Genomic DNA, 144,179 nt, shown 5'->3' with positions numbered 1-144,179 from the left:
GTGGGGCATTGCTGGGGTATATATGTGAGAGTGAGGTGACTGGGACGTTGCTGGGGTATATATGGGAGAGTGAGGTGGCTGGGGCGTTGCTAGGGTATATATGTGAGAGTGAGGTGGGTGGGGCATTGCTGAGGTATATATGTGAGAGTGAGGTGGGTTGGGCATTGCTGGGGTATATATGTGAGAGTGAGGTGGCTGGGGCAGGAGCATATATGTGTGAGAGGAAGGTGAATGGGGAAAGGCTGGGGTATATATTTGAGAATGAGGTGGGTGAAGCAGGAGCATCATGTGTGAGAGGTAGGTGGCTGGGGCAGGGCTGGGGTATATATATGAGTGGGAGGTGGGACACAGACTTTGATCCAGGCCAAGCAGGTGGAACAGCATGTCAGGCAGCAGCTGTCCGGACTGGTGGAGCTGCTGGCTCAGTGCGGAGACGACGGGCTGCCGAGGCCCTGCACATTGAACTGGACCAGCTAGCAAGCAGCTCCACGGGCAGGCTTTGACTCAGATGTTACAGAGAACAGCTCTGGTATGGAGAGTGACAGCGAAGAGGCAGCTTGGAGCTGTGAGAAGGAGTGCCCGGTGTCAGGGTGAATGTATGTGGTTCTACCTACTGGAGCTCTATAGGCTGGCACTGCCTCTTGTGTGTATAGGCTTTAATTGTCTTCTGTGTGCATAGGCTGGCACTGCCCTCTGTGTGCCCAAACACTCAATCAAAATGAGTCCTCAGACATAATATTTTTAAAACATTGAGTCAATCAGTGTCACATACTGGGGATGATTCTGACTCGTACACAATGTCAATAATTGTATAAATTAGCGATTTTTTGTGGCTAAACATGCCATCCATACACAAATGCTGCACTTAGAACTTTTCACCTTCCGCTGCAGACCACACCCCTGAGTGTCAATAGATACACCCATAGGTGGGTCTAGATATGCCCTTTGGGTGGAGCATGACACACCTCCTCAACGGCTCGCCTTGCGGCGCTATGTACTCCTGGTTGTAGTCTCCCTGAAACTAGTTTTGGTACACATGCAGGGATGTATAGTTGCACTGCTGCTTACAGGAAATACTGGAGATTTAGTACCCAGGCAGAGATGTTGGTCGCACTGCTGCTCACAGGAAGATACTGGAGATTAAAACGTGAGAACAAGACTCTGCTAGCACATAGGAGAGACAATTGCTGATCAGGCAACTTCCTGGAGTTCTGGGGGCGGATTTATACCCAGGTGAAGCAGATAATTGGAGCACAGCGTCAGCTGACTGAGATCATGCTACCATTGGTTAGGACGACTGTCACATGAGTGGAACTGTAATGGCGCGCCCACGATGGGAGCTCCGATCCCCAAAACACACAGCCGACTGTGGAAGTCCGCAAAAGCACCTAAGGCAGAATACTCAGCATCTCACCCCTCAATGCACCAGACGTCTGACCACAAGGAAGTCAGGGGAAGCCGGCACGGAGGTGAGAGATAGCCGATCCTAGGCTGAACCCTGACAGTAGGATAGGATGGGGTTGGTCCCATCAGTGTTGTGGGCTGGTAGCTGGGTGGCGAGTTTGATTGTGATGTGGAGGGCACAATATTCAGAACTGACTGCACAGTTGGCTGGGGCAGAGGTTCGTCAGTAAACCTTGTGGTGCTGGCCATTTTTTTGTTTTTCCCCTTATGACAGTGTCATATATGATCCGCTCAGCGTGTATCTGTTGATCCGGATCCATAGCCCGGAAACTACCGGCAATATGTGTGCCCAGATTATCAAACGTCCTGGTTTTTTTGGAGGGCCTGCTCGACTTACAATAGTCTCGATGGCTGTGACTGGGTCTTGCGTCGATAACATCTTTGGGAAGGAGGCTGACTACATTTTGCCTCGCTTTCACTTCTGGCAGACATTTGGGGGCTATCGCTCAGGTGCTGGTTAAGTGTTACAGACTGTTGGAAGAGAGAATAAAAAAGCATAAATATCATGTTTTAATATATATTTTTTCTTTTTTTTTACTCTAGTTCCCGTCAACAGTGGAGGAGTGGCAAACCATTGGTGAGGAATTTGATCGGAGGTGGAATTTCCCACACTGCCGTGGAGCAATCGATGGGAAGCATATCGCATAACCCCACCTGCCATAAGCGGATCCTTTTATTACAACTAGAAGGGTTTTTTTTTAGTGTTGTACTCATGGCAGTGGTGAATGCCAACTTCATCTTTGTAGATATTGGGAAAATAGCCGTACTTCGGATGGTGAGTCCTTTAAAAATACCTGCTTCTATCGAACCATGGCCTTAACTTTTTGTTCGTGGCTGACGAGGCATTTGCACTACACAAACACTTGCTGAAGCCGCACGCGCAAAGGAGCCTGACCAAGGAAAAGCGGATATACAATTACCGGCTATCCAGGGCACGGCGGATTGTGAAGAACGCCTTTGGCATCCTGAGTAACCGATTCCACATATTCCATACCGCCATTAATCTTCATGTGGAAAATATTAATTTGGTTGTCTTGGCATGCTGTGTCCTGCACAACTTTCTAAGGCGTAAAACAGCCATCCAACAAAGGACATCAGGTACAGCAATGCCAGACAACCCAGACCAGCCAGAGGAGACAGTCCAAATGCCCTCTGTGGCAACACCAGTAAATCTGGAGTCAACGGGCACTGCGCGACCTAAAGAGGTCAGGGAGCAATATCTGGCCTATTTTAATGGAGTCGGGGCAGTGCCTGTCTCTAGTGAACAAATTTGGACAATTTTGAACTGTCGGGCTTGTTGCAAACATTTGGCATGGTGTGTATGCACTGTGTCTGTACTTACCAAATCCACAGAGGACAGTTGATCTGCTTCATGTGTGTTCTCTCCCTGCTCTCCAGGCACATTCTCCACCATTAGAGTTTGTGAAGCTCTCTGTGGTTCCTGTTCGTGAATAAATCGGAGCAGATCAAAGTAATCATTTACTTGTGTACACGTCTTCTGCCCCTGATCCTGATGCTGGCAAGTCCATTTGTTTTTTGTGCTCTTTTACTCCTCAGGTTTTGTATTCGGGCCTTTACCCATTTGGGACACGCCTCATCGTGATAGAGCAAGCTGAACGTCACTAGGTCGTCTATGGCTGCAGCTTTTTTCTGTTTGTTGCAGTAATCTTTTGTTTTTATTTTCCAAAGACATTCGTGGCTTCTGTACAGCTCCAGAAAACCAGTAATGAATTTCCTCTCTCTCACACTAGACATCTCTGTAGGAAAATAGATAAACTGTTTTAATACATAAATTATTTAAATGTATTTTTCATACTGTTTTTCCTGTTTGAATGTTTTACCAGTTTGAATTTTATCAAATTTAATTTTTAATTACAATAAAATTTATATTTAGTGTTTGAAATTTGTCATTGTTCTTTCATAGCAAAGTTATGATTACCATTGAGTGGTCTTTTTAATTAAATATTTTTGGGAAAAACTAGCTTGGTGGTACACGGGTTAATAAACATTGGTGGGGCAGTGGGTACATTAGCGGAGCACGGGTAATAAACATTGATGGGGCAGTGGGTACATTTGTGGTGCAGGGGTTAGTACACAATGGTGGGACAGTGGGTACATTGGCGGAGCAGGGGTTAATACACATTGGTGGGGCAGTGTGTACATTGGCGAAGCAGGGGTTAATATACATTGGTGGTGCAGTGGGTAGATTGGTGGAGCAGGGGTTAATAAACATTGGTGGGAGCAGTGGGTACATTGGCAGAGCAAGGGTAATAAACATTGGTGGGGCAGTGGGTACATTAAAGGAGCACGGGTAATAAACATTGATGGGGCAGTGGGTACATTTGTGGTGCAGGGGTTAGTACACAATGGTGGGACAGTGGGTACATTGGCAGAGCAGGGGTTAATGCACATTGGTGGGGCAGGGTGTACATTGGCGAAGCAGGGGTTAATATACATTGGTGGTGCAGTGGGTACATTGGCAGAGCAGGGGTTAATAAACATTAGTGGGGCAGTGGGTACATTGGCAGAGCAAGGGTAATAAACATTAGTGGGGCAGTGGGTACTTTGGCAGAGCAAGGGTAATAAACATTGGTGGGGCAGTGGGTACATTTGCGGAGCAAGGTTAATAAACATTGGTGGGGCAGTGGGTACATTAGCAGAGCACGGGTAATAAACATTGATGGGGCAGTGGGTACATTTGTGGTGCAGGGGTTAATACACAATGGTGGGACAGTGGGTACATTGGCAGAGCAGGGGTTAATACACATTGGTGGGGCAGTGGGTACACTGGCGAAGCAGGGGTTAATACACATTGGTGGTGCAGTGGGTAGATTGGTGGAGCAGGGGTTAATAAACATTGGTGGGAGCAGTGGGTACATTGGCAGACCAAGGGTAATAAACATTGGTGGGGCAGTGGGTACATTGGTGGTGCAGGGGTTAATACACATTGGTGGGACAGTGGGTACATTTGCGGAGCAAGGGTAATAAAAATTGGTGGGGCAGTGGGTACATTGGTGATGCAGGGGTTAATACACATTGGTGGGGCAGTGGGTACATTTACAGAGCAAGGGTAATAAACATTGGTGGGGCAGTGGGTACATTGGTGTTGCAGGGGTTAATAAACTTTGGTGGGCCAGTTGGTACATTCGTGGTGCAAGGGTTTTTAAACTTTGGTGGGCCAGTTGGTACATTGGTGGTGCAGTGGAATACATGGAATACAGGCGCTATGTATATACTCACTACAAAATAAAGGCAAATCTCCACAGACAATCCACGCTGCTGTTGCTGCTGCTCTCTCCGTCGTCTGGTACATTGCATCCTTCATCATGCACACACTCGGAACGATGTGTATCAAAGGAATCGGTATGATATCCCGGCTGGTGCATGGCTGGGAGTTCGAATCCCGTCAGCGGCAGCCCGACAAAACAGCAGAGCCCGGCAGCGGAAGCCCGACAGCGCTGGACATCCCGTGGTAAGGTAAGTATCAACTAATCTAACCTAACCCCCCTAACCCTAACCCTCCTTAGAGGTGCCTAACCCTAACCTCCCCCCCTGTGCCTAACCATAATCCACCCTCTAAGTTCCTAACCCTAACCCTTCCCCGCTGCCTAAACCTAAGTCCCCCGGGGGGTGCCTAACCCTAAGTCCCCCCCGGGGGTGCCTAACCCTAACCCTCCCTCCCCCTAGCCTAACCCTCCCGGGGAGGTGCCTAATCCTAAATCCCCCCCGGGTGCCCTAAACCTAACCCTCCCCCCTGTGGCTGTCTGCTCGCGGCGCCCGGCATCCCTTCGATCGGGGGATGCCAGGCGCTGGTCTCCTGGCATCGGGGAAATGACAGGCATCTAGATATAGACGCCGGTCATTTATCCCACGCCTGGATAAAGCAGTCGGGAAGCCGGCTGTCGGGAATCCGGCAGCCGGCTTCCCGATTGTATACCGTGTCAAATCGTGTATGATAGGTCGAAATCTTTCTACAGCTTCAGTTGATCAGCGACGATGATGTACGACGGCGATGGCGTGCATCGGCATCGTGATCATCCCCACACACGGCACTTTTTACACGAATGGTCATTCCAATCGATCGAAAATGGCCAAATCGTGTAAAAAATCACACCGTGTATGGGGGCCTTTAGAGAAGATACCATGGAGTGAAATAAGAAACAACATTTGGTACATGGTGATTTTGAATAAAAAAAGATACCTTTTAGAATGGTACATAAACAAATATAATGTTTGATTTAGAAATTATCTGCTCTCAGAAGTTGTTCAATGTTTGTTCAACTGTTTTTTAACTGTTAAGTTTGGATACTTTGTGAATAGAATACTTCATGAATTGAAAGCTCAAGTAGAGCACAGCTCTCCCTGGCTGAGTAACACAGGCTACATCTGAGACAAATATCCAGCTCACCTAAGGTGTTAAATTACCCTGTGTTTGACTATGTAAACAACAGCTCAGTATGCCATCATAAACTATGCTTCACTGAAAACATCTCAAAAACAGGTGATGACTATTGCAAGAATTTAAGAAATGACATACAGTACATTTAGATTAGATTGCATAAAGTTCAGAGTATGAAGATTGCAGGATGGTGGATATGACATACATTTAGATTAGATTGTATAAAGTTCAGATGGTAATAAATGGTAATATCCTGCTGCTTAATAGAATCCTATATGGACACAGAGGAGAGAGTCCTAATATAAACTTTGATCATCACGGGACCCAGATTCTTTTATAACCCCTCCCCCCCCCCCATATTTTTTTTTTCACTAGCGGCCATATTAGTGGTTGTGTTTTATGATGTAATTTACATGTTAACATGTTGAATTTTTACTTTTAATAAATATGTATTTATATTAGAGATGTGCACGCTCGGTTCTACTCGGTTCCGTTCGGTTTTTTTTCCCGAATCTTATTGGGTTTCAGCTGTCACGAGTTTTGGATAGCCAATAAGATTCGGTAAAAAAAAACGAACGGAACCGAGTAGAACCGAGCCTGCACATCCCTAATTTATATGATACACCATCCATTGTTTTATAACCATTTTTAATAGCGCTAGTATCCTTATATCTCTTACTGGAAATTGGACTTATTTGAACTTAAAGAATCGTTTTCGGAGCGTGGCCTGACTGAGCATTGGATAAGTCGCACCTCACCGGGCTCTCTCTGCTGAAGGGGACTCCTGGACATCTGATGAAGCTATTCCCACCTATTTGGTGCCCAGCTACAGCTCTCCCTCTACCCCCGTGGACCGGCTTCAAGCTGTGAAGACCCTCCTGCTCTGAAAGCTGGTCTAGCTTAAGCTGAACATATTTCTGTCCTGTCTGCATTCCTGGACGCCTTCTATTGTGATTACTGGTCCTCCAGGATTTCCACCATCCTATTTAGTCACCGTCTGACCGCCACATCTTATATCACGTGATCATGCACTGTTTCTACAGCCTTTCCTGCGCCTCTGGACTGGTGCATTGGTGCTCTCCCTGCTGCATATGTCATAATTTCAGTGCTTTTACTCTCCACGATGGCGGACACTAAGGCTCCAATGCCACTCCTCTAACTCTGCCCATTTGCCTTTCTTGACCCTGAGTTACGCCAGCGGAATACTGACCCTTCTCTTCTGTGTTTTCACTTTTCCCTTCATGTATTATCCCAAACATGCCTGAGGCTGAGAAGAAATCCTTTCCTACATAACTCTCCTGCATTCTCTTCTGTTTTTCTGATGATCTTTCATTGCACCTTTTAACTTTTTTACATTCTTCCCTGCACTCGTACTAATTCCCACACTTCAGTCTGCAACTCATGGGGCTCCGCGTCTTATCTTTTAATGTGAAGGGGCTTAATAGCCCCCAGAAATGAGGTAAGCTTTTTGCCTCTCTTAAGCTCTACCGGGGTGACTTGATCTTCCTACAGGAAACTAATTTTTTGCACAGCTCTCATCCAGAACTACGTTCCAAAGCCTACCCTGATGCCTATCATGCTTGTGATCATACTGCTATAAAATGTGGGGTCACAATCTTATTTGCTCGCCATCTCACTTTTGAACTTTCTGAGTCATTTGCAGATGAAGGACGCTTTCTAATCTTAGTGGGTAAACTTAACAATAGATTGTGTACTCTAGTAAATGTTTACGCCCCTAACCAATGTCAAAACATATTTTTTTCAAAACTAGACCCTATCATTTCTCGTTTCCGCCAGGGAGAACTTATTGTTGCTGGGGATTTCAACACGGTTCTAAACAATACCCTAGATTGGTCTGTCTCCTCCGGAATTTCGGCACTCGCGAGCCCTCTTCAGCCTCATGAAGTCTCAACTCCTATATGACTCTTGGAGAATTAAGGAACCATCCACTCGTGAGTATACATTCTACTCCCCTCCACACAACTCGTATTCTCGCATCAACATGATCCTGCTCAGCCATGACCTTACTCTTCATCTCCACTCAGTTCAAGTTCACCCTCTCATTTGGTCCCATCTCTTTTGACATTTCTGGCCTAATACTCCACCCTTGTCCCATGACCTGGCGCCTTAATGATTCTCTAATGATTTTCTACCCAGAAATCATTTCTTGTATCAAATCTCACATTAAAGTCTATTTTGACCTTAATGTTCACCCTGACATATCCAGAGCTAATATCCAGAGTTATAATCTCTATAACCTCATAGATCCTTCTGCTATGACACCATCCATACTTACTTCCCAGCTAATTTCTGATATTCTTGCTAAGCCCAACTCCCATGTTTATCCACTAGCGCTCTCGAACAACTTAATGCTGGGATTTCACTCAATGAAATTGGACAATCTATACAAAATTGAAAATTTGGTAAGTTCCCGGCCCAGATGGGTTCATGGCTGTGTACTATCAGGAGTTCTTGGATCTGCTTGCCCCCCAGCTGCACACCCTCTTTAATAAAGCTTTCAAAATGTTGGAAGCCAGGATTGTCATGATCCCTAAGGAGGGTAAAGACCCACTTTTTGTGCCAGCTATAGACCCATCTCCCTCTTTAACATAGACTTAAAAATTTATGCTAAGATTCTGCGAATGGACTGAATGCCCTCCTCCCCTCCCTGATCTACTATGACCAGACCATGGTTGTCAAGCTAAGGACAACACTAGATGTGCCATTGATATTATCCATGTTGCAAACTCCAGGAGATCCCCCTATTATGCTCTCTCTCGATGCCAAAAAAACTTTCGATAGGATCTCCTGGGGTTTCATGAAGGCTGCGCTCAAGGCATTTGGCTTTGTGGGTGATTTCTTCACAGGAGTCCTAGCTTTGTATTCTGCTCCCTCTGCTACAGTTCTTATCAATGGTACCCCTTCTGTCCCATTTCTATTAGCAATGGTACCCGGCAGTGCCTCCCCCTGTCCCCTCTAATTTTTGCCCTTGTATAAGAACCGCTTGCCTCTCAGATCAGATCTCAACCAGATATATTGGGGATCCAGGTGGGGAACTCTCACTCCAAGGTCTCTCTCTTTGCAGATGATATCCTGCTCTCTCTAAGTCAACCGCTGATTTCCCTCCCCAGCCTTTTCACTGTTTTGCGGTCCTATAGCACCATTTCTAATCAGAAGATCAATTATTAAAAATCAGAAGCCATGCTGCTTCATGTGCCACCTCATATTACTGAGACCCTTAGAGACAATTTCAAATTTAAATGGCAACCCAGATGGATTTGTGACTTAGGGATCTATCTCACCTCCGCTATGAGCTCCTCTATCGTGAGAACTTCCCATCTCTTTTGTCCAAAATGCAGACTGACTTGGCCTCCTGGAACTGTCTCATCATGTCCTGGCTGGGCAGGATTATATCTGTCAAAATTAACATTATACCTAAGTGGGTTTATCTTTTTCAAACACTCCCTGTGGCTGTACCTACCACCCTCTATGACATCCAAAGAGCTCCGGTCCATTTTATTTGGAACCACAGACCCCCCGGATCTCTGCTAATGTTCTGAAAAAACAATAAATGCAGGAGGTAGCAGTCTTCCAGGCATTACATTTTATTATCTAGCTTCTCACTTTTCACAAATTGTTACCTCCTTTTTGCCTCCAGGATCCACTTCCTGGCTATACCTAGAAGCCACCTATATTACCCTTCCTGACCTAACTCCTATATGGGGCTTACCCCCTGCAAAATGCCCTCTCACCTCCAAACTGCTTCCTACCCTCAAATGTAATATTTCTCTATGGAATCGGCACTCACTTAAATTGAATTTTACCTCTCCAATCTCTCCTTGACTTCCATTTGGTTTAATCCCATGTTCCCGCCTGGGTCCTCCACCAAAAGGGCTTATTTATGTCCAAGGTTGGCCTCAAATTCCCTATAGATTTTTCCAGACAGGCCCAATGGTTGTCCTTGCCAGAACTTCAAGAAGAGTGCCCGTCTCAAGTTCTAAATTTTTCCTAAAATCTGTCATTTTTTGCCCTCCCTACCTCCTGCATCAGTACCTAGGGACCTTACGCCCTTTGAATACCTCTGAAAATATTGCCCCCTAACGAAGGGCCTGGTTTCCCAACTTTATTCTATTTTCCTTGACATAGCCCTTCCTCCCTTGAGATTTCATGAGGCTGAATGGGAAAAAGATATTGGATTCCCTCCGGATGAGGAGACGTGAGGAAGTGAGACAGGGGATAGCTAAATGCTCCATCTCTACTAAAATGAAAGAAACCTCATATAAAATGTATTATCGATGGTATTATACCCCCACGAGACTCCACAAAATGTTCCTCTCCTCGTCACCTTACTGTTGGCAGGGCTGCAGCCACAGGGGCACTATGCTAAATATCAGGTGGACATGCCTGAATATTATCCCCTTCTGGGATCCAGTCCATGGTCTCTTGAACTCCCTTTTGGAATCCCCAGTAGCAAAGGACCCCTGGGTATTTTTGTTATGCTATCCACCCCCTGACCTTGATGAATCTTCAAAGAAACTACTTACGCATATTTTGTCAGCGGCTAAATCCCTGATAGCTCTTAACTGGAAAACTATTCCTCCTCCATCTCTTTCTGTGCTTAAACACCAGATTTGGCATGTGGCTGCTATGGAGGAGATAACTTATTATCTCCATGATAGAGGCCATGTTTGTTCTCATGTATGGGCTCCCTGGCTCTCTGTCGAACGTAGACCTCTATCTCTCTCTACCCGAGAGCTGAACACCTGCGGAGACCCTTGGGTGGTTTAGGCTGTCTTTCTTATCTCAAACTATTTTCTTTAACATTACCAATTTCCCTACAGATTGGTCTGTAATTTTTCATTGAATCTATCGCTGTAGTCATCCCCCCTTCTTTTCCCCTCTGTCACGGCCAGAGTTTCTCAGCATGGTACCCGCCGGGTATTACCTGTGAGGTAGTTGTGGCTGGGGGTCTCTGGCAGCGGTGCTGGTGTTTGGCGAGGGGCATTGACTGCGCGTGGTCCTATACAGGCACATTGTCACTAGGCCTGGTGAGGTCTGGCGGTGTTTCCGTTCCGTTTGTATGGGCGCCGCCTGCGGCCATGTGATCCCAGCTGTCCAATCCTGGTAGGTCATGTGCTCATTCCAGCCAGTCACAGCGCGGCACTGAGTATTTAGGAAGGTCCAGAGCCTTCCTTCCTTTGCCAGTGCAACGTGTTTCTCAGCTGCGGCTGAGAGAGAGTACCTGTGCCTTATCTGTCTGCTTGTACACGCTCCTAGCCTGAACCTTGCCTGCTCCAACCTGATGGACTTACCCTGCACCCTCCATATACCTTCTTACCTGCCTGAGTACCTGAACCTGCTGTTTCCCTGCACCTTGCTTCATTTCCCTCCCAGCTGGACTTCACTACCTCTGTCTGCATCAGTTACAGCTCACCAAACCTGCATTCTGTTTTAGCTCACCATACTTATACTGGACTGTTCCTGCCTGTCACTATCTGGACATTTGTTCATTAACCCTCACTACAGTTATCAAGTGCACTTTAGTGCTATATCTGGACTTTTTGTTTGCCATTCCCATGTCTTCCCAGTCACTTAAACCCCACTTTTTCATTTGTCTCCTGTGTCTGCTTCTATCACCACCCCAGATCCACAACAAATTCAGAACCTCACACCCTCCCACTTTCCCCCTCTGTACTTATTCCCCTTATAACAGTCTATATTATGATTGTTGTTTTCTAAGTTTCTATTTGCATTAATAATTTGGTCACATATTTATGCCCTTTGCTAATATTTATCTATGCTATTTTTATTTTTATGTTTCTATTTTGGGCTGGATCACTCTATGACATTTAATATTTGCTATATTTGTTTTTCCGCTCTATGTAACACAGCTTTAATGTTTATTTTTTTGTTTTATTGACTGACCACACAAAATAAAGAATTATAAAAAAAAAAGAATCGTTTTCACATAAATTAAATAGGAACGGTAAAATAAGGGAAAAACTAAAGTTTTGTATCAGTAAACAGGGCTTACATACGTATTATCCGGCTTCTCCAGAAAAATGTATCAATCTCTACATAAAGTCCATCGTTGTCATATATCTTTAACAGTTTAGGCAGAGTAAACCAAGAAAGCACTCGGAAGTCCTTTTTGTCATTGACTTGCTTCACTAAAATCGTCACTGCTTGTCTCCCTTTTGTCATACATTAATGTGTCATACATCTAAACTCTTCCTCAACAAATACTCTATAGAATAGTGAAAACTGCATCAAAATTCGTCTGGTAGTTCTCGAGATTAGCCCGAACAAACAGATGCCTACCAGGGACTTTATTTCTATGTATAGATACGCATTTTTGTGCAGTGGTTTATTTACCTTATCCATATTTAATTTACTTAAGGATGCTAAACATGTATTTAAACATCTGATTTGTTTTGAGCTGCAGTTTATAATATAAAGTAATTATTTTGTTTTTTATTCTGCAAAATATTGATATATTTGTTTTATATATATTTAAAGTTTGCCATTGCTTGAACCCTAGCCTACCTCTATAAAAAATTTCCCAGTAAAGACTATGGTGAATATTCAATTGGGAGAGAGGTTTTACTGCAAAAAAATAATGCGGACCTTGCACTCAATCTTGGATTATCGTGAGTATGCACATGCCCGATACCCGCTCTATCCAATTTTAACAAAAATGCTGCTGCTTCTGGGAGGACTCACACACACACGGGGGTCACACAGACACACACACATTCATACACACACTCACACATACTTGCACACACACACATTTACTACACACACTGCTGCAGAAGACAGGGTCCCGACAGCCTGGATGAAGAACACATCACTTAGGAAGGTAATGACTTACTAATTAAGAAATTGGAAACTTCCAATTGCTTGATTAGTCATTAGTGGGGATGCCGCAGGGATCCCAGAGCAATTCTCGACTATTTTTCCTAAGAATATAGATTTTATAAACAATTGGTCGTGAGGCTGTAAAAAAATTCTCCCGCCGCTTAAACAATGGAAAACCCTGCACCTAATTGAATAGCAAAAATTCTACGCCTGCAGAAAAAACCCTGAATGTGCAGGATTTTTGCTATTCTTGCACCTAGTTGATATCCCCTTATAAGTTATCAATTGCTTTGACTATACATCAGAGGATTTGTTAGACTGGATCTTTAATATCATACATTGGACAATGTGAGAACACTAATTGTGAGTTTATATTACTATCCATTATGCTTTATCACTCTGGTACCTTTATCTTGTAATATTAGTCCACCACATTTCCATTCAAGTCCCCTATTTACAACCTAAGATATTGTGGAGATATTTTTTACATATCTGCCTTCAACCTGTCAATAATCGGATCTACTGGACATGCTGGACAATATTGTATGTCTGGCAGACCAATAACTACTGCTCGATCGTGGCAATGCACTGTTTCATTAGCTATCGATCGATTGATTATATGATTATTGGCTGATCGAGCGATAATTGGACAGTGTATGCCCAGCATAAGTAAAAAATGTCTGACAACTTGAATTCAAGTGTGCACTGCTCCAGTATATAGCAAATGTAAATATAATATATAAATTCCAGTCAGGATATGGGAACCTCAACATATTTATTTGTGGATATTAAATACTGTTTTTTGAAATTGTACAATGTTAGTAGCTCTTTGATGCATAATAAATAAAGTTGCCATTTTCTATTTAATCTAGAATTGTATCTTAACACCTAAAAGGTTATGTCACAATTTGTAATGCATCTTATAAATGTCACGCAAGACAGGATTAATGTAAAACTTGTTGCTTTTTGATAAGATTTTATGCAATGTTTTTCGAAAGGTTGCTTTGTCTAAAATATGACAAGCATAAAAAGAAACAATCAACTGAGGTTACAAATTAAAGAGATTTATAACAGTGTTTTAATGAAATCCATGCAAGTAACATGGGAAACTTAATATACAAAACCCATTTCACAACAATCAATTCAAACATATTTACTGTGCAATAAACCCACCTAAAGTAAAAGTAGTGTTCTGCAAATTACTGTTATTGCAACATAGTGGCTTTCCGACAAAGTACTTATCACTAACAATGGTAAAATTCCCATACCTAAATTGAATGTATTGGGCTTATATACCAGCTTTATCCCCTTAGGGGCAGTACTCTTACTGTATGTGGAAATAATCACACCTAAGCAAATATCCATGATATCCATTTCTTCCTACAATGTATCATGGTGCCGTCTCACTAGGTAAACAATGCACAAGTACCCAGCCATTCACATGATGCAACAGAAAATGTGATTTATTGGACCAGACGACAACTTTCAGTGATTCAATGACCATTTCTGGCTTGCGAACGCATTGTACATTCTTTTGCTGGGGGACAGAGGTTAGCATGGGAACTGTGACTGGTCTGCGGCTATGCAGCAGGGTTTGATACACTGGATGTAAATGTATTATTGGTTGCTAAGTGTCATTAAATCTAGTGCAATTAGACACTGATATTGGTCTCCAAGATGTATTAGTGCTGGTACAGTAGAGAAAATCACCTTTTTTCCTACTGTCTCTGTACATTTATATTGATATCACCATACAGTTGTAGGGGACAGTATTGCAGCAGATATTATCAAAAAATAATAAGCTCACTTTTGTGATTTATTGTTTTTCCACATATCGGCAAGGTTACATGCCACTCTGTGTGCTAACCAGTGGCCACCAGTGATGTGCGGTAAGGTCAATGGCTAGGGAGGCACACATGGAGATGGGTCTGAGTGCTGGGAGCCTGTCTCACTGTAATTCTCCCCTCACTACCTTAAGCTTCAGTGTCCATTGATTCTCCTACCTGCATCACTGTCTTCTCTTTCTGCTGCTGACTGAGCTCTGATCTCTAAACATTGCAGTGCACTTCCTGGTCACATGACACATACAAGGTGTCTATTAGTGCTCAAGGCACCCCCCACCATACTCAGAGATGCCTCTATTAGCTCTCTTTCTGTGCAGCTTACTGCCTGTTGTGTGGCCCCACCCCCAGCTCTGCAAGCAGTGTCTGACTATACAGAAGAGGGGCTGAGCTGTTGCTGCCTCATCTCTCATCTCCCTGAGTCCCAGGGAGCTTCACAAAGCTGGTGAATGTTAACTATAAAAATGATTACAATAAATAAAGAAGTTGTTTATAAGTTATACATATCTACTTTGTATTATTCTAATAATTTTTATATCAAATCTCAGGAGTACTCAGGAATAATACATGTCCCCCACTGTGTGTCGTGTCACATTACTCCCATCGCCATCATTGAAATTTTCTGTGATTTGTACCACGTTTGCCCTACAGTTGGTTGGTACCAGACAGGATACTTTTTTTAACCTCTTGCATTGATGAGTCTTGCCGACTAAACACCCTGTCAGTGGTTTTTCTCTATCGCCAATACTGATCTTGAGCACCCAAAGGCCTTGCTGTTTCAGAAATGCTCTGAACCAGTCATCTGTCCATGATTTAGCAATTATCCATGCTACTCAGGTCACTATCTCCTGCATTCAACATGTCAACAAAAAGCACCTAATGTCAGCTTACAGTCTTTTATATCTCTGACCTTTTTTGCATCACTTCCTATAGCAAATTGTTGTTCATTTACTAAATATGTTTTGTTCAACCTAATAACTTTGTAACGAGTGCTATCTCAGCTTTGTCCTGTGTCATTTTTATTTTGAGAGCTGCACAGTACTTCTGCTCATATATCTCTCTATATAAAACTACAGATTGCTGCAAACTCCAGGCACAGCCCAAGTATGTACTAGATGTATATTCCATAGACAAAAAACCTTACGGTTTCACATTTCCCATTAAATGGAGTGGATGGGGAAGAGACAGATCGGTGTGCATGGGGACATATAAGCGTGGAGGGGGGCTTAAGGGAACACGTCCATTAAGGCGTCAGTCTTACTGATCATAATTTCATTGCTTTTTTTAGTTTGAGTGGCACAAATTCAGAAGGTTTTGTGAAATTTCAGATCATATCTAAGAAGCCTTAATGGGAGATGTGAAACCGTAAGGTTTTTTGTCTATGGAATTTCATAGATTTTTTAAAATTCTTTAACTATCAGGGTTTTTAGGTGCAAACCGGGCCACCTGCAGGGGAGAAGGGCAACAAAATGGTACACTAGCACAGGTGGAAGAGGGGCCAGCAGACAGGAGGTGGAGAGTGCGAGACGGCTGCAGGGGGCAGGCTGTACGCATGTGGGATAGTGGCAGCAGCGGTGGTGCAGAGCAGTGGCAGTGGTGCTGTGCAAATGCGGCATCAGCGGGTGACAGAAGGCTCACCGGTATTGCGCATGCACCTGAGAAAATAAAATCAATAAGTTACAGATGCATGAACGCAGCAGTGAGATCCATCTATGTTAAAAATTGAATGTGTAAAATAAAAAGGTGCCCCGTCCCCCAAAAACACAACCAACACCGGCTTTTAACGGCCAGGCCTGGTTGTGCTTAAATACGGGACAAATTACATAGGAGTTCCCTGAACTTAAGCACAACCAGCACCGGGCTAGTCAGAATCCAGGCCTGGTTGCCAAAATCTGGGGAACAAATGACGTAGGGGTCCCACGTACTTTTAGCAACCAGCACTAGGCTCTGATCCGGTCCTGAAAATACAGGGGGAAAATTTAGCAGGGTCCCCCTGTATTCAGGACCAGCACCAGACTTTTTAAAGTGGGGGGCTAATGCCACAGCCAGGGGAGCCCTTTCACCATGCCCCCCAGTCGAAGCATTAACCCTGCTAGTCAGCCCAGGCAGGGGATCCCTGGGGACCCCCCAATAAAAGGATCCCCCTCTCCAGGGCACCCCAGGCCTAGACTGATAGCCCGGGGCTAACCACAGCACCCCTGGGCTGTGGGTGCTGGGTTGATGGTGTGATGTGACCCCCCTCCCCTTGAAGCACATCCAGCCCTGGGCTTTTAAGGGCCAGTCCTGGTTGTGCATAAATACAGGGGACAAATGACATAGGGGTTCCCCATACTTAAGCACAACCAGCACCGAGCTAGTGAGAACCAGGCCTGGTTGCCAAAATACGGGGGACAAACGACATATGGGTCCCCCGTACTTTGCGCCACCAGCACTGGGCTTTGATCCTTTCCTGGTTTCGGAAATACAGGGGGGAAAAATTAGTAGGATCCCCCTGTATTTTCCAGCACCAGACTTTCTAGTGGGAGGGTAATGCCACAGCCAGGGGAGCCCTTTCACCGGGCCACCCAGCTGCAGCATTATCCCTGACCACTAGTCAGCCCAGGCTGGGGATCCCTGGGGAGCTGGGGACCCCCCCAATAAAGGTGTCCCTTTCTCTAGGGAACCACAGGCTAATACCCCAGGGTTATCCCCGACACCCCTGGGCGGTGGGTGTGGGTTGTGTAATGTGCAGTGCATTTTAAAGAATATTTTCTTTTGCAGGTGAACTATAGGTCCCAGCAAGCCTCCCCCGCATGCTGGTACTTGGAAAACCACAAGTACCAGCAGGCGGTGAATTTTGGGCCCACTGGTACCTGTAGTACCCCTGTAAAAGAAATATTAAAATGAACAGACACCGTTTTTTTAAATAAAAATTTATTTTATCTGTACTTTCACCTGGGGGGCGGTGGCCTTTAAGCTCTTTTTCATGGCCACTGCCACCCCAGGACTTTGGCGTCTTCGCCTGGTGGGCACCAACCTGCCAGGGCTTCAACCCGCCAGGGCTTCGGCATCTTTGCCTGTGGGGCGCCAACCCGCCAGGGCTTCGACGTCTTCGCCTAATGAGCGGCAGCCTGTGTCAGCTCTTTTGCATGGCCGCCGCCAACTAGGACTTCTGGCGTCTTCTTTCTTCAGGATCTCTTATTTGCTCCCTCCTGGCCGCTGGACTGCCATACCATCACCTCGCGCTGGCTTATAGAAGGCGATGATGAAGGGGCGAGGTACCAACATTGCGAGTCGTGGAGGAGGGGGTTTGCAGGGGTATAGAGAAGCTAATGAGAGAGGGGGGTGTAGGGGTATATAAGAGGTAGTGGGAGCAGAAGCACAGTGGAGAGGTGCATGGGCAGAGGATGGGTGCAGGGGCACAGGACGGGGTGTGTAGGGGAATAGAGATAATGGGGGCAGGGGCACAGAGAAGAGGGTGTAGGGGTATAGAGGAGCTAATGGGGGCAGGGGCACAGAGGAGAGGGTGTGTAGGAGTATAGAGGGGGCAGGGGCACAGAAGAAGAGGGGTGCTGGTGTATAGAGGAGGTAGTGGGGGCAGGGGCACAAGAGAGGGTACCATAGATGAGGCATGGGCACAGAGGAGAGGGGTGTGGTAGTATATAAGAAATAGTGGGAGCAGGGGTATAGATTAGGTAGTGGGGGCAGGGACACAGATCTGAGGGGCATAGAGGAGGCACAGGCAAATAAGACAGGTGCAGGGGTATAGAGGAGCTAATAGGGACAGGGGCACAGAGGAGAGGGGGCTGAAGGAGTATAGAGAGGCTAGCAGGAGCAGGGGCACAGAAGAGAGGAAGTGCACGGGTATAGTGGAGGCAGGGGCACAGATGACGGGGCAATAGAGGCAACAGGAACAAAGGAAAGGGAGGATACAGGGGTATAGAGGGTTGTGGCAGGAGCAGAGAGGGGGTGCAGGGGTATAGAGAGTTGTGGTGACATGAGCACAGAGGAGAGGGGGGCTTGGGTAGAGGAGGTAGTGGGGCGGGGGCATAGATGAGGCAGGGGCACAGAGGAGGGGGGTGCAGGGGTATAGAGGAGTTAATGGCTGCAGGGGTATAGAGGGGGGCAATGGGAACAGGCACAGAACAGAGGGGGGTGCAGGAGATCACGGGAGTGGGGGCACAGGAGAGGAGGCAGAGGCACAGAGGAGAGGGGAGGTGCAGGGGTATAGAGGAGTAAATGGGGGCATGGGCACAGAGGGGTGCAGGGGTATAGAGGGGGCAGTGAGAACAGAGGGAGGTGCAAGGGATATAGAGGGGATAGTGGGGCAGTGGCACCAAAGAGGGGGTGTACAGGAGTATAGAGAAGCCAATGGGGGCAGGGGCACAGAGGAGAGGGGGTGTAGGGGCACAGAAGAGAGGGGGGTGCTTGCATAAAGAGGCAGTAGTTGGGGCAGGGGCACAGAGAAGGGGCTGTTGATTTTAAAATGAACCTCTATATACCCCTGCCTGTACCTTCTAAAATCCTTCCTATAAACCTCTATGGATGACGCTAATTTGCGTACGCAGTCATACAATAAATAGAGACTCCAGACTCAGAACATGTGGTTCCGAAGCACAAAGTATTATTCAAGTAAAAGTACAGTCAGTTACACGCTATGATCTGTGTATAATAAGCGCAAATAAATACAATGAGAGAGACAGAGAGACAGAGAGAGACACAGAGAGAGAGAGAGACAAAGAGAGGGCCACACTTTAGGCGCAAAAGGAAATTATACAGACCCCAAGTACAGTATACATACGCTGCGCCTCCGGGCCCGGAGACAGACATCAGTAAGAGACCTTCAGTTCATACATCATTCAGAATGGACTAAAAAACCAGTATCCGGGCACACATATTTATCCCCCTCAGACTAAAGCAGGACAATGGGGAAGTTTCTTGCTGATGTCATTGGTTCCCAGAGGAGAAGCATATGTTACAGCACATTTAACAGGCTGGTTCAAATAGACTCTCCCTGCCTCTAACAGCAGGGGAATCTTTCTAGTAACGCCTTCTGTACATTCCAACAGTTTAAACATTTTGTTGCTTGTGGGTTCTGCGATCCATAACTTGAGTTTGCATGATGCGATCTCTCCACCGATAATACCGGAATGCTGTAAAAAGCGTACACATCAGAACAAGACCAAACACAACTTGCTTATCATGTATAATACCTTAGTTATCAAAAACCTTTATTTCTCAGCATTTAAACTAAAATAACCAACTTAAATCATACATTTTGATGCTTATTGAACCTTATGAGTGAATATGAAATGTGTGGGTATTCAGGGTTTGATATAAAGACATATTTAATGTGTGTATGAAGATGAGTGCATTTGTCTCTAACATTTTAGCATGCTGGGCCAGATAGTTCTACATGTCCTGTCAGCAGGCCCCCCCCCCCCACCTTTCCTGTGTTCTGTCATTGCAGGAAGCTTGCTTATTTATTCTAGCCAGACCACCCGTAGTGAACAAACACTATGCAGGAAGCTTATCTACACAAGCCAGTTGTCACCTGGCCACTTGCTTACTGCAATACTGTTAAGCCATTTCTGGAATATATCCTTTATAATATGTAAAGTAATGAAATAGGCTTTTAGTGAATCGCCGTTACATATGGTAATGGTCACAGATGCATTCGCATGATGCTAATGGTATTATCGCCACATGTACTAAAATGTGAGTTTATCTAAAATGGCGCTTAGGCGGCCATTTCGCAAAATGGCGTCTTGCGGCCAGTCACAAGATGGTGTCGCTGCGATTCAATTTTAAACTGATCTTGTCTCAGCCAATAATCCAGCTTCGACAGGGCGATAGATGAGGCAGGAGCACAGAGGATAGTGCAGGAGCACAGAGGAGATGGAGGTGCGGCGGTATATAAGTGGGAGCGGGGGCATAGAGGAAGCACAGCAAAAGAAGGGGTGCAAGGGGGTAGTGGGGGAAGGGGCACAGAGAAGGGGGTGTGTAAGAGTAAAGAGGAACTAATGGGGGCAAGGGCACAGAGGAGAGGGGTGTAGTAAAGGGGGTAGTGGGAGCTTGGGCACAGAAGATGGGGGTGCTGGCGTATTGAGGGGGTAGTGAGAGCAGGGGCACAGAGGAGAGGTGGCGGGGCAACAAGGAGAGGGGGGCACAGGGGTATAGAGGAGGTAGTGGGAACAGGGACAAAGGGGTGCACAGAGAAAAAGGTAGTGGGGGCAGAGGCACAGGAGAAGGGGGCATTGACACAGGAGAAGGGGGTGCAGGGGTATAGAGAGGGTAGTGGAAGCAAGGGCACAGAGAGGGGGGTGTGCAGGCAGGGGTATGGAGGAGAGATGTGCGCACACTTTCCTACCTCTATGTGCAGCAACAGGACAGGCTTTAAATAGGGGCAGGCACTCCACGGCTTTAGTCCCTGCCGATACATCAGTGAATCACAGCATTATGTCAGCGAGGGGGCGGGGCTTCTGCCGTCAGCTGCTATCTCCCAGAGGGTGATATCAGTGGCCGCCGGGAGAGTGCAGACGCCAGTGACTGGGAATAGGGCACCACGACACACAGCTCCCGACACCTGCTTCTGCTGCTAGTAGCTGAGGTGCAGGTGCTACATGCACGGGGGGAATCGGAGGTACCGCTTGCACTTCTTGTCCGGGGTGCAGGTGCTGCCAGTGTCTGTACGGGGGAGGGAAAATCGGAGGTGCCATTTGGAATGGGGGGTTAATTGTGTAGGTGCTGCCAGTGCTGGGGGAGGATCGGAGGTGCTGCCTGTACTGGGGAGATCGGAGGTGCAGTGTCGGGGAGCACATGCTCCAGCTTCTGCCCCTCTGGGTCAGCACTTCACGCATAGTCCTCCCGGAGTCCCTCATTGCCTGTATTTTGTGATCACTGTTGTATGTGTTGCTGCCTAATAACTAAATGCAGCCATGTTTGTGCTCCCAATGAAGCCACAGTACACACACACCCCTGCTGGAAGCTCCTACTGCTGCTGCACAACAAGTTGAAAAGTCCTATCTATTCAATGGCACATTCTTGAGGTAATAGTTTAATAACTGTAACTTTCTCAATTACCTGAACCCCAAAAAGCATGTACCCTGGCACAATAGCTACCTAATAAAATAAACCCCAAGTCTAAATTCGCCCCCTACCCTGAGTTTTGCCTTCCCAAAAAACTCCCAGATACTACAGCAGAAAAGTGTTCCTAATTGAGAATGTTAGAAAAATGTGACAGTTGGAGCTTTAGATTACTCCCAAATCCTAATTTTTTTTATGTTTTTGCCCTCAAATTTGGCATGCAACACCCAGTGACAGTTCTACCCGACAACGCCAAATTTCAGATCCGTACCTCTAATAGCTTTTGATGTGTAATCCCTTAAACACCCCCCCTTCAGAATTCTCTATGGAGAAATCCAATTTTTTTAGATGCAGCCTTAATATAAAGGCACGACTGTGCCCTTATAATAGATGGACATTTACTGTATAGTGTATTGACTGAAACTCTGTGAAATATATTGACTTGCTATGGAATACAACACATGTAACTTGCATTGATAAGTCCATCAAGAACATTCATTCTAATTGTGATGATTGATTATAAATACTTTCAGGAAAAAATATTTTGTGTTATGTGTATGTTTCTTCCTTGTTTTCTATATTGGGAGATATCAGCAGACAGTTCCAGCTATGGCATTTCCATGGACATTATTTCTAATCATTTTGTTTTTAGCACCTACCAATGACAGATCATTAACAGCAAAAGCGTTGGCTCTTTGGGAATGGCCACAGTTTATCTTCTTAAAGGACTTTCTGCTATTTCTGCGAAATCCTCTGTATCACATGGGTGGTAATGACTGACAACAAATGAAGCTACTAGTTAGTACTGCTCTAGTCTAGGCTATTAACTGCCTTTTTGATATGACAACACTGTACAAAGACCCTGATTCAGAGCCACTTTTTTTTTTTCTTTTAAACCGGTCCCCCGGCCGCTCGCATAGCTGTATATATCACACGTGTGTGTGTGTGTATATATATATATATATATTATATACACACACACACACACACATATATATATATATATATATATATATATATATAGGCCAGGGCTTTGCTGTTATTCATAGGGGGTGGGGCTTGCAAAAATGGGGGAGGGAAAGGAGGGGTTGGCTCTTTGGCCAGCGGCTGCTCCCTCTATTTGCAGCTGCTGTGAAGATTTACTGAGTGGGACCACTGATGAGTCCCCCTTTTCAGGCCCGTACAATGGGCCCGGGGGGTAGAGAAAAAGGTCAGTGCTGATAGCGCTACCTTCTATTTGCCCGGCAGCTGCTCTGTCTAGTTTGCAGCCGCCGGGCTGCTGCTAGCGGGGGTGGAGAGAGAGAAGGACAGCGCTGATAGCTCTGTCCTTCTCTGCCGGCAGCCGCCGGGCTGCTGCTAGCCAGAGGAGGAGGGAGAGAAGGACAGCGCTCTCAGCGATGGGGGATGCGGTTTTAACTGTCTTGCACCAGGTGCAGTCACATTTAGAAGTTAGAAACACGCAAGAATTTTATTTTAGATTTTAGTTTAGCATTCAATACCATTATACCCAGTTCATCGATTGCTAAACTATGTGGGCTGGGCTTAAATGGTTTCACTTGCAGGTGGCTGCTAAACTTTTTATCTGACAGACCCCCGATGGTTAAGCAGGGGAGATGTACTTCAAATAAGACAGTGTTAAATGTGGGGGTCCCGCATGGGTTGCGTGCCGAGCCCAGCACTGTATTCATTGTTCACCCGATTGCTTGTCAAATTCACGGTTTGTTAAGTTCGCAGATGATATCGCCATCGTTGACTTGATAAACAGTGGGGTCAAACACGCATAGGTTGAGGTTGCCAGAATGTTTGAGTGGAGCAAGGAAAACTGCCTACTCTTAAACCCGTTGAAAACCAAGGAAATGATTGTTGATTTTAGGAAGTGCAGTGTTTTGCCCAAAGGCCCTTGTATACCGGGGTGGTTTGACTATTGAGATAGTGTCATGTTTTAAATTGTTGGTTTTTTTTTTATTTCAGAGACTTTGACTTGGTCCCTGAACTCTGCCTTCTTGGCTAAGGAGGCACATCAATGCCTTTGTTTCTTAAGACATTTAAGATCAACATGTGTGACTTGGGGGACCTTGTTAAACTTTTATCGCAGTATTGTGAAAAGTGTTCTGACCTACGGGATTGTCGTATGGTATGGAAACTGTACTGTGGCAGAACGTAAGGCGCTAGATCGGGTGGTTAGGACGGCTGGTAGAATTATTGGCGTTGTGTTACATACTCCCAGGAGATCCTGAAGAAATCTAAATTGATCTTAGCAGATCCCAGCCATGCGTTCTATGAGAAGTTGCCGTCAAATAGGCATTTTAGAGCTGTGCGTTCATGAACAAAACGATTGCACAATAGCTTCTTTCCTAGTGCAGTATGTATGTTAAATGGTTGTTATAACCCCGATTTGTTATATCATGATGTTTTTCTTTTACTATTTAAATAGTAGTGTAATTGCTGCCTGTATTATGTGGTATAGTGCTGCTTGGTTTTACGTTGACATCACATGTGCTGATAATGACAATAAAGTATTCAGTATACATTTACATAAATCATAACATTTTTGCAGATCCCACAACACTCCTTTCACAGCTGGTCCTACATTTTGTCAAGCCTATTGGCCTTGTCCCAACTGAGGTATGAAACTTCTATGAACAATTCTTGTGCTCCTCTGGCTTACCACATTCTTGATATAGGAGTGGCAAGAGGCTGAGGTTCAATAAACAGAAGTAAAAATAATGAAAGATTTTTGGGAATATAAGGATTGAAGGTGAAAGGTGGAATCAGGAGGAAGCTGAAAGTGTATGTATGCAATTGGATTTTCAATATAAACTCTACAACCTCGAGCCAGTATGTGTTTATATGTGACAATGATTTATTTCACTTGATGCACAAAGGAATTACAAGACTGTGCTTACATCCAAAGGACAGAGCATTATCGGTAACTTAGGGACAATCTAAAAATTAAAAGCACACTACCTGGTGCATTACCCTTGAAATAAATTACTGACATCCCAGGTGTTTGGGCAAAGTCCACTGCTGGTGTGGACTGAACCTTAGATGAACCGCTTAAAAGGACACAATCTGTGTAATTATTTAAATAGTTGTTAGGAGTACTGTGCGCTTGTAAAGTTGTGAAAAAATATATATTTTAATATATTTATTATTTATATTTTTTTTTATGCATAATGTGGTCCTGAGGAAAGAGCATGGAAGCCCTAAAACGTGGACCTGACAATTGTTAAATTGTCTGGAGGAACATCTGGTAATTTTACATTGGTTATGAACTATGCACAAATCCTATAGGGAACATGGTGAACATTGTATTAATTACGCTTACTTACACTGTTCAGTGCCGGACTGTTTGAAGTAAAAAAAAAAAAAATATATATATATATATATATATATATATATATATAAAATATAAATATATATATATATTTACATACATACATATATATATACACACACACACACACACTGTAGATTGAATTGTAGTTTGTCAAAAAAAAATAAAAAAATTTATCAATATTACAAGAGGCATTTCCATATCGATCATCTGATATTTTACATTGTGGCTATAATCTCTCTACAAAGCATAATAAAAAGCTTCAGATCAAACAAGTGATTCACATTTTACTTCAGTGTTGATGCATGTGATTGCCACTAGGAGGCATAGTAACACTACAGTGTAGCAACTTAGGTAATGGGTTTATAATAAGTTTCAAAACCACAACATGTTCTATTTTTTTTAAAAACGTCGAAGCACATCGGCCCGTTACACACAATTACAGCAGGTCTGACCAGTCGCAGAAACTGCAAGTCTCGTCGCACGCAGGAGTACTCAAGCGGTGTATGCAATCGCAGTGGCTAATTTAGGCACGCCCATGTAATGGCGTTCAGACACGCCTGGGTTTCTCCAACCACTATCCCGTCACCACCCCCAAACGCTCACAGCCTGTCACTCACTCTGCAATGGATTCCTATGTGCATGCGTAATTGCAGTGTGATCGGCTTATGTAGTTGCAATTGCGTATGCTGCTGAATCAGGCCCAAAGTATCTAACTGGCTGAGATCCGTAGCAACAGATACAATTCTAGCCAAACAATTCAGTATTGCTCCCGCAAAGCCCTATACTGCTAAAGTTTACATTACTGAGCAGTGCTATTGTGCATGTGTGGATCCCTTGTCACAAACCATATGTCCTTCCTAGAAGAACAAATTTTATCTCCTTTGTTTCAACTTTAATGACTGGGTCTGTTACTTAAAAATTTGAAAAACGTGGAAACTGCTTTTTCCGCATTTTTAAACGGACCCATTAATGTTGATGAAAAGGGTTGAAATTGCAACATTTGAGATGTAAAATTAAAAGACAAAATAATCTAATACATTCACAATGTATACAATAGATGAAAAGCAAAACAAGTAGTAATTTTTTTTTATTATTTTAAATTGGGAAGACAACAAATTAACATTAGGTCCTTTTGACTTTATACAAATATTTACAGCTAACAACGTCTAGATTGGCCACTTCCATTGATTAGCAGGTGGTTCTTCAATTAGCGGCTCCCAAGGCTTCCACTCCACCATTTTCCTTGCCAGATTTAATTCGCTTTCAGCCTGTTAAAATTATAAAATGAAGATTATAACCATTAAAACATTTGTATTATCTATTTACAAAAAGGTTAGGACAAATGGCTTTATTTGCTTAAGCTAATATCTGGGTAATGCACATTACCACATGGATGTTGGAAGCAGTACATGAATATGAGCTCTGACTAACTGCAGCAAGATCTGTGTCAGGGATTTGGACACCTCACCTTTTTGACAGCAACAGCACTTACAGAAATATACTGCCACAAGCCGTGCCAGCATGAAACATGTACAGATGGGTCCACATACATCTAGCCTCCTGGCGCATTAAACAGCCCTTCTAGTAGCGCCATGCTGTGGCGTGAATCAGTAGTGTCGAGCGTCTTTTGGTGCATCTTTTTACTTTCAAATGCATCTTATTCGCACAATGAATAGCACAAGCAGCTTCTGCTGATTAAAATGATATGCAGCATGCCTATGTTCTCTGAGCGAGTGATATCTGTATGCAAAATGCTATGTTACAGTGTCAGCAGTGTAACACTGTACCGTAGTGTTTAGCATGCAGATACACCTGCAGTCGCACACAGAATATAGGCATGCTGCATATCATTTTAATCAGCAGAAGCTTGCTTGTGCTATCTATTCACATCGCTGTGCGAATAAGACGCATTTGAAGGTAAAAAGCCGCACAAAAAGACGCTCTGCGCTACCTAGTCACACTGAGCTCCCGCGTTGTGTGGCGCGACTTGTAGCGTGCGGAGGATAGATGTATGTGGGCACATTTGTAGGATCATCTCAAGCGGAGATAGGAGTTTTATTCATATTTCTGAAGAATCCAAAGTTACATATGCACTGACCTATATTCTACTGAAGGCCATTTGAACAAAACGAGATGCCATAGATATTAAAAACCACTGAATGGATGTCTGCAATAATGGCAACAATGATTGTAACTTCTGCTAAAACCACATCATTTTATTTGTCATTAGTACAGTAGCCTAAAGAGAATCCAAAGGGCTAAATGTCAATAGAGGATTTGTCCTTGCTCCAGAGACACATGAAAATACCTTGAATACCAAAATGTATAAGATATATAGTATACTGGTATACCAGTATACTCCAACCAGCAGAAATAGTTGCCTTATCCATAAGTACTGTACATGTTTATTGATGTTCTTTGGTTTGCATATCTTTGAGAAACACTGTAGGCCTTATGTGTTATACTTTGATATTGACCCCCAAGTTTGTACCTTGGTCTTTATTTTTACGAAACCTTTATTTTTACTTTTTTTTTTTTTTTAAATACTAGAAAAGGTTTTAAAAATATACATGAGCCGGAAAATAGCATTCTGTACTTCAGAAGTACATTGGTTCTTTGTTTCTGATTTGGAGTATAGAAATATAAATGAGTAAAATATGGGAATATACAAAGAAAAAAAATGTATACAATTGAGCCCCCTTATTCATGACTATAGTGAACAATTCATTCCTTAGTTCTTAAAAATATTGAAAAAAAATTGAGTCCGAAATGAAATGCGATTTAACTTTTAAAGATAAAGGCATTTTGGGATCTGAAATTTAATAACGATCTGATTATTTAAACCCATCAATAAAGGCAAGGGTTTTTTTTTTTAATGATTCTATGCGATTATGAAAAAGAAATTGTAAAACAGCAGAAAGATAAACAGCTTATACAAAATTGAGGGGAGATCCTACAGCTAATATAGTTAAAAACTTAATATCATAGTGGAGGATTACAATAAGAAAGGGATAATAATGGAAACACAAATGAGGTTTCTTTTCACTCCCTATCCAAAAGTACTAGCTATTTATATCCTTCCAAAAAGGTATATAAAAGGACCTCCGGCACCCCACATTTTTCTCAGTTTATAGACTTATCTTCAACCATTGGTAAATAACAATGAGTCACATTTCAAAGACACCAAGGATATTATTTAATCATTTAGGTCCATTACAGTGGAAGAGGTAGATCTATTGTTGATCGCAGACGTCAGCTCATTAAACACGATTATGGAACATGAGCACAGTCTCAAAGCTGTTTCACATTTTTATGAGAATCTGGTATTGATCCTTTCTTACAATTTTTAAGAGGATTAAGATTATCCTGTTTAATAACTAGTTTTTATTTAAGGATTATTATTATTACCAGAAGATGGACATGGCCATCGGCACTAGGTACACCCCTAGTTATGCAAACATATTTATGGGCCAGTGGGAACGTAATGGGATAATAATCCTTTTGGGGGTGAATCTAGTGTCCTGGAAACTGTATTTTTTTAATTTGGAAAGGGGACTGATATTTTAGAATAATTTTTTTACATTTTTAAATAATAAAGATAATTCTTACATTTTTTTTTAAGTAGGGGAGTCTGAAATTAAATTTCCTGGATATCACTATCTATATAGAAAATAAGTTGCAAACAAAACACTTATCAAACCAGCAGACGCCAGATAGCACATTAATGCTTAGTTCTCATCATACTAATTGTTTTTTCAGGCTTGTGGTTGTAAAGGTGAATATCCACTACACGAGTGTAGAACGACTGTACAATTACATAATCGTAAATCATACTATTGAGTGGATAATGTGCAGGCACCCTCCCTCATCCCCGAACATGCAGAACCTGACGATCTCGTCAGGTTGGCCTGCATGTTCAGGCGATGACAGATGCCGACAATGACCGGCGGGAGTGACCATCGCTGGTCGTTGCTGGCATAATTACTGCACGATTAAAGAACGATTGAATGATAACGATGTCGTGATCATTAATTTTAATCATGTAGTGGATATGTGCCTCAAGAGTCATGTGGAACATTTTATATAAGCCGTACGTAAATACCCTCTGAAGATACAGTTAGGAGAGCATTTACGTAATATTAAAAAGGGTCTAGTAAACATGCCTTGTCTATGCATTTTAAGAAAGAACATAATTGTTCGATTTCTGGTATTAAGAACAAAAAAGTATGAAGATGATTTATTGTTTTAAGACTATTTTACTCACTGGTCTTAATAATGACTTCAAAGTGTTTTTTATGGTATTTTATTATGCTCCAACTTTTAAGAGATTAATTTTATGTTTTTACGTACTGGATGTATTGAACTGGTTATTTATTTATATGCATCTGACATCATTTATGTTAGTCCCACAGCGATGTTAATTGAATATTATATACAAACTGCCAACAATCTCCATGGTAATCCATCTCTCAGAAGAAAGCACCTGACTTCATATAAAAGTGATGTTAATTGTCATCACATCAGATAAAGTATCACCCCATATGAGGCCTTCGTTTACAAACATTTGAAGTAAGTTCACTGGTGTCAATTCCGGTCGCCGAAACATGGACATCGCATCAGATAAAGATCATGCACACAGTGTTGATAAAAGCAGAGCGGAAGTGCATGGGTGTCACTTCTGGATTGCAGCACATTCTGAAATATTGATGATGCTTCAGGATCCGGTTTTCCTTAAATTGATGGACATTAGCTCCAGCCAAAACGGACTGAGGGGAGGGATACAGGCGACGAGGTCATCATGTGGGAAATGTTTTTGTGAGCTTTGTCATTTTATAAATGGATATGTGAATTGTTTATATTCAATAACATTATTGTTATATGGATTCCAGTTGTTATTGGTTACTTGTTTTATTATATGTGAATTATTCATCACCCAATTTGGAATAATTTTCAGGAACAATTCCTGATTGGTTATACTCCATTTAAATACTGGGTCTTGTTCAGGATCCTCCTCACCTTGAAAAAGACCATTTACATGTTGGTGGAGGAGCTATTTGCTAAACTTGAAGTGCAGAGATACTGACAGTTGGGTGCACCCGGGCTTACCAATTTGTTAACTTGTTCCAAAAAATGTTTTTTTCAGATGTATTTTTTTATTTGAAATAAAAGATTTTATTAAAATAAAGAGCTACATCTCAAGTAAATATGCAGCATAGAAGGGCTAGAAAAAAAAAAGGAAATATGTTCCCCCAGCACAGTGCAAAAGACCAGCAATAAGATTGGAATACTACATGATAATAGAAATCCAGGAGATCTGTGTTTCATATATTTGTAAAGATATGTTTAAGTCATCGGGGACACATCAAGGCATCTTTGTACCAGTGTCCCTAATGCTGAATGGTAATAGCACAGAAGGGCTGTAAGGAACAATACAAGCATATGGGAGGGGTGGAGTGTAATACTTGATGTACAAGGATGCAAGAGACCAAGATGACAAGATGATACATTGTAGTACGGTAGGTGCCCAGGGAGAAGATTTTCTGAATTTAAGTGGGAACATTTATTAGTCTACACCCAATGGGTCACAATAGGCCCTTAGCAATGTACCCATTTGAAAATGTGATTTTCAACAAAACAAGTTTGCTACAAATCTAAGAACATGGCCTCAAATATTAAATCAAGCACATTTGTGATGAGAAATATCAAGCTATTTGTGGCCACCACAAGCTCCAACAGCTATGGGACACATCACAGCCAACAACGGCCTGCTTCTTTGAGACACAATTAACATCTTCAGTACATTCCTTCAACGAATAGGTGCTATTTTACAGTAAAATAGGGGTGTAACTCACTGATGAGTAAGGTATATCTAACAGAGCCCATTTAAGTACTTTCTTCAATGTTAACTATGCATTTACAAAATAATTGAAAAAGGAAAAAAAAAAAAAAAAAGGGTTTTCACCTGTAAAATTACTTCTTCTATTTGACCACACTTAATCCTTTCCTCCAAATTCTCAACAATGGGTTCCTAGTATGAGAAGAAACACAAATATCAAGATGCAAAATAAAAATGTACAACATTTAAATAAAAAAAAAAAATGAAATCTACAACAACTAAAGCATAAATATGTATTCCCAAACAATTCCTGGAGAAAAATACACAAACTGGAAACAGTATTAAACAAATGAATTACGTTGGTAGGTGAATTCTGTTCTCATCCAAGATGAGGAGTGTGGAGATACACATGAATACGGTGGACACCAAGTGATATTGCAGGTTAATTAGTAGATTGATTTAATTACATTTATTTTTAGGTTGTTTAATTGACTGATTCCACAAGTGGACGGAAGACCTCTGGAGAGATGTTGACCCATGCCATCTGGATAGATTCCAACAGCTTCCCGATATTTGAAGGTGCAGGATCTTGGCTGCGAATGGACCTTACCACCACAACCCATAAATACTTAATTGGGTTCATTTTGGGCAAATGTGGTGACCACACCATTCTTCGGAAAAATCTAGAATGCTCCTCAAAACAATTAAGGGCAACTTGGGACTAACGACACTGTGCATTATCCTGTTGGAATATTGCATCGTTGTGGGGGTACAGGTCGTCCATGAAGGACTGCAAATGTCATCCAGCAATGCAACGTAGCAGTTACTGGTCAATGATGTGTTCAGGCGGACCAGAAAACCCAAACCATGTCTTGTGAACACACCCCACACCATTATGGGACACCACCAGCCTGCACAGTGGCGTGGTCCGATGAGTCACTGGAACCGTGACTCATCGGACCACACCACATGTTGCCAGTCCTCCAGGGTCCAATTAGCGACGTCACAAGCCCAGGTGATGCACTGTGTCTGGTGTCGTAGTGTTAACAGGGGCACTCTGGTGGGTCTTCCGCTCCCATATCCCATGGAAGCTAAAGAATGCTGCACTGACCTGCTGGATATGCCTCTGGCCAGACGCCGCTGGTCACGATCATTAAGCATTCGCGCTCGGCCACTGCGCTGCCCACAGTGGGTGGTAATGCCTTCCATGAGCTATTCCTGGTACACGTGACACCGTAGATTGAGGAATATTGAATTTCCACACAACTTTGGAAATGGAATGTCCCATCCGTCAGGCACCCACTACCGCACCCCGTTCGAACTCCGATACTTCATGTCGCCTTGCCATGAGCAGCCTAGCCGGTGTTCTAACTGACTCGCAAGATGTCAGATTACAACGGAAGCAGGTCTGGGCATTTTCAAGACATCACCCACCATTGCCTTTACATACTGCTATCCCATGACTTTTACAACTTCAGTGTATGTAAACATGGCATGTTGTAAATCCACTTCTATAAGCAGTGGATTAGCTGAGAATGTTCTGTACTTTTCATGTGATGAGTTTGGATTTAAATAAAGACAACAAATCTTTTCCTTGACACATTTTTGTAAATTTAATTTCCTCCATGCCAGTCATAATACGTACTTTCTACACTTCTACCTCACTTTAAAATATTTGTTTAAAGCCAGTTCAATTTTAGACAAGGAACTAAAATATTATGTGATATGTTCATTTGAATAAAATAATTACATACTGTAAACAGTTTCGCATATGATAAGTCTGTATTTATCTGTTAAACATTGGTAAAAAGGTTAGCCACTTCATGACTAAGGGTAATTTTGTGACCAAAAATGTTACCATTTTGCTATGCACTGGTTAAATTAAATAATTTTGTTACCTGGTGTATCTGAAAGAATTTTCTAAAAATAAAAAATCTAGAAGATGGAGATTTCTTTTGGATGCACTTTATAGATTAAATTAGATAATTAATGTGCCCCATAAATTATGTGCCAAAATGTTTTCCCCTATTTTGCAGTTTACTGCATATTTTTAAATATTTTTACAGTGCTATATGCAGACAACTATAGTTTACAAAACCTTATAGGACACTGATGGAAAGCGAGCAACTCAAAGGTCCTTCAAGCTTCATTATGATTTATTCTGTTTAATGCCTGCTGTGCTTAGCCTATGGTCCCAGCCCTCACTGCATGAGATGCAGTCATTAGTGCAGCTTTATGTGCTATAATGGATAGAATAAGACTAAACACTATTTCAGCAGACAACTTCCGCCTCATAAAACCTCCTCTGCACAATGTAGCAAGGTCACACAGCACATTTATTATCAGGGCCTGCAACATGGGGTAAATGTAATAGCCTGCAAATTGCAGGCAACTATGAGAGGTTGGCGATTTGGCCACTAGATTTAAAGTGGCAAAGTTTAAAAAGGCAAAACCAGGTTGGTCTTCTTCCCCTGCTGAAAATATCTGCACCTGTGATGCATGACTGACTGAACTTCACTGACAAGATAAGCGCAGGAATTTTTAGGTAGGGTGATATTAATTTCTAACTAACTCACTACTAACCTAATGATTGCTAAGTATATGCCAATAATTGTACTTCCACAATAAGGGTGAGTGTAAGACAAGTGGATAGGAGTGTGGAGTGACATATGGGCAAGTTGGAAATGAGCTTCGGAGTGTAAGTGGAGGACATTTGTTGCAAATGGAAAGTCACTGTGGTATTATTAGGAGCATGTGGGTGCAAGTTATAGAAAGTGTGGGTCAAATTACATGTATAGTCAAATAGCATATGTAAGCATTTTGGGAGTGGCTGATGTGGGAATGAAGAGGTTGTTTTGGGGCTATTTATTATTATGGAGACTAACAGGGGTATTCAATATGGGAGCGATAACATCGTTTTTGCGTTAATATCGCACTTTTTACGTCATTATCGCAGGTTTGACTTTTACACCGTATTCAATTTCAAAGACTTATCGCAGTTTTGAAAAGTCTTTGATAAAAAACGGGGATAACTTTTCACCATTGAATAGGTGTCGAAAAAAAGTGCAGAATTGGGGTTTAGGCTTAAAAAAAATAGCCTGCACCCCTGGGAATGACATTTAAAAAAGAACTGTGTCAAAAAAAAGTTTTAAAAAAAAAATAGGGACACCCCAAAAAATTAATTTAAAAATTAGGGTGAAAAAAAAAAAAACTGGGAAAAAATTGTATAACAATAGGGAAATAGGTTCAGGGCTATTCTGCAAGTATGCGGCAGGTGTTTTCTAGAATAGATTTATAGCGGCAGGTGCACAATTGTAGAATTTTTAAAAACTTACTTTAGGGACATCAAAATATGCTATTACCCATTTTCATTTACCCCAAATTTGATGGGACCACTTAAAAAAATAACCTAAGTGCTCTTCTGCATCACTTCTTCAATGTCGGGAAAAAAACACCTGCTGCGGCTATTTAAATCCCCGACTTTCAATTAAAGGCTAAAACGGGGGTACCCATAGTGATCCCCCATGTTTTTACAACTTTAGGGGGGGGTCTTACAATTTTTTTAAGGAAAAATTCGTAACTTTACACAAATCCAACTTCGGAGTTTCCCGTTTTCGTTAATTTAATATTGAATATGGGTATAAGCGGGAGCGAGCCCGATACTTTAACGCAGGTAAAAACTCTGATATGAAACGTTAACTTCGACAGTGAAGTTAACGTTTCATATTGAATACCCCTCTAAGGGCGAAGTGTGTATATTTTTGACTGTTATATCAGGGTGACCATCATGGTTATAGGGAATATGAATGTATTTATTTATTAATTTTGTTGGAGGGACCACCTGTAGATCAGACTGACCTTTAGTGATGCTGGAAATAGAATTTAGTTTTTATTCCACCTGATTAGTTATAACTGGAGCAAACAGGTTACCGGTAGTTAGAATTAAAGCTAAAACAATCTGTGCAATGTTCACAGATAAATTTGGTGTCGGATATAAAATTCCTACTGACAGATTGCCTCATCTTTCTACAAATAACAAGGAAGAGAAGAGATAACCCTTGACATACTTTATTTCACTATTATAAGCCCAAGCTGCCAAGATCTTGTGTCTGCACATAAACCAGCTAATACAGAATAGAGGGAATATTCTGCAAGCTGTTGTAGGGGAGAACTATTAAGCCCTAAGCCAACTAACCTAAAGACATTTCTGGATGGGCAGGGAGGGTATAATAAGGTCACTGACCAGGAAGCATGTTTAAAATACTGAACAAAGCAAGAGGACAAATTAAGTATGTGGTCGGACCAATAGAAGAGATCTTCCGTTGTAAGAAAAACCCATTAGAATATTGTACCAAATCGGACAATAAATATATTTAGTAACCAAATTTAAATTGGAAAATAAACAATAACTGCCAATCATCATGGCTCATGGTTATTTTTTGAAAACGTTCCATGAAACTACTTACAGCCTTTACAGCACTTAATCGCTCATTCACAATCTGCTCTGTGTATTTCCGGTATGCTGCATCATTTGGAATAGTCTGCAGTGTAGTGAGAATCTTTGTATATAATATCCTCAAACGCTAAAGCAACAAAGAGAGGCAAGTAAAATATTTTACAATTGAAAAATATGAGATATGGTAAGAACTTACCCTTGTTATCTCTATTTCTACGAAGTCCATAGGGTTCCACAGGATACCTTGGGGTATAGGTGTGACGTCAGTCGCAGGGCACCAAAGAGTTAAGCTTTCAGCCTCCCAGGATGCACTAGGTCCCCCTCCTATACCCCGCCCCCGGGCCAAGGCACCTCAGTTAGTTACCAAGCCATAGGCCGGAGGAGGAGAAGGAAGAGAGAGAACAAAGATCTGGACACATACAAGAATCACATTCTCACCAGAGGGAGACGGAAAACCGGTGACCAGAGCAAAGCCCATCTGCAGCACAGGTGCGACAGGGCGGGAGTCCTGTGGAACCCTATGGACTTCGTAGAAATAGAGATAACAAGGGTAAGTTCTTACCATATCTCATATTTTCTACTTCAGGGTCCATAGGGTATCCACAGGATACCTTGGGGATGTCCCAAAGCAGTATCCTTTAAGGGTGGGGACGCTCCTGTGCAGAAAGGAGAATCCGCCGCCCGAAGGAAGCATCCTGAGAGGCGAAGGTGTCAAACCTGTAATACCTCACGAAGGTATGGACAGAAGACCACGTAGCAGCCTTGCAGATCTGAACTGCCGAGGCACCACGTCGAGCTGCCCACGAAGGACCCACAGACCTAGTGGAATGAGCCTTCAGAGAAGGAGGGACCGGTAGGCCTTCATGAAGATAAGCTTCAGAAATAGCCATACGGATCCAGGCTGCCAAAGTTTGCTTTGAAGCAGGCCAACCCTTTTTACAGAAGCCATAGAGGACAACAAAGCGTCCGACTTCCTAAACAAAGAAGTGCGGTCAACATAAGTCCTTAAGGCCCGCACAACATCCAAAGAGGCCTCACCCACGGAAAGACCCGGTGAGTTAAAGGCCGGAACAACTATTTCCTCGTTAACATGAAACTGGGAAACAACTTTGGGAAGAAACTCGGGCCGAGTGCGGAGCACTGCCCTGTTCCCATGAAAAACCAAGAAAGGGGGTCTACAAGAAAGAGCCCCTAACTCAGAAACACGTCTGGCTGAAGCAACGGCCAGAAGGAAAACAGTCTTAGCTGTTAGCCATTTAATATCCACTGAGCCCAGTGGTTCAAACGGCGGTCCTTGGAGAGCCCTCAGGACCACAGCCAAATCCCAAGGCGCCACAGGTGGAACAAAGGGCGGCTGAATACGGAGAACACCTTGCATAAAGGTGCGCACATCCGGGATTGTAGCAATCCTACGGTGAAACCAGACAGATAGGGCCGAAACCTGTACCTTCAAAGAAGCAAGGCGAAGCCCATGATCTAGTCCCGCTTGCAGGAAGGCGAGAATCCGAGACAGACGAAACTCCCGCGGTGCATAACCTCTCGGTCGACACCACTGGAAGAACGTATGCCACACGCGATGGTATATCCTCGCGGAAGACGGTTTCCGAGCTCGTAACATGGTACGCACTACAGAGCTGGAAAACCCCCTGGACCTCAGCATGGCCGTCTCAACAGCCACGCCGCCAAAGACAGCCGAGTCAGGTCCGGGTGAAGACAAGGACCCTGAGACAGAAGGTCCGGTCGTAGCGGCAACCGCAGAGGACTGTCCACGGACAGACCCTGAAGGTCTGAGAACCAGTGCCGTCTGGGCCACGCGGGAGCTATCAACAGGAGCGTCCCTCCTTCCTGTTTGAATTTCCGGATTACCCGTGGAAGGGAGACCGGAGGGAACAGGTATGCGAACCTGAACGTCCACCGGACGGACAGAGCATCCACCAGAGACGCCCCTTCGTCTCTTGTGCGAGACCCGTACACCGGCAACTTGTTGTTGTGCCGGGACGCCATGAGGTCGATTTCTGGAAGACCCCACCTGTCCACCAGTAGTTGAAAAACGTCCGGGTGCAGGGACCATTCCCCTGGATGAACGTCCTGGCGACTTAGAAAGTCCGCCTCCCAATTTAGCACTCCCAGGATGAAGACCGCTGATATGGCCGGAAGATTGCGCTCCGCCCAAACCAGGATCCGAGAGACCTCTACGAGAGCCGCCCGACTGCGAGAGCCGCCCGACTGCGAGTTCCTCCTTGCCTGTTTATGTAGGCCACGTTGGTAGCATTGTCCGACTGGACCTGCACCGGGTGACCCTGGAGAAACCGCTGTGCCTGCAGGAGAGCATTGAAGACCGCACGGAGTTCCAAGATATTTATTGGAAGCTCCGCTTCTGTCGGTGTCCACCTGCCCTGGAACAAGTGTGGACCCGAAACTGCTCCCCAGCCCCGAAGACTGGCGTCCGTTGTCAACAGGACCCAATTTGGAACCCAGAACGGACGTCCCTTGTTGAGGTGGGTCGTCTTTAACCACCACGCAAGGGACAGGCGAACCTCCGGGGTGAGCACAATCGTCTGGAACTTCAGAGACTGAGGCAGCCCGTTCCACTTGGACAGGATCAGGTGCTGCAGAGGTCTGGAGTGAAACTGGGCGTATTCCACCATGTCGAACACCGACACCATGGAGCCCAGTAACCTCATCGCCGAGTGTAAGGACACCCGGCGGCTGTGCAGACAACTGCGCACCCTTGACTGTAAAGCAGAGATCTTGTCCTCCGTCACGAAGATCCTTTGCTGTCCCGAGTCCAATAAGGCTCCAAGATGCAGAATCCTCCGAGACGGGATTAGAGTGGACTTCTGCCAGTTGATTAGCCAGCCGTGCCGTTGCAGCAGTGCAATGGTCAGGTCCAAGTGGTGTAACAGGAGCTCTGGAGATCCTGCCACCAATAACAGGTCGTCCAAGTACGGCAACATGCGGACTCCTTGCAGCCGCAGAGAAGCCGCCATGACCGCCATAGCGTCCTGTATGTCCAATGACACCATGTAGTCCCCAGGTTCCAGCGCCAGAATGATGGACCGTAGGGTCTCCTTCCGAAACTTCGGGACCCGCAAAGACTTGTTGAGTGCTTTGAGGTTGAGAATCGGACGATATGACCCATTGGGTTTCTGTACCAAAAATAGATTTGAATAGAAACCCTGGCCCCTCTGGGAGAATGGAACAGGCACTATAACTCCAGCCTGGAGCATAGTGTGCAATACCTTCCGCAGCTCCGTAGCCTTGTTCCGGTCTGATGGTAGACCCGTGGTGAAGAATCGAGCCGGGGGTCTGTGCCGGAAGGAGAGGGCGTACCCGTGAGAGACCACCTCCAGAACCCAAGTGTCTGTCGTAGTGAACGACCAACACCGGGAGAACTGCAGCAGGCGGCCTCCCACCCTGGGATCCCCCAAGGGGAGACCCGGACCGTCAGGCCGCAGGCTTGTCATCTGGCTTGGGGGCCGGACGTCTGGTACTCCAAGCCTGTTTCCGGGGCTTGACCGATTTCTTAGGGCCAGCCTGTCGAGGAAACGACTGTGGTTTGGGCCTGCCCTGGGCCCTAGATGACCGAAAGGACGATGGTCCAGAACCAGAAGGAGCAGCGGCCGACGGGAGACAAGCAGATTTGGCTGCCGCCAGCGTGGCCACAATCTTATCCAGATCCGGACCGAAGAGAACTTCTCCGGTAAACGGCAACGCTTCCAGACCTTTCTTGGATCTGCGTCCGCCTTCCAGGATCGCAGCCACAAGGTGCGACGAGCAGCTACCGCTGCTGAAGAAATTCTAGACACCAGAGTACTAATGTCTAGAGCCGCCTCGTTGATGTAGGTGGCCGAATCACGGAGATTGCCAATCAACTCCGCCTGTTCGGCCGGACAGTCGGATTCAAAAGAAGCCTCTAATGAATCCGCCCAGCGCTCCATCGCTCTGGCAACCCAGCAAATGGCCATAGCCGGCCGTGCTGCCCCCCCTGCAAGGGAATAAGCGGACTTCAGGCAGATTTCTACCTTGCGGTCCGTAGCATCCTTAAGGGAGGACATGGATGGCATCGGCAATGTGGCACTACGGACAAGACGGGTCACGTGAGAATCCACCTGTGGAGGGGATTCACACTTAGCAAAATAATTATCCGCGAACGGATAAGCCACCGCCAGGCGTCTCTGCGGCTGGTATCTTTTGCCAGGTTGTTTCCACGCCTCCTCTAAATGGTCCACCAACTGACCCGAAAGAGGAAAGACTGTGGCATCGCCCTTCACATCTTTGAAAAAGGCATACTTAGATTTAGCCGCTGGGGGAACTTCGTCCTCAATCACCAAGGCTGTGCGGACCGCCCGAATAAGTCCAGGAATATATACTTTGGACTTAGCATCAGCGTCCTTAGTATGGAAAGGTTCCTGATCGTAAGGATCCAGAATCTCCCCATCATCAGACGTCCCTTTGTCATCCTCATAAGGAGCGGACAGAGACGCCACCGGCCTTTTATGAGGCCGCATCACAGACTCCCCTTGCAACACATCCGACAAGTGCTGTACAGAACTCGTCAGGGAGTTAACCCACGCTGGCTCCTGAGAACCCGGGAGCGGGGAAATAGGGAGACTGTGGGGTACCACCAATTGTCGTGGGAACCCCTGCATGGGTGACGACACCACAGACTGCTGGGACAAACCCATCGGAGTAAACGCGGGCTGCGGAGCTAACTGGCCCACTAAAGCTGTTAACGCCTGAGCGAAACAAGCCCAGGGCGGCTCCTGTACCGGTGCTGTAACCGTAATAGGCCGCGCCATGGACAAACACTGCCGGCAAAGGCCCTCCGCGCTACCCTCCCCCTCCGCTAACGGTACTTTGCACGTGGTACACTGTAGCCGGAGGGGAAAATCACTTTCAGACATTATGGCACCACGTATGTGACCTCTCTCACCAATTAAGTATTAAATAGGCGAGAGACCACCCTGCAGCACCGCACCGCAAGGGCTTTAGCAGAAAGAACAGGGACAGTAATAAAGCTGACAGTTTAGAGAAGAAAAGTTACAGGCAGCGCTAGCACAGTCACATACAATGCAGAGAAATAACAATTCCTGCACTAACAGCGCTGATCACTCAACTACACAGACACAGGGCCTGGTAGGACACAGCGCTGCATACACAGACCTGAGCCACAGCGGAGGAGAGGTATGCGGGGGGACACAGACCACGATGCTTCCTTCCAGACTTCCAGCAGCGTTCACCATGCGTTGCAGAGAAGATGGCCGCCGAGGAGCAGAGAGAAGCTGGCCTGGGGGAGGAGCGCTGACACAGGACCAGTCAGCACAGTGCAGAGAGGGCTGTGTGCAGCGGGGGAGGCGCCGGCTGTGAGACAGGGAAGGCGCGCTCCCCTGGCATGCATTTAACCCCTGGGACGCCGCAGCGCTACCGCTCTGCTGCAGTCCGCTGTCCCAGGGGGTAGTGGAAGCGCAGGTTGGTCGCCTGGCTCCACGCTGCAGCCAGTCCCCAGGGAGCCCCCTGCCTGGGGACTTAGGACCATGTGATCAGCGGGGACCCACCGCGGGACCCCGCTGCTTACCTCTGTCCCCCTTGAATCCGGCCATGGTCCGGAGCATCTGGGGTCACCGCTAGCTGTGACCCCAGACGCCCACCAGCATCCCCGGATCAGTACCGGCGTTCTGGTACCGGCGGGGTGTAGGGAAGACAGCATGGACGTCAGGACTGACTGTCCATGCTGTTCATCCAGATGTGCAGCCACAGCTGCATGAAGAAAAAGCTTCAGGGGCTCTTCTAGCCCCCACTCCAACAGGTGCACCCGACTCCGGCCGGGCACCAAACTAAACTGAGGTGCCTTGGCCCGGGGGCGGGGTATAGGAGGGGGACCTAGTGCATCCTGGGAGGCTGACAGCTTAACTCTTTGGTGCCCTGCGACTGACGTCACACCTATACCCCAAGGTATCCTGTGGATACCCTATGGACCCTGAAGTAGAAAGTTTTTCTAGAATATGCAACAAATATAACAAAAAAATACTAATGTAATATGCACTGTGAAGTTGTATCTAAAAATGAATATTTTGAACATACCTCATGTGGATTTTGAGCTACAGCCAATCCAACCAATCCAGTGGTCTGAAAGAGAGGAAAACAAAAACTCTATTTAAGTTGCACAAATGACTATCAAACCATCACACTAACATATTGTGTAGCTGGGATTTGAAGCATAAGGCTATTGTCAAAATGAACACGTTTACAGGCAACATTGAGGTTTATCCAAAACCTTACTATTTAAGCAACCAAATCTTCATTTAATGCAATTTTATACAGGTAGGAAACAGTTATTGATTCCAAGAGCTAAACAAATTATAGATAGAGCAGAAAGTGCCTAAATTATATACACACACATATACAAACACTGCATATATACAGCTGAAGCAAACGGCACTTATTGCTGTTGTATGTATACTATACCCGATGCCCTCACAGTAAATACAAACATTATATGACAGGTTTTCAAAATATATTTTAAACAAAATATTAACCTAAATATATTGTTTATTGTCTTTCTGGAGACTAAATTGTTCAGTTCAGGTTGAGTCTCCCATATCCAAATATTCCGAAATATGGAATTTTTTGACCATGACAGATAGTAAAACCTTTGTTTTTTTGATGGCACAATGTACACAAACTTTGTTTAAAGCACAAAATTATTAAAAATATTGTATAAAATAACCTTCAGGCTGTGTGTATAAGGCGTATATGAAACATAAATGCATTTGTGTCCCATTCCCAAGATCTCATTATGGTATACAAATATTCCAAATGACAGAATATTCCAATATCCAAAATACCCCCGGTCCCAAGCATTTTGGATATGGGAGACTCAACCTGTATATTCCCTTGCTTAAAAGAACATCTCTGTTAACTTAAAATCATGGACTTTTTGTTTTATGGGTAAAAAAAAAAAAAAAGAGGTATTTTACATATCTGATATATACTTCACTAGGGCCATTGGAATCTGTAGACTAAAGGCGCATACACACTGGATGATGTGTTCAGTGAGCGACATTTGCAGCAGTGGGGGTGCTGGCATCAGTAAGTGGAAGGAGAATTAGGGTTAGGCACCAAGTGAAGGGTTAGGGTGAAGATTAGAGCTAGAAAAAATAAAAATAAAAAAAATGTGTCTACCATTTTTTGTTTCGACCATGTCGACATTTTATCCGTCTAACATCTGGTGCCTACCTAGACAAACTCTTATACCACATATGATCAGTAATGCAACAGAACATTCATAAAAAAGTAGAAGACAGCTGCTAACTTTAGGTTTTCCATTACGGCTACCTACAGAGAAACCATCCCTGTAAACTAAAAGTAGCAAATCACACCAAGATAGTTACAATTAAATTATTGCCTTTTAAACTAGCTGGGTACACACTTTCAGCTGACCCGCGGACCTACTGTATCTAACGATTGGTAAGTGTATTACACACTTACCAATCGTTCTTCCGATATGTCTGCACTGACATCACAACTGGGCGGACACTTGAAATTGCCCACCCAGTTGAGATGTCAATCACTGCCGGGTCCCTGCAGCAAGTGTATGGGCAGTTGGCGGACCTCCTGTACACAAAAGGTGGGTACACACCTGACAGATATATCTGCAGATGATGGTCGTTCATACACACTGAATGGCCATTATCTGCTTGTGTCCTCGGGTTTCTGCGGCCGGGTCGGGGACGTTCACCAACATATCACGGGTACACACTAGCCGACGTACAGCAGATATATTGACTGATCAATTGATCGGCCAATGTATCTGTCATTGTGTACCCAGCAAAACCCAGATGGGCCAATATATCTGCAGATAAACTGGCCATTGGCTGTGCTGCACAGCTGACCTGGTAAGTCTGAACTACGTTTTCAGACATATCGGGGGTACACACCCGCAGACGTACTCATTGTGTATCGACAGGCCGACTGAACAGCCAAAATATCACCTAGTGTGTACCAGGTATAAAATAAAACATTTGTTTACTTTCTCCACCCACTAAATGTGTTAAAAGTTATTTCTCTCCCTCCTGTTAGATATTTCATAAAATGTCAGGGGGTAGAGATCCCATTTGTCCAACCATGTACCGCAAATCTCATCACATTTCTACCAGACATGGCTAAAATACAGGGAATATTTAATCACTGGCATCAGTTCTGACTCCCAGTGGAGTTTCATAAAAACACACATGCTAGGGTTAACATTGTCAGAAGCCAGAAAACCTACCAGTAGGTTTTCTGGGGTATAAAGGAAACTGAAGCATCTAAATAAAACCCACAAAACATAATGAGAGCATAGAAAAAATAAAGTGCTTAAATAAGTGCGCTGTTAAAAATAGAATATGCCGCTAGACAAATGCACAACAGGGGTGTACATCCACAACCCCTAATAATACAAAAAAAATGTGCAAACATGCTGCGCTTCCTATTTACACATGCAAATTGGCCAGATGAATAATTCAATCCACTGTAAAAAAAGAAACACCAAACAAGAAGTTCATGTATGTTCACATTACATGAGGTCCTGGGTTTTTTCTTCTTTAAACCAGGATATCCTATTTCGGTATTCATTCAAATAATAATCTGTGTTAGCCTGAAACAACAGGTGTGTCTCCCATATATGCATCAGCAAATAGATCGGGGGGGGGGGGGGGCACAAGAACAGAAACAGAAGATAGTGCACAACCTTTCAGTAATAGACCGAATTTAATAATGTAGTACACTTACAAGAAAAAAAACTTAATAGCAGCATGTAATGGATCTCTGTGGCAAAGCAGCACCGCATCAAATACCCAGATGATGATAAGGGTCAGAAGTATGGGAAGCAGGTCCGGACTGTCTCCCAAATGATAACAAGCAGCAATGTCCACGGATGACAAGTACAGCAAGCAGCCAGGCTTAACGCGTTTCAGACCGATCCTGTGGGGATTTAGGAGAGTCTCTCTGTATTTTTAAAGTGACAATCATTTTGAAGGCTAAACCAGATACTCATAAATCCCCACAGCATCGGAAGATCGCAACCTATTACATTTAGCCTACTGTCTGCAAATAGGCATATTGTAAACTCTGCATCAGACTAACTGAATATATAGGTGTGTATGCAAGTATGTAAATGCATGCATATATGTATGTCACTTCAGCCTAATATGCACGTCACACATATAATTCACCCAGCCCCATCCTGTCATACATACCCCATTCCCGAGCTGCTTCTATCCTGAATTTACTTGTCAGACCTCAGCTGCACCGTCCCGTTATACTAAATCCCATGCCTCTTCTCCAGGTGGTTGTCTGTAGAGATGGCTAGTGAGTGAATGTCTTAACACAATGACTCAACTCATTTAGATGTTTGAATGATTTGAGTCACTCACCGTCAGGTGTGGTGAGACAGCCGCCTCTCTAGTCTCTCGATCAGTCAGTCAGTCAGTCTCCCCCAGGAACGTGCACTCACTGTGCACAGTCACACTGTGATTGTGCAGCAGTGCTCCGGATTACACCCCTCTGGGAGGGATCAGTGAAAGATGCTGCTGCAGACTGAGACTCGAGAGCCGAGCCACTCCCAGAGGTCAGAGTCAGTCCCTCCCAAAGTCCTGGTACTGCCAGGCCCAGCAGTCTCTACACTGCAGTGTGCAGTCTGAAGAATCCAAAGAGCCGTGTGCTGAGCTACTCCACTGAGTAGAGTCATGAGGCTTGCTCAGTTCAGTGTATAGCTTTGCCCATGACTAGTGGTCTGTCCTGTCATTGCAGTTGCGATACATGAATGTCACACCTAGCACGCATGTCACACGCAGTGGGAGCCAGGGTGTGCGGTGTGCAAGTTATATGACATGCACACATGACATCATTTTTATCAGGCAATTTGATCAAAATGTGCACTAAGAACCTCACGCATCACTTTATAAAACCTATATTGTTGCACAGTTCAACAGTTAATATATTAATGCCTAAGAGGTCTATTGACTAAGCAGTGTTAGGAGATAAAGTGAACGGTGATAAGGTACCAGCCAATCAGCTCCTAACTGTAATTTTTTAAACACAGCCTGTGATATGGCAGTTAGGAGCTGATTGACTGGTACCTTTTCTCCGTTCACTTTGTCTCCTAACACAGTTTAGTAGTGTCAAAAGTGTGCACCTGCAATCTTGGATTATATATGTGTGTGTACGATAAGGATGCGGTCTCCGCTCTGAGCAGCTGCAGCAGGAGGACCACACAGCGCCGTTACCGGGACAGGGGGCACGCGCACCTTTCAATAAAAAAACAGTTTAAAAGAAAAATAAATCTTCCGATTAATAATGATAGAAGCGCGGTGCATGCGGGGACTTATCACTACTGTATGTGCACACCGCCTCTCCCTGCAGACACACAGCGGCAGCCAGATCCCGTCCTGTGACCTCCGCCGTCTCACCTTTTTCAGCAAGCCGGCCATAGTTGTCTCGCAATGCACTTTGGGTAGCAAGATCCACAGTTCAGGCTGCCGCAGCCTCTAGCAATCAATCGCCGAGTCACTTGGGCTAACCTAGTGTGATTATACGCGCGTGCTGTCACTGCTTGCAACGTCACGCAGCGACGCAAATGTTACCTTTCACTGCTCAAATTAGCTTAACCGTTTCTGCATATACCTTCTGCAATTCCTCCACCTCCCCCTCTCCATACTGTTATATCACGGAGGGAGGGGAGAGATAATAATGTTGAGAGAGATAACGTACAAAACAATCAGCTCCTAACTCATTTTACAAACACAGCCTGTAAGGTGACAGGAGCTGATTGGTTGGTCCTTTATCTCTCTCCAAGGTTTGATACATCTCCGCTATCTGCCTCTCTGTAGTATGTTACCTGGCACTCACTTTTTATTAGAGGTAGCCATCGGTGTGCTCCCCATTGATGGTTGCCATTAATGGGGAAAAAAATGGGGAAGGAACCGTTGATGGTCTGAATCTATGTGTGATGTACAGACTGGTGCACCACTAGCACCGGGTTCAGGTGTGTTTAGAAATGCTTAGGTGGCCGAGTTCTTCGTAGCTTATATAGGACACACCGTGACAGAGAGGCAAGTTTGCTAATGTTCCCTTTTGTTTTTGCAGACACAGTGACCAGACCGAATGGAAGGTACAACACAATTTTATTGTAACCGGTCCAATCAAAGATTAACACTTGACACAGGAAATGTTTACCATTCACAGATTAAAATAAATAAATTACACTTTTTAATATCAAGATCTTTGCTTATTACCCCCCTGTCTTCTACCGGTGACCCCAGCTGGCAAGCGAGTGTAAACAACAAGAACCACAGTATCTGCAGACTTTAACTCCAAGCAAAAGAAAGAACAGTACTTGAAACCTGCAGGTCGAGTTCGGGTCAGTAATGCACCTGCAGGCTATAGCTTTGATATACAGCCCGTGCTAATGCTTCAACTTTTGCTAAAGAAACGTGGGAAAACACATGCAGGACAAGCTTGAACTTGTAGATCTCCAGCTGAAAACGGCTAACAGTTTATGCAGATAGCAGTAATTCACCGGCAACTTTGCAATAATTTAACACATTCTTTGAGCCTTGAGAAAATAAGGACTACACTGAGGCTATGCTGGTAGCAGTAGTTCACCGGCAACTTGCAATAATGTAACAGTCCTTGAGCCTTGAGAAAATAGGGATCACACTGAGGCTATGCTGGTAGCAGTAGTTCACCGGCAACTTGCAATAATTTAACACACTCCTTGAGCCTTGAGAAAATAGGGATACACTGAGGCTATGCTAGTAGCAGTAGTTCACCGGCAACTTGCAATAAGGTAACACAGTCCTTGAGCCTCAAGGAAATAGGGATCACACTGAGGCTATGCTTGTAGCAGTAGTTCACCGGCAGCAATAATGTAACACAGTCTCTGAGCCTTGAGAAAAATAAGGACAACACTGAGGCTATGCTGATAGCATTAGTTCACCGGCAGCAATAATGTAACACAGTCTCTGAGCCTTGAGAAAAATAAGGACAACACTGAGGCTATGCTGATAGCAGTAGTTCACCGGCAGCAATAATGTAACAGTTTTTGGGCCTTGAGAAAAATAAGGACAACACTGAGGCTATGCTGATAGCAGTAGTTCACCGGCAGCAATAATGTAACAGTTTTTGGGCCTTGAGAAAAATGAGGACAACACTGAAGCTATGCTGATAGCAGTAGTTCACCGGCAGCAATAATGTAACACAGTTTCCCTAAATGCCTATGCCGCAAATTACCACCAGAATTGCCAGCCGGGGTTACACAGGGCTAAATAAAACAAGTAATGTACTTTACACCACAGAAATTGACAAGGTAACAGATTCACAGTAAACATACACGTTTTGCTAATGAGATGACACCAAAAATAATATATATTACATCAGCATGAATGCACCTTGAAATGGATACCGGGCCAAACAGTGTATAAGAGACAATTTGCATTAACACCAGTACCAGTAAATATTCAAACATTTCATGCAAGCAAAATATTAGTCAGCATTGACAATAATAACACAGCGAGCAGTGAACAGCTTTACAGAGTGCTATAACAGATCAAGGGCCACGGAGGGCCACTATCAACCACTTCAGCTAACACACGAGTCAAACACTAAACAGAGCCAAATACATATCACATGGCATTACATTTAGTTTAAAGCTAGACATAAAATCCTTTATACATCACCCACAGTGGCATCGGACATGAGCCAACACCCATAGATCACGTCCCCTCCTGGACATGAGCCAGAGGTTCACAGGAAAGAAAATGACCACCAATACAATTCTTGGGGAAAAGAGGGGGTGACCTATCTTTTACTTTCCCCCTATTTCAACATTACACACTTTACCTAATTTAAGACACTATGACCCCTTTCTACACCCAGTTGTGTGCGAAACTAACCCCCGGTCCCAGCTTTTACACAAAACCTAGTCTCCCAGCCTAATCATGGTTAGCCACAAGGTAAAGGATAATGCAATAGACTCAGCTGTGGAGGGGCAGGATATAGGGAGGTTCTGGTATGAACTCACCCCTGGCAGTGGCTGTTCAGCCTCCCACGATGTTCAGGGAAACTCCGGGATGCTAGGCACCGCACCGGAGCTTCCAGCTGCCTACCTCCGGCAGGTATTTTACAAGGGGCAACAGGTGCAAAATCCCTTTCCACAGGGGCTCTGTCCAGCAAACAAACACAGCAGCAGGAGGGGTCCTGAAGCACTCTTCCTCTGGGGCTGTCTTTTCTTCTGCCCGTGCGGGTGCCAGCAGGGTTTTCGTCACTGGCGGGACCTTTTCCTCAGCGGGGGCTTCATTTGCGATGATGGAGCGATGAGACATCCTTCACAGGCAGCTCCTCTTCTCTCCCAGCATGTGCAGACTTCCACATGTGGCGCCTCCTGATAACAGGCACTTAGGAAGGCAGTCCTTTATTCAGAGGGGGCTTCTTCCAAAGCAGGGTGCTCTATGCAAATCCCCAGGCAAGCTTCCTCCTGGGACTCACATCCAGCATCAGAGCACCTCTCCTGGCAGATTGAACAGGTAGCCTTCCGGACTAATGTGAAGTCTGGTAATTGTAATCCAGGGCAAACATAAAAGTTATAACATCCTTATGTTTACAGCTCCAAGGGCACTCCACTGAAACTCCTTACAGACAGCACCAGGTGCAGTATATGTAATCCAGGGTAAACAAGAGGGGTTTCTGCACCCCTATTTGTACAGATCCAGGGGCACTCCACAGCAACTCATTACAGACAGCATACCAGGTGCAGTATTTGTAATCCAGGGTAACATAGGGGAATACTCTCCCTTATTTTTACAGATCCAAGGGCACTCCACAGAAACACCTCACAGACAATCCTTTTTTCAGAAATTCCTCCCAGACTCAGCTCTGACAGCCCTGGGGATGGTATTTTATAAGCTTTCCCATATTCTCCCTGTCAGTCTGGCATCTATGAGTGGACAGGGGGAACCCAGCAACAGGCCGCCTACAGGGATCTCTGCCTAGACACTAGAGCTGCCTATCAATGGGGCAGGATTTTCCCTCCAAAAATGGGTTGCTGACCAAGGGGCACTTTCTACCTCTCTGTTTGCACATGCTCAGTAAGGTCCGACGGCGAAAGGTCAGCAAAAGTTCACTGTATTATCCTATGGGACCAATGGTGCTATTTGATCTTATAAAAAAGGTATCTATATCTCCTAACTAATTAAAGGGGTAACCCCATAACTATGGGGGTATCACACATGCAATGGGTTACAATTGATGGTTCCTGCCATGGAAGGTCCGTGCATGTGAAGAAGAGACTTCACGCCTGAAACAGGCATCGGCTGCTGAGCTCAGACAGTGACAGACTGCCTGTATATGAAGAAGATAGAGTGGGTGGGGCTGTAGACTGACAGCTGAGCCTGTCAGGTCAGCAGTGCACTGCAGCTAGAGGAAGGGCAGGGCTTCAGGCTCACTCTGCTCCTCTATCTGAGCAAGTTGGGTGTCAAGTCAATGAAGTGGGCCAGCCATGCCCGCCATCCCGGCACAAGTCAGTTACTGCCACTGATGTGTTCTGCAGTTGAATTGAGCTGCCTAGGTATCCAGTATTTAGATCTACAATAAAAAGGTAGACAATGTTTAGGTAGACACCACAAGTTAGACAGGCAATAGGTCGACATGGTCAAAAGGTCGACACAATAATGGTTGCAACATGTTTGTTTGTTTTTAGGGTTAGGCACTTACCGGAGGGTTAGGCACTTACTCAGTTGGTTAGGGTTAGGCACGAGGAGGGAGGGTTAGGCACTAGAAGGGACGGTTAGGGTTAGGCACCTACCCCGGTGGTCAGGGATAGACACCAAGGGGAGGGTTAGGGTGGAGATTAGGGCTAGAAAAAATATGTGTTGACCATTTATGTGTCGACCTTTTGACCATGTCGACCTTGTGTCCCTGTCGACCTATTGCCTGTCTAACTTGTGGTGTCTACCTTTTTCCTGTAGACCTTTTGAACCACACCTGACAGCCTAGTAGCTCTGCACTGCAGTGCAGGCTTGGAAAAAAAAACATTGGGCCAATGGCTACCATCGATGGTGGGAAACCATCTGCCCCTCTGACACTGATGGTAAAACCATCGATGGTTTCTAGCCGTCAATTGCAATTCCTACTTTCTATGTAGAAGTAAGTTAAATGCAGCCTGCCTCTCTGTTGTCCTGCATCTGACATCTGTAGTATGTGTATTTGATGGGCTAGTAGATGATCGTAGCACTTTTTGCACAGCCTATACATCAGTGATTCCCAACCTCGGTCCTCAAGGCACACTAACAGTCCTGGTTTTAGTGATATCCATGATTGTGCACAGATGGTTTAATCAAAATAACTGAGGCACTAATTAAGTCACTTGTGCTCAAGTATGGCTATCCCTAAAACCTGGACTGTTAGTGTGCCTTGAGGACCGTGGTTGGGAACCCCTGCTATACATAGTTGAGGGGACTCTGCTTAGTATAATATATATGTTATGTCTGCATGCAGTGTGCACATGCCATTTAGGAAGAGCAGAACAGCTGTGTCACTGCGTAGAATCAGCTAAGATCACATAGTGTGCTTTGATTTGCACAAGTGTTCATAGATTTCCTCGAAAACCCATAGATACTGTATGTGGAGTATTATGGCACCAATTGGCCTGGGGGCAAATACAAGCAGATGTTAGTTAGTAATGAGTGTGACTTGATATGCCGTTCCTGGTGTTTCCACGCCATTACACTGGCACAACACAGGGCTCCTCTCCCTTGGAGAACATGCCGATTGTTGTAGCGGGAAACCCTCTCTTCCCAGGGTTCCCCACACACCTTGCAATGCTCTATATAAGAGAGCATCTTTATGACCTATACAATATAGAGTGCTTTCTAGTAACATCTAGACCAGGGGTGCACAGCTTTTTTTGGTCCAAATGGGCCACAATCAGGGGTGTGTGCATGTTGTGAGTGTGGTCATGACATTAGAGAGCTATTAGTAACACTGTTTACCTCTCACCAATTTGATAGCAAGCCACCCATACACAAATGTATAGTAATGCATTTCTTCCCATATTTCTATAGCCCCCCTTATCTGATTGGCCTGCCAATTAGCTCTGCCTCCCCATTGCATCACGTAGCCTCACCCTTTCCCTGATTGGCCCACCATGTCCCACAGTACAGATGCTTGGCATCTGATGCCCATGAATGGTTCAAACCAATCAATGGTTTTCTGTCAATGGTTTCATGCCATCAATGTAGACATTCAGTAGTGAACCCTTTTGAATGGCCATGCCTACATCGATGAGACACAAGTAATTCAACAGTGGGTGTGTTGCTGTCTGTTGAGGACAAAAAGGTTGGGAGACATGACTGGGAAGCTATGTGCCATGAGCCATTATGGTGACGTGTGCACGGATGATGAGCTGCATTAACAAAGATCTGTATATACAATTGTCTTTTTTTTAAATACAGCTCTATTAGGGCATGTATTTCCAGATCCCACATTTGTACATTTAATATAGTATTGGATGTGCCTGGTGGGCAATCCACTGAACAGAGTGGAGGAGGGGCAGAGCTATTCTAAATTGCTCTCTCTAGAACCACTACTGGACTCAGTACTATGTGGAACAAATACACAATGTGGGTCTAATACTGGGGCAACTGAGACAGAAACACTGCCTGTATCTGTTCTTCTTTCCTTGTAGATTCTAGTAAAGCAATACCATAGGAATGGCTGGGGATCATAACTGTTTGGAAATTATATCTGACTAGCTGAAGTACCCAGACCAGTTTCCACTCCACTGTGAAGTTTTCATCCAACTCCATCCAGTGGAAGGCCCAGAACAGGCTCCCCGGGTCAAAGTTCTGCCTAGCACACCAACAGGAGGTCGGCTGGGACCTCAACCCCCTAGTCTATCTTCTGAGATCCAATGTTACCACTCTGTGAAGTTTTCGTCCAAATCCATCCAGTGGAAGGCCCAGAACAGGCTCTCAAGGTCAAAGTTCTGCCCAGCATACACCAACGGGAGGTCCGACCAGGACCCTAACCCCCCTAAAACCTGACCAAGATCTAACTGAACCACCTCGCATTGGTTTCATCCCAATCGGTGCAGGAGTGTCCGATTGCATAACCGGACAGACAAGCAAATAGACCAATCATTTTATATTGAAGATGTGTTTTATCACTGGAACTTCACACCTGCAAAACAGCCTGGTCTGCTACAAAAAATGTGATTTGCCCAATTTTTTGCCACAGCTTTATCCACTTCTACCTATTATTTACATATGAGAGTTCTATAATCTAAAGTGAACAAATACAATGACACTAGAAAATGTAAAATAAATTTGTTTGGATTCTTACCAGTGCAAGTCTTTCATAAATATAGCACAATAGAAATATGTGATATTGGTTAGTAAAAAAAAATAAGCTCAAAATTCAGTTTATATTTATTCAAAAATATTTATTTTTGCAACTCAATTTCAAGAGACTTCCGTTTTTGTGGTTGCCTACTCTCTGGGCCATCAACTGAGATATAACATGTTTTAAACACTGAGATATAAAATTTTTCAAGCTTATCTTTCAAGGAGAGGTGGCCTGGGGTCAAAAATTGTCAGGCATCAATAATTCTTTTGAGCGGTCCTGCCTACACCATACTAACCTAACCTCCCGATACGGCCGGAAGCCTCCCAAAAAGCAGGTGCCGCTCCTGGCCTTCCGGAAAGGCAGGCAAGCCTCCCGGCGGCCATCCCTCCACCCCCCCCCCCCTCGCGGTAACAAAAATCACAGTGGCGGGGGGGGGGAGGTGACTTGATTAACGCTGAATCGCGTCATTTTGGCCTTGCCCTCTGCTTCACATTGCTGGTAAACTTGACATTGTGTAGCGTGGGTGGGGCAAAAATTACGTGTTTGCATGGCCACACCCCCGCTCCGCCCACAAATGCAGGGAAAGCTGTCCACCCCGCCCCCTTGACCCGGCCATGCCCCCTGCTATGCTGATCTGGCTGCTCCATCTCGGAAGGGGCAACCAGATTGTCGGCAACCCTGGCCTACACTGACCTCTATGCTTTAAATGTCACTGATACGCAGATAAAGTCATGTACACTGAAATCACCACTTAGTGGGAGTCACCTGCTTCAGGTTATGTCAAGAGGGTACAGTCTTGTGCAATCAATCAAATAAGCTGGGGGAACACTTGCCTACCCACCCAGAATGGCCGGGAAGCCTGGAGGCTGGAGCCACTTCGCTGCAGTCACCCACTTCCCAGGCAGTACAGGTGGCTGATAATGCAATTCGCTTCACAATGCCGGTATCATGGCATTGAATAATGGGGTTTGGGCTACGATGACACAACAGTGTTGTCACGACCTCAGATCCACCCAGCTGCGCTGCAATTTGCCCCCTTCCTTGGAGTGCAGATCTAGCTGACCGCTCCTGAAGGGTGCAGCCAAAACTTCGGCAGGTATGCTGGGGGTTGAAGTGAGGCTGTGTCCTAGAGTTAGTCAGTGATGGAAGGGAGGGGCTGGAGCCTTCCTCCAGCTTTTAACTGCACAGCTGCTAGTCAGACATCTAAGCCCATTATATCATGGATAATTAACTGCTATTGTAATTGGCTACTTGTTATACTTGCCCACTGCGAGAGGTATAAAAGAGATGAATGTTACTGGACATCATTTGTCATTAAGAGGGAAGGCAATGTACTTGTGATGCTAATTAGGGCATTTCCCAGACACACTGAGCCTTATTTAGATTTTAATGGACTTTTTCCCAAAATAAAAACATTCTGTTGAGTTGCACATATCACAAGATACACACAACTGAAAATATTGCAGTATTTCTATACCATTTGTACAAGTGTGTATACTTATACCTAATGATAGCATAGAAATGCTATAGGATAGCGTTAGTAATAAATGCAAGTTACGTTACCCTATTCGTACACAGTATAATGTAATAAAGTGCCATACACAAAAAAGAAATAGAGTCTTAACAGTCTTAGCACTATATGTGAAAGTCACATTTGCTACTACATATATCATTAAACACAAACATCCACATCAAACAAACATCTTTATACTATCAGCTGGAGATGTAACTATGCAAGTAACTAGCTAGTCACGCTAGTGATATCATTTACAATAAGCATGCAGCCCCCCATGTACCATATGTCTCTTTTGCTCACATTTCAAAGCATGTTAAAATTCTCTATACAGAATTACTGTACTCCCCAGTTCCTCCTTGTTATTATGATTATGACATAATCCATAGTTAATAATGTAAATCTATAAATACCTGCTTCCAACAATAAGAGTAGCTATGAAAATGAATGTATGTAAGTAAAGATAGGGGTTAATCTAACTATATTGACATTGGCAGTAGTAGTCTGTGTTTTATCATCTAGCCAGGATGTGTACACAATAGAACCTGTTTTCTCCTAGGTCTCTTAATAATAATTATTTTATTTGTATAAATGTTTTATCGAATAGGTGCTATAGATGGGGTTAGCTTATCACGAAATTGGTATGAAATACAGACGGTGGAGATGCCGGCTGTTAGTACAGTGACAGCGGCATCATGATGGTTGGAAACCCGACAAGGGAACGGTGAGTACTGTTCCCCTGTCCTATTATCCCCTAACCCTCCTTTTTTGTACCCTAATATTAACCCTCCCTACCCCGCACCCTAACCCTCCCGGTAAGTGCCTAAACCTAACCCTCCCCCTTAGTGCCTAACGCTAACCTCCCCACGGTGGTGCCTGGAGATGTATGTAACATGTCTCCTATGGAGTTTAGCTAAACTACACAACTAAAGGTTTTCAAACATTTACCCTATAGTCCAAACCATGCTCCAAGCACTTTTTTACCTTTTCACTAAACTCAAAGATTTCCTGGATAGAAGACATTTTGGAAGTGATGATAAAGTGAAGCTTGTAGTCAACAACTGGTTCAGTAGACTGGAGGCAGCCAAGTACAACAAGGGGATGCTAAAGCTCGTGGACAGATATAAATGCCTACATGAAGGAGGTGATTTTTTTTGAGAAATAGACAAAAGGTACTCTGAGTCTGATTCACGCAGTGGCGATGTCGCAACCCGAATGTACTTAATGTAATTCATTTATCCTTGTTAATTTGGAGTTACACCATGTTTGACTATTTTTTTGTAAGTGTTTGTGTGTGTATACAATAACTATTAATTTAATTATTTCAGAGATCGTGTAAGTCTTAAAAGTCATCTAACACCTATGTACAGTGAATCCATTTTGTTGCCCCTAGTAACCAGTGATGTTTTTCTGGCACTCCCTGATGATCTGTCCTGGAGATGTAGCTTTCCAGTAAATAAGTGATGAAGTAGCTGAATTTCAATGTATTTGTTCTGCTTTATTTTTTGTTAATTGCTGGTGTATCTGTCTCAATTTTTTTTTTTTCACTTTTATATTCCTTTTTTTGTTCAGTTTGGTGAATTGTATACAATTTATCAAAAGATTATAAATTATGCCAATGTGCAAGTGTTATAAAGTCCAATACATAGTAGTACACACAACCCTATGCATGGAAGAATGAAAACACCGTTAGTTGGATACTGTTTATGTTTACATTTTACAGTATATTACTGCATTATTCAGCCTAATAACACCCCTTTCACACATAGAGTGGGTTTTTGCACGTGAAAACGCAGCAACCAGACTTATTGCTCTATGTGAATGCAGACAATGTAGACTCTGCCAGGGTCGGGGACTGAGACCAGGGAAATTCACTGGTTGATAAACCATTGGTCTGAAAGGTATATAAATGTTGCTAAAAATCCTATAGTCCATGACATTGTAAATATGGAAAGGTTTATGCCTAGCAATTTATTTACTGATCCTGGCATGTGTTCCAAACAGTTCTCTGTAATCCACATGTAGTTCTTTCCTATGAGAGTGTATGAACTTGGTCTGCTGATTCACAAGGTCATATCTATATTTAACAAGCAACTTCATGTTTAATTTTAGAAAGCGTGTGTAACACATGTTCTGCAGGCTGCTGCTCAGCTAAAGGCCTCTGTATAACCACAATCAGATAAAGACCGAAAAAGGTGAGAAAAAGCCTAATTTGTTGACTATACTTTAGATGGAATAATTCAAGTGATAATCTTAATTATGGACACATATCAGTTGTACAGGCTCTGTGGCTGATTGCAGCCAGTCTATACCTTTACTGATAATACTTACTGTAGCTACATTATGTAACTTCCAAGTATTAATAATTAAAAATAATGAGTTGGGTAAACCTTTGCTAAATTGGAAAATTTTGTTTGCTCCACTTTACACAATATATTAAATATAGTTTTCTGTTAAATAATTATTAAGGCATGGTATGCACGTACCAAGCATGTTGTTGTGGATTTGACTGTTTTATGTACTAATGGCTTCATTCTACTTATGTACAATTTCTGTTCACTAAATATGCAATACGGCCGCGACATGATCTTACAGAAACATATGATGACTTTAGTGCTCTCATGATGGTGCCTGAGTTGTAGCCACTAGCCATACTGCTATATGGTACTAGTTCAAGTTTTACATTAATATTTAGCAATAGGGGTTTATTGGGCAAAACTATAGGCATTTCATTTCAACTAGCTTTTTTGATATGCTTATACAAACCACAAATTTATAATGCCTGATCTGGGATAAGCAAAGTAGTACAAAGTAATAAACAAAGCAATACTACAAAATATAAAAATCATAAAGCTGCACTGAAATAGGATAATAGCATGGAAAAGATAGGGCTTGCTTTGTACCAATCTGCTGATAAAACCAACACTTTCCTGGCAGAGGCATAACTAAGGTTGATGGAGCCCAGGGCAAATAAAAAAATGTTGCCTCTATTCTTCAAAATTTTTGTATTGATACTCACACACACAGGAAGCATGAGAGCAATAAACACAATGTGCGCATACACTTTTGTGTAATGGAAATTTGCAGTGATTGGCGGGGCTGCCTAGACCCCCGGAAACTTTAGCGGCTTTGATATTGTGAAATTAATTTTAGATGCTTTTTAACACTCTGCCACCAGCTAAGACACAAATTTTAGGCCCATGGGCGTATCTATAATGGGTGCAGGGTGTGGGGTGCAAAGGAACCCCTGGACCCACAATGCACATCATGCACTAATTCCAGATACTTGCTTCTCAGTCTGCGCCGCAGGTATTACCAGAGATATGATGCAGACACCATATTTCCAAAGATCTGCTCATGCGCACTACAGAAATCAATGGGGAAATGGCACCCATACCATTTTCCCAGAGATCGGCGCTGGTACTTTCCAGGAATCTACTGCGAAAAGGCCAGTGAGAGGAGGGGCGCCCCAAATGGTGGCTGCACAAGGGCTCTACCCTCTCTTGATCTGCACCTGGTTAGGCCACTTCCTAAAAATAACTGTCTTCTTTTATTGGTCTGCTGCCCTCTTCAAAGGGTAACCACTTTCCAGCCATATTACATGTGTGTGTGTGTATGTGTATATATATATATATATATATATATATATATATGTCCAGTCTGTGATATACAGTATTTGTATAATGCATAGCTATTAATGATATACTGAGTACAGATGCATGGGGACAAGCTTATACAGACCCATATCTACTACTGATCCATACAGACAGGCAATAGTTCCACAAAAACAAAGCATACAAAGTCAGCCCTAATATCTATGGGAGACTCACATAGCATACTCAATATACCCACTTAGAGACCTGTATTGTGGCTATCGGCAGCATTAGATAATCTAACACAAGGTTAGGCAGGATGAATGTGTGCTATTTGGTAACCACAGATAGTTATTTTTATAAAAGGTCTATTAATCATTCCTTAAACGTAAGTAAAAAGATAATTTTCTCCTTACTTTTATAGGAATGAAGTAGCGGACTGATTATCGAGCTATGTAAACAAAGTTTTTAGACCCCCGGAGCTTGATTGCTGGAACTGATGCCATTGTCATATTCCATTAATTCCTGGAGCCTCGTTCCTACCTACGGGAACAAGGACCGGGTTGTGAAGAGGTATCCGTTTAGATCCTCCGGCCCTATGCATTAGTGAACACAATTCAGCATGCAAAGTAATTCTGCCAGGTCAAACCTGGTAATGTAAAATTCCGCTGCTACTAATAGCGATGGAGTCAGCAGTGATAGGGGTCCCTATATTGAATTGCTCCAGTAGTTTTGGATTTGCTTGCTGTCAGTTAAATCTATAAGTTGCATTAGGAAATCACTTACCTTTAGTGCAGTCGTGATTTTCACTGGTGCCGGGCTTGCGGCATCTGTATTTCATACCGATCCCCTTAGAACACCTCACATGCCTCTACATGCCACTCAAACCATCCCATGTGCCTCCACATGCCAATCAGATTACACCATGGACCTCCAGATGCCACTCAAACCTCCCCACGTGACTCCACATACCACTCAAACCTCCCTACATGCCTCCGCATGCCAATCAGACCATCCCACATGTCAGTGAAACCACCCAAATTGCCTCCATATGTCAATCGGACTACTCAACATGCCGGTGAGACCACCCCACATTCCAGTAAGGCCTGCCCACATATGTCCATGAACACCCCACTCAGATCACAGCACATGCCTCCACAAACCACTCAGACATCAACATGCAACTATGACCATATGTCACAACAAATGCCATGCTGACCTGCTCACATACCTACACATACCCCTATCATTGTCACCGATCACTCAAATTAAGATTTACAATGCATCTAGGAACGTAGCTGCTTGCATTGATACAGCAGCGACACAACCATGATCTGCTCACTGAATGTCCTAGAGGATTTTAGAAATGTTTGCACATGCACAATTGCAAGAAAATTGCTCAACTACATGAACATCGGCCTTGTGTGCAGATTGTGTGCAGCGCTGAATCAGGCTCATAGTCTCTTTGGTTGTAATCATGTGCTTATTATGGATAACACCTTCCAAGATGTTGGGGGTTTTGCCTTTTGTCTAACAAAATACTTTCGTGGCAATTTTATATATTTTATGTATTACTTTATATACCTTTTTTAGATCATTACATTTCCAAAAAATGGAGGAAACTGAAGAAGACCAACTAAATAGTTTTGAGATCCAATTTGGTATACAAGAATCTTTGCAAGCCATTATGCCTCCTATTAGTCAAGATAGGTAAGAAAAAAAACACAGGATTTCTATACACTTATCCAAAAGAATGCTTGATCAGAGTTTGTGTCTTTTTGCTAGAGATGAGCAGTTTGGTTTTGCTGAAACCCGAACATATATGAACTTTGAGGGTTCCAAGTAGAACCGAGTCCGAGCTCAGATCACTTTGAAGTTCAGAGTAGAACAGTGCCCGGACTGGTCTTCCCTCCAAGTTTAGAACTCTGGTATTAAAACCGTATCTCACATATTTTAGAATGCATTTAAGTTCCCCCCTCGTGATTTCAGGTGCTGTGAGGTGGTTAAAATTGACTGGAAATTAATGTTATTGATGTTAATAATACTATAGGAATAAGAATCAAAACTGAACCAAGACACTTGAGGGTGGTTTTGTCAACACCAAAAGCACAATGAAGATTTAGAACCAAAACCAAATCATGGGGGATTTCGCACATATCTAGTTTTGATCATTTCCGAGGTTATTTACACAAAGGAATCCATAATATAATCTCCTTTGATGTCTGCACATTAGCTGCTCACTTGAGCTGAAGGGATACAATAGCCCCCTCAGAGCTCTCATTGGCTACTAGGGACAGAAGGAGACCACCCTCCCAACTCGCCATCTAAAGAGCATTGTAGGTCCTGGGCAAAGCAATTGGCTGGGGCCCCTACCCACCCATTCATGGGAATAAAAATGTGTACATGGTCAACAAAATTAAACCTTTAGATTTATTTGTACATTTAACAAAATACATTTTTAAACATAAACAAAACATAATATAAAGTGAGGATTGTAGGCTTCACCTTCCTCTCCCACTGCAGCTATGATTAAAGTATGGGGATTCCCCTAAGAGAGGGGGGCAATGCCTCCCCCTAATCAGAGTGGCCAGGGAGCTTCTTTCTCTGCCTGCCTCCCTATGCATGGAGCGAGCGGTCGCACACTCCATGTAGATGCCCACCAGCCCAGCCCACCCCTGCTCAAAGACCCCTAGAATAATGAGGCCCTGGGCAACTGCCCAGTGTGCTTATATGTTAGGATGGCCCTGTGCATGTCTGTGTGATAGCCAAGGGCCACACTCCAAGACTACACTGACATGAAGGAGCAGAAGCCGTTTCACATGTAAGAAGCTGCTGGCTGTTCTCCTTCATGTCAGTGTCTGTTGTGGAAGTTGGGTTGTTGGAAGTTAGTGAAGGATCATAGAATATAGAGAGTCTCTTTATTTTTAATATAACTTACATTACAGTGACTGCCAAGAGAAAACTTTCAGTGGCCAATTAGAAATGTATGACTAGATCTAGGGTGCAGGATTAGAGACAGGCATGCAAATTTCACTATCGTATTCTCACCAGTGAGTAGGTGTAAATATGAAAAAGTGCCTTGATAGAAACACAGAAAGATCGGGACTGATGCATGAGATACTGACAGAAAAATTGACACAGCAGGCAGACAAATAACTGGACGAGAGAAGACGCAGTAGTTTCACTGTGAAGAGCGGGACAAAAGATAACCATCATTTACAAATATCTGTCCTAAAGCACAACACTCAATTATACTCTAAGTAAAAAAAAAGTCTCTACATTTCCAGGAACAGTGGCCTACCATGCCCCCGCACTACCCCTCAAACTCTGCAGTATGTCGATTGGGGTGGGGGGCTATAGCACCATGCTGGCTGGAATACTGCTGAGAGAGAGGCTCACTTTAGCGTAAACATTGGTAACATCGATGTAGATGAGCCAGCCACACTGCATGTAAGTCAGGTGTGACCAGCCTCAAACACTGTGGCTCTCCTAACATGCAGTGAGCTCTCGTGCTGCGAAGGAGATCGCAGTGGCCTTTTGTTACTTGGAATCAGTTTTGGGGCCATGAACTGTAGTTTTGACATTAGATTTATATTTCTATTTCAAATAGTCATATACTATTGTATAATGTCTACAGTTTTAAGGGACTTTACATAGAGCAAACAAAGGTAGGAGAAAAGAGTTGCTGTCATATCATGATGCTCAAAACATAAGCAACAAATAAAATGTAACTTTTATTGCCACTGTGTGTACCTCAATCTTACTCTACCTGGCCTGAGTTTGCTTGCCTCTTCTCTTTGCCATAATGCCTCTCCAATTGTAGGGAACAGGGCCAGGGGTGGATTGCCCATTGAATTCACCGGGAAACTTCCCGGTGGGCCGATACCAGTGGGGCTGCCTTGCAGCTGACCTGACCTGACATACCAGAGACAAGCTGCGGCCAACATGGGGTGGCCCCTCCCCCAGAACTTGGTTGACAGGCAGCCCGCCGGCGCCTGTCATATAACGAGCAGAGCGGCCCGCAGACGATCTCACATCATGACATGAAGGCCGGCTGCCATTGTCTTGCGAGCGAGTCAGAGCCCGAGGCTGGACAGCACAAGCTTCAAGCAGGTGCCATCGTGCCGATCATAGAGTCATCTTGCTCCTCCTCAGGTACTGGAGATTGGGAGAGCGGGGAGGAGATCCTGGGGGAGAAGACATATGAGGAAAGCACCCCCAGAGAGCAGGGCAGAGATCAGGAAGAGCAGAGCAAGGCAAGAGGGGAGGCACTGCGGGGTGGCAGTACAGAGCACTGATTCCAATTATCAATGTACATGGTGCTGGAGTCATTTATGGCAGTAAACTGTGAGATTAATTACATGGGATATGTGAGCTAGGGGGAGCCAGGGAGAGGAAGGGTCAGCAACTGAACTGGAAAGAGCCAGCATCTTGGAGGAGAGGACAGGAGCCCAAGAGAAGATAGGGGGAGATGGGGCAGGAGAACAGGAGGAATGGGGCAGGAGAGGATGTACTTGTATAGGGAAAAAATGAATTGGGAAATAGATAATGAAATGAGGAAAGTGCTGCAAAATTAAATATGTTCAAAGTAAAAGGAGATAATTTGATTTGGAAGAGGGCAATTAGGGTAAGTAGATCAAGTGCGGATAACATATTGGTGAGACAGAACAGATAGGGAGATGCAAACTGAAGGAGGGGACATGGGCAAGTAGGGCAGGAAGAAGTCTGCATAGGACACCATGAAGTGATCTACATGGGGTGGAGGTGTACAAGGGGGCATAGTGTGGGGGTTTTTAAAGTGAGCAAAGTGCTGGGAAGTGGTACAAGGAAATTGTGTAGGAGGGAGAGCAGCTGCATGAAGAAGAAGGGCATTGGGGCTGTCGTGTGGAAGGGAGGGGGCTGAGTGGGGAGAAAAGGGCATAAACATTTACATGGGGGTTGAAGTGTATTGGTGCAAACACAAAATAAATGATTGGGATGACTAATGTGGGAAAGCTAAAGTTGGAGAGCTCAAAAGATGAGGAAAAACAGCTTTCACCCATTAAAAAAAATGGAACAACTTGGATATTGAGGTAATAATGCAAATAAGAAAATGTGTATGTTGCACTGTGCAGAGATGTGGGTAAGCATGGGGGCTGGTGAGGGAGATGGAAAGAGCAAGTAGTACAGGGTGAGAGGTAAAATGAGTGACAGGGATGTGAGTGTGAGCAAAGGGAGGGTAGCCAGAGAGGAGAGATTCACATGAAGAGAGATAGAAGAATCACTGAGATGGGAGGAAAAGAAGATGAAAGGAGAAGAACAGAATGGAAAGGGAGAGAAAGAAGAGAGGGTAATCTAGAAGAAGGAGAGATTGGAATGGGTAGATAGGGTAATTGGAAACAGGAGAGAGAGGAATGGGTAGATAGGGTAATTGGGAACAGGAGAGAGAGGAATGGGTAGATAAAAGGATAATGAGGAACAGGAGAGTGAGAGGGATGTGTAGATAGGAGGATAATCAGGAACAGGAGAGAGAGGGATGGGTAGATAAGAGGATAATCAGGAACAGGGGAAAGAGAGGGATGGGTAGATAAGAGGATAATCAGGAACAGGAGAGAGAGGGATGGGTAGATAAGAGGATAATCAGGAACAAGAGAGAGAGGAATGGGTAGATAAGAGGATAATCAGGAACAGGAGAGAGAGAGGGATGGGTAGATAAGAGGATAATCAGTAACAGGAGAGAGAGGAATGGGTAGATAAGAGGATAATCAGGAACAGGAGAGAGAGAGGGATGGGTAGATAAGAGGATAATCAGGAACAGGAGAGAGAGAGGGATGGGTAGATAAGAGGATAATCAGGAACAGGAAAGAGAGGGATGGGTAGATAGGAGGATAATCAGGAACAGGAGAGAGAGGGATGGGTAGATAAGAGGATAATCAGGAACAGGAGAGAAAGGAATTGGTAGATAGGGTAAAATTGAACATGAGAGAGAGGAATTGGTAGATAGGAGGGTAATTGGGAACAGGAGAGAGAGGAATGGGTCGATAGGAAGGTAGTGTCCCATTCGTGCTATGGTGGTCCCCTATAGAGGGATTAGAAGACGTGGACCCAGGTTGAGAAAGGAATCTGAGGCGAGGGGCCTGGATATATGCCTTCCTCATCCACAAGTACCGGATGTTGGCTAGACCTGACCAAAAGCAGTCTAACTTACTGGGAGGTGTCTAAAGTTAGGAGTCTAACTTACTGGGAGGTGTTCACCAGTGACCCCTCCAAGCGGGATTTGGGCTTAAGCTGCACCCAGCAAGCAGGTTGCGGCCCTTTGGTCAGGTATCCGGCACAAGTGGGAAATGGAAGAACACTATCATGGGGAAAGCACAGGAGAATGATACTGGAAGTTTTGCACTTGGGTGATGTACTGGCTACACACCCTGTTGATCCAGATGCAGGGCTGACACAGAATGGCACCAGGAGTTTGTACTTGGATGACATAATAAGTACACACACTGTGGCTTCAGACGCAGAACTGGCACAGGAGAATGGCACTAGGAGTTTGTACTTGGATGACGTACTAAGTACACACGCTGTAGCTTCAGACGCAGAACTGGCACATGAGAATGGCACTAGGAGTTTGTACTTGGATGACGTACTAAGTAGACACGCTGTGGTTCCAGACGCAGAACTAGCACAGGATGATGACACTTCGGAGATAGTACTCAGATGACGTACTGAGTACACACTAGGAGAGTATCACTGGAAAAAAGGAGCTTGGAAACTGGAATGCTGCAACAGCTAGTATACACTGGAAGTAACAACGTTGTACAGGCAACTTCCTGTTGTCTGGAGCCCGGCTAAATACCCTAAGGTAGCAGTCCAATGGAGAATAGTGTCAGCTGACAGCAACCAATGCTACCGTTGGAAATGGGCAATCAGGTTATGTAGACTGTCATGGCTGCGCCCATGACGGTAATCGCATGAACCAAAACACGGAGCGAGCACATGGATGTCCTAGCAGACCCCAGGTATAATCCTCAGCGTGTCACTCACCGCTGCACCTGGGGTCTGACCGCTCAAGAGGTCAGGGGAAGCCGACGCTGAGCTGAGTAACGGCAAATCCTAGGCCGCAACCTTACAGGTAATAGGGAACAGGAGAGAGAGGAATGGGTAGATAGGAGGGTAAAAGTAACAAGGAGAGAGAGGAATGGGCAGAAAAAAGGGTAATCGGTAACAGGAGAGAGAGAGAAATGTGTAGATAGGTGATTAAAAGTGAACAGGAGAGAGAGGAATGGGGAGATAGGAGGGTAAAAGTGAAAAGGAGACAGAGGAATGGGCAAAAAAAAGGGTAATCGGTAACAGGAGAGAGAGAAATGTGTAGATAGGTGATTAAAAGTGAACAGGAGAGAGAGGAATGGGGAGATAGGAGGGTAATCGGGAACAGGAGAGAGAGCAATGTGTAGATAGGAGGATAAGGGGAATACTTACTAAAGTGTGGGTTTTTAGAAGTGGAGATGTTGCCCATAGCAACCAATCAGATTCTACTTAGAATTTATGCTGCACTTTCTAGAAGATAACAGCTAGAATCTGATTGGTTGCTATGGGCAACATCTCCACTTCTAAAAACCCGCACTTTAGTAAATATACCACTAAGGGCCTTATTCAATTAGAAGCGAAAAGCCGTTTTCTGCGGAAAAGTATCACGGATCGGGGCTTTTCGCATGGTCGGAACTTGTTCAATTCCAGCCGTTTTTCGCCTACGAGGAAAGTCAATGCAATATAATAGGCGAAAAAGATTTGCCTAAGAATAGCAGGTGAAAAGAAGTTCAACATTTTTATTTTGGGGTGCAAAGGTGGGGAAACTACCCAGAACCCTTGGTACAGCCCCCCAAAGGACAACTGTGTCAAAAAATCCTGGGAAAAAAATTAAGAACACCCCAAAAAAGTACTTTAATTTTGGAGGCGAAAAAGTAAAAAGTGTGGGGACAAGCACAAAAACTAGCGAAATAGATTTCTTGGGGTGCTGTAAGGAGGGGCCAAGTGTTTTGGGGATTGCAGGTGCATGTATGAGGGTGGATTTTCACGTTTTTTTAAAAGTTCACTTTAGAGACATAAAAACATGCTTGTACCCATTTTCAAGTACCCCGAATTTGACTGGACTACTTATTTTCACCAAAAAATACTGCTTAATGCCATTCTTCACCACTTGTTCAAAGACACTAATAAGAAGCTATTGAAACAACTTAAGTGCCCCAAAAAGTTTATTATGGTTATTTGGACACATCTACATTGATCCCCAATGTTAGTGCATCTTTTTGGGGGTTCAGGCTGATTTCCCCAATTCTGACAGCACTTTCCGCCTGTTCAGACTTCGCCGCTTGCCGTTTTTGCGTGGTTTGGAACTGAATATGGCGAATAACGTCCCGCGCACGATAAGTTTCCGCCTCCAAAACATGCCTGCATAAAGTCGGGCAGGCAAAACTTTTCCGTGGACGCAAAACTAATTGTATACGGCCCTAAGAGTGAACAGGAGGAAAATGCAGGTAGGAAAGGGAAAGAAGTCTAAAGAACATAGGCCCTGATTCAGAGCCGGTCGCTCTGACAGTGCGCTCGTTCTTAATCAGGGCCAGGCTATTTTTTTTTAGAACGGCCTCCTGGCCGCTCGCATAGCTGTGGGTGACCACCCACAGCTATAGTGAGTGGCCAGGAACATGGTCGCGATGGTCAAGACCATCGCAACCATCGGGAACGCGACCATCGGGCATACTTGCCAACTCTACCTCATTGTCAGGGAGACTCCCTGAAATAGTAGCAATCTCCTGTCACCCTTGTTGAATTTGTTAATAAACCTTTTAATACATTCCTGCCTATAAACCTCTAAGATTCACCTGCCTAGAACCTCTAAGACAAAACCTGCCTATACCTTCTGAAACCACAAGATGTCGCTAATTAGTGCTGTGTTTGATTATACCATTAATGGAATACTGAGACAGTTGAATAGCGGTCCAAAGCGCTAAAGATTATTATTCAGGTAAAAGTACAGATGTTACAACGCTATGATCTAATAATGAGCTCAAATAAATTGTACAAACATTGGGTCATAAGGTACAGTTAAAATACATGAAACGGTTATTAAAGATCAAAATACAATGAGCAATATGAGACTGAGAGAGAGAGAAAGAGAGAGAAAAAGAGACACATCAAAATACAATGAGAGAGATATCAATGTCTGCTGGGAGCACATGTTCAAGATGGCTGGTGATGGTGTGTGTGTGTGTGTGTGTGTGTGTGTGTGTGTGTGTGTGTGTGTGTGTGTGTGTGTTTGTGTGTGAGGGGGGGTTTAGGAATGCTTCCTGCCCTATTGTCCAAACCGCATGGTCTACAAACAAACTCCATTATGAAGCTACCTCATTGAAATCTCCCATAATGCCATAGTTAATTAAATATGCAAGCTGGATATCATATGCCAACACATCAGGCAAACACTGCACCATTTAATATCCCAACATGTACAACACAAGCTGATTCCAATATACAACAATACCATCCTACAACAGACCTCATCCCGTACCCACTAGACCGTGGGGAGGGGGAAGGGCTGAAGCACATGCTCTTCCTTTGTTTGCAAGCCTCATGATCCCTAGGCAAACCCCAATTTGAAAACTCACATTAAGTTGTAACTCTGTAGATCATACATCCATAAATGATCACAATTATAATAAAGACAATATACCTATCTGACCCATACAACACCATAACTGGGTAGAATTATAATTTCCTTTGTTCACCCCACATGGAAGTAGCCATCTCTAATAAACTGCAGACAATATACCTATCAGACCCACACGGCAATTACTTATGACCATTCAAAGCTGTTATTAATTCAACTTCCATAATATATAACTGATACCACCCTATGATTACATTCATGAGTATAGAACACATACCAAGCCTATCTCTCCCAAGCAGAGATATTGTTCAAGCACATGGGAAGGCCCTAACACAGAACACATGGGAAGGCCCTAACACAGAACACATGGGAAGGCCCTAACACAGAGCACATGGGATCTCAATCAACCAGCATCAATCATTTACAAATATTACAAAAACTCCATAATCAATCCCTTTCCTGCATGCTGATAACAGACTATTGTACCCTACAGTGTAGATGAAGAGTACAGATTAGATAACATATCATCCACTGTATGCTAACACAGACTCATGAATATCCTTAGAAAACTACAAACCACACACCATGCTAAGCTAATAACAGATTAACACCAAACATAGCTACAGACACCCAAATAGGCTAAATATTGCACATTTTATACTTAGCTATAACCCAGAGGAACTAAGACCCATTTTTCCGTTGTCTTATGAGGGAGCGAACCTCTCTCTTCCTTCCAAAATCTGCAAGTGTGTCTGCTGGCTGTGTGTTCTCAGGATGTGCATGCTATGTTCCCGCCCCCTTTTACCTGTGAGGTCATCAGAAAGGGAGTATCCTTTTGGTTACCTGAACTACTGTTCCCAGTTAGCTAGCTCTATTGATTAGACTGGAATAACCAGTCCTTTGGACAAAAATGTAAACAAGCCTACACCATGCTATTGTCTTTTGGTAAAGGTTAGAAATCTGTTACAGGGCATTTATTGGACAATTCCAAATGGATACAAAAGGTCTCCAACCTCCTTTTGTATCCCCCACATGCAAATCTAAGCTGCTATGGCAAACAACATTTCAAATAGTTATTCTCTCTAACATTCATATTTCATAGCCGCATGTTCTGATCTTCATATTGATGTCACCGGAACGCTGTGGAAACAGAGTAGATCAGTACGGCTCCACACACAGTCCAATTGTCATTTACTAAGCCATAGTTACAGAAAACATTCATTTCTTTATATACTGACATTGCGTTTAAACCAAGTAATAATTATCCTTTTTGCGTTACGGGACCATTGCTTTTAAATGTATGTATGCGGGGAAAACAGCACTGAATTGCGTTGTGCGTCTGAGGGTCGGTGGGGCACTCAGCGAGCAGCACTAAGCTGGAAGGGCATCTATGTGTGTGTGTGACCATGCCAGTATGATTTTGGGAAGGATCACTAAAAAACTGACTGTGTTCTGTTTAACATTGTGTGTTATGAGTTGCAGGGAATTTTGCTACTTTTCAAATATAAGTCTGTGTGTGATATTATCCACATAAGTCCATGCATGATGGGCCACATGTACACACACACATATATATATATATATATATATATATATACACACACACACATATACACACACACAAGCACACATGTATTTTTCTGATGTTTTTAAACTGCAATTGCAAAATGTGTTTATACAGTGAATTTAATCCTCATACAGGAAGGAGGCTTCCAGCTGTGCTGTCGGAGCCTCCCTGTTTATTCTGCCTGTTTTGGGTTGAAGATGGGCTTTGTATAGGGTTCCAAATGCTAATAAGTTAGTGTTTGTGTTAAACACTGTCTGCCTGTGTTTGAGGAAGGCTGACTATGGCCCTCATTCAGAGTCGTACGCTCTGAGCAGAGCGCACGCTCTGAATGAGGGCCGGCCTCCATAACTATGGAGCGTCCTCCTGGACGCTCGTATAGCTGTGGGTCACCACCAATAGCCTATACGAGCGTGCAGTTTGATGGCCGCGATGGTCTTGACCATCGCGACCATCGAAACTACGAGTCGGAGCCTGCGGTTGAGGTTTTCAACCGCAAGGCCCGGAGTGATTTTGGCTCTATCAGAGCCAAAATCACTCCCACTGACATCACTAGTGATGTCAGTGGGCCGGCTTCTGACGGGAGGCGTTCCCTTAGGAACGCCCCCGTCAGGGAGGCACGCCCCCGGCACGCCCACCAAAGGGGGCGTGCTGTCAATCAACATCGACAGCACGCCCCCTTTGATCAGACACAACGAGCGAAGGAAAGTCCTTCGCTCGCCGCGTCTGGCGCATGCGCACGATGGAGCTCCCTCCGTCGTGCGCATGCTCAGTGCAGAACATCGACCCACTTGCGAGCGGACAGCCGCTCGCGAGTGGGTCTGAATCAGGCCCCATGTACCTTTTTTTTTACAAAATAGTGCTGTGAGATTTTATTTCTAAGATGGAGTCTTGACGCCCTTTACAAGATAGCATTGCGCAGATTCCAATTGCAAACAGATTCTGTCTTCGCCAATTATCCGGTTTTGACACCCTGAAGAGTCTAGCAATCTCCCTCATTTCATCCTTACCCCCATTATGAAGCTGTTATATTAAAAAACAGAGATATATACATTCAAATGGGATCATTAGTGTAATATCCTTGCATTGGTTATTATAAGGCACAATGATCCCTATGAATTTCTGAAAAGTATTAGTGTGTTTTCATCAACAAACAGATCTTACTAACTGCTTTTGGGCTGGTTTACATTTGGATGTAAGTCAGGTTTAGGACACGCCTCTCAGATTTATCAGTACATGCCCACTGTAACACACGCTTATAGGTGCTGCTTTCACAATCTCCCTGAAATGCTTTTTTAAAAGTAGGCAAGTATGCCATCGGGCTTGCGACGAGACCCTTGTGGTAGGGTCTCGTTGCCGCAAGCCCCAGAGAGATTTCGGCTCTAACAGAGCCGAAATCTCTCCCACTGACATCACTCGTGATGTCAGTGGGGCCGCCCCCAAACGGAGGCGTTCACATGGGAACGCCTCCGTTTGGGCAGCCACTCCCCTGGCCCCACCCACCAAAGGGGGCGAGCTGTCACTCAACATCGACAGCTCGCTCCCTTTGTTGCGAGACCCGGAGCGACGGAGTGCCCGTCACTATCCAGGTCTCGCGCATGCGCACGACGGAGCCGGCTCCATCAAGCACATGCACACTGGCCCACCATTGACCCGGTTGCGAGCGCACAGCGCTTGCGACCGGGTCTGAATCAGGCCCATAATGTGTAACCCTGTCTTTCAGACATCCACTTGTTGCATATCTAGTGTTATTGTTCTGGGTTTGGCATTGCTTAGGCTTCCACTATGTTTATATAACAAGATGGCAAGCTGATAACTGCACGGTACATTATGGGATCTAAACCTATTCTGGGTGGTACCAATGTGTGCAATAATGAAACTAGAACCCAGAATTTAAATTGGGGAATAGACCTCAATCTCATTACACTACACTTGTGAGTTAATGCTATGTTCTGTATACTTTGGTGCCTGCTCTCATACTTCCATTCCTCCTACCTACCTTTCATTCTTAGGGACTTCCACAACCCCATCAAGCACTTCTGCCTCCAAACTTCGCACCCTCACCTCCGCACATCTTATCACCCACAGACTGTAAAGGCCAGGCCCTCTCATCTCTGTATCATCTCTGACCTCTCTGACAATTTCACTGTCTCTGCAGCTCTCGACGAAGCCTCCCTATCTCCAAAAAATGTCTGATTGTTCCTGTAGTGAGTGAAATTGTGAAGCACTAGCATTAGTTTTCTTCATAATATGAAAAGTCTGTTCATATTTCTGGTCTCATGGGGTATTCCAGAATCTGGCACCCTGGCATATATTTTTTATATATGTTTATGTTTAATGTACTGTACATTTAGGGGCAGATGTACTAAGCTCTGGAAAGTGATACATTGGAGAGTGATAAACTAACAACTAGTCAGCTCCTGTCATTTTTCAAACACAGCAGTGACATGACAGGAGCTTAGTTGCTGGCAGTTATCACTCTCCAATGTATCACTTTTCAGAGCTTAGTACATCTCCCCCTTAATGTTTATGTACATATATGTTTTATACCCTAGTGGCTGCATTCCTATCTGCTCAACTCCAAGGCCGCAAACATCTCCAATGCCCCAATTGTGTGACAGGAATAAACAGCTTCTGTCTGTAATTGATTTTTCGTTATTTGTTTGCATGCATATTTGTCCCAACCACAGCAGAAGTACGGATACTCCTAAAATTAAAAATAAAAATGGGTTGTAATTGGCAAACTAATGATTGGGTCTTAAAAGGAAGCCTGTTTTTCCTGTTGTGGCTTTAGGAATAAGCGTACATGGCTTCACAGTTGGGCCTGCTGTCATTCCTATCTTCCTATCTACCTACAGTACACAAACCACTGTGGCTGCTTCTCTGTGCAAATTCATAAAATAAGTTTACATTTAGGAGAGGGGAGTTGTTACAAGTCGCAGTCATGACTTGTCTCCCTCCGGGAAATTTAACTGTGCATGACACGGTTGTTCCGGTCTCCTCAGGTGCTAGACGCTCGGCGCGCCTTAGGAGGTCACGTACTGTCCATAGCACAATCTGATTGGATGTTCCTCCTACTGTATTTGTACACACCGGACCTTTGCCACCTCACCGACTATAGCATTCCTGTGGGTTCTCTTGGCTCAGCGGCAAGAGCAGTATCCTGTCGAATCTGCTGGAAGGATCTCTGTCTCCTCAGTTTTGTCTCCCAGCTGCCTCGGCTCTTGTGGCCATTCCTACGGCTCCCTAGGCGCATCATCAACTCCTGTGCTGTGCTCCGGCTTCCATATCCCACCTATGGCTTCCTAGCTGCACTGGCAGTGACGGCCCTCCAAGCCGAATCAGCATTCTCGGCAGGTCAGTGGACGCAAATTTGTACACAAACTTGTACTCAAACCTACGTATTGTCCGTCAGGACTTTGGATGCTAATTTGTACCCAAACTTGTACGCTAACTTGTACTCAAACTTACGTACTGTCTGTCAGGACTTTGGACGCTAATTTGTACACTAACTTATACATTAACTCATACTGAAATCTAGGTACTACTTATCAGGACATTGTACCTTGTTCAGTGCTCAAACCACAACATCGGCTCTCCAAGGTAAATCAATTGTCATACTCTAAAGTATTGACTCTAAACCACAACATCGGCTCTCAAAGCCAAATCAATTGTCAAACTCTTCAGTACGGACTCTAAACAACAACATCAGCTCTCAAAGCCAAATCATTTGTCAAACTCCTCAGCATCGGCTCCAAGCCGCACCATCGGCTCTCAAAGCCAACTCAAATATTTTCTTCTCCTCAGCACGGGCTCCAAGCCACAACAACGGCTCTAAAAGCCAAATCTATTATTAAACTCTTCAGTACGGGCCTCAAGCCGTTTTTCTACTCTTATAACAATTCCACATTTACTACCAACAGAATCTTGAACCAAGCTTCTTGCCGCATCTTAGTGTACCACCTCCTGTTCTGGATCTATACTCATATCTACTATCCACGATTTAATGTCCGTTCCTACTGTTGCTCTCACCATTGAATCCTTTTGCTCCTCCATGTGAATTGCTACTACCTCGAGCTGTAAGTCCAGACCGCCGCCTAAGTACCGGTGAGCGTATCCCAGTTCTAAGGAAACAACGGGCGGTTGTTATTGGCAGAAGATCTCGCTAGCCTGGTTCTAGACTTTTCACGTGAAGTAGGTATTGGATATTATAACAGGAGCCCTAAGACACATTTCTTCACTTCACCTTTTGCGCTTGTTTTGTGCATAAAATAATACAAAGCACGATTATAATGTAATGTTGTGACACTGGTGGTAAAATTAACAACGTGTGGTTTTCCCAAAGCACAGATTTTCCTGTGATTTAATATGCCAATATATGTAAACTGTGCATTTTATAGAAGGTCAAACCATACAAAGCACTTTAATGATATCCGCCAGACCGGAAATTGCAATCCCGATTTTACAAATAAGAAGCATTCAGTATGGGCAATGTATTCAGCACTGGTTTCTGAAGCCACATAGCAAACCACCATTTATTATTAAATATAATTTAAAAGAAAAGGATCAGTTCTTACAGGAGAACACGCTTTTGGAGCTATTTTGGCTGTAAGAAGTGGTTTTTTCAAATATTTTATTAAAGAAAAAATTCACTCCCTTATATAATTGTTGAGAGTCAATCTACTCTGCACCATAATGAGTAACTTCTCCGACACAGACAGTTTACTTTTTGTCTGCACATGGGTCTGAGGGCCTGATTCAGAGCCGGACGCTATTTGCGCTCGCTCGTTCAGAAAAAGGGGCCGTATTTTTTAATAGAGAGCTCGCTCTTTGCTGTCTGTTGACGCCTCTATGTCTGAGCGAGCGAGCGAACGAAATATGCGCTCGCTATTTTGTAAAGACGCCCCCTGGCCGTTCGCATCATACGTCATCTCCGCTATTTATTAGATTAATCGAGTACATCGAAAGGCGTCTGAACTGCTCGCAGTGCTTGTGGTTGGATTTTCCTACCGCAATCATGCAAACAGTTCAGGCTAAGAGACAACCAAGTGACGTGGCCGATGATGCTGCTTTGTTAATTATGCACACCCTTAAAACACCCATTTTGACCGTTTGGCACGTCTGCGTTCGGATCTCCACTCCCCGTTTTCAAGCACCTTCCCCTGCTACCACCCACAAACACCTCATCCTGTCACTCAAATTAGCAGGCACTCGCTATTTTGCGAACACACGATTTCCGACCGCACTGACTGGTTAGCGCATGCGCATTACGACCCATACGCATGCGCAGATGTGCGAACATCACTCGGAGCGAACGAGTGGCCACTTACGAGCGGCTCTGAATCAGGCCCTGAGTTGCACCATTAATATATTTTTCATTTCTCAGTTCTTTCTTTTTAAAATATTTTCCCTCTTGCTCGTTAGGAATTCCTTAGGTTATGCTTAGATGCTCCACACATTATGAACATTTTTTGGATTGTTTTGGAATTCTTCCAGGTGTTAATGGTTGTAGAATTACTTTCTGATTTAGCTTTACCGTTAATTGAATGTCTCCAGGTATGTACTAATCCCGCCTACCTGAGGCCATTTCCAAAAAAATTTCCAGGGCCACTTTTAGTTCCCAAACCGACCACTGAGCAGGGCTTTAACTAGGAATGTGCGAGCAGTGCCGCTGCACAGACCAAAGAAACCTGTGAGTGGCACCAACGCTGCCCCATCATCCATCCAGATGCAGGGTACCAATCCACCCTGCATCTGGCTAGCAGGGTGGATTGGTACCTTGCATCCAGAATCGCTGCTGCAGTGCCGCCCAGAGTGTACTGAGGATGATCTAGGAAGTGCTGTTCTTCCCAGCACTGGCAGCTCTTGGCACAACATCATGGCATCATGCACTCAGGGGGCGTGGCTGACACAGGGTCGCAAAAAAACCCTGTTACAGCACTGGTCAGGAGGCGCAAGTGTCTATCACATTTGCTTATCTTAAGCTGGCCATCCACTATACAATTATCTGTCAGATATCTGTCCAATCTGGCTGGTTGGAATGAAAACCTGGTAATGTATGGGAGCCAATGACAGTCGATCTTATGGTTTTAAAAACTGAAAAAAGGACAAAAAAAATTGTTCAATTGGTTACATTTGTGTGTATTAACCAATTTGACTGAAAAACCATTTTTAGCTATTTTCCAGTGTTTGTGAGCAAATGGATGCTTGTCATTGGCTCCTATACATTACCAGGTGTTCATTCCAACCAGCCAGATTGGACCGATATCTGACAGAAAATTGTATGGTGGATGCCCAGCTTTACTTTACTCCATACCTCCCAACATGGGAGGTCTCCAAATCAGGACGGGGCATAGCCATGACACAATGTGGGCCAGAGCTGCCGAGACTTTAAGCTGGCCCAGGTGGGGTGGGTGTAGTCGCTGAAGGTGGCGCGGCTACGCCCCCTCATTATATATATCACTATGAGGCACACAAGGGGCATGATTGTCACATCATTATACCTGCTCTCCCGTCTCCCCCCTTTTGGTGCCCCTGGTATTTTTTTTAAGTATGGGAAATTGGAACACCTCCTAGTCCTCTGCAAACCATTTTGATTGCAGGGCAGCAGGACAGTCCTCCAAAATCAGGACTGTTCCTCCAAAAATAGCACGTTTGGGATGTATGCTATATGCAAATGGATAGAAGTCCCACTGTGCATCAGCTCCTAAGTCACACCTGACATGTTTAATTTTATTTTCTAGTTTGCTGCCAGCATTTTTGTCTTGCAGTAACTAATGGAAAAGCCACACCAATGTTTCAAACATAAGCTAGTTATTAATCTTCCAGAGCTTGAGAGAAAATACAGGCCTGGTAGGTATTCAGTGTCATAGACCAATAATGTGTGATGACCAACTGGTTTACACAGAATAGTCTCCACTTAAGAAGCTCATTTTCTGTTGCCAAATGATTGGAATTGTTTTGTCAAGATAAAATTAGAAAGAGAACATCCTGGTTTAAACATAGTATAATACAAACAAAGCATAAACTATTGCCCTGTCATTTTAGAGGGTGTTATGGATTAGTATAAAACTTGTTTTGTTTAGTAGATTATTGTTTTAAAGATTTGTAAGTACCATAACTCAAAATTGCAGGAATGGTGGGAAAGTGACAATTGTGAGCATGCAATGTGACAATTGCCTGTACATTGGACAGAGGGCCTGATTCAGAGCCAGATGCTCTTTCAGAGCGCTCGCTCTGAATCAGTGCCCGCCTATTGTATTATTAGAGCGGCCTCCTGGCCGCTCGCATAGCTGTGGGTGACCACCCACAGCTAGTGCGAGCGGCCAGGATGATGGTCGCGATGGTCAAGACCATCGCGACCATCGGGCTTGCGACGAGACCTTTGTGGTAGGGTCTCGTTGCTGCAAGTCCCAGTGGACTTCTTGCTCTTGTGATGTCAGTGGGGCCGGCCCTAGACGGTAGGCATTCCCATGGGAACGCCTCCATCTGGGCAGCCATGCCCCCGGCACACCCACCAAAGGGGGCGTGCTGTCACTCAACATCGACAGCACACCCCCTTTTTAGCGAGACCCGGAGCAACGGCTTGCCCGTCGCTATCCTGGTCTCGCGCATGCGCACCACGGAGCCGCCTCCGTCGGGGCCAACATCGACCCGCTTGCGAGCGCTCGCGAACGGGTATGAATCAGGCCCAGAGGCTGGGCAAAAAGTTTCCACTTTTTCTACACCCGCTCTGTACCCGATAATTATAATTTGTTATCGTTGCAATTATGGATCACCCAAATGTATTATTAAACACATGCAAGGACATGGGCTCCAGAAGGACTCCACATAACCAATAAAGATGTCCTTTGGTATCTGGCACTAAGACATTAGCAGCAGATCATTTAAGTCCTGTAAATTGTTAGGTGGGGCCTCCATGGCTCGGACTTCTTTTTCCAGCACATCTTACAGATGCTCCATCGGGTTGAGATCTGGGGAATTTGAAGGCCAGGTCAACCTGAACCTGAACTCTTTGTCATGTTCCTCATTCACCATACTTATCTTGCTGAAAGAGGTCTTCGCCATCAGAGAATACCAGTACCATGAAGGGGTGTATTTGGTCTGTAACAATGTTTAGGTAGGTGGTACATATCAAAGTAACATCCACATGAATTCCAAGGCCCAAGGTTTCAAGGACAAAAATTGCACAGAGCATCACACTGCCTCCGCCAGCTTGCCTTCTTCTCATGGTGCATCCTGGTGCCATATCTTCCCCAGATAAACGATGCACACGCATCCGGCTGTCCACATGATGTAACAGAAATCATGATTTAGTAGACCAGGCCTTCTTGTTCCATTGCTCCATGGTCCAGTTCTGATGCTAATGTGCCCATTGTATGCACTTTCAGCCGCCCACAGAGCGCTGTGCTCTGTATGGCCGCACCGCTCGCACACCCTGGAGCTAGCCTTCGTTCCCCATGCGCATCAATAAGCCTTGGGTGCCCATGACCCTGTCGATGGTACACTGATTGTTCTTCCTTGGACCTCTTTTGGTAGGTACTACTAACCACTGCATACCAGGAACACCCCACAAGGCCTGGCGTTTTGGAGATGCACTGACCCCATTTTTCCTGCTTTCGCACGCAATCGGCCGATTAATTCGCACTGTGCATGCGTACCCATCGCAGTGCGCATGCGCAAACCAGAGTCTGCGATCGGGACTGTGGAGTCCTTCAGAAGCCCGTGTCCTTGCATGTGTTTAATAATACATTTGGGTGATCCATAATTGCAATGATAATAAATTATAATTATCGGGTACAGAGCGGGTGTAGAAAAAGTGGAAACTTTTTGTCCAGCCTCTGTCCAATGTACAGGCAATTGTCACATTGCATGCTCACAATTGTCACTTTCCCACCATTCCTGCAATTTTGAGTTATGGTACTTACAAATCTTTAAAACAATAATCTACTAAACAAAACAAGCTTTATACTAATCCATAACACCCTCTAAAATGACAGGGCAATAGTTTATGCTTTGTTTGTATTACACTATGTTTAAACCAGGATGTTCTCTTTCTAATTTTATCTTGACAAAACAATTCCAGACCAATAGCAGAGCGATTGACATGAAGTACCGTTTGTGTGTGGTGACGGGGGGTGGTCGGGCAAACGCAGGCGTGCCACTGCGTCTGAATACCATTGCATGGGCGTGCAGAAATTATCCACTGCGTAGCCATACACAGTGTGAGGACTGATAGCGTGCATGGCTGTTAGCAATTTCTGAGTAAGGTCAGGGCTTGTGCAACTGTGCGTATGGGTCCAATGGTACTCGATTGTACTGATGGTTTAGAAATGCACATCCATATGTTAGGCCGTGATCGCAATGCTATCCTGCTATCACAATGCATTTGCATATCATTGCTGATATTAGCAACTGCGATGCATGCGCATTAACAGAATAGCGATCCATGCTGAATGATGCCGACTGTTCACCTGCTGCTCTAATATATGCGGGGGCCTATCTACCCCTGGGCCAGAATGGCGCTCACAGGGATGCCAGCAAGGAGGGGGGGGGCTACCTGGCAGTACCTCCCATGGCTAAGGGGAAGTGAACCAGCCAGCTCCCCATCCAGTGAGGAGAGCGAGGGCAAGCTGCTGCTGCGAGTGCAGGGACATAGGTGCTCCCTGCCTTTGTCAGTCCCCAGAGCTCATGCTCCAGGTCACTTGGAGCACAAGCTCTGGGGGCTGACAGAGGCAGGGGGCAACTTTATTCCAGCAATAAAAACACAGAATTGCGGACCGTGGATGGGCGGAGCTTATGTAAAAGGGAAGGCGTTCCAGGAGGATCTATGCCGGGTTGTTATGCATTCAGCAGAACTCCCCAAATGATGAATGTGCAGTGCCAGTATCACATAGCACAGCCTACTAGGGCAGCCAGGAAACAAAATCCACTTTAAAGATGTTCAGTCACAGATGTAAATGTTAATTGTACAGTGACAGTTCTGCCATTTTTCTTCATACCTCTGAGAACTGCCTGAGGAGCTGGCAGTGTGCGGTGTAATGCTGTGGGTAATGGTGACAGATGGTTCATGTTCCTTTGCCAAGTGCTAGTTCCCATTAATAGAAAATTGTCACATTTGAAAAAATATCCCCATATACCTAATTTATATATGCGGGTCATAAACATTCCTGTCCCCACCAAATTATACAATAAGAAGTACCCCAAATACCCGCAGTTACCTGCTTCTTGCTCGCACCCACGCATACCCTGGCTTAGTGATCCCTCCTCACCACGTGTCCCCAGGAGTTGGAAACCCAGACACTATGGCCAATCTGCCCCGATTGGGATGAATTCTCATCGTATGCTATAGCCCATAATGAATACACGTACCTGCTTAGAGACACACATACAACTTTCGGACTATACCTGTTTAGAATCGGAATATCCTCTATGCATCTTGGGGATATAAAAATCAGAGTAACATGCTGAGTGCATGAGCCCATAATATGCAGCAATTATAAATGAAGATTTAAGTGGAGTGTGCCAGCATACATTCTTACGGCTTAGAGAGGGAATGCTGTGGATATATTTTCAGAGGGTTGACATCTATAGTAAGGGCCTGATTCAATTAGCTATGAAGTATCAATTAGCCTTAAAGACGTTCTTGGGGCTATTCAATTGCAGCCCGCAACAAGTCTGTAGGCTGCACTTAACGCAGATTTCTGTTCACCCCCTACTAATGCTCTAACAGAAATCCGCAGTAAGTAGGGCTTTCTGCACTTATTGTGGCCACCTGAACGCATTAACCAATAGCTCCAGGCACTTATCCCAGAAGCTATGGGTTAACGTGCATTAGACACAGATTTAATGTTCGTTAAGTTTCCAGCCTAATTGAAGCCGGCCCTTAAAGTGAAATATATTTTAGGCTCTAGGAAGAAATTAAAATTTGGTCACTTCCATTTTAAGACTAAAAAATAAAATAGTCCATTCTTGTAAACAGGATAAACGACTGCCACCTAGAAGGGGCCTATCCATTAGGCGACCTGAAAAACTGAACGACTAGTGTTCAGTCCTTCAGGTCGCCTAGGTGCGGTGCCTGCGCTGAACGGTGTTCACTGAATGTCATTCAGTGCAGAAGATGGACCTCCTATCTGTGGACATGTGGAACCTGACGATCATCATCAGGTTGACGAACATGTTCCACAGATAGACGGCGTTGGCAAGGACCCAGCGTGCACGCGCATCGCTGGTCCTTGCCGGCTATCCATTAGACGACTTTCTGAAAGATCGGTTTTGGTCGGATCGTTCAAAAAGTTGTCTAATGGAAACGCCCCATTAAAATTGAAGTGATAACAGAATGTTGCAAGAGAAGGATATGTAGCATTCACACAAAAGGTCATCTGTTGCATTTTTCATTGTGTATGCAATGTGTTCAAAGAAATATTGTGGGTGACTGCTATGTATATCAGTAATTATCATGAAATGTCCAGGTAAGTGATAGTATACTAAAACAAATATTATAACATTGAAATATTTTTGTTAGGTTTGTACCAACAAGTGACATAAACAGGAAAATTGTAGCAGCCATAAAACATGGTAAGTATATTTTACTTAAATTGGTTCACTTTTAAAATTGTATTAAAATAGTAGTTATTGATGTGCAATGTGCACTTTTTAGGTGAAATTACAGAACTACAGAAATACATGCATTATAAATATGCCCTTGATGAAGCTGATGAGAAAGGATGGTTTCCTTTACACGAAGCAGTAGTTCAACCAGTACGGCAAATTACAGAAATCATTCTTGATGGTAAGTTTCCTTAAACGAGAGAATAACACAAATGCATGTGCTCATTAATATGCAAGAATATAAGTGCCATGACAAGTTTCATTTGAGCATACATGATATATGGATGTAAAAAAGGTTATTCTAAACAAAACATCTTTGTCTGTCTAAAAATTATTAAACTTACCTAAAATAATCTCTTATACTCCCTATTTCTACAAAGTTCCACCACCACTAAGATTTGGTTCCAAATCTGACACAGTTACTCCCTGATTTACTATCTTACAAAATACAAGGGCCTATGTATCAAGCTGTTTTTTTTACATAAAATTATGTAGAAACTGCAGTTTCTGCATTATTTTATGTATTGTTCCCATGTTCTAATGGCACAATGCAATTCTCTGGCAAAGTGCTAATTAGCACTGCAGATTGCAGTCCCCATCATAATGGGGACTACGATCTGATCATGTAAACTGCTTTAAGCCTATGGAGGCTCCAGGAGCAGGAGAGAGATCTTTCAAACCCTCTATCACAGCCTCCGACCGGTTCTGGAAGCTGACACTGTGCGCATGGTCAGTGTCAGCTATGACAGGAGAAGTTAAAAATTAAAATAACCTCTGCAATATGAATACATAATAATTGTCGCAGTTCTCCAATTATTTGTACATAGAACCCACAATCATAAATTTATTAACTGTAAACTTATCAATTATTTGCTTTAAATGAAGCATTTTAAACAACCAAATGTTTTTGCATGTGACTTATGTAAGAACACAAATACAGAATGTTTTTTTAAATGGAGCTTAATAGGACAAAGAAAGTCACAATACTTATTGTATAAAATGATAACAAAAAACTGAAATAAAACAAAAAAAGAAATCTCATCTGCATTTCATGTAACTGCTGCCCAGGCTTGACGAGAATGTGGACAGCTTCTACGTAGTTTAATGACTAACAAAAAGTAATGATTTCTGAAACCAGTACATCACCCTTTAAACATTTTCTCTCTTGCACCCCCAAACACCCATTTACTTTGAAGTCTCTAGCAACATCTGTACATTTTTATAGCCCTTTTGTATTTCTCCATTGGAACATGACAGAAATGTAATATTAATTACATTAAACAGAATATTAATTTCTCTCATAAATACATATGAAACATGAATAGTCCTTGGGAAAAAAAATCGACATCTTTATAATTATTTTATGTTTTGTACTTGATGTATTTCATGTGGTTCATTCTCCTGATTACAAATAATTATATGTGTATGCAAAAAGACAGGGAGAGAGATTGATATAGAGAGAGAGATCTTCTCCAATATGGATTTTAAAAAATGTCTTTGCTGTACATTACTTTCCCTACATGAGATAAAATAAAGAGATCCTTAGCTATTGCCTGTGAAGGCACAGCATCTAGACAGGCATAAACCATACTAATTTTATTTGGTAGATATGTCCCAAGCCTTGCTAAAATTTCCTCTATATGATAAGATAATACAAGTACATACCTATGCTATCTGGCAGTGATGTTCTCATTCTGCCAGATCTCTTTGGCAGCTTGCTGGGTTTTCCCTCTCCACAGCTTTTCTCAGTCTTATGAAGTCTGGAGAAGTATGAACAGACCAGAAGCCTAGATATTGCAGTAAGGTCAGTGCCTCATGCAGGCTTCAGTTTATTTAGTGGAAACATCATGGCTTTGTAAAGTTGTGTTAATGAGGTAGAAGCAAACTTACCACTTAGTAGATGGAACAAGTGCTGCACATGCTACTAATGGAAATGTTTGCATGTTGTGCTAGGAAATGCACATTGTACAGATGATGGGGGTCAAATGGCAAGTGTGTGACCTGAAGGACCAAACTATCACTTTGGCAGCTGACCTCCATGCACAGCAAAGTAAAAGAAAAAGTGATAAGCACCTCAGAAACTGAAGAACTTAGTATGCCCAAATACTGGACGCACATATGGGGGAGCATGTAGAGAGTCAAGACCCTATGAGGTTCCTAAATGGTGTGAATAAAAATCTCTATTGTGGAGGATGACCTATCTTTTCACTATGAAATGGGTGTCAGTACCAGCAGTGATGGATACCACTGGCCTGCCTCCAACACTCAGCAGTTCACTGATTGCTGGCCTTTCCAAATAAAATCCTTAATGGAACCCAGCTGGGCTCAGCCTCTGCCTAGAGATAACATAACACCTCCATCACGTGTTACCACTAACCTTCAATCGCCCATCAGCCAGCCACTATTAGAACCTGCTCAGTGTACTACCCCATTATCTATTGTGTTCTACATAGGTGCTCCTGCCCCAGAACTATACTTTCCAGTATAGTTTTCAGCCATTGTTGCTTAAACTCTGGTGTTCGGTGTCCTCATCAGGTGCACATTCATAGCTGTATTTCCAGTGTGAGTCCTAATATCAGCTAAGTACTCTGCTGCTTTCACAATGGGAACCAACTACACTGAGCTGCAACCTGAGCCCTCACTGAGTGAAGTCCATACCTGGTGAAGTTCAATTGGGGTTTAAGACTTCACACCAGATTATTTGGTTGTGCTAATTTTACTTGTTTGCATTTATCATCTGTGTGGGTGTCTGTACTCTGCTACACTTGCTGTCTGCTTTGAGCTCCAGGGTTATTGCAATATGCTCCATTTATTTTATTGCATGCTACGCATTGTTCACACAGTTCAAACACAGGGCCTGATTCAGACCCACTCGCTAGCGCACAGGCGGGTCGATGGTCCCACACTGCACATTCGCACGCCGGAGCCTGGCGCTCCGTCGCTACAGGTCTCGCACCAAAACGGGGTGGCTGTGATTGACAGCTCGCCCCGTTTTGGAAGCGGGCAGGGGGGGGTGGCTTGCCAAACGGAGGCGTTCCCAAAGGAATCGCAACCATCACCTGGCCGCTCGCAAAAGCTGTGGGTGGTCACCCACAGCTTAGCGAGCACTCTGAAAGAGTGTCCGGCTCTGAATCAGTGCCACAGTTTCTCTCATTGCACACTATGCGCTGTTTCTATGGTGCCAGCACATACTTGTTTCTAATAACACTCTACGCGCTGTTTAAACAGTGCCATCACTTCCGTGTTCCTTATTGCATGCTACGTGCTGTACAAACAGTACCAACACATCCATGTACCTTATTGCATGTTATGCGCTGTATAAATAGTGCCAACACACTCTACCACAATGCCACACTTTGTGTACTCAGCTGTACCTTTGGCATTTGCTGCCTACTGTGTTATACACCTCAGGGTATTTTGTGGCTACCACGTCTCAGAGTATTGCTGCTATAACTTTCGGTGTGTTCCCCTGGAGAAGCAAAATCCAGAGGTTTCACAAAGGATTTACACAATTCTGGCAATATCACCACTGCCTGGAGCCCACAAAGCACATGTTAATGCGGTTGTTGAATTGCGGAAACAAATTCCAATTTTCTCTGACTTCTATCTGGAATTACAAAAAAGCACAATCCGTTCTCAGGTTAGATGGTAGCACGTTATGTTCAGTGCTCCATACTTTATGGCCTTTTTTGCATAGTGAAAAGGTCATGTTCACAACATCATTTTGGGCCTCATTCAGAGATTAACGCAAACCCGATGGTTTGCGAACATCTTCGATGTTAGAAGATCGGCACATGAGCAAGATCCGTACTGCGCATCACCGTTCTTCTACTGCGAGATCTCTCACAGTTCCCTAAAGCCGCAGCCTGCTGTTTGGGGGTGGGGAGTGGGTGGAGATGGCCTGCGTTCCCAGAAATGGGTGTGTGTCACCCTGTTTTATGGAAGTGTTGGGGCCAGGCTCTCCTGACGCAGACTTCCTGACCCCGCCTAAGCAGTTCCATTGTCCATTCTGAGTAAGCTGATGGTTGCAATGGTGATCCGATGCTCTCTTTGGATGCAGCACTTGGATCGCATATGCTGGCAGGAAGCGTCTTTTTCCTACAAACTCCTCCTGCTGCATAACCATCTGTTAGCATCGCTGCTGCATCCAAAAACTCAGCAGCTTTGCTAATTGCATCCATCTCTGAATCAGGCCCTTTGTCTAATGTACAAAAGCTCTGATTCGGTTGCAGTATGATCCCGACAGCGGCTGCCCGGCAGGGGTAAAAACCCTGATTGTCCAAGGTAAGTATTTGCTAACCCTATTCTACCCCCTAACCCTCCCTTAGGGGTGCCTAACCCTAACCTCCCCCCCCAAGTGCCTAACCCTAATCCCCTCTCTATGTGCCTAAACCTAACCCCCCCTTCCCCGCCGCCTAAATCTAAGTCCCCCGGGGGCTGCCTATCCCTAACCTCCCCCCCTGGGGTACCTAACGCTAACCCCCCCTTCCCCTAGCCTAACCCTAACCTCCTGGGGGGGGTTTCCATAACTCTAAGTCCCCCCCCCCCGGAGCCCTAAACCTAGCCTTCCCCCCACTGCGGCTGTCCGCGCCCAGCTTACCTTTGATCAGTAAACCGGGTGTCGGGCTCCTGGCGTAGGTCTAATGACAGACGTCGGGATTTTGACTCCTGTCATTTAACCCCTTGCTGGGATTAGACAGTCGGGAAGCCGGCGGTCGGGATTATGTCCGTCGACTTCCCGACTGCTTCCCCTGTGATTCAACCTGGACTTTGGTAATGGAAAAAAGTGCAATCTTTATTTTCCTCATTACTTATATGACACATGAGCATATGACTAATTTACAGGAGGGAATCAACCATCTTACTATCTTCTATAGGTGAGTACTGTCCTGTTTATAATATATTAGGGGTTATTGGTGAGTCTACAGACAAGAGGTGAAATTTGGGGCCTATCCCTTAGTAATCATTTTTATCTTTTTTTATGTCAAATGAATTACCTATAGACCATTACCAAAATTTGAGCTTCATCTCTAGAAAATATAGCAAACCAGTCTATTCTTACTCCTGAAAGGGAAATTGCTATGTTAAATATATCATATTGAACAAATAAATAAGCTTGCTCTGAATGTTTGGACTAAAAAGGTACTGAGATAGAAGGGTGAGCCAACCAGTGATGGATTTTACCCCCCAGTATACTGCCTCCTCCTACACTGTGACTGGCAGTGGCTACACTGTGACTGCACTGGCTACACTGTGACTGCAGTGGCTACACTGTGACTGCACTGGCTACACTGTGACTGGCAGTGGCTACACTGTGACTGCACTAGCTACACTGTGACTGGCAGTGGCTATACCATGACTGCACTGGCTACACTGTGACTGGCAGTGGCTACACTGTGACTGGCAGTGGCTACAGTGTGACTGCACTGGCTACACTGTGACTGGCAGTGGCTACACTGTGACTGCACTGGCTACACTGTGACTGGCAGTGGCTACACTGTGACTGGCAGTGGCTACAGTGTGACTGGCAGTGGCTACAGTGTGACTGGCAGTGGCTACAGTGTGACTGCACTGGCTACACTGTGACTGCACTGGCTACACTGTGACTGGCAGTGGCTACACTGTGACTGGCAGTGGCTACACCATGACTGCACTGGCTACACTGTGACTGGCAGTGGCTACACTGTGACTGGCAGTGGCTACAGTGTGACTGCACTGGCTACACTGTGACTGGCAGTGGCTACACTGTGACTGGCAGTGGCTCGCTGCTGGAAAGTTTACCTTTCTGAGCCTTTTAAATGACAACATATCGCAGTCCCCATAGTTCATAGGTGCTGCAATCTATTTTGTACTAAGCAAAAACGTTGCTAAATTCCCCCAATCCTAAAAGTTCAAAAACTGATGCATAAACGTCTGTTTCCAGATGGTATACGGAATAAGTTTAATTAATAGGCATTTTCCATATGCCCAAAATGCCACACACACACACACACCCTCCCCCCACCACATCTGGAACAGCTTTCTAGCACATTGGGCCTGATTCAGAGATGAACATGATGTTGAAGTTGAACATTTATTGGTAATCTGCACATGCGCAGTAAAAATGGGTCCAGTGTTTCAGTTCCCTCGGCTGTTATGCAGGATCATAGGGTTACTCTGAGGGCAGATTATCACCTGAGCTACAACCGATGCTGTGTCTTTGTAGGCAGTCGCTTGGATTTGCGAAGCCGCCAGTGGACGTCTCAATTCAAATCCACAGCCTCTTTCGTCCAGTTCTGAATCAGGCCCCTTATGCGTCTGTCTCTCATTGGCTAGTTTATGGAAAGAAGTAACTGCCTCCTTGATCACCTTCTTCCCTCTAATGCCCATTTCTACTGATCTTAAGTTAAGTGCTGTTCCTGCTAAGCTGAAATGAGTTGTCATTTCAGTGACTTTTAGTGGGATAATGCACCCATCAATAAGTGGCCAAACAAGTTATAATTATTGTTATTTATATGTTTATGTTTTATGGCTATTTAACCTTAATACAATGTTAACTTTTTGTTCAAATAATGTATGCTCTTTAACTCATGCAGCTGTAACTAAAGCACAGTGTGAACAAAAGACTAATGATGGTGAAACTCCACTGACTCTGGCTGCAAAATCTGCTCTGATCGAAAATGTGAAAGCACTTCTAGAAAAGGGGGTGTGGCCAAACACCAAGAATAGCAGAGGAGAGTCTCCTCTTCTGATTGGTAAGTATCATTATCACTCTGAAAACTTAGGGGTCTATTTACTAAGCAGTGTTAAAAGACAGAGTGAAAAGTGATAAGGTGCCAGCCAATCAGCTCCTAACTGCCATCTCACAGGCTGTGTTTAAAAAATGACAGTTGGGAGCTGATTGGCTGGCACCTTATCACTTTTCACTCTGTCTCCTAATACTGCTTTGTAAATAGACCCCATAATTGTAAACAAAAAACTGTGAAAAAATATATATTTACTGTTTGAAAAATTGCGTCATATTTTCGCATGCGTCACAGAGGTCTATGTACTAACTAGGGTGTATATACTAAAGTGAGAGTTTTTAGAAGTGGAGATGTTGCCCATAGCAACCAATCAGATTCTAGCTATTATCTTCTAGAAGGTGCTAGTTAAATGTTAAGTAGAATCTGATTGCTTGCTATGAGAAACATCTCCATTAAAACTCTCACTTTAATAAATATACCTGTAAGACTTTTGGGGGTCTATTCACTAAGCCTTGGAGAGATATAAAGTGGAGAAAGAAAAGTTCCAGCCAATCAGCTCCTAACTGTCAGTTTACAGGCTGAAAAATTACAGTTAGGAGCTGATTGGCTGGGACTGGCACTGGCTCCAGGACAGGCTGGAGGAAAAGTGATGCTGTGTCTATCAGACAGCCAGTGAGAGCTGGGAGGTGTCGACCTCCCAGCAGCTCCCTATCGTACAGCTGTTGGAAACACCGTGCAGCATTAAATAATATATACTAGTAAAGTTACCTGGCATTTGCTGATTAACCTCTGTCCATCTCCCTGCCCCGCCCCCTTTAGATATGTGCGGTGACCCCCGTGTTTTGGTTTTGGGTCTGGGTCTATCTTCGTGTTTTGGTTTTGCAAAACCACTCTCAAGTGTTTTGGTTTTAGTTTTTGGTCTGGGTTTTTAAAAAGAAAAAAAATGTATTAAAAGTTTTTAAAAACAGCCAGAATAATGTAATTTGTGCAATCCAAAACCCAAAATTCGGATTTAAAATCTGAATTCCGAACCGCGAAAAGATCAGAACCTCGACTCATTAATCCATATTCACGAAATGTGTGTGGATTCGGATTTCTGGAGAACCAAACCACACGTCTCTATTTTTTAGGGGATCAAATTTTTTTAATCTTTGCATATTTTTTACTTTTTTTCAAAATATCATGCTTCAAACATATTGAATTGCACTATGCTTCTTAATTTATCTTATGTTTCAGCTGTTAGGATTGGCAGTTATGATATGGTGACTACTCTAATCAGTTACAACTGCACCATTAACCAGCCCTGTGTGAAGCGGTGGTCGGCAATGCACGAAGCTGCAAAACAGGGATCCAATGCTATTATTTCTTTACTTTTGAAAAATGGCGGAAATGTCAGCCTCAAAGATGGTTTTGGGGTGACGCCATTGGGAGTTGCTGCTGAATTTGGTCACTGTGAGGTATTGGAACAATTAATACACAAAGGTATGTGAAAGGAAATTAAAGATATCTAGGGATAGATTTACTATAATATTCCTCGGTGGCTTTGGCCGATGGATTTCAAAGAGCAATAATAATAATAGATAATAATCTTATAATAATAATAATAGATGTATTCTTTATGCACAGTGGCATGTTTCATAAATACGCATTGTTATTACAACTATAATTTAACATTCTTCTTACTTTCTCTTGTAAAAAATACAGATGATTATATATCCTTTTTGTTTTTTTTTCTCAACAACAGTGCATATAAAGACCCAATAATTATTATTGTTTTTTATACAGCGCTTACACACATACACAAACACACTAGCTCCCAATTTATTATGAAGAAATTAAAAATAAAAATATTTTTGGATTGCGGGAGGAACCCAGGTTTGAGCCAACAAAGCTAAGCTCTGTGCCACTGTGTCCTCTCACGGTGGCACAGCGTTTGCATCAGGATATATTGAAATATTTAATCAACTTTACTGTATTGTAATCAGTAATCAAGAATAATTACTACTCTGGCACTATTATATTTAAAATTGTGTAAACTGTTGGGTATGGTGCTCTCTGGTACCATATTAATACAAGGAAACCTCAAAGCTGCACCAGTGAGTTGAAAGGATTAATCAGACAACTTTTCATTTGCAAAACTCAAGTGACAAACGCTGTAAGTACTACATGTACTGTACACCGGTCATTTCTCATGGTGTGTAACTGACACTGTTCAGTCAATTTAACTCAAATGTCTCAGCTTTCAGAGAAATATTGCTAAACACACTGTAATGTTTAGTCATATATTTGCCAAAGAACAAAACCATGCCCAGACTTAGGATGCATGCACTGTGGACATGAAGGGATCACAAAGAGATACTGCTGTAATGAAAACATTTTACAGCTATAACTCTGCTCTCTATAAGAGCATATAAAGTATTTCCCAGGTTCTAGGAAACATGCCAAATAACAGTTTGATGCAGGTGTTTGCGCAGGGACTCATTTGTTCATCCATACTTGTTTTGCCTCCTGCTTTGTCCTAGCGCAGCACTAAGTGCATATTTATTTCATAGTGTATAAAATACTGTTCCCCATAAACATAAAAATAGTTTCATCAATGTGCGTAGCACAGCAGTTGTGTCCCCCAGCAACAGTAACTGAATACCGACACCACACTGGCTGTGAGCAGATATATTCCACATAGAATGTCACTTTTGTGTTCCAGATATTACTTCTCTTTGGAATATGTTTCAAGCATTTGGTGTCAGAAATGAATGGCTGATCTGTCTAGTCTGCCTAGTTCCTCCAAATACAACCTTCCTTCCTTTTTTATGTCTTATGCATTTTTCATGCTTTGGTTATGTACAGACACAAGTAGTTAATGTGAAGATCCTCTCCTAGGTGGAGATATCAGTATAGAAGCATATGATGGGTCCACCGTGCTCTCTGATGCAGCTGTTGGAGGAAATCCAGATTGCATTGCTCTTCTTTTGGAGTATGGAGCTAGTGGAAATGTGCCAGATAAAGAAGGATACCTCCCTATACACAAAGCAGCCTATGGAGGACATTATCTGTGAGTAATAGTATTATTCCTACAGAGGACAATCTTTTCCTGCTACCTAATCATTTGGAGGAATTATATTGCTATAATCTGACACAGGAACATAAGTAAGCACTAGTACAGGAAATATATAGTAGCAGGAAAGCTTCCCAGCTAGGAGCCACTTAAATACATGCTTTACATCTTTCTCACCTGACTATTGAATCCTGTTAGATGCTGGTTTTCTTTTTTCACAGATCTTCACCCTATGTTAGGTTACATGCTTCCTCGAGCAATTTCCATGTACATGTCTTTTGGGGAAGGTATCCAGATGAAGGTAGACGATGTATAGATCGATACCAGTTGGTCGACAGTCAATAGACTGACAAAAGGTTGATAGAGCAAAGGTCGACATGTTTAAATGGTCGACACACAAATGGTCAACACAAAAAAGGTTGACACATTTTTTTTTCAACATTTTTACGGTTAGGGTTAAGTTTGGGCACTTGGGAGGGAGGGTTAGGTGTAGGCTGCTGGATGGGACGGTTAGGTTTAGGCACTGGGGTGAGAGTTAGGTTTAAGCTATGGTTAGTTTTAGGCATTTGAGGAGGGTTAGGGTTAGGCACCAGGGGAAGGGGGTTAGGTTTAGAGTTAGGACTAGGCTTAAAATAAAAAATTAAAATTGTGTCAACCATATATGTGTTGACCATTTGTCCCTGTCGACCTTTTGTACATAACAAACAAAAAATGGCAGCTGCTCAATCAATCTAGCAGCACTAATCAGGTGCATGAAAGGGAGGGGTCATACTAAGTAGAAAAAGGAGGGGGGTTTAACCCCCTATTGTTCCTCAGCACACTGAATAGTACCTGCAACAATATATGAAGACTATATGGTCATAGAAATCAGAGATATTAGTTGCATGCATTTGCAAATACATGGGAAGCTGCTAGGCCAAGTCACGGCTTCTCTGTCTCTAGCAGTCCCTAACACTAAGGGGTTCACCCCTTTTTCCAACACTCATTAATTAGTCTTACACAGCTATACTTTACACTGCACTGTCACTCTTTTTCCATTTTTCGCGTGATGCCCTGGGGGGGTCCTGGGCTGGACGTTTTTCGGGGTGCACTGTGCCCCGGATGTGAACCCCTTAGTGTTAGGGACTGCTAGAGACAGAGAAGCCGTGATGTGGCCTAGCAGCTTCCCATGTATTTGCAAATCATAACACTGCCCCAATCTGGTTGGACCATACTTGCTTACTTTCTCAGAGTGTCTGGGAGAATCCTGGATTTTGTTATGCTCGCCCTTCTCTGGGGAAGTGGGCTGCCCAGGCTGCTTGATGTCATTCTTCTCTGTGTCAGTCCCATAGTCTGAAGGGTTCGCAGACCTCTTTATTACCTCATCTGCCCTCACTTTGAAAACACATTTTATGGTTTACACTTTGTTATTGTCAAAGAAATAGTCGTAATTTGGCAAGTTAGTGCTGGAAGTTGCATTATGCTGCATGGATGTTCAAATGCTAATGTCAATCCCCATAGCTGCAGTTCTTAAAATGCGTTATTTGGGAATATAGAGATCCACAAACAATATGCAAAAAAGTGCTAGTTGCTTTGCTAATAAATATGAAAGCAGCTGTAAGAAGAATATTGTTAACAAACATTGGGCCTGATTTAGAGTAGTGCACAAATCCGATTGTTTGCATACTAATCCGATGTTAGAAGATCGACGCATGTGCGGGATGTATCCTGCGCATGCACCGGTCTTCTACTGCAAAATTTCTTGCAGTTTCCCAAACCACAGCCTGATTGATAGGAGTGGGCAGGGCCAGCCAGCATTGCTTGAAATGGGGGTGCGTCGCTCCATTTTCTGGGAGTGCCGAGGCCAGGGTCTGTGTCTTCCGGTTCTGAGATGGCCATCTGAGTAATCTAAGGGTTACTCAGATGGCCGATGGTCTAGCAAGTGATCCGATGGCTGCATCCTCGGATGTAGCAGCGGATCAGACAAGCGTGCTAGAGGCGTCTATTTACACCAGATACCGCTTGCTGCAATACCATATGATGCTAACAGCATACAGCTATGGGCCATTGATCCTTAGTTTGTACATCCAGGCTGTTAACCTCCAGGCAGGATATTTGATAGTTATTGCTGGGTTTCTGCACTGTGATTTGGCTACCATGGCAACCTCAGTCAGGTGGTACATGATGTAGTGAGCAGAGAGGCTCTGGAAAACCCCTCTTAGCTCTGTTTTCAGTGTAAAGTACTCCCCTCTGTCATCACATGACATGCAGGGAGTCTGTGTCGGTGATTGGCAGCCATACTTGGTATAAGATGTAATGACTGATAGGAGGACGGCTAAAAAAAATACTGTAAGTTGCATAAGAAATAAACTATGCAGAATTTCTTCTTTCAATACAAATATTTAAAATCAGTGATCAAACCACTACTAACTGATTTTAAGGTGGTTATGTAATAGTTTCAGAAGAAACCAATGTCATTTTGGCAAGTTTGCCGCTAAATTTGAAGAAGCAATCAGTTATACTGCAAAACCAGCCTTATAACTCATTATCACTTTTTTTAAATTTAGCTGCAAACTCACGGAAATCACACTAATTCCTTCATCTTGGAACCTGAAGGTGTTATAATCATTCTTTATTTTTTATATCTATTTACTGTTGACACCACATAAATTATATCTTTGTACAGCTACAAATTACAACCACTCCATAATTTGCTTTTTATTAGTCGTATCATGGGATAATATATACATTTATATGGTGGATTAACAATATAAGTAAAATGACAGTATTGTTAATTTCTGCTCGTGTTGTTTTGCTTTGAAGATTAACCCTATGTACTTTCCTATAGTGCTTTAAAGTACCTTATTCCTGTAACATCGCAACATGCAATTAAAAGAAGTGGATTAAATCCAATCCATTCTGCAACAGATGGACAAAGTGTGCAGTGCTTGGAGCTACTGATTGAAAATGGCTTTGATGTCAATGAACTTTTGGCTGAACATATGTCTGAAAATCATGGTGATAAAAGGAAAACTGCACTATTTTTTGCCGTCTCCAACAAAGACGTTTTGTGCACTGAGATGTTATTAAAGGCTGGTGCTAATCCAAACTTAGACCCTCTAAACTGTCTCCTCGTAGCTGTGCGATCTGGGAACCATGAAATAGTGAGGCTGCTGTTAGTTCATAATGCTGATGTCAACTGCTATTTCATGCATGTGAATGACACTCATTTCCCTAGTGCAATACAGTATGCCCTCAATGATGAAATCATGCTACGATTGTTGTTAAATAATGGATACCAGGTTGAGAAGTGTTTTGATTGCCTACATGGGGACATTTATGGCGGCTCATTCATATGGTCAACCTCCGAAGAAGTGCTACCAGGCTGGACATCGTGTATTGTAAAAGACAGCCCTGTGAGTATCTTTACATGGTGTAATTTTACTTGGAAGTTATTTTCGAAATAGAAAAATGTCTGCAATTCAATTGCAGCTTTGGTCCCAATGTGCACCTTGATTTGCGCAAATGCATCTAGGCTAGTGATATATTCTGAAGAGTAGAAGTTTGCACAGGAAGGACTTGGGTCAGAGCTGGGTGGTGATAAGGTATACTATTATACTTTTATTGACACAAAACAATTTTTATGCCTTGTGCACTGTGTACAACAGAGGTTCCCAAAATCCACCATTATAGTCCAGGTTTTAAGGATATCCATGCTTGAGTCCAGATGGTTAAATCAAATTGACCGAGGCACTATTTAAGTCACCTGTGCTCAAGTATGGATATCCTTAAAATGTGGACTGTAATGGCGGAGTTTGGGGACCTCTGGTGTAAAATATAAATAAATTAACACTTACAGTTTACACTGCACATTATATGCATTTCATTCAAGACAACACAAACTAGCAAAAATGTGTAGAATCCTGTTTTTTTAATAATTTTTTTCTTTATTAAAGTATGATAATTGCAGATACATATCAATGAAGTATCCAGAATCCTGCTTTTTTCTATTTTAGGTAAGGTGGATAGCAAATGCTGCTATTTATTTCTTGGTGGTGGCCAAAACAGGCTCAGCACAGGGGTGAGACAAGTCTCCCTGGCGAATGGGTAAATTACCCTGGCCCTCACATCCTGTGGTTATGTGAAGAGCTCCATTGCTTTTCAGCACGGAAATGCTAGCTTCTGGGAAGAAGGACAAGTTGTTTTTTTGCACCTGTATGGAGGCACAAGCACTGCAATGAACATCCTGGGGATTCTTTTTACTATAGCAGAAGGGCATTACGCTTGAGTGACTAGGAGTCCCGGCAGTCCCCCCCTGATGGTGCCCCTGGTGGCAGGTGAGGCACTGCCTCCCCTGTCTACCTTTTCCTCACATACCTGCTCAAAACACACCAAATTTCCAGCACTATATACTGCTGCACCTATGTGTACTGCCCACATAAACCCTCGGGTTTATATATGTTTCTGTAATTCTGGCTCAGATACTAGCCAGTGCCTCCCCAACCATTTACCTCACCGCACGTCACTGCTACAGTATAATAACAACAGTCCAGATGTTCCATTGCTCTAAAGGTCTATTTAAGCTACAGAAAAAACTGTACTGAGCAGTATTGAGTTGAAAGGGATTGTACTAAATTGGTAAGAGGTTGCACGTTTATGTGAGCGTTATACTTTTGTACAGTGCGTCTTCGCTCCACACTTTGAGGCGCTCTTTCAGATAACTGAGATGTGCATCTTGCTGAGGTCTTGATGGAGACCTGTGCAAAATGAATGTATTTCTGCTTTGCAAATGACCTTCGTTGTCTCTTCCTTATCTTCTTTCTTGAGGACCTACTTATCATGCCTTTTGGCCCCGATATTCAGGAGAAAACAGCAGTTTCACATGATTGCCACCAATGGACCGTACACATGGTCAGATCAGACAACAATCGGATATTGTTATCTGATCGACCAGCATGTACTGGATGATCACTATCGAACATCCAGCACATGCTCCATTCCCCCAACTACTATAATGACCCTAGATCAACGATCAAGGGTCCCTATAGTAACCAGACTGACCTGGTCGATATCGACCAGGTTGGCCTGCATGCACGGGCAATGGTCGATATCAATATCGACCATCCGTGCCCGCGCATCATTTCAGCGTTTGGTCGTTTGAGGGGGCAAAAAAAGGTCGATTTAAACGATCAAATGATAAACTATATCGTTATTGTTTACATCGACCAAGAAATCTGACTGTGTGTATGAATAATAAGTTAAGTAACCATGCCTCTTTACTAAGTGTCTTATCTTGCCTGTCTTGTCTTTGTCAGTATCTTGCCTGTCCAGTCATTATCTGAAAATCCTGCAGTTCCTCAGTCCTGGTCACTCCTGCCCTGCAGCTAATAGTCATTGTCTAGCTTTTACTTGTCTGGCTACCAACAGGTAGCTGCACTATAGTCCCAAAACATATCGTATACCATATTTACCTGCCGCTGCTAGTGCACCGTGTCCATAATTGTCATAGTGCCATTCTTTCTGCAGCCTCACTCCAGCTAGTCCAAGTAGTGGAAGGACTGCCACATCATTACCCAGTCTAGTTCATGGTCAGCAGTCTTGCGGTCTCATAATCGTGTGGGAACCATAAAAATTAAATTTTGCCCCAGGACTGAAAACTGAACTACAATACAATGTTGACGTATGATGGATTTATCATGTAGGTACATTGGTGCAAAAACAAAACATTTTGCTGTGCGCATCAATGAGCTCTTCATAAATGTGGCCCAGAATGCAATTCCAATAGGTCTAAGTAGTAGAGAAGTGTGGGTAGAACTAAAGGGAACACAATTATACCGGCCAATCAGGAGCGTATTAAGAGGGGAGGGGGCCTGTGTGCATTCCCTGTCCGGGACCCCCACCTCTTTCCCCGGTGGTGTGTAACAAATTGATGGCTGACCGGTGACCATAGCAGCAGTAGACTCGGGGCACTAGTCTGGCCGCCGCGCCATTTTCCCGGCGACTTCCTTACTACACATGCGCAGAATGCCAGGAATATGGCCGCAGCGTCCATTTTCCGGCATTTTGTGCAGGGCTGAGACACCCGACGCGGGACCTCGGAGAGGTAAGTATTAGAAAATATGGGTGCACACCCTGCACCCATTATAGATACGCCCCTGCGGTCAATAGTTTCAAAATCCAGAGGTGGATGCGAAGATGGCCAGCAAGTCGAATCATTTGTCCCCAAATCCTGCAAATCACAGCATCCTGTACAGAGCAGGGGCGAGGAGGATGCTCCTTTCCAACCCCCTCCCCCCACCAGCCCTGACCATTTCACTAAAAAGTGGACGGGAAGCCCCAAAAATCTTGGAGGATGTCAGAACATTTTGTGAGAGTTGGCAAATATGAGCGCAATGCACCCATACACATAGATGAGGTAGCTGCACCCTCGACCTTTCCTGCACCAAAAACACATAGACTCATTGGGTATATTTACTAATGTTTTTACAACTGGAGAAGTTGCCCATAGCAACCACTCAGATTGTAGCTATTATCTTCTAGAAGGTACTTGCTAAATGTTAAGTAGACTCTGGTTGCTATGGGCAACATTTCCAATTCTAAAAACTCTCACATTAGTAAATATACCCCATTGTAGGCGGAGATGAAGGAGGATGGAAGGTTTACTTTAATGTCTGTCATTTGAATGACTAAACCAAAACTTAATTGGCAATTATGTAATATTGAGTTTGTTTTCACCTTTATATTATGGTTCTGTTCTATTCAGTTTTGTGATTTCATCACTGTAGCCTGGATGAAGCATTTGGTTGGAAAAGTCATTCGTGTATTAGTGGACTACATGGATTACGTTCCAATTTGCACAAAATTGAAAACTACACTTGAAGTTCAAAAAGAGTGGACTGAGATACAGGAGATTATAGGTACAAGAATTTAAAATGTCAGTGTTTTTGTTTTGTTTTGTTTTTTATGTACAGTGAGTTGATCAACATGAATTGGTTTTACATAATTGCAAAAATGTAACCTGGTATAAGATTTCAATAGGATATATACAACACCAGAAATGTGTGTAACTGTAAACACATATTCACCCATTAGCCATAACATTAAAACCACTGACAGGTGCATTAAATAACATTGACTATCTCGTTACAGTGGGATATATGAGGCATCAACTTTAGTAATTGAAGTTGATATTGCGTAAAGAAAACCAAAGGATTGGGGGCCGCTCTAGTCTTGGAGTTGGGATGGAACTAGGGGTGTGCATCGGCCACTTTTCCTGTTTTGGTTTTGGATCTGGATCTTTCTTCGTGTTTTGGATCTGGATTGGTTTTGCCAAAACCACCCTTCCGGGTTTTGGTTTTAGTTTTGGATCTGTATTTTTTTGGAAAAAAGCATAAAAACAGCTAAAATATTATATTATATAATATTACCTCACTAACATTCATTTCCACTAATTTCCAGTGTATTCTGAACACCTCACACCTCACAATATTGTTTTTAAAGGTTGCACCAAGGTAGCTGGATGACTATGCTAAGCGACACAAGTGGGCGGTACAAACACGTGGCCCATCTAGGAGTGGCACTGCAGTGGCAGACAGGATGGCAGTTTGAAAAACTAGGCCCCAAAGAGTACATAATGCGAATAAAATAAAGAGATGCAAGATGGAATTGTCCTTGGGCAAACATCATCTTTCATGGACTTTTGCCCAGGAATGATGATGTTTGTCCATGAAAGATTATGTTTTGCATCTTTCTGAGATGCGATTTTTGGTGTGAAAAATCCAAATTTGGTGGGAAAATTCGAACTAATCCGAGTCTTCAGATCCCTAATCAATTGTCTAAATCCCACTGCACTAATGACGGATACCGGACGCACGTCTAACACAAACATAGCTGTCAAGGCCTCAGTTATCCGCTTTGCAACAGGATGACTGCTGTAGTACTTCATCCTCCTCGCAAAGGACTGTTGGACAGTCAATTGCTTAGTAAAAGAAGTAGTGGTGTTCCAACTTCCTCTCTGGGATGATGAACGACTCCCAGTAGCAACAGCAGCAGCGGCAGCAGTAGATGTAGCAATGCAGGATCCTATGGAGGAATCCCGGATAGGAGAGGAGTCAGTCATGCCAGTGACATGGCCTGCAGGACTACTTCCAATGCTGATTGAGGAGGAAATTGATGAGTAGGGAGTTGCTGGTGTGGTTTGCAGGCGCTTGGATACAACAGGACAAAGGGATTTAGGTGTACCTAGACTGCTTACGGTGACTTTTTATGAATGAACTGCAGGTGACATATAACGAGGATGTTCCTAGGTGGTTAATGTCCTTACCCCTACGTATTACATATGGCAAGACAGTTGTTGTCCGGATTTGGATAGAAATAATTCCAGACTGAAGAGGTGGATTTTTGGTCTTCTGCCCAGGCATGATGATGGGCTTTTTCATCCCATGGACAACAACTGTCTCCCTCGGTGCCTGATTTAAACAAACCACATCACCATCAGAATCCTCATCGTCAACTTCCTCCTCAGCGCCAGCTACACCAATATCCTCATCCTGTTGTACTTCAGCAGTGACATCTTCAATTTGAATATCAACAACTGGACTGTGGGTGCTCCTTCCAGCACTTGCAGATGGCGTGCAAATGGTGGAAGGAGCCAACTCTTCCCGTCCAGTGTTGGGAAGGTCAGGCAACACTTGGACTCTCCATGGGGATTTGTGAACGCACAGTTCTTTGCTGAGCTTTTGCCAGCTTAACTCTTTTCATTTTTCTAGCGGGAGGAGGAGGGTTTCCATCGTCATGTGAAGGTGAACCACTAGTCATGAACATAGGCCAGGGCCTTAGCCGTTCCTTGCCACTCCGTGTCGTAAATGGCATATTGGCAAGTTTACATTTCTCCTCAGACGATTTCAATTTATTTTTTGGAGTCATTTTACTGAACTTTGGCTTTTTGGATTTTACATGCCCTCTACTATGACATTGGGCATCGGCCTTGGCAGAAAACGTTGATGGCATTTCATCGCCTATGTCATGACTAGTGGCAGCAGCTTCAGCACTAGGAGGAAGTGGTTCTTGATCTTTTCCTTATTTTATCCTCCAAATTTTTGTCCTCCATTATATTTATGGAGTGCATTATTTTTATGGAGTAAATAACCCCTGTAAAAATTATTTGGATTAATTAAATCAGCCCTTTGTATTTGGAGTGAATATACACAGGGCACAGGGTCAGCGTACCTCTTCACCACACACGGGAAGGTTCTGTAAAAATAATTTGGATGAATTAAATCACCCCTTTTTATTTGGAGTGAATATACACAGGGCACAAGTCAGCGTCGCCCTACAATACACACGGGAAGGCCCTGTAAAAATTATTTGGATTAATTAAATAACCCCTGTAAAATTTATTTGGATGAATTAAATCACCCCTTTTTATTTCTAGACTGGAGTGAATACACAGCACAGGGCACCGTAGCCCTACAATACACACGGGAAGGCCCTGTATATTTTTGGATTAATTGAATAACCCCTGTAAAAATTATTTGGATGAATTAAATCACCCCTTTTTATTTGGAGACTGGAATGAATACACAGCACAGGGCACCGTAGCCCTACACCACACATGGCAGCTCTGTAAAAATTATTTGGACTGAATATACAGCACAGGACAGCACCACTGGACTGGACTGGACTGATACAGCAGAGCAGGTCACCCTCAGACTGATACAGCAGCACATCACCATTGGACTGGACTGATACAGCAGAGCAGGTCACCCCCACACTGATACAGCAGCACAGCACCACTGGACTGGACTGATACAGCAGAGCAGGTCACCCCCACACTGATACAGCAGCACAGCACCACTGGACTGGACTGATACAGCAGAGCAGGTCACCCCCACACTGATACAGCAGCACAGCACCACTGGACTGGACTGATACAGCAGAGCAGGTCACCCCCAGACTGATACAGCAACGCAGCACCACTGGACTGGACTGATACAGCAGAGCAGGTCACCCCCAGACTGATACAGCAACACAGCGCCACTGGACTGGACTGATACAGCAGAGCAGGTCACCCTCAGACTGATACATCAGCACAGCACCACTGGACTGGACTGATACAGTAGAGCAGGTCACCCCCAGACTGATACAGCAGCACAGCACCACTGGACTGGACTGATACAGCAGCGCAGGTACCCCCAGACTGATATAGCAACACAGCACCACTGGACTGGACTGATATAGCAGAGCAGGTCACCCTCAGACTGATACAGCAGCACATCACCATTGGACTGGACTGATACAGCAGAGCAGGTCACCCCCACACTGATACAGCAGCACAGCACCACTGGACTGGACTGATACAGCAGAGCAGGTCACCCCCACACTGATACAGCAGCACAGCACCACTGGACTGGACTGATACAGCAGAGCAGGTCACCCCCAGACTGATACAGCAACGCAGCACCACTGGACTGATACAGCAGAGCAGGTCACCCCCAGACTGATACAGCAGCACAGCACCACTGGACTGGACTGATACAGCAGAGCAGGTCACCCCCAGACTGATACAGCAGCACAGCACCACTGGACTGGACTGATAAGGCAGAGCTGGTCACCCCCAGACTGATACAGCAGCACAGCACCACTGGACTGGACTGATACAGCAGAGCAGGTCACCCCAGACTGATACAGCAGCACAGCACCACTGAACTGGACTGATACAGCAGCGCAGGTACCCCCAGACTGATACAGCAACACAGCGCCACTGGACTGGACTGATACAGCAGAGCAGGTCACCCTCAGACTGATACAGCAGCACAGCACCACTGGACTGGACTGATACAGCAGAGCAGGTCACCCCCAGACTGATACAGCAGCACAGCACCACTGGACTGGACTGATACAGCAGAGCAGGTCACCCCCAGACTGATACAGCAGCACAGCACCACTGGACTGGACTGATACAGCAGAGCAGGTCACCCCCAGACTGATACAGCAGCACAGCACCACTTGACTGGACTGATACAGCAGAGCAGGTCACCCCCAGACTGATACAGCAGCACAGCACCACTGGACTGGACTGATACAGCAGAACAGGTCACCCCCAGACTGATACCTCAGCACAGCACCACTGGACTGGACTGATACAGCAGAGCAGGTCACCCTCAGACTGATACAGCAGCACAGCACCACTGGACTGGACTGATACAGCAGAGCAGGTCACCCCCACACTGATACAACAGCACAGCACCACTGGACTGGACTGATACAGCAGAGCAGGTCACCCCCGGACTGATACAGCAGAGCAGGTCGCCACCCCACGCCACGCCACTTTCCCACAGACACTAGAGAGACCCGTCCTCTCACTACCCTCTCCAGGACTGGAGTGAAGATGGTGGGGCGGGAGGCGCGAAATGTGCAAAGTCCGGGTCTCGCGAGAATCCGACACCAGGATGATGTTTTGCCTTGTTCCGGGAACCGAGTCTGGCGGGAAAACCCGACCCGGACTCTGTTCCTGTCTCGGATCAGGGCAGTTCGGATTTCGAAAATCCGAACCCGCTCATCCCTAGATGGAACACTCTTAGGTTGCTGCTGGGAATAAAAGAAGGGTGCAGTACACCACCCCTATTAGACAAGTGGACAAAAAATATTAATTTCCAGCACAAACTCTATAGGGTGCTCACATACGTATCAAATATACAATAGTATGCAGAATCAATGAATACTTTAAAAATTATGTATTTATTGATAATATTGATAAAATAAGTTAGCAAAATTTGTCTAGACAATTCTTATAATAATTCTAATAAAAAAACTAATAATAATAATACAAAGGACAAAAGGACAGACATGCTAATGGATAATAACATAAAAGATATATATGAATAAAAAGAATGTCCTTTGATCTTTGTATTATCATCCTGCAAATAGATGGTTAATAACCCCAGTGTATATCGGGTTTATTATTTTGCTATTGTTCACCTTTTTACAACAGGACACTCCTGAGCATTTTACTTCTCTGTAGGTGAAAGCCAACTGGATTTTTAAGACAAACACTTTTAGTGCAGCTAAAACAGCAGACACTAATATATAGTCCATTAAGAGTGTGATTTGATCCTATCACATTCTCTGTGTCTCCAGTGTAAGTAGTTGTAAGAGGCAATGCTGGCAGCTATTATGTCCAAACAAAATCAGTGGCACACTGACTTGTACCACCTTTGTCCACACCATCCAATAACCTCAGAGCAGGATAGTTACTCTTGTCCCGATAGGAATCTGTCAGTCAAGGTGGCATGGGTAGTGTCATATAAGTTGTCCCAAATAGGGACCTTAAAGGCAAATGGACTTCTTAGAATACCTTATGCCTCTATCTGTAGCTCCTGTGCTGTGCTCTGTTGAGGTAGGGAGTTTGCTGAACATCTGCCGGCAGACCTTGCCCGATTCATCCGTCTATGGCCCATATTCAATTAGCCGCGAGAAGTCGGAATCTGCGAAAACGTATCGCCGATTGCGACTTTTCACTAGGCGGAAACTTATCTCCGTATTCAATTGCAAACACTTTTCGCGTACGTGAAAACGCAATGCGATGTAATAGGTGAAAACATTTTTGCCTCTGAATAGGGGGAGAAAAAAGTGCAAAATCGCTATTTAGGGCTGCAAAGGTGGGGAAACCACTCAGCACTCTTGGGACAGCCCCCCAAAGGATAACTGCGTCAAAAATCCCCTAAAAAAAATGAGGAAAACCCCCAAAAAGCACTTTGAAAATGGGTGCGAAAGAGTGCAAAGTGGGGGTACAAACTTAAAAAGCGAATTAGACATTTGGGGGTCTGCAAGTATGGGTGAGGTGTTTTTTTGATTACAGGTGCTTGCTTCAGGTGCGATTTTTACACTTTTTAAAACTTTACTACCAAAAAACCATGCTAGTACCCATTTTCAAGTACCCCCAATTTGACAGGACTACTTATTTTCACCAAAAATAACAGCTTAATGCTATTCTTCACCACTAGGGCAAAGACGCTAATTAGAAGAAATTGACACACACCTTAAGTACCCCAAATGGCTTTATTAGGGCTATTCGGGGGCATGTACATTGATCCCCAATGTTAGTACATCTTTTAGTGGGTGTCAGACTGATTTCCCCAGTTCTGACAGCACCTTTTCCCTATTTTGCATTCATCGGGTTGCATTTTCGTGTCTGCTTGAAATAGAGATGAGCGGGTTCGGATTTAATCGGTTTTACTCGGATCTCAAAACGGCATTTTATTGGCTATCGGCTAGCACGTGTTTTGGATAGCCAATAAAATAAATCCGAACTAATCCGAACTTGCGGTAAAATGGTGATAAGAACCGAGTAATCTGAACTCGCACATCTCTAGTTTGAAATTGAATAGGCGAATCGCGGGTACGCACGTGATAAGTTTCTATGGCTAAAAAACGCGATGTAGGCAAAAAGTACGGCAGGCAAAACTTTATCGCGTATGCGAATCTAATTGACTATGGTCCTATATATTTCAGGGTCCGGGTCAGTATCGATGACTGTAAACATTATCGTAAACCTCACCTTTTCATTACAGCCTAATAGCACTCCTCTTAATGCCTCTCTTACTCACGCCTTCTACCGGCCTTTTCTCCTTCCCAGTTCACCCTCCAATGGTCAACCCCATATAGAATCTAAGCTTGCACTATGTTTACCACTAGTACTCTTTGTCTTTTGTCTCTTTCTCCCCTTCAGCCAGTGGTGTAACTACAGTGGGTACAGGGCGTGTGGTTGCTATGGGGCCTGTACCACCTCTGGGGTCCGCCTCTCCCTGCACCCAGTCACACCACCGCATAGAACACAGCTGCGGCAGTGAGCGGCCACTGCTGGAACCTGGTCTTGGCTCCCAGCACTGGTTGGGAAGCGGCTGATGCAGCAGAGGTATATGTTTGGCCTGGCCACGAGCCAATCAGTGCTCAAGGGGAGGCAGCCAATATGAAAGAGGCAGCGGTGGGCGTTTGTATTTGGCTCAGGCAGCCAATAGGAAGTGGCCGTGGCGAGCCAATTATGGCTCGCTGGGTCAGGGTTAATTTTGTCTACAAAAATTTTGACTAAAAGTAATCGTCAACAACAATTATTTTGAGTACTAAATTGTAACAATAATTATAATATAAATGTTTTAATAACGAAAATTACGACAAAGCGTGTTCAATTTTAAATAAGCGACTAAGACTAAAACTAAATTTAAAATCCTTGTCAAAATTAACACTGATACTACATACACTGCATTCTATTTTTGAAGTATGGTTATTTTACATTTTTAACCACTTAACTGGCTAGTATTTTTTCCAAAAACTGCTCAGAAATTAAAAATTTTTTGTTATCACTGAATTGGGTCAAGGACATCTATATATAACTTATAAAACACAATTTTATTTAAAAATATATATTTTTTTTTAAGCACAGTTTACCAGAAATTTTTTTATTGTATACTGTAGTGTACCATTAGACATCGATGGCCGATGGTTTAAAAATATCTTCAGAAACCATAGATGGTAATGTCACAGTGGAGCAAGGGCAGCTCTGGATCTCCCCAGTGACTGTTGCTCTCTGCAGCCACCGGGAGTAGTGGATAGTGGGGCCAGGCAGAGCTGGATTTCCTGGTGGCTGCTCCTCTGTGCAGCCGCCAGGTGTAGTGCATAATGGGGCCAGGTAGCGCAGGATCTCCCCAGTGACTGCAGAGCCACCAGGTGGGGGTTTGCTGATCAGCACACAATAACAGAATGTGGGGGTCCCTATGAGACAGGCGGCTTTTGGAAGGTTATCTTCCAGGTTTCTGACTGGTCGCATCAGATGTGACCATGTCAGGGAAAGCCCAGGCTGGCGTGGTTGCATCTGATGCGATCATGCCAGGCAAGTGGTTAAAGAACTATGTGATCTTGACACATTCGGTATGATTCAGCCCGACAGAGGAGGAAATCCTGATCGTCCTAAAGGTAAGTATAAACTAATCTAAGTCTAGTCCCTAACCCTCCTTTAGGGTGCCTAACCCTGACCCCCTCCCCCCGTGCCTAACCCTAATCCCCCCTCTAACTACCTAAACCTAACCCCCCCCTTCCCCGCCACCTAAACCTAAGTCCCCCAGGGGATTGCCTAACCCTAACCTCCCCCCGGGGGTGCCTAACCCTAACCCTCCTTCCCCCTAGCCTAACCCTAACCTCCCCCCGGGGTGCCTAACTCTAAGTCCCCCCCGGGAGCCCCTAACCCCCCCGCGCGGCTGTCCGCGCCCGGCTCCCGGCATCACTTTGATCGGGATGCCGGGCGCCGGTCTCCCGGCGTCGGTAAAATGACAGGCGTCTAGATTTAGACGCCTGTCATTTAACCCTCGCCGGGATTAAGTAGTTGGGAAGTCGGCTGTCGGCATTGCGGCGTCCGGCTTCCTGAACGTATACCATCTAGACAATTGCAGAAAATAAATATGACCTGTGTGAAGGAAATATGATTGTGTATTGCATTTGTTCTAACTAAATTAAGGCATTCATTTGTATATGATATATGTGAGGAGTACTACGGTAAGTCAGTATGTAACACATCTCACTCAGCCAACTGAGCTTAGATTACTAAACACATCAGCAGCGGCTCCTACTCTCATACCTGAAGGTGGCTGCCACTGATGCTGATCTGGCCTGCTGGGTCCTGGTGCCAGTGCAATGGATCTGGCAGGCACCGGGACCAACGCATATGCATGAGCGGCTGTAGCGCCGCGAATGCGCATGAGACCGGCTTGTAGAGATTGGATTGCTTGCAGCCCCTAGAAGCCGTGTAGGGCTGCCGAAAGGCAGAGCAGCGGCTTCCCAGTGCAAGCCGCTCTCTGCTAGTCGCAGCCGGGGCTGGCAGTCACAGGGGTTGTATTTATGCTTTGTACTCCAGTGATAGTTTACTGTTGTGCATTGTATTTATACTGTTTACTTTGATTGTTTTTATGTCTACCTCTTGTACAGAGCAACTTGTGGCGCCTAACAAATAAAAAATAATGATAATAATTATAATAATAATAATAATAATAATAAAATGTGTATTCTGCAAATGAAGCAAATAGTTTAAAACATGGGTGTCACACTCGCCTAATCTCCATGAAGTTGCGGGAGGCTCCTGATTTTTCAGGTACCCCCCGAACCCCCGGAAGAGTAGATGGATCTCCGGCATCCCACCCACTTTCTAGTGAATTGGGCAGGATGGGGAGATAATACGGAGAATCTCAGGTCCATAGGGAGGGGTGGCTCTAAAATGACACGAATTGCATCATTTGGTTATGTCCCCTCCCCAAGGACCCGCAAATCTCGCCATTTTACCATGACAGAAGTCTAATGACGTGGAGAGCCCAGCCATGCCCCCGAAGCTGTCAGCTGCATCAGCTCTCCAGGCTTCTTCTTGAGATGAGATCATTAAAGTTGGCAAGTATGATGGGTGTAAGGGTATGTGACCTACGCCTGTTCTAAATATGACGCATAGTCTACTGCTTCCAACCAGCACGTATGTTGCTATAGTTGCAGCTTTCCATAGACGTGTATTTGCCTCTTTTATAGTGACTAGAAATTGCGCCTGTGTTCTGGGGGACTTTCACGTGGAACTCTGTATCAGCCCCTGAAAGTACAATTTATGGACTGAGCTTTTATTATATTTATTATTATATTTAATGCGAGTATGTTCATGGACACATCATTTTGTTACTTCGTCAATGAGCTGTACACATTTTGATTGAGCATTATATTGAAACTTGTACAATTGAGTCAATTTTGATTGTTACAGTGCATATATAAAGTGCAACTGAATTTGCTGCGCTGTATAAGAAACTGTTAATAAATAAATAATAAATATATGGGATTTTCTCTTCTTACTAATGTAATAGTCTTGTATATTAGTAAACTGTTATGAATTACAACTGTCTTTTTAAACATATTGTAGTTAATCCATAGAATTTCTCTAAAATACACAATTCATACTGTGTCATGGAAAAATATTGCTTATACTGAAAGTGTAAAAAAAGATTAACCTTTAACTCTACTCCATATGTCTGTTTAGTATATTACTTGGGGTAAATTTACTAAAGTGAGAGTTTTTAGAAGTGGAGATGTTGCCCATAGCAACCATTCAGATTCTAGCTATTATCTTCTAGAAGGTGTTAGTTAAATGTTAAGTAGAATTTGATTGGTTGCTATGGGCAACATCTCCACTTCTAAAGTACTTATGGGTGAAATTCAAGTACTTATGGGTGAAATGGTTTATTCAGTCTTATAATTCACCAGAATTTGACGGAATCAGGGGCTTCAGATTGATTCATAAAGATACATGTTTTAGTAATCACAATATATTATTGTAGCCATATTGGTGTATGGCTAATATAATATTTATGTACAAACATATAACTATTGTAGTAATTCACCTATTTACATCATTCTAGGGAATCCATTACTGAAAGTAAATATATATATATATATATATATATATATATATGTGAAATAATTTGTGTATGCACGTGTATGTAATTCATGTATTTGCATATAGATTTGTGTGGTGTTTCTGTCTGTGGTGATGATGTGCCTCAATGTGTGGGATGCACATGCACTGTGGAAGAGGTGGGCGGAGTGATACGGCTGGGAAGGAAGTGGTTCCTGCCAGAGAAAGAGGGTGGGTATATAGGAGCTATCAGGAGCAGCTGGCAGGTAGACTGCAGATCCCTCCCCCCCCTTCCTGTCCTGAGCAGCAGATGAGCTGTAGACATGAGTTGTGAACAGGCTTCCAGGGACAGGAGGGGTGAAGCCAGTGAGGGAGCTGATGGATGCCAGTGGCAGCGCAGGCTAGGCAGCTTCCCACCTCCATCACTTGCCTCCTTGAAGTCTGAGCTGTATCTGAGCAGTAAATAGGGCTATAAACAAACAGACAGGCTCAGGAGTGGTAAAGCATACCTCCCATCATGACCCTCTCCAGGAGGGACACAATGCTCTGGTCCTGGACTTCCCTGGTAAGAGGTGGGGCTGCAGCACAGTTCAAAATTCAAATAGGGGAGCCACACCAACTGTCATTTCACACACTGCCAAACATCACTGGCTGGGACTCACTGGCAGTTGGTGTGACTCCCCTATTTGAATTTTGGACTGTACTGCAGCCCCACCTCTGGAGCCACCACCAATCATAAATGACCAGGGAAGTCCAGGACCAGAGCATTGTGTCCCTCCTGGAGAGGGTCATGTTGGGAGGTATGGGTAAAGTAAGTGCAGTGGCGTCGCTATAGGGGTGTGGGCGTGTGTGGCTTCGCCACGCAAGGGGATATGAAGAGTGCACCAGGTGTCACCACACCCGGTGATGCCTCTGAGTGAGTGTGGGTGATGGGTATCGCAGCAGGGGCTGTAAAGCACTTACCTGGTGATGACCGATGGTGAGTGGTGCCTGACAGGCATTCAGCTGCTGTCAGTCAGCACCACAGTGGAGCAGTGGCAGCAGAGGTCCACGGCGGGGAGTAATCTGTCAGCTGAGCCAAAGTGATGTGATCCGCACCAGGCAGTCTGGCAGTGGCGGTAGCGGCTTGAAGTAGAGTCCAGCCTCCTTCAGCTGATCAGGAATAGGTAGGAGATAGAGGACAGTTGCCAGCAAATAGCCAGTCCTCCCAGCGCAGTAAAGAGGGGTATCCTGGTATTCTACACAGCTGCAGTTAGCAGAGGTTCATTACTATTGGCTGTCAGTGAGTAATAAAAGGGAAAAACACTAAGCCTTGGAGAGTGATAAAGTGGAGATAGATAAAGTACCAACCAATCAGCTCCTAACTGTAAGGTTACAGGCTGTGTTTGAAAAATGACAGTTAGGAGCTGATTGGTTGGTACTTTATCTTCATCCATTTTATCACTCTCCAAGGCTTAGTACATCTCCCCCTAAATCACATGCACTGCACACATACAGCTACTGTATAATGAAGGAGAGCTGGACAGGCACACAGATAGCTGCCGACAGTGTTACCTGCAGTTAATAATCTCATTTACTGTATCTCTAATGCTCTCTCATTATCTACCAGACTGGCTAAAGAGTTGGGGGGTGGTATATTGACATTTAGTCATACAGTAAGCCAACTATTCAGTTTTAGCTTCTGATAGCAGCAATTGGCAGAGCTGCACAGGAACTATTTATGTATCTTGAATTAAATATATTGTTACCTCTAAAAGGAACTAAAATTAACACTCAGGAGGGAAAGAGTGTAATATTCACAATAAATACTTACCTTACTAAAGGACTGCAACAAGTCTTTTAGAGCTTAGTATTAAGGATATATACATAAATATATTGTTATTCATGCATGATGTTACTGCACTGTTCAGATAAACTTATATGTATGTGAATGTACAACACAGTACCGTTATGTCATGTAATGAGGTAAATGTATTTACTTATTTACTTGGAATTTCATCCATATAAAGAATGTTAAATCTATATGTAATTGCGTTTACTATCCTGGAAGTGTGATGCAAGGATCCAAAAAGAACAAGGAACAGGTGTATTTGTAAATGGTATTTATTGTGTTCTAATATTGTTTACAACTAACATGCCTTTTAAACACACTACACTATAGGGAGTAATATGGATACTTGGGTGTATCTTTGGGCTTACCCAGGCAAGCCCATATATATATATATATATATATATATATATATATATATATTCAATCAGCAATACTTCTATTACATGCAATGCGTGGTACTTAACTGCAACGTTCCCAGCAAAAATGGAGAGAAGTATACTCTCATAGTGTAATAATTTAACACAGTTTATTATATATATATCACACTAAACACACATAAAAATGGGTAATTACATTTAAAAGTTTCAAAAAGGCTTATCTGAGAGTTGTTGCAGATTGTAGTAATGGGGCCACCTCTTCCTCAATGCGTTTCGCCACTTAGGCAATACTAGCAAGACTTCCTGACAAAGTCATTTTTTTATTATACATTTTTTTTATTAAATGTAATTTATAAATTAAATGTAATTTATAAAATTAATAAAACATTTATAAAAAAAATGTAAAAATCTTATTATTAAAATTATTACACTATGAGAGAATTCTTCTCTCCCTTTTCGCTGGGAATGTTGGAGTTAAGTGTCACACATTGCATGTGATAGAAGTATTGCTGGATTGGATCCAGGGAAAGACACTACACTACATGCCAATTAATTTAGCTTAATACGGTACACATAATTATTAAACAGTGTTCAGATATTTAATTTACCATATTACACTATAAGGCGCTTGTTCTCACTTCTTCTATTTTCATAAACTTGTGGGATCTTACAACAACGGTCCAATTGGAGAACATTCAGCTGCCACCGTGGGATCGGGATTATCGTTGAACAGACTAATTATTTAAAGATAAGCACTCACACAGAAATCCACGGTGATAAGTGCTATTTTCAGTACCATATTGTATTATATATATATATATTATCATTTATTTATATGGCGCCACAAGTGTTGCCCAGCGCCTTACAAAGTACATAACCAAAAAAAGTGACTTACAGTACAATACAATACAATGCAGGACAAGGACATGCATAATATACATTGATACATTGGTGTCCATAACACCCAAATAAGCAACACAGCATAAGTAACCAAGTGTTAGGTGTCCTAGTGGTGAGTAAGAAGCAGATGAAAATAAAGTAAGGAGAAGCACAAGAGGGTAGAGGGCCCTGCTCGCAAGAGCTTACATTCTCAAGGGGAGGGGCAGACAGACAGACATGATACAGATGGGGAAGACAGGGAGGAGGGAGAATGTAGCAGCAAGTTAGGATGAGAGCTGGAAAGCATTGATGAAGTAGTGGGTCTTGAGAGCCCGTTTGAAGGATTGTGGAGAGTCTGATGGGAAGAGGGAGAGAGTTCCAAAGGTAGGGAGCAGCATGGGCAAAATCTTGGAGGCAGGAGTGGGCGGAAGTAATCAGTTGGCATGAGAGGCGGCATGTATTTGTTGAACGAAGAGGGCGGACAGGAGAGTGAAGGGAGATGAGGTCAGAGATGTAAATTGGAGAGGAGTGTGTGAGGGCTTAGTAAGTGAGTGTGAGAACCTTGAATTGGGTTCTGAAGGGGAAGAGGAGCCAGTGGAGGGCTTGTAATTGAGGGGAGGCAGATGTAGAGCGTTTGGAGAGAAAGAGGAGTCAAGTGGCAGCAGTGAGGACAAATTGGAGTGGAGTGAGATGGGAGTTGGGGAGGCCAGATAGGAGGAGGTTACAGTAAACCAATCTGGAGATGACCAGTGAGTTTATTAGGATCTTAGTACTGTTGACATGGAAACAACAGGACTGTGAGAGGCTCTGCATATGTGGTTTGAATATATATATATATATATATATATATATATATATACACACACATAACATAACTATGGGTTTTCCTAAGTAGGCCCATACCGGCAATGAATACTTGGGTGGAGGCACTGATAAAATAGAAAAAAGGTAAACCACTTAACATGAGGTTATGGGTGGGTACATATAGACACCATTGTAACTGGTAACAAAGGGTCAATTATAGATATAAAAGGGGGGGGGGATTACATTATACATTATAAAATGTAAACTGTTGTGATAATTTCTTTTCCTATGATGTGTGACATGCACATTTATATACAGAATAAAGAAAGTGATGTCAGAACTGTAATGTTGTCGATGATTCTACATGGCCGGTACCTTTACATATTGTTATTTGCAGAAACAAATGTGAGAAGTCAACTCATCCCCATTCCCAGCCTATGGTAATCAGCGTCAGTTGCCACAAATTAGAGAAGATGCCATGTGCATCTCCAGGATGCTATAAATTAGGATAAGGAAATTTATTTATTCTTTTGTGCTCTATTTTTAGAAAATCCTCGTCCACTAAAGCACTTGTGCCGGCTGGAACTACGCAAACTTGTTGGGCTGGAGAGATTACAGAGTCTGCCTTCAATGAAGAGATTTCCGTTGCCATCTCTTCTTAAATCATTTTTAATGTATAAAGAGTATGATTTATATGGAAAGGGTTTAAACTTGGACACTTGATAAATTACACTACTTGATGGTAGATAGATTACTACTTGTAATTGATAGTGCAAAGAGTTCCTTATTTAAAAAGTGGTTTCTTGATAACCCCATGCAAGTATTCTGCTATGTTTCATGTTAAGGATTTAGGAATTACAAGCCAACAGTTACAGAACCAGCACAGAAAGGAAAAAAGTAATTGAATCTATTATTATACTGCATAATATATGTTATGGTTGTGTTATTAAATATGTCATTAAATGTGTTTCTTGCACCGGAGTAATACCGGTGATGTAAAAAGTGAATATCATTTCAAATTTAAACAGGGCTTTATTGCACTTTGTATTTAAGAACTTTATTAAAGTTTTCACAAACAGTACAGTGACAGTTTGCCAAAAGATAGCAAGTGTACAAGCTAGTAAATGAACAAGTGACATTAAATAGGAAGTCCTCTGTCTAAAATACAATACTAATCGGTGTGTCAAGCGCCTGTGCATGTGACTGGAACTGGCAAAGCGTTTAAGAATAGATTCTACAAAATTATTAGAATGTGATGTGGGGACAAGGGTAAGATAGGGTGGAGGGACAGGGAGGGGTATTAAGGCTGAGACCAGGATATAATCTGCTTTGTAGGGATGTAGAAACACTTGCATACAATAAATGGCTTCGGTACAGCACATTTTTCAAATGCAACTACCTGTATTATGTTTGCAGAGAACTTTGCAGAAAAGATGGGTAAAATGACTGAGTGTAGAGAGAACCCATGCAGTGCTGTAGAGGTGCTGAGAGTACTGTTTTCTTTGTGTGTACATAACATTTGTGTAGTATATTGTTAAAAATGTTTTCAGAATTTACACAATTTTCTCCAATCGTTGAGAACATATAATTTCATGAACTTCACTGGTTTAATAAATGTTACTTAATAGTTTACTTTGGCATGTCAAGTTGTAATGTATAATTTAATATGGAAGACTTGTTTGTTGTTTGTATGATGACCAGTATTATCACTACTATTTCCTGGACATTTTTTTAATTAATAGTTTTGCTCACACAACAGGTCAACTTGCTGCCCTTACAGAGGTCTGAAAATAGATTGAAGTTGAATAAAAGGGATTCCCAATAAAATATACTGTATATATTTTTTGGTAATTAAGAATCCTTATCCCAACTAGCAGATGCCTCACCCCCTCTAGCCATCTCCTTCACAGCTGCTTCTCTAGGCATTAGATGCTGGAGGAGTATTCATGTCATATTGATCAATTGCTGTGCAGCTGACTAGACAAGCAGCGGCAGCTGACCAATCGTTATTGCAGACAACCGTCTGGAGTTCTGTAAAGTCTTATATCCCATGTAAATAACATTGTATTTAATTGAATACTAAAGTTTAAAAGTATTCCAACAAGTTGCATTAAATGTGAAAGTCTCGATAAACACTCTTCATGATGATTAACACATACAAAAAACAATCGCGCACCAGTATTTTACCATTTGATTTGACCCAGCTGGCCTCATTGTCATAATTATACTCATGTATTACAATTGGTATAATACCATCTCTTTATCAAGAGTTAAGTTGAGGTGCTACACACTACTCATTTCTAAATGATAGAACCAAACAAAGAAAAAGAAAGTACTGCTCTAGGTGCACTTGAGACCACTTTATAAGTTAAAATTTTAAATTTTATTGATATACATTAAAAGATATCGCAAAGATGAACATGTTAAATATTGGAAATGAATGTAATTGTGCTCACTGGTAAAAAAAAATAACAAAAGAACTGCTATCTAGTAAATAAAGATATGTGTTGTTTTCCTGAATACAACAAATGACCATGGGGCCTATGTATCAAGCTGTTTTTTGCATAAAATTATGCAGAAACTTCAGTTTCTGCATAATTTTATGTATTGTTCCTGTGTACTAATGGCACAATTCAGGAGATTTTACAGAAATCTCTGGCAAAGTGCTAATTAGCACTTCAGATTGCAGTCCCCATTATTATCAATGGGGACTACGATCTGACCCCCATGTACTAAACTCCAAAAAGGAAAGCTTTGCGGAGTTTAGCCCCGGTACTTTATACCATCTTCAGATGGTGCAAACTACTGAAAGCCTATGGAGGCTACAGGAACAGGAGAGAGATCTTTCAATCTCTCTTTCGTAGCCTCCGGCTGGCTCTGGAGACTGACACTGTGCGCATGCGCGGTGTCAGCTTGCCCCTGAGAAGTCTTTCTCTTCTGTGAAATACTTGTACAATGTGCCGGGGATATAACTCGCAGGAACAGTGGTTACCTCAACTGCTGTCCCTGCAAGTTCCCCTTTGTACATAGCAGGAATATTTTAATTAAAAATGAAATTATCCCCGGAGATATGGATAGATAATAATAGGGGCTGGTCCATGATTATTAGAACTTAGACCCCTATGTCCTTTAGAATGTTATTTTAAGGATACTATTAGTATTATATTGTGTAACAAAATCCCTTAGCTGTGTTGTAATCATTAGGCATCTATGATGCCATGTTTAGGTTTTATTGCAAAGACAGCTAAGACATTTATGCACCTCCAAGATAAATAATGTGCAAGCATTTACTATTGCTTTGTTAAATTAAAAATGTAATCTTATTATAAAAATTATAATATTATAGTATACTTTTTGAGGTATAGAATGGGAGCCGTGTGTAGTAGAAACAGTATACACTACAATGAATAGCTTCATTAACTCATCTTCAAGTTACCGCCTCTCCCATAGCTTATTTCTGCGTCAGTGACATTACAATGATCATATCAGAAAGGCACTATAAATTGTTAAATAAGTTTCCAGAAATCAGACACTTTTCTAGAACATCTAATAGCTGTCATACATTATTAAACCAGTTTACGCCATTTGATCTCCTGTTGTCTTTGAAATATACAGTAACATGAAACACAGAACGTGATGTTCTGAGTGAGTCTATAAAATAAGCATGATGCTTTAATAAATGACTATGTCTACTAGTGTCAGCCATCAATACAGAACATTGGGGCTAACTCAGCAGAGGACGGATTTACAAAGCTGTACGCAAGCAATTTTGCAATTCTGTCCTCAAAAATATAAAAATGCAGCAGGAGGTGTATGACACCCCCTGCGATTCCAGCATTGCGACCGAGGTCTCAGGCTGGGAAAACCATTGTGACCATAAGTGGATGGCGCCGCCAGCTGAGTAAGGAGTAAGCCTCAGCTTACACAGGCTGGCCGGCTTGCAAGGCCAGGAAACTGTGTCCATGGCACAGCCCCTGGCCTTGCCACTCCTGGAAAACGGGCCGACATGCCCCTATTTCCAGGAAAGATGCCCATCCCCACACCGCCCCTTAAATGCCTCTGCCTGTCAATCAAGCAGAAGCATAGCAGGGGCTGCGTGTGATCACAAAGGATCCCTTCTGCACATTCGCAGAATGGGTCCTGTGCACCCGCAGATTTCTGATAATTGGGAATCTGCGTTCAGCATTGCAGTTACATGCAATGCTGGATTAGCCCCATTGTTTCCTATAATCTATTCTATGTGAGTTTTACATTACATTGAACATTCCTTATCAATGACTTTGCTAATGTGCTTTCACTTAACTAAGGTTTCCCTATTTTCTAAATGGAAAACTGCAATGTGCCAAATGTAGTAATGCACTCTTATTAACGTGTTACTATTCTGGGAGCAACAATACCAGGAACTGGATCAAGACATAGAGAACAAAAAATGTTGACTCCATTCAGTGATTATTAGTAGAACTTTTATTATGCAAATGTTTTTTTAAAAATGTTTTTATTTGTTACTATTGACCATTACTGTATTTCAAAACTCCACAATTTATTTTTGATTATCCAACTCTACTGTATTTGCCTTTGCAATGGATAATGAAGGTTCTGCAGTAGTACTGATTGGAGTAGAGTTACACCAATCTGATTTCAAGCATTCATGTTGTCCAGTAGATCATCGAGAATTAAACATTTCCATTGGCTTCTATGTCAGTTTTTGTGTTTGATGCAAGCAAAGATTTAAAAATGAAGTTCTTTTTGTTTCCTACCCACCATTGCATGCTACACAGCTACACTATTGTTTCTTAGTTAATCCCAAATTGTTAAGATAATGAAAAATGCTTTGCCTAGGGCTACCTAGAATAAGAAGTATCAGTGGTGTTAGACTAAGATCGGGAACACTTCATGTGTTTCCCAGCAGATGGGGTAACCAAAGGAACAACATTGCAGTGACCCATACACACTGAACGATAAATCGTGCGACTGTTTGATATATAGTTCAGTTGCCGCATCCAGAAGCATGGGGTCATACAGGATATCTTCTGATAGAACATGCAGCATGGCCAACCAGAAATGTCATATATGACGCATAGGAGCGAGCAGTCAGGCGTACACACTGTGCGAGCCACACAATATGTCATTCCAATTTGCCTGGAAACTACATTTGTGCCGATATCGCTCTAGTGTGTACCCAGCCTAAGTGTCCTGGAGATCTGCACACTCTATAATACCTTCTGAAAGGTCACAAATGTCTTTTAAACTCCTACAGAGACAATGGATAGAACTTAGACTTTGTACAGTATACAGAACTATGGTAGTGGCCATTACACTGGTTCCTCTCTGCATGGTAGTGCAGTATTTATATATAATGTGGAACAGGATTGGTGCAAGTATGTACTAATAAATAATGGTGGCTATGAAACGATGTATGGATCGGACCGAGTCACAGAGACCTATTTTTCCCAGACATCACTCTGTGTGTATGGAGAGAACATGAGCAGCTGACCTGATTATGAGCAATCTGATTTTGGTCCTTATTCAAAGGTGCATTCAATTCGAACGCACTGCTGATGTTTATATGATTGAGCTATTATTTGCTACTGCTCATGCCTGAAAAGTCCTGAAAACCCCTATGATGCATGCGTTACACAGAGGGAACACTCAATGATTCAGCGTTTTGCTGCTCCCTCATTTGTTCCTGGAGATCCACCCTGGGCTTGTTATTCTACACTGACCACTACCCACCTGGCTGATGGACAAGCGCTGCTCGGTATTTTCCAGGTTGTAACTCAGAGCCACTGGGCGGCTTGGATACGTGAAGCCGCCCGGGTTCAGCGTCATCATACATGGTCAGTGTTTCCGGCTCTTAACACGCTGTGCTGTTTGTGCTGCCTTCGGTACACATAGACGGTGGCTGTAAGCGTCCCGCGGTGGACCTTTGCACCTGCGCCGCTGTCATCATATTGATACAAGAGTCGTGAGTACCCGGTGGCAGATGATATTACTGGACTTGTTCCTTCTTGCCCTAAGGTACACTCAGATATAGGGTGTCAGTGAATATCCACCACTAATCAATCTGCTGTGAGCAGACACGGATATACGGGACTTTGACAAGTAGCAGTGGATATATAGAGATACAGATCCTCTTATATATATGGCGAACTATTTCTCCAACACAGTACTGTCAGGCTATATTTAATATCCATTACCAGAGGAAAACTGCTACATGTCCGATTCCTGATAGGAACCCCAGGGATATATTTTAGAGTCACTAATTTGTATCAGCCATCGGGATATTATTTCTCTTTTTGATATCTTCTTGGCTACCCTCATTTTGGATACTTTTTATGTCTCTATTATTCTTTTTTAGTACCTATATAAGAGTCTGATCAACTCTTTCTGCTGAATACATTGCATTTACTGTGTTTATGCTTAATAGGATTCCTTGTGCTAATTGTTTTTAATTATTCATGTATATCTAATTAATGTGATTTGTGTGGTGCGATTTGGCTCCATTAAATAAACCATATATATATTCACTTTTAATTCATGTGTGTTGTACTAATGTCAATGTCCCGGCTTGAATATTAAAGCGCAGTGTTTTCATTATTTTTACACTGAATGATTCTATTGCGATTGGGAGAGGCGATATCAGAAATGGGAAGGCAAAGTGATAGCATTCCTGGGAGGTGATTAGGAGGTGGTCTGAAGTGAACACAAAAAAATATACATATGTCTCATGAGCATGTTATGGGGGTGAGACGGGCATATTAGTGACAGCGGCTGCTTTCTCAGATGCAGAGCCACAGCCACAGAGACCGTGTTCAGAAGGAGAAACTGCACCTGTCATAGAGCTGGTGTAAGTGGTGATTGTGCACAGGATGGTGTGCCGATAATGGCGTGTGAAGTATCACCGGTGGTGCTACAATGTGCTGACAGTGCATGCACCTTCAGACGCTGGCTACTGCACCAGTGGGGGCTGATACTAGCATTTGTATATTATCACTGCCGTGACTCTGCAAACAAAAGTACCAGTGGACGCAATAGAGTCCACCTCTGAAACAGGCCCTTTATATCATTATGCTTGAACATTTAGCTTTCCGGCATCCTTATTCTGTTTGCTTGTACAGCCGTAGGCCAACCACACTGATTCAGCCCATCACAATCTGGTTATTCAGCCTCATCATTATGAGCTTGGCCCACCATGGCTATGTGAACTAGTTACAGATCAGGCTGCTTAATGATCTGGTTGAACAAAAGCATCTAAACAGGGGCGTATCTATAATGGGTGCAGGGTGTGTGGGACACATTGGCCACTGGCTCCAGGGGGGCTCACACCCTGCACCCATACTTCCAAATACTTACCTCTCCGAAGTCCCATGTCAGCTGGAGAGGAACTAGACAGAACGCCTGGAAAGTGGCCACAGCAGACACTTTCCCGGTGTTCTGCGCATGCGCAGTAGGGAAATCGCTGGGAAAATGGCCACCGCGGCCATTGCCGCATGCGCAGTAGACTCTGGGCACAGACTAGTGCCCAGAGTCTACTAAATGTGTCAGTATGCCGCGGCTGCCGGAAATAGAGGAGGGGGACCCGGATGGTGAGTTAACACGGGCCCCCTGCTCTCTAAATACGCCCCTGCATCTAAACTTGTACATGCAACACAGCACGTTTTCTTTATCTTAATGGTAGTGATATTATACAATAAAATGTAACTTGTACTTGTTCTTCACAAACTATTTTAACAGAAAGTGTCAATACCCTTCAAGACACAGCATTAAAAATGTGGTTTCATTATGCATGTTGTAATGAATTTGGGGACAAAATCTTTGGTACTTTAATTTATTTTAGAAGTACATAATTACCTTCAACTAGTGTTTGTAGTATGAATGCAACATTATTTATTTATTTTACAAAGCTATTATTTTATTAAGCAAATATTGAAGAAATCCAAGAATTTAATCATAGACTGCTTTACTTCAGATACATTTGTGGCTAGCACTGTATATTACTTGTAGAGAGGTAATCTGATGACACCACAGTCATAGTGATATCTTATTTCACTTTTAGGAAGGAAGCCCCATGGGATTTCATCCTACACTACTGTACAATGATGCTGTGGGTAATTTAACAGTATGCAGCTGAAAGTTCATTTTACAAGGAAAATGATGATACTCTTTAGAATACAATATTTAAGTTTGATCTTTGACAACATATGGGAATTCTTAGTTAATCAGTGTAACCTTTATATGGTAATGATGAGCGTGTTAGTAATCCCTTTTTCGGAGAGCCTGGATGTCAGGTGTGATGTCACTTTGTAGCTGTCCAGCTGACGTTTGAGGCTGAAATAGAGTATGCCTTCATCCCTTTTTGTATTTTGGAAACACCCATTGAGCTTTTCTTAAAACACTGCCTCTTGTCATCTAACTTGTCAGTTGCTGCTCACACATCACACAGCAAACAGCTCATTTGTTTTCACTTTCTCTCTTCATACTTCTTAGCTGTTTGCCTTGATTGGTTTTGTCACTTGTGAATCACCCAAGGGGACCATGTCTGCCTTTGGATACAGGAGAGAGATCAGTAAATATGAAGATATTGATGAAGATGAGCTACTGGCTTCACTCTCACCAGAGGAGCTCCAGGAATTGGAAAGAGAATTGGAGGACATTGAACCTGATCACAATCTTCCAGTCGGAATGAGGCAAAAAAGTTTAACAGAAAAATCTCCAACAGCCAACTTCAGCAGAGAAGCACTAATGGCTTATTGGGAAAAAGAGACCAAAAAGTTAATGGAGAATGAAATTGGCTCATGTGCCCAGGTTTGTTAGAATATTGCTTTCAATGTAATTAAAACATAGGAACATTACATTATTCAACAACTTACCATCTATAATTAGGATAGTTTTTGGGCAACATGTACTTCAGAAACTTTGTTCAAATGTAAATTATCAACAACATGGGAGGTTAGAAAAAAAATTGCAACTTTAAATTCTGCGGCAAAATTGCAGAAATATCTGCACTTTTGCAAGTCCATAAGTTATTACATTACCCCATAGTGTATATGAAAATATTGTATTTTTTTTCTATAATTTTTTTTTCTATCAAATTATTTTTTTAGTACATTACTGTTTTGTGTAATTACCCTACACATGCATATATAAGTTTTCACTTTATTTGCCTTTCCTACTAGATTTTAAAAGTGTGAAAGTTGTTTACAGAAAGTCCCTGATAGTCTTTGTTGGATCCCCCAGTGCTCAGTCAAAGCCCAGCACTTGTCTTTGGTATTTGATTGTTTTCCAAATAAGGTAGTTATCATCACTTATTATATTGCTTCTATATTTAACCATCATACAATCTTGCCTAGCCTCAGGGGAATGACAATGTGTTGGATGACTGTTGTTATTTTAGTTATCAGACATTGGGGATTCTTGACAACTTGTTTGTTTCACTGTACTGTTCTCTAGTCAACAACCTGTAATGTGAACGCCCAGTCACACATGTATAAACACACATATATACACACACACACACAGATATAATACATGTATATACAGTACATACATACATGTATTGCTTGTTTATGTGGGAGTGGCTAGCTGTACTTTTTTTATGGTGTGAGCTTTAATTCTAATAAAAAGTTCCAGAATCCGGAAGAAATCAGTGAAATCATTTCAGAAATTAATAAAATTATTTGAGCACTTTATCAGAGTATGGAAGCGACTATATATCTTGTATCAATCTGTAACATTAGGCGTGTTCCAGCACCTGTTTTTTTAGTACTGGCACCTTTTTTCATAGAAAAAAGCACTACAAAGATAGAGCTTAATAGATAAATATATATATAGATAGGTAGATAGATAGAATTATTGCTTTATATAAAATGCATTTTATTGTACTTAGTCTTTTGATGATTATTTAAATAATATATGTTGAAATGTCACATTCTGGCATTAATAATGTTTATTGATTTGCATAATTAAGTACATATAAAAAAACAAACATTAACTGGTTATGTAAGCATCCACTCCTTATTTTAATTATATTCTCTACTTTACCTCTTGGACAATTCCTCTTAGTATGCACTAAGGGCCCCATTTATCAACAATAAATAACCACTTTAGCAGTCACTAAAGGGGTTATATCATCCATTCAATATTCAACAAACAATGGTAATCTAAAATTACCACTGTTTGTCACTGCATCACTCTTGCCATCTTTAGATGATGAGAGTGATGCAGTCTCCATTGCCCTATGGGCACCTGGCAACAGCCTTCCCGGCTAAGCAAAGCCTTCCAGGCACTGCCGGGTCCTTGCCGGATGAACGTGTCATGCATATTGGATAACATACACCTTCAAAGGGTGTATCCAACAAAAGTTTATACAAATAAACAAAAAACCTAAAGCTGTAACGGTAAACCTATAGCTGTGCGTGGTTGCACCAAAATGTCGACACGCAATGTGTGATTGCTTCATTTATTAATACACAGTTGCTTATATATATATATATATACATACACACACACACTATATACACAGTGTATATATATCTATATAGCAGTATAAAAATTGTGGCACTCACAGGTCTTGCTTAACCAGTATAAACAGGTGAAAATCACCCAACCACTGGAAATATCCTAAATGAGATCAACCTTTCATTTTTATAAAAAAATGTTATCACCCCCTCCACCTACAAGTTACATTACAATTTGCCCCAGAGACTCAAGTGTTTAATTTTCCTTGGAATACAGCAGCACTGCCCTGGTCTAAATAAAGTGAATGTCACCAGCTTATTTTGTCAGTGTCAGCATCCTCAGTGCTTTGAAACCAAAGTAAAATCTTTTTGGACACTAAATCTAAATTAGACCAGGATCCTGCAAGTAGTCTTGTACTGTTTGCCTTCATACAGACAGTAAGACATACTGTACATGAAAATAACCTAATTTAACTACGGTTACTTTTGTCCTTCAGAACTCCAGGGAGGAAGAAGAGGGAAGTGAAGAAGATGATTTTGTGGGGAGCAACAGTGAGATATCTGAGGAAATTTATACAGAAGAAGATGAAGAAGAGGAGGAGGAGGAGGATACTGAAGGAGAAGAAGAAAAGGAGGAGAATGACACCGAAAGAGAAGAAGATGAAGTAGAGAAGAACACTGAAAGAGAAGAAGATGAAGAGGAGAGGGACAATGAAGGAGAAAAAAAAGCTGAGAGTGAAACAGAAACATTTAAAGAAGAAGTCATTTGTAGCAAAAACAAACAACGTCAAGCCATAAAAATTCCCATTCAGACACCTATCCTAAAATGCAATGGCATTACTGTTGATAATCCCACCTGCAATGGCTTCAGTGGAAACAGTGGCAAATATAGCAGACAGGCAGATGAGCCATTAAACCAAAAGACATCTACAAGTTTTGCCCTCTCAAATCCAACAGTCATTGAGGAAGCTCTTGAAAGTATCAAAATAAATGATCCAGAGACTTATGAAGTTAACTTAAATAACATGGAGAATGCTACAGGTGATATATTGATGGAATTCACAGAGGCTCTGAAAAATAACACCAATGTTAAAGTATTTAGTTTAGCAAACACTCATGCTGATGACAATGTTGCAATAGCTATTTCTAATATGTTGAGAATTAATAGAAGTATTACATGTCTAAACATAGAATCAAACTTTATAACAGGGAAGGGAATATTAGCCATCATGAGAGCTCTTCAGTATTCAAACAGTGCACTGACTGAACTAAGGTTTCATAATCAAAGACACATCATGGGAAGTCAAGTGGAAATGGAAATAGTGAAATTATTAAAAGACAACACAAGTATTGTCAAGTTAGGTTATCACTTTGAACTTCCAGGACCACGTATGTCCATGACAAGCATCCTTACTAGAAATATGGATAAGCAGAGACAGAAGAGAATGCAGGAACAAAAAGAATCTGGTTATGATCCAACATTAAATCTGAAGACCAAGACCTTACAGAAAGGAACTCCAGGGTCCTCCCCATATCCTTCACCTAGAAGTTCACCATGGTCATCTCCAAAAATTACTAGAAAAGTTCAGCCTGTATCCACCTTACCTCCTCCTCCTCCCCCTCCACCACCTCCACCTCCACCACCTACTCCACCATCAGCTCCTCCACTACTTTCATTAATGCAAGAAAAAAAGGTTCCAACACGGAATATTGCTGAAGTTATTAAACAACATGAGAGATCTGCAAAAAAAATCCAAAACGGACAGAGTAAGACAAAAGGGAAAAAAAGTAAAAAAGAACAAAATAACATATTGAAAGAAATAAAAAATTCTTTAAGATCAATTTCAGACACAAAAGTGGAAGATGGTTCGAGACCACCTACACCACAAAGATCTGCTCATGATGATCTTATGGATGCTATCAGGGGCAGCAGTTTAAAGCAGTTGAAGAAGGCAAGTATGACAATGTCTAGATAATCATGTCTCCAGTCTTCAAAGGATATTCCAAAGTTTTGTAATGATGAAATATATCTAGGATGTGGATTTAAAGTACAAATTTGTTCACTAATGCAGTCATTAGCATACTACTGTACATATAATGTGGAAAATGCTCAATAAATTAACTTCATATACTTTAAAAATACCACTAGTTGCTAATTACTTCTGAATCTGCAGTCTTATCAATCACAAGCAATATGTAATTGAAATCTTCATATATATCAAATCAAATCAAATTTAAGAGAAGAACAGTGAAAAAAAAAAAAAAAACAGATTGGAATTGCAGGTAGTCAAAATCACTAAAGGAGCAACTGACTGCAACTAGAGGACAGTCTTATATTCACAGCAGAATATCAGACATAACCAATATATCCATCTTTCATAAAACACAGTACACACTCTGGGCTGGGCATAGCTATCTCAGGAATTAGTATAAATAGAGTTCTTTTAAAAATGTGCTAGCTTTCTTACTGCAAAAAAAGAAATTAATTGTCCCTATCTTATTGGAAGATATTATAATATTTAATAGTAATATTTTGGATTTTATAAAAAACATTACATTAATGTCATAAACTTGAAAAGTCCCCAAAAGGGACAGGGCTTGACAATTGTAGATTGTGGCATTGGAAATATAGTTGTGGTTTAGCAGATTTGGGTGAATCTGGGGCATTAAAAGTTTGACCCTACAATGTTGGAAGTTGTGATTATCTAAAATAAATTTAATTCAGACCATATCACTGTGGCAAAACACTGAACAGTATATAACTTTAGGCAATTATATATTATACACAAAAAATAAAATAAGTCCCATATGTTCCAGACTTGGACACCCTACTATATAGGTAAGGAAATCGAAAATAAAACAATAGTATTTGATTACAAAGACTATCTATCTATCTCATATCTATCTATCCATCTATATATCTACCTATCTATGTATGTCATATCTATCTATCTATCTATCTATCTATCTATCTATCTATCTATCTATCAATCTATCTACCTCATATCTATCTATCTATCTATCTATCTATCTATATATCAATCAATCTATCTACCTCATATCTATCTATCTATCTATCTATCTCATATCTATCTATCCATCTATCTATGTATGTCATATCTATCTATCTATCTATCTATCTATCTATCTACCTCATATCTATCTATCTATCTATCTATCTATCTCATATCTATCTATCCATCTATATATCTACCTATCTATGTATGTCATATCTATCTATCTATCTATCTATCAATCTATCTACCTCATATCTATCTATCTATCTATCTATCTATCAATCAATCTATCTACCTCATATCTATCTATTTATCTATCTATCTATCTATCTATCTATCTCATATCTATCTATCCATCTATCTATGTATGTCATATCTATCTATCTATCTATCTATCTATCTATCTATCTATCTATCTATCTACCTCATATCTATCTATCTATCTATCTCATATCTATATATCTATCTACCTCATATCTATCTATCTATCTATCTATCTATCGATTGCTGGTTACAAAACATACAATGTGTGACCCAGGTAACGGTGCAATGCGATGTAACGATATGTTGCGTGCGTTGTACACACTAATACACAATCCAATGTACAACAACACAATGTGACTTTACATACTGCATGTAACAGCACCTTGACATTCACCACATTGTCCAATTTGCTGTGCAGCACAGCAGATGAGAGGATGCGATGAATGACCATCATGCATGCGCAATCGGATGTACACACTGCACAGTCCATACGATATATGATTCGGATTTGAGTTGGAGGGCTATATTGTACGATATATCGTATAGTGTGTACCAGCTTATCTATCACCAGAAACAATTTAGAAGATATACTGTAGCTTTCTATAATATTAGACATCAGACATTCAAGAGGCAAAGCCTCACTTACATCATAACTGTGGTTTGTGTGCATAATGCAGCACTGGCTGCTGTTATAGTGCAGCACTGAAGAACACTGTGAATGAGAAGCAATCCCTGTGAGCTCTCCATCAGGGGATGGGAGATGCAAAGACAGGAAGAAAATACTTGCTCCAGTCATCAGGACACATTCCTAGTTGCCAAAATGACCTTGCACCCTTGTACCGTACTGATCTATTTACTGTCTGCTTTGACTGCCTTCTATATTCATCATTTAAGCAGTTTACAATATAAACACCATGAAGCACTTTATTGTAGCTAACAATTCAGCACATTAAATAAAACAACACAATGTTAGTGGAACACAGCATTTCCAAAATAAAGGTTTATGGAAAGGCCAAATACATTTTATTCAAGGGTGACAGAGTTGTTTCATCTTCTTACATTTCTTTGTATATTATATATACCTGCCAAGATGACCAATCAGTGATCATTGTTATCTGCTGGTACAGTACATGTATATATGCAAGAATCATATTATTCAAACATACTGTATAGAACACCACATGCCTATTGAATGAGGGAACTACTTACTGTAACATGTAAATTATGTGAACAAATGCCCCTGGAGCAAAGGACCTCCCAGTATATCCTAAGCGTTGTAAATGCCCCATGCATTTGTCTGGCCACAAAAGAATATTATTGCAGCTACTTCATATCTCCACAATGATAACCGGTATGGCGAGTTTCTGTGGCAGATAGTATTTTTCTCATAGGGGTAAAATTGTTATCCAAAGGCAACTCCTCTGTAAGTGTAAAGGAAACAATTTGTAGTACAAAAATAAATGCTGAGGAAATTGGAGATATAGCTCCTTGTAATCCAAGACAGATATTTTCTTATTCCAAAGGCAAATCTGAGTCAGATATTTTATTTTAATCCAAAAGGTAATCCGATTGTAAAATAATAATGAAACAACGTGTGCCAATAACTGCTCTCTTGGAGCCATGCTAGAATAAGAGAAAACTTGCATGGAGTGACCATAGCAGATATTTCCAATATCTGCTGCAGCCTCTACAATTCCAACAGCAGCTGTAGCCTCCCATAGGTTTCTATGGCGGCTGCTGTTCTGCCTGATTTACCAAGCTCTGAAATGCGTTAGCCTATAGTAGCTTATGAGCTACCCTTTACATGTTTTTCCATAGGATGCATCCCTTGTGCCTCTGACTAGCACATGTGCCTACGTCTGTTGGTGATTGCGCACTAGAGCAGCTGAAGGGGCAAAGCAGGAAGTAATGTGATCGCAATGTGATCGGTTTGTTTCTTTTGCTTGTTTTTTAAAAGAAAATCTAATAAAAAAATGCATCCTTCCATGTGAATATTATTTTTTAAACAAGAAACACTGATGAATAATACATTTGCAATAGTTATAAATAAAAGGCACAACGACATTTTATTAGCATTTAATAATACATAGTTGAATGTTTAACAGGAAGCAAATTAATATGTTTAGGTAGTTTAATTTGACACAGATTTCTAAAATGTAAAACCTTCCTTCTCACTGATCGCTGGGATGGGCTCAGCCGGCCCTGCACAGCAGGAAGGAGCTGAGCTGGAGAGGCGGCCCCATCGCCTTCCTCGTTTGCCGGGGCGGCTGCTGAGATTTTGTTACCAGCGGGCACCCGGCGGCTCCCTCCCTGCAGCTGGAGGCTGGAGCTGACTCCTGAGCTCCACCTTCTGGCTCACACAGTGGGTGTAGAAAGAGACATCATGGGGGACACTACTACTGTGGGCATTATGTGTAAGGGCACTACTACTGTGGACATTATGTGTAAGGGGCACTACTACTTTGGGCATTGCATAAGGGGCACTACTACTGTGAGCCTTGCGTGTAAGGGGCACTACTACTGTGGGCATTATGTGTATAAGGGGCAGTACTGTGGAAATTGTGTATAAGAGGTACTACTGTGGGCATTGTGCATAAAGGGCACTACTATGTGTCCTAACGTGAATAAGGGTGTAATGTGAATTCAGGGGCACTAAGTATGTGCTACTGTGTGGCATAATTTGAATTGGGGGTACTATTGTGTGGCTACACCCCTCCCTTGTGAGAACATGCCCCTTTTTTGCGGGTGCTGTCCCTTTCTAAAGATGGGAGGGAGGGCGCAAATTTATACTTTGTAGGGGGGCGCTGAACACCCTAGCACAGGCCCTGCTTTCCACATTGCAGGGTCACCTCTTCCTTGTCTGGGGAGCTGGCAACACAAAACATTGGAACCTGCTGTCATGGGACCCCAGTTGGCGGTGGTATTGGATGTATTCCACTGGACAACAACGGGGCAGATGGGACTACAACTCCAGGCCTCCACATAAAAAGAGGCCCATCATCATTACAGCATGATAATGTCCAGTCGCTCAGCCAGTCATACAGTCGGCCATAAATAATAAGTATTTAAAATTATATTTTGCTCATTAAATGATGCAATTCTTCTACCTTTACGTACTGTATTTAGGGAGACATTGTAGCTGATAGCGTAGGGAGTGTAAATGTACACACCCACATGACACTGGCCACACCCACACAGCCCTGGTCACAGCTCCTCTGCTTTTCACAATAGAGTCTTTATCATTTTCAGCCCCAGGCCCATGTCGCCCTTAATCAAGCCCCGGGTGAATCACGTGCACAGCGGAGGAAGAAACACCTCTGTCCAGCTAAACTGTGAACAGGGCAAACAGTATGTTCCTGAAATATACTCAGTTAGTCAGACCGCTGAGGTCACCATAACCAAAGCCCTAACTTACAGTTACTATTCTCACAAATGGTCAAGGATTTACGTAGTATAATCCAATAACCAGCTGAGTACGTCACTCCTACAGTGAGTACACTATCACTATTTTCAATCAACACATGTTCAGGATTCGCTTTATATACTGCCGTGTCTTTTTCAAACCAATAGTGATTAACCGTTTAGTACTGCGCCAATATGCAACTTTTTTTTATATACAAATGCTAGTTTAACCGCCGATATTATTCCCTAGTGGATATATACACAATCTGCTCCGATTTAAATGAAAATACTTTTGTATGTCCTGTGATATTAACAAATACCTTAAGTATTATTAACAAATACCTTAAGCTAAGCAAACACATACAGAATGCAAATGGATATGGACACAGAATAGAATTAATTGCATTTTTCGATGCACTTGCATGTATTGTACTTAAATTGAGAACGTACTGTAAATTAGACAGTGTTTGATCACCAGTGTAAGACAATATGAAGGCACATGCAGATATCTGTAAACAGGTGTAATTTGAACTTTTAACGAATATTTAGTTCTCTAATTTTTTTGACATAGTCATAGTATGATATTCATTGTGTGGTTTTATAAAGAATCTTAAACATGGAAGTATTTCATTTGCCTAAAATTGCAACTGGGACTGGCAACCACTGGAATTCCACCTGTCACCCGTCTACATTGCTTTAAATATACAGCTAGCTAGAAACAAACTTGTAAGAATATATTTAAAATAATTGCTTGCATATACAATTATACATAATGTATGTATTATCTTTATCATATATAACAGTATTTCAATGATTTTATAAAACTTGTTAAAATTAAATAACATTTCTGAGACACAGAGTAACAATGTTTTTATTTTGCAGGTGGAAGTCCCAAAAACACTGCGATAATAATGGCACCTGTAGAAAAGTTGGGAAAGAAAAGCTTTTCTGAGTTATCTGCGGTTTAGTAAACATATTTTAAGTTAGCAAAGTGCACTCCTAAATTTGAAACATACATTTTAATCCTTTTATGTAACTAAGAAGAAAAAAATACATTATATGTAAATACTGAATATCTTTTCTTTTTTAAATATTTCAATTTTTTGTTATTATATAATAAAAGTATATTTATCTATGCTGGAACATGATCACAAGCCTTGTGTTTTGCACTAAAACGGTTTGTTTCTTTTGCTTGTTTTTTAAAAGAATATCTAATAAAAAAAATGCATCCTTCCATGTGAATATTATTTTTTAAACAAGAAACACTGATGAATAATAAATTTTCAATAGTTATAAATGAGGCACCACAACATTTTATTAGCATTTAATAATACATAGTTGAATGTTTAACAGGAAGCAAATTAATATGTTTAGGTAGTTTAATTTGACACCGATTTCTAAAATGTAAAACAATTGTAGACTTCGTTACCTGATTTGTTCTAAATTGTGGTGGCACAAATTGAAAACACTAATTACATTTCTTTCCATTGCTTAACTCAAATATTACTTCTTGATAAATCAAACATTAGTTTACCTGGCACTGATAGTGTTTTTTGGTATTACAACGATCTTTTTAGAAATACAATTCTACTATTTTCTGAAAGTGTCTAAATTTTAAATTCAGTGTATTCATTCTAGTTATTAGTTTAATTTATGATAAACAATGAACAACTAACAATATATTGATGGATTATCACAATTCCCTGATGCCCAGCCGCCAGGGTCGGGACATCAGGGAAATCCAACATGTTGGATTTCCCTTATTTGTTGATCCCGACCACAAAATGATCGGGATTGGCAAATTGCGGTGCAAGTTGTGCATCCTGTACGATAGATTTTTATTTTTAACTGTTGAATTACAGGAAGAGAAAGAAGAAGGAAACAAAGAAGAAAGGAGAATGAAAGAAAAAAAAAAAAAGTATAATCCTTATGCAATAAAGGGGACAATCATGGATTTGGTGAGTCTTTTTGGACATAGTATCTGTATGGTTAGTACTTCATTATGTCACAGTACAGGTCCCAGCAGGCATGTTGGTCCTTGAAGTTTTACAAGTGCAAGTATGGTCAGCCAGCCATGGGTATTATTATTATTATATATATATATATATATTTTATTTTTAAATACAATTTTTATTGAGACGAAAAACATACATAAAATAAAATAACAGATACAGTACTCTGTCCATAAATAATGAGTACAAAATTGTGAGAGCAATAAACAAATATACACAATAACACTGGTATTGTGTGTGATCGCCAGGATATTGGACAACCTGTACTCTGGAACATCTGGGTGGAGAGTGAGTATAAAAGAGTGAAGCATATAGGGATCCTAGTCTTCGGTTATTAATAAGCTATCATCATTTTATGCATAAGAAATATAATGGGCGGGATGCAGCAATGTCACAAATGTGGTCAAACCCCCTAAAATGCAGTTTTTGGAAGTTTCTCATATGCCAGACATTATGTAGAAAATATATGCAGATGTTGATACTTGGGAAATGCACCCGATTCTGTATGCCTCCCATGTGCTTGAAAAGTATTTACGCCCTATTAAGAAATGTTATATGGAGTTCCTGTCATTTAGCTGAGCCCAGAATAAATGGAAAGGATGCTATAATTCGCTCTGAGAAGTCAAAGGTTGGGAAGTCCTTGGTCCAAGACCACCAAATTTTGGACCAACAGCAAGCAAGGTTATTAGGTAGCAAATCATAATATATAAATCCTAGTTTAAATTTGGTGGTACTAGAAAGTTTAAAGATTAAGCAAAAAGGACATTGGTCCATAGATAGGCTATAAGTATTAGGAGGTAGCTTGTTATATACATAGGGGCATATTCAATTAGCCGTGGGGTTTACACCATGGCTAATTGGTGCACCGAAACTATTCAATTAGCGGGGATACCCCATGCGTGAGTCCCCGAGACCCTGCGTGCGAGTCCCTGCAATTGGACTTTACCTCGCAGTTCATGGAGGTGCGAGGTAAAATCCACGTAAAAACCACCAAATCAGGCTTGCCTGGGGAAAAAACCCATTGATTCCGCAGTTTACGCGGAATTAGCGTGTTTCCGCATGTGAGACCCGATTTTTCGGCGCTGGAAAACGGCTATTTTATTGAATAGCTTTTCCCCATCATTCTTGATGACAGCAATTCACCTAATCAGTTATAGAGGAATATTCATCCAATGCCGAGAAATTAGTATAATCTAAACTATGATCGGGGGAAAATTGGCAGCATAGATATGTTTTATAGAAGAAGTAATATTTATGCCAAAATATATGTATAGAGGTGGTAATATGAAAATTTGAGGTAAGGATAGGATGTTGATTCAACAGGTCAGAGAGTGTTAAAGTGAGAACTTCTAACTTTTGTACAGTAAACTGATTTTACAGCCAGCAAATGTGCTGAAATGGGAATGTCTTCTAATATGGCAGAAATGGAAATGGTGGATATTCAAAACGAATGGGAGCATATCATCAGCTTCAGTTCAAATTTGTCAATCTGGATGCCATAAAACAAAAGGGTTATTTCTGAGAGAAATAGCTAAGGGCTCAAGAACAAGTGCAAATAATATAATAGTGGTGAAAGAGGGCAACCTTGATGGGTGCCTCTATGGATAGAAAAGGGGCAGATATAAAATAGTTCACTACTATTCGGTATTTAGAGGAAGAATATAATAGCCGAATAAGCGTGTCAATTTGAGGGGGAAACTAAATCTATGCAGCGCTTCATATAGATGATCCCGCACCACCAGATCAATCACCTTCTCAGCGTCGAGGGATAAGAGATATATGAACATCATCTTCATGTAGGTCTTTGAGATTTTGGAATACTGAAAGCACTTTGCATATATTAGAAACAGCATTCTTACCCCAAACAAAACCAGTCTGACCACTGACGAGATCCGAGGAGTCAGAACTGAACTGTCATATTGAGGTAAGTCTAGTTCGTGCCCAGTGTCCCCCTGAATCCGCCACTGGGAGCCCCCTGGAGGCTAGGCCACCCAAGGCTAGTGCCTAGGTCACCTATGCCATGGGCTGGCCATGTGCGGCTGCAGTTTTCGCCACAATCACTGCTGCATCTTTATGCTAATGCCTTGCTTGATTTTCAAACAACTGAGATGCTCCATTGCATTGTCTTATGACAATGGATTTCCATCACTGGACCTGATTCAAAGGTGGATGAGAGTGCCACCACGACTCCAACTTTTTTCCAGAGTCGCAGCAGCGATAAAATGCAAGTGCTAGATTTAGTCTGTGGACAGTGCAACTCCATTGGTGGTTCCAAACAGTCCACTATCTGCGCACCATCGACAGTTGTACCAGCCTATGGCAGGCACAGCATCTCCTTCTGAAATACCTCTAAATATGGCCTCTGTGGCTCTGTCTCTTACACTCACAGATACTCCCATAACACGCCCCTGAGATGGCCTTTGTTTGCATTCACTTCACTGCAAGCCATCTCCCAGTCACCACCCAGGAATGCCCATCGTTTTGTCTCACCATTCCTAATGGCAGCACTCCATGCTGATGGAGGACTTTTTGTGCAAGCTCAATAGCAAATAATTCCTCAACTGCACAATCGGCAGTGCCTCCACCTCTCAATCAGACCCACTGTGCATAATTAGATTAACTTAACGGCGCAACATCGGTCGCACCATCGAAACTTGCACCAGCCCTATTGAAGGTGCAGTTTCTCCATCCGAATATGTAATCCTGTGTGAGCGGCTATGCGTCTTTGAACGCAGCCACTTTCAGCGACACGCTCGAGACACCTAAATTGCCCTTCTCCACCGCCCAATTACCTCCAAGGAATGTCCACTAAATTTCTCCGACCATGCGTTCGATTATGTGCTGCGTTGCCATGCACAGAAAATCGGGATGTATGCGCGGTGTGACTCAGATGCACATTGGCTGTTTACGTGCGCAATTGACACTGCGTCTGAATCAGGCCCTATATATCATTTTCACTAGTTATGGGATTCTTTTTTAATATTCATCTTCTATTCCACTATTCTGTCTGTTTAGATTGTAAGTAAAATATAGTGTCATAAATGAAGTAGAAATGCCAACAGCAGCTGTGAGTTCTTATCATGTTAATATCAAGTGAAACCTTACTCTAGGCAATGTTTGGTGTGAAATTGGCTATAGTGGTGCTAGATAAATGATTCTAGTCTCATCATTCCTGGGTTAAAGGGAACTTGACCTGTGAGATAGATGAGAGAACCGATTTCCGGTTTCTCTCAGATATAATATTAACCATGGAAGTCAATCAGAAACCTTGTAATACTTTAGAAATCACCCATTTTGAGTACACATTTATCTGCTCCCATTGTCTTCACTTACTTTCCTAAATGTTCATTCAGACAAGTAGGGATAAATGTAAGAGAGTGCAAGCCGGCACCGCTGCGGGAATACATGCGAGTATTCCGGTATTTTTAAAGCAGCAAGTATGTTAAAGGCAAAACCAGCTTGGTAGTGCCTTTAACATACTTGCTGTTTTAAAAATACGGGCATACTCGCATGTATTCCTGCAGCGGCTCCGGCTCGCAGGCTATTACATTTAGCACGTAGTATTTCAGAGATTTCCTGTGTACTGTACCACGTCACTGATAAAATGCAGTAATGTTCAGGAGGTCTATTTATCAATCAGTGATAACCCATTTTATACTGAGGAAAGGGGATACTAGTGCTTCTCCCCATTTAGCAAGAGGGAAACTGCAGAGATATCACTGATTTCTCTTGTGGTCCCTCTATTTGTGCATGTTACTGCAGGGCAGGCCCCCATATCCTACTACAGCGATTACAAAGTGTGTCTATTGAATTACTGCTAAGGATCAATAGTCCTTATAACTAAAGGTGTATATTTTTTTACATCAAACATTGCAGTGTCCAATGCTATTGTCACAAAACCTGAATTCCAGTAGAAACGGGACAATACATATAAATATATTATTTTCGGAGTTTGATGAAGTTAGCTCTCAATACTAGTGTATGGGGACGGAGGGCAACATCGGGTCTGAAAGGTAAGCAGGGGATTCCTATATTTGCCTATCACCTCATTTCTCCCTTCCATCCCAATCACTAGAGTAATAAGGGCCACCACAAATCTACTTCATTCTCTACCTTCATAAGCCATTATGGGTGTCTGATAAATCCTACAATCTTCCTCCAAGCGCTACAAAAAATTTGCTGACAGGAAAAGATGAATTGTTCTAAAACTATCTTCTGGGAACAAAGTCTGGCTTTCCATTCAATATATAGATCTAAGAGTACCCTACATAAAAATTGCCCTCCTTTCATTTGTAATTAACTACAGCATACAGGCTGAAACTTCCTTCCATTTTATGAGAACCTAATGTTTTACATATATTGTTACTCAAAGGCTCATTATTGATCACTTTCATCCATTGAGAATCCTTCTCCTTGATTAGAGTGCAACAAAAGGTAGAATTTGAGGTTAAAAAACCTTCTGGATTCCAGGTTTTCTAAATGTTTCTGAATAACGGTATTGGGTGAAAACTTCAGATATGCATCCTTGTCTCTTATAGCTTTTCCATAAGAAGTTTCCTTAAAGCTTTTTATATAAGTATCTGCAGTGCACCCCTAAGAGTAGGGGTAATGTTATAAAAACACTGTATGCAGCACCTGACTTTTCTTGGACTGGGTCTGCCAGCGAATGTCTCCTGGCTCCCTCTCACATCCTATTGGCCTTCCACACTAAAATCAGTGCCACCGCCGTACTCCACTACCTATAGGGACGGGCGCATGACACCACTTGTATAAATATTTTCCCAATGGACACAAAGCCAGTTATTCAGCTGTGGGACCACGCAACAATCTGTGAATGTGTAGCCTGCATTTGAGAAATGTTATAAAAATGTACTGACAGTCAATATTTTTACAGACACTTTATTGATATAATTTTCAAATGTATCAGAAGAGGGAATGCAGTAACAACAAGGGTTGCTATGGGGCCCACAAAGTTCTGGCTACGACCCTGACTACAGGAGTATTCACACAACAGCAGCACATCAGCAACATTTTGAAACCTATAAGATCTTATATATAAAACGTATTGGTCTGTTTGTCTGTCCGGTTATGCATTCAGACACCCCTGCACCAATTGGGATCCTGGCCAGGTTTAGGGGGTTTAGGAACCCGGTCTGACCTGCCGTTAGTGTACGCTGGGCAGAACTTTGACCCGGGGAACCTGTTCTGAGCCTTCCACTAGATGGATTTGGATGAAAACTTCTCAGAGTGGTAACATTGATCCCAGAAGATATACTATTGACCTCCCGTTGTTGTACACTGGGCAGAACTTTGACCCGGGAGCCTGTTTTGGATATTCCACTGGATGGATTTGGATGAAAACTTCACACAGGGGTGGCAATTGGTCTGGGATGCCTAACTTAATAATTTGAAGATTAGGTCCTGGTCGGACCTCCCATGGGTGTACGTTGAGCAGAACTTTGATCCAGGGAGCCTGTTCTGGGCTATCTACTGGATGGATTTGGATGAAAACGTCACAGAGGGGTAGCAATTGGTCCGGTATGCCTTAGCTTAACTTAATATCCTGAAGATTTAAACCCGGGCAACGCTGGTACTTCAGCTAATATATATATATATATATATATATATACATACAGACACACATTTTTTATTTATATATATATATATATATATATATATATACACACACATATTGCAACATTTAATTAAAGTGGTGACAGAGAGTTTATTTTAGAGTTTTTATATTCATTTTGATATAATGGGCAAAGATATTGTGGACACCTGTCTATAATACTGGCATCACTGAGGTGTTAATGTCGTCTCTGCTTTGCTGCCAATTTTGTAAATCACACCATCTTCAAGGTCCAATGGGAGGGGGGTGCAGGGGAATTGGGTTGGGGAGATAAATGAGGAAAGAACCTCTGTGTTTTTAATAGAGATGTGCGGATCTGGATTTTTTTAATCCGAACACACCCAAATTTGGGGATTCCGAATAGAACCGGTTCATGGTTCGGATTACATTTTGTGACCCGATTCAAACTGAGTCCCGGGCCAGATCTGTTGTCAGTCCGGAACTTGAATTTAAAAACAAACTTGGGTCTTGGATTCGGACATTTTAGCTGTTATTGATTTTTAATAGATTTTTAGCTGAATCCAAAACCAAAACACTTGAGGGTTAATCCAGATTCAAAAGCATTGGGTTGGTAGACTCAGGCAAAGGGAGCTTAGTTTTTAGTTTTTTATTTTGCACCCCTCCCACTTTAGAGGACACAGCCATTGGCTAATTAGAATGAGACGTGGCAGGAAAAATACCAAGCCTGTGGCCTCTATGTTATAGTGGAAAGTAGAGCAGACTGTACATTTTTGATGCTGTTAAGCATCTGGAGGGGCATAATACCCACTCATTACTAATCGTATGCTTTCATGGTTTAAATAGCACTGGCCCTATGAGAGAAAGACTATTGCAGCAGTCATGAGCGTAACATGTTTCTTTTTTTCATTTGTGAATTGAAGTTAAATTTGTCCAAACCGCAGCAAACAGATTCTCTTGGGTTTCATACAAACCTACCATTAAGATTGCTGCACTTTACTTTAGTTGTGTAAAATATAAAAATAAGGCCCTCATTCAGAGCCGCTCGTTAGCGGCAGTACGCTCGTTCCGAGCGATGTTTGCACATCTGCGCATGCGTACGCTTTTTAGTACGCATGCGCGAACCAGTCAGTGCGGCCTAAAATCGTTTGTACGCTATATAGCGAGTGCCTGCTATTTGAGTGACAGAATGAGGCGTATGTGGGTGGTAACAGGGGAAGGTGCTTGAAAATGGGGAGTGGAGATCCGAACGCAGGCGTGCTTAAAGGTCAAAACGGGCGTTTTATGGGTGTGTATATTTAAAACAGCAGCGTCAATGACCACGTCACTGGGTTATTTTAGAGCCAGAACTGCTCGCAAATTTGTGGTAGCAAACACCAACCACAAGAATAGCGAGCAGTTCATACGCTGGTCGATGTACTCGATTAATCTAATAAATAGCGGACATGACGTATGGTGCGAGCGGCCAGGGGGCGTTTTTAACAAATAAACGAGCGTATGTTTTGCTCGTTCGTTCAGACTTAGAGGTGTGAACAGACTGCAATGTGCGTACGGATCATTTGAATAGCCACCCCTTGTTTTTAAACGAACGACCGCAAATAGCGAACGGCTCTGAATGAGGGCCTAAGACAGCTCAATCAGCACACCTGAAGTGGTCTAGAATTGGAGATCCCAGATGTCACCAGACCATTTACAGTAATTATCAGTAAATTGATATATAACATTGGATGTCCCTTTCCTGTGCTCCAAAAACACATAAATACAATAATAGTAACAAGATTTTAGATCTCACAAATGCCACAGTGCAGAATTTTGATAATCCGCAATGATGGAATCCTCCTGTGCTTTATGTATGATTCACGGTCCTCATAAATATATGAAATTAAAGAGAAAAAATATAGGGCCTGATTCAGAGGTACACATAATGTCGATGCCGCATGCAAGCAGCCAATATTTTCAGTCTGGCCATGTGTTAGAGTCGCAATCTGTTCTGATTGTTACCGCTCTAAGGGGGGCTGTCAATGATGGACGCATGATGGAGCAATTCAATTGCTTTGTCCGAGAGTGAATAGTCGCTGGTGCCAGCAGAAATGTGGGTACCCAAACTACTGTTTGGGCGCCCTAACCAGGGCTTTAGACGGGTTTAGCCTCTGTACTGTTTAGGCACCCTAACCAGGGCTTTAGAGGGGTTTAGCCTCTGTACTGTTTAGGCACCCTAACCAGGGCTTTAGACGGGTTTAGCCTCTGTACTGTTTAGGCACCCTAACCAGGGCTTTAGACGGGTTTAGCCTCTGTACTGTTTAGGCACCCTAACCAGGGCTTTAGATGGGTTTAGCCTCTGTACTGTTTAGGCACCCTAACCAGGGCTTTAGATGGGTTTAGCCTCTGTACTGTTTAGGCAACCTATCAGGACTTTAGATGGGTTTAGCCTCTGTATGTGACTAAACCCTGTCTATTTTGGAGCAAAAAACAATTGAATTGCTCCAAAGAGTGCCAATTAATTATTGCGGCGCCCAAAACAATTGAATTTCCTCCTAAGACACAGATCGAGAGAGAGATGCAATTTCAGTGGGTGTTTTTGGGAGTTAATAGGATATCTGATAATTATTTTCTCATAAAACCTTCAAAACCTAGTATCGTTACAGAATACGGTCATCACCATACCCTCTAGGGTATACACTTATTGGAAGCATGGGCGGCAAATGGGGGGGGAGCAAAAGAGCAGCGGCCATAGACTGTCAGGGCTGCACCATGGTAGAGGAGGTGTAATGTGTGGTCTTTAAGTTAAAACATCACACATTACACTTCCTCCTCCATGCGGTGCAGGGGCTGTACAGCCTATTACTATAAAGCACAGCCCTTGATAGCCCACGGCTACCGCTTTGGTAAGATGGAGGGGAGGGGAAGAGAGGGGGTGTGTGGGGGCAGCGCCGACACAATTTTATGTTGCCTCCCCCCAACATAAAATCGTTCAGACGTCCCTGATTGGAAGTGATTAGAAGGTAGGAATATCAGAAAAATCTTAGGTTTCTCTCCCTAATAGCTTTCATATATCCTCTACAGAAATCAACCAGATGCAATTATTTCTCAAAGGAAAGTAAACACTATATAGTAGGGATGGCCATCAATGGTCACTATCAGTGATCACCGTCGATGGCACAAAAACATCTATGGTTAACAATTTATTGTTTTCACTTCTTGATGAAAACAGCTGCTGGGGGACATGGCGGGCCTATCAATGTTTGGTGTAGGGGTTAGCGGGCTTCCTAAGGGCGGGGCTAAGCTGCCGGCACCAACAGGAAAAAACATTGGTTTCTAAGCTGCCAGGGAACCATTGGATCTCCGCCATCGATGGCCATTCCTGACATGTAGTGCACATTACCTTTTTATATGGTTTAATAGAAACAACAAGAATACAATAAAATGAAGGTTTATCCTAAAATGTTCCAATCAGAAACAGCTGAATTTCAGGTACATCAAAAGTCTTTCCTTATTTGAGGAATGTTGCCCGGGCTAGTAAAGGGTCAAGACTGAATATTGGAATGTAACATATGGAAAAAAACAGCAGCAGTAAGCACCTCTACGTCTTTTTCAAGGCGCTAATTAGATTGCAAGCTCATTACTTTAGTTTCATGTCATTATACAGTTATTTATTTGTATCACACAATCCTCCCAATGTACTGTCCTGCATAATATTTTGGCACTTTATAAATACAGAATAATTATAATAATATATGTATCTTACTTGTCATTAATGTTGACTAAACTCTAAATTGTCAACTATTTGTTTTAATAAACTTAATTAGCATTTAAGATCACTGAGGAAATGACCTCTTACATAAGGATGTAGTGTAGGTGGAACAAACGCTAAACTAAACTAACTAAAAACAAGAACGTCATGCTTCCATTCACATAATATGCTATGGCACTTTAATGAAACACTTATCACAATAACTTGAGGTTTCCCAAAGCGTTAAGACTCATGGGTCGATTCAGACCCGGGCGCTAAGCTGTGCTCTCTCGCTGCCAACAGGGGCCGGGTATGCAAATTCCGCGATCGCACTGGTGTAAGGATGCCCTCTATGTCTTAGAGAACGATGGCAGAGTGAGCGTATGACGGTATAAAGACGCCCACTTTTCTTTCTTAACACACATCATCTCCAGGAAGTGTATGATTAATCAGAACAGTCGAGAGCCATCGGAGCTGCACGCAGCTCTGGATGTAGACCCTACCCCACCGCAAGCACTGCGATCAGTGCAGGCTGAAATACAACCAAGTGACGTTTACTATGACGCCTCCATGCTAATTATGCACACCCATAAAACTCAGCTTTGATGCCCAGACACGCCCGCGTTTGCAGCACCACTCCCCCGTTAACAAGCACCTTTCCCTGTTACCACCCACAAACGGAACATTCTGTCACTCAAAGTAGCGTCCAGTCTGTGTACTACGAGTGCATGATTCCCCCACGCAGTGACTGGCTCGCGCATGCGTATTTTGCGCATGTGCAGATGGCCAACAATCGCCCATAGCGTGCGTCCGCGGCTTAGCGTCCGGGTCTGAATCGGGCCCTCACTTACCAAAAAAGAAAGACCACCACCAATGCTATAGCCAAAGCTTGTTGCCATTAAAATAGTGCAACAATGTTTATGGCAAAAACAGTAACTACCACTAGGCTATGACAGGCTATAGCAAGGAGCCCCGCAGCATGGGATACCCTTACTATATTGTTAAACTAGCCTCAACCCAGTCAACACTGGGTGGAATTCCCATTATATTTCTCAAATTCCTCATATCTTCTACTATTTTCCCAAAATTCATCTAATCTCCCACTATTTTACACCAATTCCTTTTGTCTCCCATTTTACCCCATCCCCCTATTGTTCCCTCAATTTCTCCATCTCCATTTATTTTCCCCCCATTCCTTTTGTCTTCCCCTATTTTTCCCATCTACCCTTATTTTTCCACATTAGTCCCATCTCCCTCCATTTTTCCCCATTCCTTTCATCTTCCCCTATTTTCCCCATTCTTCCTTCTCCTCCTATTTTTCCCCATTCCCAACATAGGCCCATATTCAATTTGAGGCGAAAAGCCGGAATCCACGGAAAAGTTTCGCCGATGACGTCATTTCGCCAGGCGGAAAAGTATCCCCGTATTCAATTTGAGGGACTTTGCCTAGGCGGAAAGTCAATGCAATGTAATAGGCGGAAAAGTTTCGCCTATGAATGGGAGGCGGAAAAAAGTGCAGAATTGGGGTTTTGGGGTGCAATGTTGCGGGAACCCCTGTGCAGCCTTCAGACAGTCCCCCAAAGGTAATCTGCATCCCTTTTTAAAAAGAAAAAAAAAAACACTTACGAACACCCAAAAAAATCACTTTGAATTTGGGGGTGAAAAAAAAAAAAGGTGGGGCCACACTGACACTGGAAGGGACATACATACACCGGGGGTCGCACACACTCACACACACACACACACACACACACACACACACACACACAGCTGCTGCTGCTGCTGGAGTACAGGTCCCGACGCTGGATGCAGAAGACAGCATTTTGGAAGGTGAGTAATTACTGACTAATTAAGCTAATTGGATACTTCCAAAAGCTTAATTAGTCATTAGGAGGGGTGAAGCTGGGGTCCCAGAGCAAGTCCCACTGATTTTTCCTAAAATTAGAGATTTTAGAAAAAAAATCACACTTGCTCTGAAGGTGCGAGTATTAAAACACCCCGGCATGCAAAATAGAAAAAAAAACCTACACCTGCAGGAAAAACCTCACAGGTGCGGGTTTTTGCTTTACTCGCACCCAATTGAATATGCCCCATAGTGTGTAGTTTCTCACCCTCAAGATGCACAATGATTGCGGTATGCTCTCCGATATTGAACCTTGCTCATCAGCTTCCAGTACTAGCACCGCACTTCGACGTGGTGAGACCGCCATCTCTCCCATATAGCGTGTGGCCGCTGTTGGATAAGCTGTTTCTTGTGTCGGTCAATAGAGGGGAGATAGGACGTTAGGTCCACAGTTCCAGCCGCCGGTGATAGGTAAGGCTGCTGGATCCCTGCTCCAATCGATAGTCGCAGCTGACGAGTAAGGTTTAATATTGGATACTGCCATTCGGACTAACTCCAAACACTATACAGTCAATCGGAGAGTATACCGGAATCATTGTGCAGCTTGAGGGTTAGAAACTACACACTATATCTAAAGATATTATCAGTATACACTTGCTGTCCACAGTACACTTTATGCTGGATACGAACAGTGCCTCTCTGCCCCTTTACCTTTGCAACACTCTGGACATTAGTTTAAATGGACGGAAAAAGGGAACAAATTGTTTCAATTACTTGAAAATTTCCTTAATATTATGGTCAATATTTTTTGTGTCTTATATGTGCACTATTTTATTTTATTTGCTGGGACCCATGCAATATTGTATTGAATATAAATTTTAATAAACAACACTCTTTACTATTTTATTTGGTATAATTATTATAAGCACTGATTGACTGAGAGTGCAGTTCTTTTTTCTTTATATCTATTGTTTTATGCTAAGTCTGCAGAGTCTTATATTAGAACAGCTGCTGAAGCCAGGCCATCAGTGCTTTTATGGATATATAGGAACAGCCAGCGCCTACTGGTTTTTGTTGTATTTGCTTTGCGCGGAAGTCGGCAATGGATCTTGCTAAGTAACACTGCTACTGAAGTAGCAATTTTGACTGACGTGGGGACAGCTGGTTTTCGGAGCAGCTGTCCTTGCACCGGAGCAATGCTGAATTGCTCCAGTGATAAGTATCCCCGCCAGGGCCGGATTAACAATGGGGTGGGTGGAGCTGCAGCTCCCGGCTCTCCCATGAAAATAGGCTCACAGGATCTGTCCTGCAGAGTGTGTTGACAGGAAAAAAACAGCATTCCGAAGCCCTGACCATTCACCTTCTGGTCACTGGAAGCATCATCCATTCATACCTGACCACCTCTTGCCACCGCTCCTTGCCCTGCATAAGCCCCACCCATCATGGGCATCTGGAGCTCCTCCACCCCCGTTCATTCACCCCAACCATTGGCAACTGAGTTGGCTGGCAGCAGCTGGGCACTGAAATTATGAAAAAAATCAGCACTGTACGTGGAACCGCAGAGCTGCCTAGCACGTGAGGGAACAGGTACAGTAAGTTGCACTGTACTATGCAGACCTGGAGAGACTCCAGCATATAAATGTCTCATGTAACCAGTACTCGCTTACGTTCATACCAAGCTCCCGAAGGCAAAATAGATGGTCACACCTCCACTTCTCACAATAGGCCACCATTGATCATTTTCAGCTCCAGGCCCTTAATCCGGCCTTGTCCCCCACCTCTAGTTGGATACTTAATCATTGGGGTCCATCCGCCCCGTTGATGAAAAGGCCCTTTAACATGTGTGTGTTTGTGGGGAGGGAATTATTGCCACTTTTAAATGCTATGTTCTTTGTCAGTTTGTCAACAATACCACTCCAATAATTTTTCATAATAACCACTGAAGTCTGCTTATAAAATAGAAGTGGGCATACAATTGAAATTGATGACCCACTAACAAAACATTAATTGTTGGGGCGGTTAGGGGGACTAGAATGTTCACTCATTGCTTGGCTTTTTAAGAGGTGTTTATTACTTATCTCTTTTCCAAACAGGCCTGTAACTATCCCGTTGTAGCAAAAATAAATAAATAAAAGTGCTGAGGTGTGCATTTGAATAGTATATAGCAGTGGTTCTCAAACTCTGTCCTCAGGACCCCACACAGTTCACATTTTCAAAAGTGA

At 42.9% G+C, this 144,179-nt stretch overlaps 3 protein-coding genes across 6 annotated transcripts; 2 read left to right on the top strand and 1 right to left on the bottom strand.

The window, feature by feature from the left end:
• Positions 1–26,041: 26,041 nt before the first annotated feature.
• On the bottom strand, positions 26,042–45,841 carry NDUFA5 (NADH:ubiquinone oxidoreductase subunit A5). The gene is made up of 5 exons (XM_088456059.1): positions 45,714–45,841; positions 41,347–41,391; positions 35,273–35,389; positions 30,933–30,998; positions 26,042–26,238 (listed from the first exon to the last, which is right to left on the bottom strand). Exons 1-5 carry the CDS (start codon positions 45,732–45,734, stop codon positions 26,137–26,139), a joined length of 351 nt encoding a protein of 116 aa, XP_088312185.1. The 5' UTR covers positions 45,735–45,841; the 3' UTR covers positions 26,042–26,136.
• A 2,919-nt stretch (positions 45,842–48,760) lies between these two features.
• On the top strand, positions 48,761–113,239 carry ASB15 (ankyrin repeat and SOCS box containing 15). 4 transcript variants are annotated; one of them, XM_088456022.1, is made up of 13 exons: positions 48,796–48,827; positions 48,908–49,051; positions 54,765–54,881; positions 56,270–56,352; positions 59,344–59,460; positions 80,476–80,528; positions 80,611–80,742; positions 87,137–87,295; positions 88,523–88,768; positions 90,167–90,338; positions 93,169–93,736; positions 97,084–97,237; positions 112,190–113,239. In XM_088456022.1, exons 5-13 carry the CDS (start codon positions 59,363–59,365, stop codon positions 112,363–112,365), a joined length of 1,758 nt encoding a protein of 585 aa, XP_088312148.1. In that variant the 5' UTR covers positions 48,796–48,827; positions 48,908–49,051; positions 54,765–54,881; positions 56,270–56,352; positions 59,344–59,362; the 3' UTR covers positions 112,366–113,239. The 4 variants fall into 4 exon arrangements, with proteins under 4 accessions (XP_088312156.1, XP_088312148.1, XP_088312174.1 ...); XM_088456048.1 differs by lacking the exon at positions 112,190–113,239 and adding an exon at positions 97,470–97,535; XM_088456030.1 differs by lacking the exon at positions 48,908–49,051 and having other exon boundaries at positions 48,761–48,827.
• Positions 113,240–120,073: 6,834 nt separating this feature from the next.
• LMOD2 (leiomodin 2) lies at positions 120,074–129,952 on the top strand. The gene is made up of 3 exons (XM_088456011.1): positions 120,074–120,447; positions 122,597–124,051; positions 129,665–129,952. Exons 1-3 carry the CDS (start codon positions 120,178–120,180, stop codon positions 129,689–129,691), a joined length of 1,752 nt encoding a protein of 583 aa, XP_088312137.1. The 5' UTR covers positions 120,074–120,177; the 3' UTR covers positions 129,692–129,952.
• The last annotated feature ends 14,227 nt before the right edge of the window (positions 129,953–144,179 follow it).

Source organism: Taudactylus pleione, unplaced genomic scaffold, assembly GCF_031769625.1.
Source record: "Taudactylus pleione unplaced genomic scaffold, aTauple2 ptg000041l, whole genome shotgun sequence".
In the NCBI taxonomy this organism is placed as follows: Eukaryota; Metazoa; Chordata; class Amphibia; order Anura; family Myobatrachidae; genus Taudactylus; species Taudactylus pleione.
Note: the sequence above shows the minus strand (reverse complement) of the source record. Positions and strands in the feature narration are given on the sequence as shown.

Coding starts and splice junctions, on each gene's coding strand:
- NDUFA5 (XM_088456059.1), bottom strand. CDS start 45,734: ATGGCCGGCTTGCTGAAAAAG. Junction 35,390..41,346: donor TAGCTCAAAATCCACATGAG/GTATGTTCAAAA, acceptor TTGTTGCTTTAG/CGTTTGAGGATATTATATAC. Junction 26,239..30,932: donor TAGAAGAAGTAATTTTACAG/GTGAAAACCCTT, acceptor TAATTTTAACAG/GCTGAAAGCGAATTAAATCT.
- ASB15 (XM_088456030.1), top strand. CDS start 59,363: ATGGAGGAAACTGAAGAAGACCAACTAAATAGTTTTGAGATCCAATTT. Junction 80,529..80,610: donor TGTAGCAGCCATAAAACATG/GTAAGTATATTT, acceptor TGCACTTTTTAG/GTGAAATTACAGAACTACAG. Junction 97,238..112,189: donor TGAGATACAGGAGATTATAG/GTACAAGAATTT, acceptor CTCTATTTTTAG/AAAATCCTCGTCCACTAAAG.
- LMOD2 (XM_088456011.1), top strand. CDS start 120,178: ATGTCTGCCTTTGGATACAGGAGAGAGATCAGTAAATATGAAGATATT. Junction 120,448..122,596: donor AAATTGGCTCATGTGCCCAG/GTTTGTTAGAAT, acceptor TTTGTCCTTCAG/AACTCCAGGGAGGAAGAAGA. Junction 124,052..129,664: donor GTTTAAAGCAGTTGAAGAAG/GCAAGTATGACA, acceptor TTTATTTTGCAG/GTGGAAGTCCCAAAAACACT.